At 46.6% G+C, this 121,896-nt stretch overlaps 1 long non-coding RNA gene across 1 annotated transcript; it reads right to left on the bottom strand.

The window, feature by feature from the left end:
• Positions 1 to 378: 378 nt before the first annotated feature.
• On the bottom strand, positions 379 to 78,172 carry LOC138580174 (uncharacterized). Its single transcript, XR_011304196.1, has 3 exons — positions 77,593 to 78,172; positions 947 to 1,095; positions 379 to 575 (listed from the first exon to the last, which is right to left on the bottom strand). It is a non-coding gene; the product is annotated as an uncharacterized lncRNA (long non-coding RNA).
• Between the last annotated feature and the right edge of the window lie 43,724 nt (positions 78,173 to 121,896).

Raw genomic sequence — 121,896 nt, 5'->3', positions numbered from 1 at the left:
AGCATTACCTACATTAGCTGAAATGTGGACCATCATGGCATAACTACTGGGTAAACTTGCTGCTTGTTCTGCAAGCAATACCTACCTACGTAACCTTTGTAGGTGACTTCGGATATCCCCAGCTCCCGTAGCTGAGATCCCCTACCCAGAACCCACAAATGGCACAGGAAGTGGCATATGATGAGGCACACATTAGGATCTAGATAGGCGTACCTTAGGCCATCTGAAGGGACAGAACAAAAGAAGGAGAAGGCTCAAACTTTGAACCCTCACGTCCCCTGCACACTGTGATGTGTTGGAAAAACCAACTACTGAGAACTCAAGGCAGTTAATTCAGTTTGTAGATAACAATAATGATAAACCAAAAGCAAATTTTGTAGAACACAATAATGTGTATATTTTGTATGAGTTTACCAAACAACAAACGTTTCTTTTCAAAGGAAACACAACAAGTGAAAACAATCACAATCTTCTTGCAAAGAAACAGCAATATGAAGAAATGTTGTTAGTGGTCTGTTTTTCAGTTGGCGACGCGTTTCGAGGATTAGACCCTCTTCTTCTCAGGCCTAAACAGACTATAAAAAAGGTGTGCATAAATAAGTATACAAATGATATATGAACACATTATATTTGCACATGTCTGCTAAAGGATTAACGATTTACAAGTTATGAGAAACAATCATTCAGATCTGACACTATTTCCAGGCCATAGATACTTAATCATGAAGTGGTATTGACATTCACTATGACTGGTATTGCATAGATTCCCAATGACTACGGTACAGCTAGAAGTGGTAGATATCCTAGATATCTTAGGTGGCCAGTGATGGTTCCCAAGACGGGCTCAAGTACTGTGTGGGTGGAGGTCCCAAACCCATCTCCAACCGCAAAATCCCAATGGTAGCATTTAGATGAGGAAAGAAGTAAAGATGAGAGTCTGATTTACCTGATAATCAAAGGGGAGTGCTGAGGAAACTACAATGTCAAACACTCCAAAAACGAAGGTTCTGCGGATGCGTAAGTCGAGATGCGGGAGACTGCTACTCATCAGTCGTGGTGTCCATTGACCAAGTCGCAAGTTCCTAATAGCTCAATCTGAAACAGTAGCAAAATGTAGTATAAACCGGCTGAGAGGCCATAGTTGCGTATACCCTCTTAGTAGCATATCAATAGATATGTTCTAGTTTACATAACTAGATTTAGTTCCTCCCCCGCACCTAAAATTGAATTGACATTTGTCCTTGATTTATTTTCGTAAACAATTAATCAGATTAGGAGTGCACTCATTTTTGTATCTTTCTTTTTCATCTGAAGGGACAGTTCAGATGTCTCCATCAGACAGGAGGCACACTAATGTACAGGCCAGTCAAGATGGGGAAAATATCTGTGTTGTGTGCCAATGCTGTACTACATGTGTGCCAATAGACCTGTCCCCAGGCCCACAGATTAACATGGCACCCCTAGAGGAGGATAACGACATGTATGCCTAGGGTCACTTGGTGCTGGGTGGAATGTAATGCTATGATGATATGATAAGTAATTTATAACGCGCCTGTACACACGTTTTTTTAGGTGCGACAAGACAACGGAGGGAAGACAGAGGGAGGACAGGACAAACGATCTTACTAAGCCTTGTGTCATTCAGATCATGCAAGTGCGACAATGCAAAGTGAAGGAGGGAAGGGAGAAGTAGGAGTGTCTGGGAGAGGGAAGGGGGAAGTGCAATCCGGTCAGCATTGCTCTGAGTATTGAAGCCAGGGCAGCTCGGCTCTGGGTAAGTGCAGGAGGCAGGGGACAGTAGAGGTTACAGTTACAGCCCGTAAGTGCACCGTAGGCCCGGAGGCAGTGCAGGGGAGACTGACCATGGGGGAGCCTGGTACCCAGTGCAGGGTTCACTTACCGGTAATCTTCATTACTCCCAGTCCTACTCTTCCTCGTCCCCGTACTTACAAGAGAGGAAACATTACCTCACAAGTGAGTACTGGGACATGGAAGATGGATTTGAAGGTAATGCTGGGATTACTTACCGATAATCTTCATTACCCATAGTCATACGTGTACTCATCCCAGTACTTATTTGTGAGGTAAGGTTATCTCACAAGTAAGTACTGGGAAGAGGATGAGGGATGTGGTAGTAACATGAGAGAGAATGACAAATGAATGATGCTGTATGAATGCTGATGCATGTGTGAATGTGAGATTGACTAAAAAATGAATGCTGTGTGAATGCTTTCATGTGAATGGAGAGTGAATGAAGAATGAATGATGCTGTCTGAATCCTGATGCATGTGTGAATTTGAGAATGAATGAAGAATAAATGTTGCCATATGAATGTTGATGTGTGTGAATGAAGAATAAATGATGCTATATGAATACTAATGTTTGTTTGTTTGTTTCTTTCTTTATTTGTAGCGTGCGCCAGACCCGGAGGTATCAGGGCACAGGGACAAGGATATTCTAGGCTTGCAAGGTTACATAATGAGGCACACAGAATGTACCTAATTACATATTACATGTTACATACTGAGATATAGAATATACAGGTTATAGTACATAGCATGGCATGGATGGCAGGCATAGCTAATAAGGATGGCAATGTAGTCAATTTTCACGTGAAGAAAGGTAATATACAGTTATATCTGCAGAAGGAAATCATGAGGGTCTATAAGAGTAAGGGAGAGGTCAGGAGGGGGCAGAAAAGGCCAGGGAGGTTAGAAAACCTTCACTCTCTGGTCTAGATTTAGATATCATTCGATTTAAACCAGTTGATAATGTTGCACCTGAAGTGTCGGTATGTTTGGTTTTCCCTCAGGCACGGAGGCAGGGAGTTCCATAGTTGGGCAGCTTTGACAGGGAAACTGTTTCCGCCAATGGTAGCTCGTTTGAATGGAGGAACTGTCAAGCAATTAGTATAAATCTAGTAGTTCTAGTAGGTCGGATTGTCGGTCTTTTGTTGAACCTCTCAGTGAGGTAAAGAGGTGCTGCATTATTGAGAGATTTGAAAGTTAGGGAGGCAGTTTTGAGCTTGGTTTTTATCAAGGTTAGATAACCAATTATTATTACTCCTCACTGAGGAAATGTGATCTTTTTTGGTCATTCCGAGTGCCGTTCTCACGGCATTATTTTGGAGTATTTGCATTTTCTTAGTGATATATTTATTAGCTCCAATATAGGGAGCGTTACAGTAGTCCAACTTAGATAGCACAAGTGCTCTTGCCAGTGTGGTACAACTGCTTGTTGAGAGGAAGGGTTTGGCTGATCTAATCAGTTTACACGTGTATGCCGTGGCGGATGCCATGGCATTGACTTTTTTTGTCGGGGTGAGACCAGAGTCTAGGTAAAAACCTAGTGTTTTTACCTCCTTCATTACCTTAATCGTGTTGCCATCTATGTTGAAGAAAGTGTATTTCTGGCCAAGTTTGTTGATGTTAGGTGTGGTCCCCAAGATGATGAGCTCTGTTTTATCATCATTCAGGCATAGGCCATGGAGTGCCATCCATGCCTGGATGATGAGGTAAATCTTATTCACCAAGGCCAAATCCTGGTTGTAATCATCTGAAAGTGGGAAGAGAATCTGAGTGTCATCTGCATAGTTCGTGTAGGTGACACCAAGACAATCCAGATCATCAAAGAGGGACTTGGTGAATATATTATACAGGGTAGGGGAGACGCAGCAACCCTGGGGAACACCACATGAGATAGGGATAGGATCAGCTGCTTCTGAGGTGGAGAAGACTCTCATTGTTTTTTCACTCAGGAAAGATTGAATCCACGCTATGGTGTGTTGTGAGAAGTGTGCAGCTCATTCTAAGTGGTTGCAAAGGACAGTATGGTCCACCAGGTCGAACGCTGCTGAGAGATCTAGGAGGATTAGTAGGGCATATTTGCCCTGATCTCTCAACTCGTCGACCTGGGCCTTGAGTTCGATAAGTGCTGTCTCAGTTCCATGCTGAGGTCTGAAGCCTGATTGCCGGGTACCCACGAGTTTGTTCTGTTCCAAGAAGCTCTGAATCTGTAAGTACACCACCCTGTCTAATATCTTAAGGAGGAATGGCACCGTTGTAATAGGTCTATAGTTTGTGGGAATAGCAGGGTCAAGTGTTTGCTTTTTCAGGAGAGGGAGGACCCATGATTCCTTAAGATTGCTTGGGATAGTGCCTGATGTAAATGACGCGTTAATAAGCTTGGAGATAAATGGAGAGAGATCTCTTGCGGCGTCTTTTATAATTTGGCCAGGACATTGGTCTCCTCAGCAGTTAGAAGGCTTGAGACAGAGTATTATTTTTTCAACTTCTATTATTGTAGTTTTAGTGAAGTTGAAGCAGAGTTCTGGTTTAGGTGGGATCAATACATTTCTGGATTGGGTAGTGGAGGTTGGTACATTTAGTTTTTTTTGGCCATTTTTTCTTGAAGAGTGACAATTTTGTCAGTAAGTGCTTTTTGTATGAGAGCGCACCATGAATTGTCTTTGACACAGTTATCAGGTGCAGAAATGGGGTTTTCTAATTCCTTTAGTATAATGAAAAGTTCCTTAGTACCTGATTTAGCCTGTAGCATCCTGTTGTCAAAACGTTCTTTTTTAGCTCCTCGTATTTCATTTTTGTATTTTTTAGAGCTTTTAATGAGGTTCACTTTATTCACCTCAGATGGTGTTAACCTCCAGATGGATTCACTTTTTCGTTTTTCTTTTCTCAGTGACTTAAGATAAGGTGTGAACCAGGCATTTAAATGTGCTCTTGGCTTACTGCTCCTCATTTTTAACGGGGTAATAGTATCGAGGGCTTCTGATACAACTTTATTAAAGTGAATGCTGGGATTACTTACCGGTAATTTTCATTACTCCTAGTCATAGTCTTCCTTGTCCCATTTTTTACCTGTGAGTCAAGGTTATCTCACAAGTTAGTACTGGAACGAGGATGTGGGATGTGGTGGTAATATGAGAGAGGATGACAAATAAATGATGCTGTATGAATGCTGATGCATGTGTGAATGTGAGAGTGACAAAAAATGAATGCTGTATGAATACTTCCATGTGAATGGAGAGTGAATGAAGAATGAATGATGCTGTATGAATCCTGATGCATGCGTGAATTTGAGAATGAATGAAGAATAAATAATGCCATATGAATGTTGATGTGTGTGTATGTGTGAATGAAGAATGAATGATGCTATATGAATACTAATGTGTTTGTGTGAATGTGGGGATTACTTACCGGTAATTTTCATTACTCGTAGTCATAGTCTTCCTTGTACCATTTTTTACCTGTGAGACAAGGTTATCTCACAAGTTAGTACTGGGACGAGGATGTGGGATGTGGTGGTAATATGAGAGAGAATGACAAATAAATGATGCTGTATGAATGCTGATGCATGTGTGAATGTGAGAGTGACTAAAAAATGAATGCTGTATGAATACTTCCATGTGAATGGAGAGTGAATGAAGAATGAATGATGCCGTATGAATCCTGATGCATGTGTGAATGAGAACGAATGAATGAAGAATAATGCCATATGAATATTGATGTGTGTGTGTGTGTGTGTGTGTGTGTGAATGAAGAATTAATAATGCCATATGAATACTAATGCGGTGTGTGAATGTGTCAAAACTGTTGCAATATGTATCGGAGCCGTCCGTCCCACTTCCCTCCTCCGACTCCTTACCTGACGTACTGGAATCCGTGGTGTATTTGGGGGCTTCTCGGTATTGGTAGAGGCTCGATGTAGAATCCCTTCCGCGGTGTGAAGCCACAGCGGGCACCGGTGAACTGTGGCCACTGCAGCCCCGTCACCGAAGACGGGTGAAGAGGGGAAAAAGCCAATGGCAAAAAGCCCCTTTGCTGAGGTTGACGTGCTGGTTGTCGGCTCGGTGAAGTCCGGAAGCCTGGAGCAGTCTGGACCAGTCAGACATAGAGTACCCCGAAGGGTTAGGGTGCTGGAAAAATCGGTTCAAAGAGCAGGAAGAATGAAAGGGAACAATGGTTTGCAAGAGGGAGCCTGGACTGAATGCGGGCGTAAAAGAAAGAGAGAGAGCAGCGTGGAGCCACGTTACTAGACAGGAACAAAATTAGACCTGGAAGGAAAGGGAACCCAGAGGGGGAGAGAGAGAGCAGAAACTAAAGAAGAATCACTAGCGTATAGCAACAAGGTAAGCAAAGCGATAGCTCAGACGTTGCAACGCGCCGGCAGCCGGGGAAAAGCGGAAGTAATACTCCCCGCTACGAGCGACGTCACCACGTGGAAAAACATGGGAAAGGCTAGACCGCCACCTATGCAAGGGCAAGAAAACGTGTGGCAATCTAATGGCCACTCCAACGGAACCGCCGCCACAGCCTCCATGCGGTCGGGCGTATGACAGAATGCTGGGATTTTCATTACTCCTAGTCATAGTCTTCCTTGTCCCCGTTTTTACCTATGAGATAAGGTTATCTCACAAGTAAGTACTGGCGTGAGGAAGAGGGACGTGGAGATAATGTGAGAGTGACTGTAGAATCAATGATGCTGCATGAATGTTGATGTGTGTGTGAATGGAGAGTGAATGAAGAATGAATGATGCTTGCTTAGGAGGTTCGACAGCATAAACCCAGGGGTCTGGGAGCTTTGTAAGGCAACAATTGGCCATCGGTTTGATGAGGGGATGGGCTGAGTCCAACATGTGGTGCGGTACAAGAAGTGTCAACATCTCTTGTCATGAAGAAGCTTGGGGCCGGCAGGTGATATACGGATCAGCGTAGCTCACAAGCAGTTCAAGGTGGGAACCAGAGTCCAGAGCTGTTCCTTTTACCCTGGACTGCCGTGTGAGCCATTTCAGAGCCACAGAGGATAAGGTGAGTCCTTGTTCTAGCAAGGGTCCTAGAGAGCACTTGCAGGGGCAGCCACTCTAATGAGGCACAATACTGGGTACAAGTGTTCTATTTGAAAGCAAGCCTTGTCTAACAGCAGCGCACCCCAAATGGTCTTCTGGGATAGGTGAGGGAAGGGTATTTCTTCCTTCTTGAAGACCTCTATCTTCACCTCTATGGCAGAGGACTTTATCACACCAAAACCATACCTATATTTTTCTCATGTTTTTGAAACAAGCGTATAGTTTACAAAAATCTAATAACTGCATCAACCCTGCATATAATTTATACAAGGTGGTTGCGTATTTAGTGTACTGTTGCCACACCAAGGGACACAAATAATGCCAAATCATATGATTTCCCTTAATATGACTGTTTGAGCTTGTGTGTACTCTCTGCTGCATGAGATTTCTTTAGGAGCCGCCGGTGTTGTATTTTCTAGTGCTGCCTGTCCTTAAAAAAAAGGTATTCAGCATCGTAAGCATTCAGGCACAGTTGACAATATTCAGTGTGTGCACTGCACCCCTTTTACTGGTCTGATACTTTAGTGCAAGGGACTGCAACCTTAGGCTCTCCAGATGTGTTGGACTATTAATTCCATCCGCTCCATCCAACATCAGTAATGGTGAGGGATCATGGGAACGGTAGTCAAAAACATGTGCAAAGCAGGTTGCAGACCCATACTATCTATAAGAACCTACAAATGTTTCCAATGTAGGAAGAAGGGAAATACCATTTCTTGGCATTATACATGGGTGTTTGAGCTCAGGCACGATTCTGTAAATGTATGTTAATAGAAATGAACCTGCATGCAGGGGACTAGCTCTTCACTGCTGAAAGAGACACAAGAAGTGTGTTTTGGGTAAAACTGAAGACCAGGTAAGGTCTGGAATCAAATAGTGAGCGTGATGCCTGTCGTGCACTGACAAAATGTTTGTATGTGTTCGCCAGTGCACTATCCCATATTACTGTTATACGTCACTTGTAACGCATTTCTTCTTGTAAAAGCAATGTTTATACACAGGAATGACTAAGTCTTGAGGTGTGGCAAGCCACTGAACAAGAAGAACATGTTTTTGAGGAGATCCATTTATACCTCCTGCCTTGGGGGAAGGATGCAAGCTGCCAGCATGTAAAGTGACAAGTGCAGCTTATATTTATTTACATGACGAATAGTGAGATTTCATAACTGTTCTCATATGTTTTTCCATACAGAAGAGCTCTACGTTTATTGCAATAGAAACATTTGCTGCTGGAGTCTTTACCAATGATAATGGACCTTATTACGAGTTTGGTTGCAAGTGCAAAAAGGCGGCAGTAATTGAAATACTGCCACTTTTACCACTAGTCATTAGCAGTAGCAAACCTCGAGACATGAAATGAAATGAAAAGATACTTTATTTATATCGCGCTCATACACAAGTGTTTCAGAGCGCGACCAGGCAAAGGGAGGGGAAACAGGGGAGAACAAAAAACAATGATCTTACCAGGCCCAGTGACATTGAGAACGCTGCAAGTGCATGGAAAAGGGAAACGGGGGAAAGGGGGAAAGTGCATGGAAGGGGGGAGAAGTGGAAAGTGCGGAACAGTAGAGAGAGCAGAATAAATAATAAGTAAAAATAAATAATTAAATAAAGGCGATAAACAGTGTTTAGTGTAGTAAGTGGCAAGTGCTAGGTTAGTCAGATAGGGTGTATCTGATAAGTGCAGAAGAAAAGTGGGTGGGGGACTGTATGGGTACAGATACAGACCCCAGTGCAAGGGGTGGCCCGGAGGCAGTGCAGGAGGGCGGCAGGGTGAGCAGGTACCTGGCCCCAAAGGAGGGTGGACAGGTGCACGGTGCTGAGAGAGAAAAACAGATCAGCAGGGGAGAAGAGGGGCGAATGCAGAAGGGAAGAGGATGGTCTTGAGGTGCTTCTGGAACCGCAGATGGTTCTCCTCAAGTTTCAAGGTGGCAGGGAGGCTGTTCCAAAGGGAGGTCCTAGCCGAAGACAGAGATCTACCCTCAGCTCATTTCTTTGAAAAACAACTGACCCCGAGGGAGTTAGAAGTAGAGGAGTGAAGGGCTCGAGAGGGGAGGTATTTACGGAGGCATAGTTGAAGGTATTTTGGACCCAGGCCCCAGAAAGCCTTGTGGACAATGCAGAGGGTTTTAAATGTAATCCTTGCATTCACTGGGAGCCAATGAAGGGATTTCAGAGCTGGAGAGATATGATCCCAGGGCTTGAGGCCAAGGACAAGTCTCGCAGTCCTGTTCTGGATTAGTTGTAAAGGGATGAGAGTGGAGGCAGGTAGATTTAGGAAGAGGCTGTTACAGTAGTCCAGCCTAGAGAGAACCAGAGCTTGGGAGACAGTGAGCTTCTGAGAGAAGGAGAGGAAAGGCAGAGTACCTCTAAGGAGGTGCAGTAAGAAGTTTACAACATGCACAAAGTGGAGGAGATGCCGTGTAAACAGAGTGCCCATTCCCTGGGTCAGGCCCTCACCCTGGTCACTAACTGATGGGCTACTAATAAGCCTTAAAAGGGAGACCATAGCTGGGCTACCCACCCTGATGCAGGCAGATCCCGAAAGCAGACTCAACATAAGAACAGCCAACCCACCACTGCTCAAGCTTGTGTCGGTGCTTCACCACTGGCACTTTCCAGCACACTGTAGGCATGCTGCGTTGCATGTCACAGCCCATGTTTTCAATAGTGCTTTATCAGGTGCTGGACCTTCCCATAAAGCATGCACCCTAGTACATCTCCCTACCCACCACCACTGTAAAAGTTTGTGTAACAAAGGGACGATTCTACACAGCTGTCCACTTCCCTAATGTCATTGCAGCTTTAAACTTTACACATGTCACATTTGTGGTCCCCAGACATTGGAAAAGGTGCACCAGAACAGGAAAATACAGCATTCCCGAAACATACAGGTTGCATGTGATGTAGAACTGATTGTGACTCGCTGTGTGCCCTTTTCCCAGGTTCAACCTAAGAGGCCATGGTCCTGTGTAACAATACACTGCCGACATGCATGGTGTCCCGAAGTAGGCAATAGCCCTGCAGACTCAGTAAGTAGAAACACCATCAAGCAACTCATACATGATTCACAAGTGAGAAGGGTAGCAATTACTGGGAGAGTGTCTCACCTATGTCATGCTTGCCCTGCGACAGCCCTGTGCATGAAGAACCTGCCCCCAGACAAACCACCTGACAAGAGCCTGCCTGTATGGCAACATCAGGGCATGACAGAAATGCATAATCGCACATGTACAAAAACGGAATTCCAGCTACCACAATGCGTAGTGGAACCATACCTAGACAGTACAAGGTACAGTTCTCTTGTGTAAAATGACAATGCAACACAGACAGGCAGCTATGTCATGAATGCTGCACCCAAGGAATGCTATTTCTGAAGTGCATGATCACTATCGCAAAGTGCACATGATTATCAAAAAGCATATCAGTGCAATGAGTGCCCAGTACCGAAGATCCGCAGATTACATGTCCATGAGCAATACACTTACAGAATATGTTTGTTACTTCTGGTGGAACAGTGATATTGGAAATGGGGGATTCTCCTAGTGACATTAGGCATTTTGCCCCTCACTCATTGAAGCATGACATCATTTAGGGACACAAAGACCAATGGTGGAAAAACCAATTTTGCCGTACTGTAAGGCAAGACATCCAGACAACCAGACAACAAAAAGTACTCCTCTAAGGAAAAAGGCTTGATGCGCCTCTTTGCAAGGAAAACAAGATTTATTTTGTATTCAAAAAGGAAAAAGGTGACAGAAGGTCCCGTAGAACCAAACTGACAAAGAGCTCTCTGTTACATGCATTACATACTATTCCCATTGTCCCACGTATATATGGGGTGTAAAGCGTGTCAAAGTAAAAAAATAAGTAAACATTTTCAGGGGCCGCAGTAATTGTATAATCCCCTATAGTCCCTCGACCGATTGGCCACATTCTAATCTACCCCGGCCCTCTAACACATAGTCCCCCTATTCCATCACCTTGGCTCCCAGCTACTGGATTGGCGAGTTACCTGGAATGTTACCCTTCCCATTGGCGTAGTCAAGTGGTGTGCACCTGGTTGTTAACATGTGCTCAGTGGATAACTCTGAGGTCAAATTCGCTCTTTGAAATAATGTTATGCTTCTCTTGATACCAGACATGCGGGCGCCGTCACAAATTCTCCCCATCACTGGACTATATTTGTTGGCATCAACTTTTGCTCTTCATATCACAAATCAGAGGCTGTTTCCTGCCTCACTCACCCCTTATCAGATGCCCCTCCCTGGAGCTTCTTCTGGGTCTCTCGAGGGCCACACCAATCAACTGAATACTGATGGATGTAGGTACTTGTTTTACAGCTGTCTGGCCATGCAAATGAAATGGCCATTACTCTGGGGGGTGCTAGCGCCCCAAATCTAGAATGAACAATTTGGGAGCTCAAGACCTCTACCCCGGCTCCCATGGGTTTGTCCTTCAAGGGGGCGCAGCCCTACCCTTGCTTGGCCATTCACATTCCATTCTGGTTTTGCAGACCTACAGCTCGATACAATTAAACTTTTATCTGTTCAGCCTGAATGCCTCTATTCTCGGTTCCACTGCTGGGGATTAGGAGGGTGAGATGATTCAAACTCTTCATCGTACTGTGCTGCTACACTTCCAACAGGGAATACAAAATTCCGGGCCTCATTTCCATGATGGCGGTGCTTCGGTATCTCTCGCATTCGGGCCTAGAACCCACATCATCATTAGTATATACTATATTTTCGCTGCTATATCGCAATATTGTTTGTGCCCTATACCTGGGCCTATCTACACTTCCATAATTGCTACACAACAACTACATTTATCATTCCCACTTTGCAAGTTCTACCCCCCTGCAGCCGTACACATTCACTTTCTTGAGCGCTAGTAGATTTTCCTCAGCCTGAAGCATTTGGGCAGGCATGGGATCTGTACGTGCATCCCAGCATTACCTACATTAGCTGAAATGTGGACCATCATGGCTTAACTACTGGGTACACTTGCTGCTTGTTCTGCAAGCAATGTCAACCTTTGTTGCCTTTGCAGGTGACTTTGGATATCCCCAGCTCCCGTAGCAGATAACACCTACCCAGAACCCCCAAATGGCACAGGAAGTGGAATATGATGAGGCACACATTAGGATCAGGATATGCATACCTTAGGCCATCTGAAGGGACAGTTCAGATGTCTCCATCAGACAGAAGGCACACTAATGTATAAGCAAGACAAGGTGGGGAACATATCTGTATTGTGTGCCATGCTGCACTACATGTGTGCCAATAGACCTGTCCCCAGGCCCACAGATTAACATGGCACCCCCAGAGGAGGATAACAACACGTATGCCGGGGGCCACTTGCTGCTGTGTGGAATGATATGATATGATGATATGATATAAGATAAGTAATTTATAACGCGCCTGTACACAAGTGTTTCTCGGCGCGACAAGGAAGGGAAGACTGAAGGAGGACAGGACAAACATTCTTACTAGGCCTTTTGTCATTCAGATCGTGCAAGTGTGACAATGCAAAGTGCAGGGGGGTAACGGAGGGGGGGGAGTGCCAGGGTGAGGGAAGGGAGGTGCAATCAGGTCAGCATTGCTCTGAGTAGTGCAGCCAGGGCAGTGCGGCTCTGGGTAAGTGCAGGAGTCAGGGGACTGTAGAGCTTACAGTTACAGCCCCTAAGTGCGCCTTATGCCCGGAGACAGTGCAGGGGACACTGACCATGGGGGAGCCTGGTACCCAGTGAGACTCTGAGGCTAGAGAAGCAACCAGTCGGCGCAGCAGACAGGTAGGTCAGCAGGGGAGGGAGAGAGAGAAAGCAGAGGCGAAAAGGTAAGGTCTTGAGCTGCTTCTGCAACTTCAGGTGGTCTGGCTCAGGTTTGAGAGGGCTAGAGAGGCCATTCCACAAGGAGGCACCTGCAGAGGAGAGAGGTCTACCCCCCACTCTCTGCCCAGAGAAGCGTCTGACCCTCAGGGAGTTGGAGGTAGCTGAGTGAAGGGCTCAATTAGGATGGTATTTTAGAAGGGAGAGTTGGATGTAGTGCAGACCTGGGTCCCGGCCCCAGAAAGCCTTGTGGATGATGCAGAGGGTCTTGAATTTGACCCTTGCCACAGTGCCAGACATCCTAAGCAACACAAACTGATTTATTTTAAGGACTCTATAGAGTCACCTAGTAAATCTTACACACACACTCAAAGATGACATAGCTCTCCTAATTTCATGTTAATATGTGACTTTATTTTATGACCATACTCTACCTTTTCCCTCACCTCTCCCTCATTCCCAATACCCTTGCCCTCCCTTAACCCCAATGTGCATGGGTGTACTGGGGAACACTGTCAGGGGTGTGAACAAGGCAGGAGTCTTGTACAAGTAACTGTCCCCCTATGCAGTGGCATCCAGATGTCCAATGTCAGCATCATCAGTTCCTGTACCAGTGTGCTGATGCTGCTGTCACTGAATCTGTGAAGCAGGAGGGGAGGGGGCACGAGGGACCTGCAGACTGGTTGGCAATGTAACCCTATGGGTGGCTGCTGGCATGTCAAACAGGTCACCTGTCTCTACAGGGACCATCAGGCTGGTGGTACTGGTGGCAGGTGGCACTGCTGCATCCGGAGCAGTGTGGGTAGTGGTGGTGTTGATTGAGATAACTGCTGAGGAGGAGGAAGTCTGGCTGGCGGGTGGGTACAGCTGCCGTGCAGGTACTACTGACAGCAGATGTGTCATTGGCCGGGTTCTTCTAGTGGGTGCCATGACTGAAGGCTGCAGAGGTGATTACCAAGGTACTGGTGGTTTATGTCAGCACCTCACTGTTTTCAGTTGCAGGCTTTCCTGACCCTGATGTACTGGGCCGAGCTTCCTCTCCCTGGGTGGCCTATGGACCTGTTGGGGAATGAATATAATGTGGGCAATCATCATGGTGAATGGCATATAGCAGAGCAGGACACTCTTGCATTTTGGAAGATGCTGACCAAAGGCCAATGGGAGGGTGGTGGGTTCATGTGCAAGGGGATGTCTATTCAACTATTGGTACATGTACCCTCTGATGTGCACACTCCATGCTGGATGGAACTTTCCCTCTCATGGTTTTTGCTGTCAGATGCACGTGTGGTTTGCTGAAAGGAGTCAGCATGGTACTGTATGTTAGGGAGAATTCTCATTCTATGGCTAATTTCCCTTACCTATAGAGTCCCCAGCAGCTTTGCTGGATTTGAAGGGTTTGTTTTTTTTCTCCTGCTGAGAGTGAGACCCTATTCCCCACTCTGAGGCATTTTTGCTATGTGTGTTCTAGGCTATTTTTTTGTGTTTAATGTCTGTGGGGTTTATCTCACCCTCATAGGAACCATCTTTATACACATGTGTTACACAGCACCCTCTGTGCAGTAACACAGGGGTGTCGTAGCGACCACCAAACATAGACTCCATACCCTGGGGCTGACTACTGTCTCTCAGGGCATGTAAAGTCCCCATTGACTTTACTAGTCAATCTTTATGAACAAAACCAGTACAACCCATCTTACTATGGAGGTACTGGCAAGGGTTAATAGTTTTTCCCTTATGTTCATTTTCGAGAGGGTACCGTACAGTCCCTCTCTCAAAAGTTTCTGGCTGGTGGCAGTGGTTACTACCAAAAATATTCAACCGCAACTATTTTCCTATGGGATTTTCCCATTGTTCGAGGCTACCACTTTTGCTGACAGCCTCTAACATACCGCCGGTTTATTTTATTACTAACTTTACTCCGGTAGGTTTTATTTGCCAGAACTTTTATATCAATTCTTTCTCGTGTCTTGCTCTAAGATCCTAACCCAGGTCGGGGATCCTTTGTTCGTCCTTTTGGCGGGCTTCTGCCAAGAAGCCCTCCTTTTGGCGCCACTGAGTTTGGGGTGGGACCACTGTGTGGGAGGGGGAGTAGGACCCCTGGACAGGGTTGCCACAGCAACCCATGTCGCACTCTGCCCTAATAGGCTGGAGGGTCTCCCGCCAGGATGACCACTCCACTGTGTGAGTGACAGCTAGGCTGTATGAATGGGGATCTTTTTGCATAAAAGCAGGGTCCTGAGGACTGGAAGAGCAATACGTTGCCACAGGAACTAAGTAGCCGAAGAGGAGAAAAGCCAAATACATCTGCACCAACTGAACCACCGGTGAAGCCCTGCTGCAGCATCTCACCACTTTTCTCCACACAACGAGAGAAGATATTCATCTGCAAGAGCCTTCTTCCCTTGAGCTGGTGGGGCCAACCAGTTTGCCAATCGCCTTCCAGGACCTGCCTTGGCCGAATCGCCAGTGCCCTGCACTCGGAGACCGGATAGCCAAGCACCCGTCCACCCGGACCGCGATTTAAAGGAGCGTACCTTTTATTCGTTTGGCAGCACCGCGGCTGGTTTCATCCCTGGGCATGACGAGAGTCTCTCTTCCTCTGCTGGATCTCCCGAACTGCAGGAGCTGCCAGGAACAACTGCCACCGCAGGAGCCTCTTCTACATTTTAAGGTACTTTGTTCCGCCAGGCATCCCTTTTCGTTTGATAGCGCTAAAGGTGTTTTAAATCCTTTACCTACCTGTTGGGTTGGCCGCCCCTATCATCTAACATTGTCTTTCACCTTCTGCATCCACCTTTTCGATTCGTTTAACAAAGACTTGACTGCAGCTACAAGAACATTTTGCTCCTGGGCTCTTTGCCCTGTACCACTGACTCTGGCACAGGCCTATTGACTCTGGCTGAATCTGTTATAACTGCCTTCTCTAGATTGCTTCTCAACTAGAACTGTGTTGGTGCACCTAATTCTTATAACCACCTTTTCCTTCCCACTTTTAAAACTTGTGAAGTGCCATTTTGCTTGGTTTTCATTTAAGTATTTTACCTGCTAAAGTACTGCCTTGCCTAAACTTGTTCACAAACAGTGTTGCTAGGAGGTCTAAGAGTATATTCCTGTATAACTTGTGCTTTCCCTCCCTTGTGAGAAATTGCTAGAGTGCCCTTTGTGTTTGGTTTTCACTGTGCCGTTTTGCTCAGTTTCACTCTTGCTCAAACTTGTCCACAATTTAACCAGGGAGTTGTGTATACTTTTCGTGACTAAATTTAACTTGCTTTAGTAACTGTGATGTATGTGTTGAACTAGAACTGTGTAAAATAAATATATATATTCTTTTTAATACAAGCTTTGGTCAGTGTTTCTTTGTACCATAGTGCTGTAGCCCTATTGTGTAAACCCTGAATACTGCTCATCTCCCTCTTGAGATAAGTCTGACTGCTTAGCCACAGCTACCAACTAAATCTTTGTGGTACAGACTGATACCAAAGGGGATTTATTGCTCATTCCTGTAGTCTTAATCTTCTGTAGTGCTCCCTAAGGGAACTGCACAGGATTCTGCCTAACACTGTACTATCAGGAATAGCATATTTTTACGTGGCCCCACAGAGAACGTGTAAGTTTGGACCTGGCCAAGTAGAGATGTTGATTTGGCCTGCCATTTATGCTGATGCTCATTGGCAGATACATTGCTAACGTGACATTTCCGTGGATCATGGGAGTTCTTGGCACAGGTATTTGATGTGGGCTCAATGGTATTTGGGGTCTTATGGGATGCATGTGGGCTGAGGGGTTTTCAGTTGAGTGTATGGTCATAGCCTGCACTGACTGCTTCATCTCAAAGTTCAATGAGGTCACATTTCCATAGATACAATGGTACATTTGTAGCTTCACAGTCATGTAGATGTGCTGTCTCTCCATGGGTTTCACATGCATCTTGTTGCCCCAGCATTAGTCCCAAGGCCTTTGGAGCATGCCCTTGGCCGCACCATCATAGCCCTTTGATTCTGCAGCATGGCACATGACTAGGCGAGGGAGTCTTGTAATGCAGTCACCTCACATAGGACATTCCTATGCACCAGATACAGATTGACTGCCTGCTCCAACCTCTGCTCCTCCAATTCTCTCAATGCCAGCCTCCTAGGGAATGCGGGTGAGTGGCTTGACTGTGCCATTTCCTGGGGCAGCTGTCTCCCAGCGCTGGGTGGAGATTAGACACAGTATCCCGGCCTTTAGGTCATTCCACTTCTTGCAGCTGTCATTGTCATCCTGGGGTACAGTACCAACAGTTACCACCTTGTCACGCATGTATGCCTAGGTGGCATTTTTCCCCTGGACAGTTGTTTTCTGCTGCTGCACCCCAAACAGCACATCAGCATCGCTGATTACCTCTTCAGCATGGACATGGAGCTTGAAATGTGTTTTTCTGACTCGCATTTGAAGCACCTTCCCTTTGCCTGGTATTCTTGGCACTACTTGTAGGGTCGTACGGCACCAGAAAATTGATGATTTTAAATGGATTGAGTTACCAAAGAGGGCAGCCGCTGAGCTTCCTGTTTGCCGGATGATGCTATTTCTGTTTGGTGCTAGTTTTTGCTGGCGCAATTGCCAATCAGTAATTCCTTTAATTGTTCTGCTTTATTTTGGGTGTACACCCATAAAAGCACAAAAACGAACACATTTAAAACAATTAGAAATATATTATAATCTTCGTTATAACAGTTCCTTTCCAGAATGTGGCGACACTGGAGTTATTGCCCCTCGTGATGGGATCATTACATCACACATCATTTACATTTGCCAACATAATCGATTCAAATACTCAATTCGAATCAAATGCGCAATGATCATAAAATACAATACAAAAAACAAATATTCCTAATAATAAATACATTTGGTCTGAAAGCAATCAGAAGTCTTTTGGATATCCTCTATATATTAAAATGATCAAACACATGTATAGATAAAGCTGCAAAATTCCTGGGGCCATGTTCATGACGGATGCTCTCATGTTCCAGGCTCTGAACACATAGGTTGCCACTGCAAATAATACAGAGTCCATCCTCGTGCCTTTGCAGAATTGTATAGCCTCCTGGATTGATGTAATACTGCGGGTGCGAAAACAATGTCTTAAGTATACTCTTCTGAACTTCTCTTATAACGGGCATGCTAATATAAAATGTGCTTCTGATTTCACCCTAGCTGTACAATGTGGACACTTTTCAGACTTAGAACTGCGCCAGTGTTGCAGTCTGTGCTAGTGGGAGGATCCCAAATCTCAGTTTTTTTATATAAGAGGTGCTTTGCTTTGGGTCTCATATCACCTAGGTATATTTCATATCCTGGGGATGCTTTAACTTGCCAATATGCAAATAACAACCGAGATGAAGGAATCTTCATATGCATCACCATATTGCACAGATTCTGGTATTTGTTCTCGAGATCACACTTTGTCGGATCTTTCATACAAGTTGGATTTAGTCAAACCTGACCGGATCAGGCTGTGAGCTGATGAGCTAAACCAACCCAAAGGGGGAAACCTGGCTGAGAATGTTGATAGCACTAAATCTAAACGAGAAGAGGCTCAGCTAGAGATCCAGGCTGAGATTCATAACAAACCTGTAACTGAACAAGCCTTGCTGACCACCAAGCAATCAGACTATGAGACCCAAAACTACAACTTTTCAGCACAGTTGCAAGCTGGTAATACTTCATTATCTTTAACACATGTTGACCCTGAGGATCTATGAAACTGTGGGGACAACAATTTTGTAGCTGATGTTTCAATACTTGCACCTGTTCTGCTGGCAGAGTTGGGCAAACGTGTGAGGCTATCTTTGGGACCACCAACACCTCGTGCAATGCTGCCGTACGCTATAGATGAAGTGTATCTATATAGCAAAGCTACTGTTTCTTTGATTAATCCGGAGAAGAAAACCTCACATAAATTACCAAATAATTGTACTCATTCAATTTCTAAAGTAGTACACTCAAGCAAACGAACTAAATGATCACAAAATGAGAGACCTATCTTCCATCATGACTTGAATGAAGACCCTAGATCTCCACAATCATGTCGCTCTAATTCTGGTTCCATTCGGAGAGTCCTTTTATCTACACCCCTGGCTAATAACAGCACCCCTCAAGATTCCACTCTTGCTGACATCTGCTCATTTCCATTGGTCACTAGAATTTTGAACTTACTGGATAAGTGTCATGATGTTACGCAATATGAAATACCTGAGGTCAAATCCTCTCTATCGGAGATTCTGGCAAAAATGAATACACTAGAGGGCATCATATAGGCTTGTGGGAACCAAATCAACAATTCCCAACAGACTGCTAAAAAGGAGGTGTCCTGCACTTGTAAGGCAAGTCAAACAGGGGTATGGGAACTTAAAAAACTTCAGTCACCGGTGCTTTTATCACAGGCTTCACAGACCTCCCCACCACATGCAGCCAAAAGCACGAAACAACCTGAAATCGATCGGATAGAGGGGGCAAGAATTCAACAAACATCTACACGTGTGCAAGTCTCAGATGAAACCATACAAGAAATTGGTGAAGATGTATGGGACACAGTGTGCCTCATTACAAGTTAGCCGGTCCGGATTTAATGGGGCGGTAAAAACGGACCGGCAACGTTTTCCAGACCGGTTAACTACGACTTCTGTGGCCGTGTGGTGTTACACCCGCCAGGTCTGACCTGGCAGGCGTAACGCCACCGGCCGCAGACAGACGTGGAAACACCGGCACCATTACCGCATGGTGCCTGTGTTTCCACGGCCCCCATTCCCCGGCTCTGGAATTACCGCACCACCGGGGCTGTAATGCCCCAGTAAGTCCGGCAAGTCCGGAGATGGTAAACCCCTACGGGTCTGGCGGCAGCCTGCCGGTTTTACCGGCACAGCTACCGCCGGACTCGTATTTGAAGCCCAGTGAATACTAATGTGGCAGTCTCTCCTCTATTGCAGTTCCAGTAGGCGAACCTACTAAAAGCTACGACTTGCCGCGAATCGGAACGCAGAGTAGACGCAGAGTAAAGCAGTCTGCAGTCTCTACGTTCCTTGCAGTCTCTCCTCCATTGCAGTTCCAGTAGGCGGACCTACTAAAAGCTACGACTTTCCGCAGAGCGGAACGCAGAGTAGACGCAGAGTAAAGCAGTCTGCAGTCTCTACGTTCCTTGCAGTCTCTCCTCTATTGCAGTTCCAGTAGGCGGACCTACTAAAAGCTACGACTTTCAGCGGAGCGGAACGCGGAGTAGACGCAGAGTAAAGCAGTCTGCAGTCTCTACGTTCCTTGCAGTCTCTCCTCTATTGCAGTTCCAGTAGGCGGACCTACTAAAAGCTACGACTTTCAGCGGAGCGGAACGCGGAGTAGACGCAGAGTAAAGCAGTCTGCAGTCTCTACGTTCCTTGCAGTCTCTCCTCTATTGCAGTTCCAGTAGGCGGACCTACTAAAAGCTACGACTTTCAGCGGAGCGGAACGCGGAGTAGACGCAGAGTAAAGCAGTCTGCAGTCCGCGTTCCACGAGGCCGCGGGGGCTGTGGGGGTTTTGGGCACCATGGACCCAGATGTCTCCCCCCCCGCCTTCGCCCTTCCCCTCTCCATTGGACATTGATATTGAATCGAAGAGAATTCTTTGCAGCAGCGTCACACAAGCTTCGCAACCAGAAAAAGCAACTTTTACCTTCATTTCACCGACAAAGGAGTCTAAAGGCAGAATCATGAAAAACACTCAATTTCCATTCACAAGGGAACAAAGGCAGTGCACCACCTTCGGCCAAGTCAAGCGGTCTGTCAGGTTAGTCCGGTCTACCGGCTGCGAGTGCGCCGCTCTCCTCGCTCTCCTCACCCCAGTTGCCGTCGCTGGTGCTGGGCTGGCCTGCGGCTGTCAGCGGCTTGGGAGGGCGGGCTGACGCGGATTATGGCGGAAGGCCGTGGTCAGATGAGCACGCAGGGGCAGCAGGCGGAAACTGCATCACCTTCGAGTCAAGAGGCCTTTCATCTGCCGGCGATGCCGCCCCTGGCCGGGGTCTCTTCATGCCAGCTTCCGGATTCCTTACACTCGGCGCCAGGAGTCCCACTATGGCGAGAGGGATTACCTCTGAGGCCATCGGAGGACGGCCCGAGAGGGCCCTTTCTCCGGCCCTGCTTCCGGTCCCTAACGGGCACACTGGCGCTGAGAATAAAGTCAAGACAAAAGCCTCCATTGTGATTGAAGGCAACAACGCTGGCCGCAATCTACATGACCAACTGATGCAGGACTGCGGTACCTCCTACGAGGGTCAAGCCCTGGGTGAACAACATCAAACCCAAATTAAGGCCAGGGCAATGGTATACGCTGAACTTACTGGAGAAGATGTCCTATCCCTCAGAGGCAAAAATGACACGAGAAAAGCAGACCTTCCTTCAAAGAGCTCAGATCAACCACAAGATGATACCAGCCATTCTAAGGCTACTCCAGGTACCAGGGCGCGCCACCAGCCTCAGCAAGTTTAGGCTTGGGCTCTAGCCCAAGCAGAGGAACAGAGGATCTTGACCAAATAATCCATCTTTCACCTACCATACCCTTAAGGAAAATCTCCTATAATAAAAATCAAACTGGAAAAAAAAGGGGCCAAGCCAAATGAAAATGTACAACTGAGAGCTGACCCTGAAATGAAGGCAAAAATAAACATAAAATCTACATCACCAGACTTCAGAAATTCAAATCAAAACTCAGCCAAAAAGAAAAGCGAAACAGCGAATAAAAACCTTGCTAAGCAATCCATCCCAAATGCACTTTTCAACCTTTTCAAAAAACAACAATTTAAACGCAAACTCAATACGGAAATGGAACTCTCAGATGCGGAAATCTTAGAGGTCCGGGAAAAATCGTTTCCGGCACCAAAGCCGAAAAAATCAATCTATCTCGACTCTGAAACAACATCGAAATCCCCGATCAAACCATCTGCAATTTCCATCAAGAGTCCACAAGTAAGCAACGCACCCTGCCTCCCTCAGCTCCCAACACCATGCAAGCTAGATTCGGGGAGCCAGCTGCAAGAAGTGCATCATCCAACATCAAGCTCAGAGGCAGTGAAAGAACCAACCTCTTTGGAACAGGTCAAGATTCTTGAGCAACCCAAAGAGTCACAGCATCCAGTCCAACAGGAATCAATAATAAAGGATCAAACACTGATACCATGTCCAGTCTCTGCCACAGAGCTAATTAACATCATTAGCACAGGCAGGGCCATCTTAAGCACTTTTGGGGCCCGGGGCATGGACACCTTTGGGGGCCCCCTGCCACCAGACCAAAGCTATGAAGGGATATAGAATATCTAGTGCACCCACCCCCACATCACGATCACAACGCAGAGCTTGATATGCTGCCTTGCAGCGATCAAAATAAGCATGGATACTCCTTTTCAGTCTCCTTATTATAATCAAAATAATAAACAAGTAACATTTAAAGGGCAACATTATCAGCCTAAAACGAGGGTACTTGTGCACTAGCATAGAAAGGACACTTTTCATCAATAGCCACATGGAAGGTACACGGCCATAGTATATATGCAGGATACAGATCGTAGGAAAAAAAGTGCACTCAGATTAGCTGCCTCGCAGAATGCAAAAAGTGCTCAAGCGTGGATACCGAAAACCTTTCGGAAGCAAGGAGAAAGCTACACATAGCATACATAGGGACAGGGTTTTCAGGCAGTATTGCCATTGGAGAGCAAATAAAGAAGTGGTTGTGGTGTGCAATATATCAATGCTCACTATTATAGAGGAAGCAACACTATATATAGCAAGTGAAACTATGAGCAAGTCTTTTTTAAAGATCATACCGTGAGAACGAAATCACTTTGAAGGGCTGACAATTTTGAAAGTGTTAGGGACTTGCAATTTTGACAGGTGGGGAAATAGAAGATTAAATTAAAGACCCAGAATCACACATTGGTTAGGAGGTGAAGCTGGGATTCGCACCCACTCTGCAATTTCTGCACTTTATGACTTTCTTTTCTAGTTCTTAGCGCAAACTAAAATAATCCCATTTTACAGAACTGATTTGGCAAATATACAAATCACATAACCCAAAATAAACATTTTAAAAAGCAAAACGTTATAGATGCATATTATACAAAATGGGAATGATTCTAGCTTCATTGTCTTCATCATCAAGGGAAGTACCAGCATACTAACTGATGCACTGTTAAAAGTTTTCATATAGGTTCTCTTTTGTATTTTAAAGGTTTAAATACACATCAAACACAGGATTGTGCAATGGTATTTAAAAACTTGCAGAAAAACCTTGTGCAATGGTATTTAAAAACATGCAGAACAACCTTGGAATTGTACAAAAAAGTAAACTGTTTTGTTGTCACATAAGCGGACCTTAAAATATGCCTGCAATAGAACTCCTTTCACTCTAATGGCCTACATAATAGGAAAGATCAGGTATTTGGTAAACAATGCCACCAGTATTTGAGAAGGAAAACCTTTCCATAGAAGGCAGCACAGTAATGTCAGTGATATAAGATTTGTTTAGGATCACTGTATCGTCTGCTGGCAAAGCCAGGATCCAAGCATGAACGCTTTGGTTCCACAGTCTGGAATTTAGATACATAAACACCTCTCTGGAATAACACTTTATTGTCATCATTGGAGTTGCCTGCGTAGGTTTTACAACTCCCCATCTGAACAAACCAATTTCTAGACTTTCACTATACTGACGCTATGTTAGTTTGTATAGCAACCGCTATCTGCTGCAGGTACTTTGGTGATGAGAAAACCTGGAGTGCTAAAAAACAAAGTACATATACATGCAGGAATAACAACTTCATACATTGGAAATGCTGAGTCGGCCTTGTTGGAATTTGATATTGTAATCTTGCATATGAACGCAGATCTCTGCAGTGAGTGCTTAACACACTGACCTATCCTCTGAACCATGGGGGCACTCGTATTTACCAATATCGATTTCAAATATGGCTATTGCACATGATCAATATAATCCCCACAGAAAAGTGAGAATGCTACCGGTGTTGTACCACACAAACTTTGCATATAACACAGTGAACATAGCATTAGAGGGTGAAAAGATCAGAGCAGAATGTACTTGTCAACAGCAGATTGACAATAGGTTTATAGCCTCTTAGCAGCACACCATAAAAATCCTGAGGTGTGATATTTAAATGTGGTGACTAATGGGAACCAACTTTTATTTAATAAGCCTGCCTTCTGGGAGCCCCCTCCAAGGTGGGGGCCCGGGGCAAGTGCCCCTCTTGCCCTCCCATAAAGACGTCTCTGAGCACAGGACCTATTGGGGGATTGGATGCCGACACATGATCAGACTTCAATTAGCACCAAGATGAGAGATCAGTTCCTCAAATGAGCTCACAATCATGGGCTAATATTCACCTGGACAACCATCGTCTAGGTAGGCAATCTCTACCAGCGCGGCCTTACACTGGTTCTCTCAATCTAAGCAACGATGACCTGCTAATATCATCGAGAGTCCGCAAATCACCCCATCGCCATTTTTTCCCATCAGAAAATAGACCTGATTTCCAATTTCAATTAAGGGACCGAAGAGACGCAGCATAAAAAAAAAGACTCCCTTCTGAGCCATCGGGCGATATAGGCAAAGGGTCGCCCAAAAAGGGGCCTGACATGACCACACTAATGTCAGTAGTTTCCATCGCCCTACTGCCCTTCTGTAAACTTTATGAAGCCTTAAATGACACTGCTAAAGACAATACCTCAATTCTAGCAACTATTCAATCAAAATCGAATTTTTTGGAAGGTTACATAACCACAGCAGAAGCCAAAGATACGGCAAGACAAGCAATTCTGGAAGAAAAGCTGTCCTGGCTAGAGAAACAGCAGACTGCAGCTATTCCAGCCAGTCAAACCAAATCTATGACCACTGAAATGGCTTCCCAGACCAGAGAAACAAGCAACTATGGAAAAGTGGCCTCACTCTTCATTAAATCTACCGGTAAAGATTCGAGTGATACCACAAAAGCAAAGGAACGGAAAACAGGAACAGGCCCTACAAGTAAATTAAATCCGGTATTTCAACTAGCAAGTACGAAGGCAATACCTTTAACGAAACCGAAATCGATGAGGCTCAACAAACAGGCCGGCAATGAGAACTTAACAGTGAACACTAATCTTCAAACAAAACCCCTACAATCAGGGGTTTGCATCGAAACTCAAGTACTCATTGATCTAAGTAACTCACCACAGTCGCCGGCTGAATTCCAGGCCTCAAGCAGCCTTATGGATCTAACTCAACATCTAGATGCAGAAGATTCCCCCATGATTAACACAATACAGAGCAGCCCAAATACACCCGTTGGTGTCGACAGGGCAAACCACCAAGAAATGAAGTCCGCTCCCAGCAGGAAAAAAAAAAGAAGTCCCAGACGATTGGTCAACGAAGGCCACCCAAACATTGAGTTAGACAAAGCACAAGATCAACAGCGCCAAACACCCGAAACTCAACAAACTTACCTGCCCAATGGAACAGCGGAGGAAAAGCAGAGGAAATTTCACGCAGAGGCAAACTCACCTAAAGTACAAGGCATCCCTCGCCGAAGCAACTCAGAGAAAACTCCAAAAGGTACAAGAATCTTCAAACTGGAACAAGTCTCAAACAAATCTGGATATATGATTCTGAATAGAAAAACGGTGCTAAAAATCTTGAGCAAAACAAAACCACTAAGATCATTAACTACGGGAGACTTCCGTTTGATCGAACCATATCATAGAGAACAAAGGGCAAAAGCATTTTTACATATAAAAGCGCGGGCTCTGCTATCAGGCATGGAAGAAGCATACAACGAACTCAGCAAACTTGGCCTCCGGCTAACAGAACTGGAAAGCCCCAAATCCGAACCTGAGAAAAGAATTAAGGAGGACATCAGGCCCTACAAACCACTTTATCTCTTGAAAACTCAAGAATCGCATAACAAGAACAACTACAGAAAGAACTCAGCCAGCGGAAGTAATCATCATAGATCCCACCAAGATTACTCAGAGAGGCATATATCATCAGCCAATGCAAATTCTACTAGGAAAGTCGCTCCAGGATCTACTTCACACAGATCAGGCAATACAGAATATAATCAACGTAAGCGATCTAACATTTCGCCGCCAAGAAAAACTGATGTTAATACTATCTACCATAAAGATATGTCGCCGGAACGTGATGAAACCAGATACACAATGGGTCCATGGCAATGGCTAAAAACTGCAGTCAAAGGAAAGTCCAGCAGATAGCAACCAGATTGGGCTAACACCACACCTTGATCCATCGGAGACCCCTAAGTTATCAATGGCCTCATGGAACACCCGGGGCCATTCTCATCTAACGAACAGAAACAACCAGATCCTGGTGGGTTTTGACATCATATGCCTCCAGGAAACCTGGTTGACCGAGAAGCCCTCACTAGATGGGCATGAGATTGAACATTCAGCGGCAAAAAGAGGCCTATTTGGGCGTCCATCATCCGGCCTTCTGCTCGCAGTAAGAATCGGGTCAGGCATCAAGATCTTGAAAAAACTGATAGAGACTTACAGAATGCTGGCAGTTCTTACATCATGGTTGTTTAAGGACCCCAGTTAAAAAAAAACCATTACAGTTCAACTGGCGATAGTAAACCTGTACTGGAATCCTCAAGAAACATCAATTGCAACCTTTTGCAATCAAGTGACAGATGCGATTGACAACATCAGAATTGACTCAGATACAAACCACATAATCATTTGTGGAGACTTAAATGCAAAATGTGAACAGGAAAAGGTCATTCAGTCAAAAAACAGAACCAACCCGTCCTCAGAAGACAGAGGCATAGCTTGGATGACCGCCATGAACTCAAGAAACCTCCATAACTTGGCATGGTTAAAACCTTGGGAAAACATCATACCAACGTGGGAACGTGAAAATTCTCGGGCAATACTTGACTACATCTTTGCCTCCAAAAACCTACTACCTCTGATTAAATCCTTTGAAATCACGCGGACAAAAGAAAGTGACCATAATCTACTTGCAATAACTTGGTCATCATTACACCAGGACATCAAGCTCTTTCTTCCACCGTTAGAAGTCAATACCCAACAAACTAGACTTCGCTTAACTGCCATGAACATCGAGTCAATTGCTGACAAATATGGAAAAACTATAGCAAACAACTCAAAGTATCAAAATCGACCTGATTACCTTCCTTTCCTATTACAGTTCAGGACGGACCGTAAGAATAACAAGGGCCCAAGCAGAAAGCATACACATGAATTCGATCGAGAACTAGTGGAAAGAAGAAAAATCCTAAGGAAAGCCAAAAGAAGAGCAATAACCGAGCAATCCGATCTGGCCAAAGCGGACTGTATAGCAGAAGTGACCAGCTACAAATCATGGCTACGCAGCCGCAAGAGGGCAATGTTCCAAAATGACGCAGAGAAGATGCTAAAGACATTAAGCACCAAGAAATCCAGTGACTTTTGGGCACTTATCAAGACTGTAACTAACAAACAGGAAACAGAAATTGCAAATTCTGTCACAGAGGAAAATTGGTCCAGCTACTTCAAAGCCATGTTTGCTCCAATTCCTGGCCAACCAGAAACGCGGCTACAAGCGACCAGTGGCCCATGGGTTAATTTATCAGACGAAGAAAACATTATCAACGTCATTAAACACCTAAAATCTTCGAGAGCTCCCGGCCCTGACGGTCTTAGCAATTTTGACCTCAAGCAACACCCGGAAGCCTGGGCCAGATTTATAAGCACCTTATTCCAACACTGCAAATCACTTAGAGCCTTACCAACCTCATGGACACATTCAATAATCGTCCCGCTATTTAAAGGCGGTAACAGGGAAGAACCGCAGAATTACAGGCCAATAGCCCTGTTAGACATTATTCGAAAAATACTTGCAACGTTATTGCTCAAACACTTTCAAGCCGGGGCAAAGATTTCACCGGCAAACGACCCATTTCAGATGGGCTTCCTAAAAAATGGCGGCACATCGGTAAACATCCTGTTGCTAAACTTAATCAAGGCAAAAGTCAAGCAAGGTTCTCCACCGGTGTTCTTGGCCTTCATAGATCTCTCGCAGGCCTTTGATAGAGTGGACAGGGGCCTGCTTTGGTCTAAACTACACAAATGGAAGTGCCCAAATGAAATACTGAATCCAATCATAGCACTCCACACAGCTACCAAACTGCGAGTCAGACTCAATAATCAAGGAGCATTGTCTGAAGAGATTCCAGCAGAGCGTGGGGTGAAACAGGGCTGTCCTTTAGCCCCGGCCCTCTTTATCAGCTTTCTCAGTGATTTCAAGGACACAGAAGCCTCAGTCCGAGCATTTCCACCCAAAATAGGAAACTTAAACGTGTCTCGCCTATTGTACGCAGACGATCTAATATTATTAGATCAGACTGAAATTGGATTACAGCGGCAACTATCTAATTTGGCACAATACATAAGTTCGAACAATCTGGAAATAAACAAAGCCAAAACGAAAGTCATGATTTTATCAAAAAACCGCTCCTACAACAGACGTAACAAAGGTTGGTTTCTGGAAAATACCAAGATTGAAGTAGTTGAGCAGTACAAATACCTGGGTATAACGATAGACAACTCAGCACAGGAAAAATCTATGCAAACTATCCTATGGGGCAAAGCCAGGAACCTAGCTGCCCAGATGAGAGCCATCGATAAACAGTACAGTACATTTTCCCTGGTTCCCACTATTCAATTCTATAAAGGCAAAGTAGTCCCGGCCTTAACTTATGGAATGGGCGCGACCATGTCCATGCCGTCTTCAATCTGGGCCAAAATAGAAGGTCTACTATGGCGTTCAGTCCTGGGCCTACCCAATTCAGCCGCAATCGCAAATATTAGACGTGACCTAGGGCTACCATCCCTACTTTCATCAGTGGAACAGAATTCCATGCAAATTTACAGAAAAACCCTTCTTCAAGACACTCTGCCGATATATAAATTGATTGCTGCAGAACTTTCAACTGGCCAAATCAACATTTTGAAAAAATGGGCTGCAAAGCAAAAAACAAAACTTGATGAAATAGCTTGCACTGAAGAAGAACTGGTTCCCTGAGAGAATAAATCGTAAAATGGAACTCATGGACTGGATCAGTACGATCGATAAAGCCCAAGCTAACAAACTAACTACACATTTGCCACCAACTGTAAACAAACTAAAAGCCCCTCTGCTATACTGTTCAAAATTTCCTGACAAAAACCTAATGAAGACCTTCCTGAGAGCACGTTTGAATCTAATGCCTACACGTGAAATCCTTTGTATCAGGCTTCAGTCGGCGTCCAAAGAATGCAGACTTTGTAAGTCATCTGAGGAACCGGAAAGTCTGAAGCATCTACTACTTCACTGCAAAATGTTAGATCAAGAAAGAAGGGCCTATCTTTCGCCTCTTGGGATGCTTTCTTCAGTTCTAGAAGAAGACGTGTGGTGGAATAGATTACTTTCGGGGCAAAACACCAAATGGACCAGCACAACAGCAAAACTTCTGAACATTGCCTTGGTCAAAATGAAAAAAAACGAAAGTATAGGGATTACAGAAACAGACAGAGTGTAGAACACTGAACTTGGATTTTTTTTTCTATGAAGAAACTCTTAATGTTACTCGTCCTTTTAAAAATCACAAGTTGATAACATACAAGTAATAAAAAAATAAAAATAAAAAAGAATGTGGCTAAGCTTGCTCTACTGGAGGAAAATATCAAGATTCTTCTTAGTGCCATGGATGGTGGTATAGAGTCAGTGTCATTGAAGCCTGTGATCGAACAAAGAACGGTGCTTCAGGAAGATCTCTCACCAAACTGCCCAACACCATTAAAAGATATTATTGAACAGTCATATAGTACCAATGAACTTTACATACTATCCGTTTTAGACTAACACCAGCTTGTATTTACCCTCCTACCTTCACAAACCATTAATGAAGAAACTGCAGAAAAATCGTTTGCAAATACAAGTAAGATTTACCTGAAATCTGTCAACTCCAATCAAACACCCAATTGGTTCAGGCATGTATCATGCTATCTGCCTTTGAACATTCATTGGGAGCTAAATGCAAATGTAAGCAGAGTCTGCCACTGCTTCACCTTCTCTGCAGCAGTAGCCATTTCATTTCATAGATACTTGGTAGGGACACTGTATTGATACCCTGATTAAGAACATATCATTATTTGCGGCGTTGCATACGATTATTGAAATGTCCATAGGAACAAGCACTAGCAAAGTTAACAGATTGGGCTTTTCTGTGTGCATCTGATGGGCAATTGCCAGGTAGTGCCTTAATAACGCTATATGGCCATAAAATGGCAACAGCCAGTGTGAGTATCTGGGGGGATATGATAACAGTGCCTGGCATATATCTATTAGATAACTATACACAAGCCAAAAGTGTAGTCTTTGCCAGTGCTTGATTTTAATGGGGTTTCGGGATTTCCATGCAGGTAACAGATGAGAGGGCACACATGCTGCTTGTAAATCAAGTGGCTCAAGGCACACTTGGTTAAGACATTTTTTTTTTTTTACATTAGTAGTACATTTACAGCTGTAGTAAAAGCCATTAACACAGGGGGTATCTTAGAAATAACACTTGCAGGCCAAAATTCGAAGTTACTGCTTAACAGAGCTATCTCAAAGAGATCCCAGAGGCTGTGTTTTGGGCAGGGAGGGGCTGGCAGTGGGTGGGATTGTCCTTACGGTTAGCATGAACATGTACAGTGTAGGATGGATAAATAACCAAACAACTACAAGTGTAGGGTCTCTCCTCGCATCACATCTCATGTACTCGATTGCAAAAGCGGAAAACTAAATATGGAGCAGCTGAAAAAGGATACAACACATAAATACACCCGCTGCTGTGCTCAAAGGAAAAACACAATGCCTACCTTAACAAAACATGTCAGCACTGCCACTCAGAACATGCTCTCTGCTGAAAGTAGCCAGCAACCTATATAGGTCACCCTTCCCTCATGCACACGATGCCAAGCACACTTTATTCGCTAAGTGATTCTGAGCATGACCATAATGCAGGGTCAGAACCACAAAGGATTCCTGCACCCAGAAGCCTTAGCATCCCAGCTCCTCCACCAATCAGCCACCCAGCCCCTGCTGCTCTAAACTGCAATGCACCAAACATTACCTTTGGGCCAAATAGACAATAGGGGCACAAAATTGCAGAGAACACCTCTGAAAAACATGTTCTATGCTCAGTCCCACGCCATCTATGCAGTAGTAAATATCAGGTTCCCCCCTTTTACGGAGGAACAGGACACTATGTAAGACGTAAACAGTGGGGCAATTAAATACCAGTGGATACACAGAGGTCCAGGCCAGATGATGCACTAAGATAAGGAGCCTGCAGGAACGAGAGGGCGTGGGAGAGAAATGGTGTGTGTTATGTGGGAGAGAGAGAGGGGGAGAGAGAAAGACAAAGAGAAAGCTGAAAGGTGCAGATGCCCCCACACAGCCCATTATCCTATCTATCTTACAGGTGTTCACACCTCTAACGTCTTAAGTGCTGAATTTCTATTTCCAAACATGTGACAATGTGAAGTTTTAGAAAGTACATTAAAAACCACCGGCAGAGAAAGAGTCTATAGTGAGTGCCGGTAAAACACACAAGTAAACAGTTGGCATTTGGGCTTGGGCTCCTGTCAAAAAATGGCATCACTGTAGAGAGAGAGAGGGGGATTCCAAAGATGGAATGGGAAGGAGCAACTGTTCAGACTTGTGGCTTTAAAACACACATTTCTGTTCACATTTTATTTCCGATTCACATTAGCTGTTTGTTTGGAACTGATAATTATCAGTGACACGCAAGCTAAGAAAATGCCACAGATGACCGAGGGAGGTGGTTTAATGCGCACTCATTCAATTAGTGGAATAAGCAGTGGACCAACAGAGGCAGTATGGGTATCTGTAATCATTGTTTAAGTGCGGAGGATTTACTAGAGCCATGGATTTCTGAAGCTCTGTAAATAATAAAAGCTTCCAGTTCTCGCACTTTCATCACACCAATTTTCACTTCTGGTGTCAGCATGTCAAGACAACCCCAGGTCTGTCTTTTCATGCCACAAAATAGTAATAAATGAGAGATAGTTTAGTGGATCAATTACGTGAACAATTTGAAAATGAATGGTTTTTCGTTCAGTAAAGACATATGCTTGATTTAGGGACTACCATGACTTTATCGTGTCATCTATGATGCAAAGAACATGGATGGCGATTAGCTGAGAATCTGTCCACACCAGTCTCTACATCCATACTGCTGAAGATGCTCTTGGTGACCTCAGGAGCTAATGGCAAATCCGCGCAGGAAGTGGCATACTTACAGTCAACTTCAGGAGCTATAGGCTAATCGGCACAGGAAGTGACATCCTTACAGTAAACCTCAGGAGCTAATGGCTAATCCGCGCAGGAAGTGACATCCATACAGTGAACCTCAGGAGCTAATCATTAGCCATTAGTAATGGCTAATCCGTGCAGGAAGTGACATCCTTACAGTAAACCTCAGAAGCTAATGGCTAATCCGCGCAGGAAGTGACATCCTTACAGTAGACTTCAGGAGCTAATGGCTAAACCGTGCAGGAAGTGACATACTTACAGTCAACTTCAGGAGCTATAGGCTAATCGGCACAGGAAGTGACATCCTTACAGTAAACCTCAGGAGCTAATGGCTAATCCGCGCAGGAAGTGACATCCATACAGTGAACCTCAGGAGCTAATCATTAGCCATTAGTAATGGCTAATCCATGCAGGAAGTGACATCCTTACAGTAAACCTCAGAAGCTAATGGCTAATCCGCGCAGGAAGTGACATCCTTACAGTAGACTTCAGGAGCTAATGGCTAAACCGTGCAGGAAGGGACATACTTACAGTCAACTTCAGGAGCTATAGGCTAATCGGCACAGGAAGTGACATCCTTACAGTAAACCTCAGGAGCTAATGGCTAATCCGCGCAGGAAGTGACATCCATACAGTGAACCTCAGGAGCTAATCATTAGCCATTAGTAATGGCTAATCCGTGCAGGAAGTGACATCCTTACAGTAAACCTCAGAAGCTAATGGCTAATCTGCGCAGGAAGTGACATCCTTACAGTAGACTTCAGGAGCTAATGGCTAAACCGTGCAGGAAGTGACATACTTACCGTAAACCTCATGGGCTAATGGCTAATCTGCGCAGGAAGTGACATCCTTACAGTACACGTCAGGAGCTAATGGCTAATCCATGCAGGAAGTGACATCCTTACGGTAAACCTAAGGAGCTAATGGCTAGGGGAAGAGGTTGCTCCTGCAGTGTACTGCCTGCGGACACATGTACTCCGTGCATTTCATCCTCGTGGCTGCACTTGCCTGAAAACTGATTTGTTCAGCGCTGCTATAATTTAATTCAAAGTTGATAGTAGTCCCAATGTCTATCAAGGGCTTAACAAAAATAGACAATAGCATGTCCTCCTTTTAACTTGTATTCATTGGCCTGTATGATATGAAATTATATGATATGGCATTTGTAACACGCCTATACACAAGTGTTTCAAGGCGCAATGAGGCAAGGAAGGGGGAACACAGGGAAGACAGAGACAACGATCTTACTAGGCCAAGTGATTTTGAGATCGCGCAAGTGCAGGGTGTGGGGGAGGGGAAAAGTGCCAGGGGAACGGGAAAGGGGCAATGCTGTACATGGGATCAAAAAAATAACAAGAGGTTCGGCCAGCAGGTGGCAGGTGCAAGGGTAAGTGCAGACAGCAGGTGTCCAAAAGTGCAGGTAGGGGGACTGTAGGGTTAAAGATACAGACTCAAGTGCAAGGGTTGCCGGGAGGCAGTGCGGGTGTGCAACTGGGCGGGCAGGGACCTGGGCTCGAATCAGAGGATAGCTAGGTGACCAGTGCAGTATCAGACAGGGAATCAGCAGGGGAGAGGAAGAGAGAAGCCAAAAGCAAAGAGGAAGGTCTTGAGGTGCTTCCGGAACCGGAAATGGAAAGAACACATGTCCTATTTTTATATGCTTAGCCTGTCTCGAAAGAACTTGGTTCAGAAAGCATAATACAAATAGAGTAACTGTGTGGAGTGAGTGGCCCTCTCAGTCCTCTTGTTAAATGCTGGAGAACCTTGGCTCCATCTCGGGCATGATCTTGCTGTCCCTTGCCTAGAGAAATACCGTTTTTTCAATGAAAGGCCTAGAAATGCTGCCAAGCGTATCTTTTAATCGTTGCTTACCTTAGTTTTCAAAGTTCCGTCTTTCTGATCTCCGAGGCTCCCTTGCCAGGTCTGTCTGTAGCAGGGTTCGGGGAGTGGCAAGCCGCGCCTGCGGCAGGAACACATGGGAGGCACCAGGGATTTCATGGAAGGTTCGTTGCCAGGGAACCATGGCTGGATCAGAACGATAGCATGGCCCCTAACCTCTAATCGACCTCATTATAGAATTGTGTTTCTTATAGAGCTGACACACTAAAGTGCAGGTTCAGATTAGCAAGAAAAGCTGTGTGCGCTCACTGCGCTGGAGAAAAAGACTCATGATAAAATCGGCCCACACATTAGGCTGTAAAAATCTGCCCATAGAAGTACAACTTGATTTGGGAAATAGCAGATTTCCCGAATGGCCTATCCGACCCGGCTCACGGATAATAACTATAAAGTTAACTGCATTTCAGCGGGGAGAGCCTTTTGTTGTAGCCCTTGAGCTTTTATCTGGGGCTACAACCAAAGACCAGGGGCTATAGCCCCCCCCAGCTCCCCACTAGCGAAGCCCCTGTGTGTAACAGTGGAATGTTATGGGTGATTTGAATGAATGTTCCAGTGGGAGGCAGTTACATCTGGGGCTGGATAGGGTGTGGGTGGCCAGTCGTCTGTCTATCAATGTTATCCTGTAATCTACTTGGAAGGGTGTTCTTACCTCTGTGTGAACGCATTAAAGCTCCGTACCTGAAAGCACAGGTTTACCATCCTCTGTGATACGAGTAACCCAATTTACAACATCGGCAACGAGTTTGGTCTTCATTGAAGAAGTGCTGTGGTGGTGGGAACAGACACAAAGGACATCCATTGCCCCCAAGGCACATCCGCATCCATGGGACACCACGCGACGGAGCCAGCACTGAAGGAACCAGTTCGGGGGGTGGCTACACCACAGCTGTCAATAGTGAAAATGTCCTTGAAGGTGTCGGCTCTCAAGACGGTACCAGGAGCCCCAGGCAGAGTACAGAAGCTGCGACACACCGGAGTAAGAGGGCCTCTATCTTGGAAAAGGGGTGCCATCTGAAGGTCCAAACCGGCAAGCGTGGGATCCCTGTAGGGCTTGGGAGAAGGTTTGGAAGGTGCTGAGGAGAGAGTTGTGTAGGGCAAACAGCAATTGTAAGGAGGTGAGCGAGCTGATTGGGCATGGTGCCTGCAGGAAACAATGGGCGGGGAGCTCCATTACTCTTGGCAGCCCTGTTTAAATGATAACGTGGCGGGTTTGCGGTGCATGAGCAACATTGAGGTTGACGCACACATTGAGCAGTGTTGACTGTTACCATGGGGATGTAGTTGACCGGAACAACCCCTGGAGGTTACAGTCCTTGGTTGCAGCAGCCAGACAGGATGAAGAGAAGAACAGTGACGAAATATGCCGATATTTTGAGGACAAGTAAAATGCAAAAGTAACAGGATCTGCGAATGGGTGGAGATATTTAACGGAACATATGTCCAATGGAAAAATGTGTAACGGTCAAGAGAGAGGTGCCTAGAAAAAAGGGCATAGGTTTGGAATACGTTTCGGTGTGTGGTGTGCAGTGCCAGCCAAATAGCAACATGGTCAGGTGGTGGTGGGGGCATCGCTAAAGGATCTACTAATGGCAGAGAGACTGTATGTTCAGCGTGTGATCAGTACTTGTATGTTTCAGGAGTCAGAACCTGATTTATGGGAACTATTTCAAGTTTTTGGACATCCAGGAACTGTAGTTTGTGGGGCCAGTGTCTTAGAATGTGAGGTATCTGTTATGAATGTGTGATCCAGGTTTGTTGTCTAGGTTTTAAAGGAATTGTGAGTTATGTTGAAGTTCTAGCCTCATGTTTGTTGGGGAATAAGTATTGGGCATGAGGGTTCGGGGCGGGTCCGAACTGAGAGGAATTTTGGAAATGTGGGTGCAGGGTGTTTGCATTTCACTGGAATAGGAATTGCACACTAGGCTACAGGGATATGCACATGGGGAATATTTATGTATGGATTTTAAGTTATTGGTCAATTCTCAAATGTTAAATTTGTTGTTGGTTAGTCTGAAATTGATGTTGGTGGGGTGTCTTAGAAGAATGCAGATCTGTTTTTTTTTGGGGGGAGGGTGTTGGAGATTTGTTGGAGAAATGCATGTTTCATTATGAAGGTAATTGCAAGGTTTCCAGGTTCACAAATTGCAGTATGGCCAGTTGGGTTCTGCAGGTAATTGTAAGGTTTCCTGGTTCGCAAATCTGAGAATGGGTGGTTGGGGTCTGAAGTTAATTGTAAGGTTTCCAGGTTCATGGATGCAGTGGGGTGCTGCAGGAGGTTTGTGGCCAAGGCTCATCCGTTGAGGTCGACATGGCCTGTTAGAGTGTTGAGGTACACAGTGTACGGAGTGCAAAGTTGCAGCTAGGTGCTGCAAGGAGGAGGTTAGCGGAAGTATGGTATGATTTCCATTGAGGTTTCAGGCTGCAGTGAGCTGCTGCGAGGAGGCATGCATCATGATTAGTGGTTCATCTTGCAGTGGGGTACTGCAGGAGGATTTTGGCAAATGTTTACTGACAAGGTCTGCATTGGTTTGTCAGTGTTGATGTTCAGAGTGCAGAGTTTCTGCCAAGAGGCGTGTTGGCATGAGTTTGTGGTAAGTATGGGTGTTAAGGTGCACAGTGAGATGCTGAAAGGAGGTGGATAGACAAGTGTTATATGTCTGTTCACCACACTGTTCTCATTGGATAGTTGTCCACATTTTGAATGAGGGTTTTAGTTTGTTTTAAAAATCATGTGTGCTTTCTTTGTGCGGTAGTTGGTTTGTATTCATTTCCCCTACAGTGCACCATTGTTAGGGTTCCGGCTGCGTGCAGAGTTGGGGTTCCTTGTGTTATTTTCTAGTGTTTCCGGGTACTCTGGCATTGATTCATATGGTAGCCAAAGGTGAGCCATGGGGAAGGCTTAGTATTGGGCTTAGGTGTTCACACCAGTCGTGTTTCCGCATTAGTGTGGGGTGAGTGTGTTGTGGAAACTGTCTTGTTTGTTGTCCTCCCTTGGCATGCAGCGGTTGCACTGCATTTGTTAGTGCTGTAGGTTAGTGTCTATGGTTATGGAGGGGTAAGAGTTGTAGATTGCTGGTGTCGTAGTAGGTTTTCTTTTTTTTAGTGGTTCCAGTTTCCTGATGTTTGTAATATTGTAGGTTAATGTGTCATGATTAAAAGAGGGAGAAGTAATTTAGTTGAATGCAACAGCTGGGCTGACATGTTGGTGATGTCCGACTAGCTCGGGAATGGTATGTGTGTCACAGTGGAATGTTATTGATGATCTGAATGCATTTTCCAGTGGTAGACAGTAAAATCTTAGGCTGGCTAGGGTGTGGATGGTGTGGCGAACCAGAAGTAGGACTTGGACTCTGGGACATCATACAAAAGGATTTGTATTATCTTCACTTACAATTAGTCTGACCTCTTGGCCAGCTTCAAAGAAAATAACAAACGAAAATAATGAAAATTAACTCGAAATGCTAACTACCCTATTCTAAATCTCAAATGTTCAAGGAGAGGGTAATCTTGTCAGGATGAATCAAAACATAACGACCCTAGCCTAAATGCTAAACTAGCCTTCCACATTACAGGAAAACTAACACATACATCTAAAAGGTTTAATAACAAAAAATATGCTTGACTGCTCCTTCTGTTTCAGGTTTTCTCACCTGGATATAAAGTTCTTCAGATGCCACTGTAATGGCTAAATGTTCCAAATAAAATCTTACTTGAGGTATTTCAGTCTATCTTTCTCCTGACACCTTGGTGTGCCATTTTCACTTGTTTCACTTATTAACCCCACTCTGGAGTGTTTCTGTTCCCCTCCAGGGCCTCAAACACTCTTTCATTCCACTCAGGCATTTCTCTCTTGTTTATCTCTTCCAGGGTGACTTTAATCTTTCCCCCTCTTCTGGGATCTGTTGAATCTTGTTCCCCTCTCTTGCGGTATCTTCACACTCTCTCCTTTACTTGACTCTCGTCCCCTTCTCTTCGGGTATCTCACTCTTTCTCTTGAGATATCTTGTCTCTTGTATCGTCACTCTCATGTCCTCTCTTGGAGTATTTTCATTTGCGCCCCCTCTCTTTGGGGTATCTTCACTCTCTTAGATTATTTCAAAAAAGGTAGCAGGCGCTCCTCTCCAGAATGAACATGGCATGATGACCTGTTCTGAGATCAGAGTTTGCAGCACACGCTTTTTGCTCAATGTACCTTTCACAGATGGGAAATATCCATTTGCATATCAGTCTTTGTCCCGCCCACATGGGCAGTCCAGCACCGAAATGCTATGGCAATTCCTCTCTGAACAAGAGTACCAAAAGCAACCCCATACACGTGTTTCAGCCTTGTTGGGCCTCATCAGTGAGGTGAAGCTTTGTCTCTCTGAGCACAGTGAGCAGGGAGTCCACGTCTGGTTGCCCCCAGGTAACTCAGGGTGCCCAACCCCAAGTTCCTTGCAAATATTTCAATTAGATTATATATATATATATATTAGATTAGCCTCACTCAGACAGAACAAAGGGGATACGTCTCTTATGTGACACCTTTGCACCGGGCTCACCCATACTCGCTCCAGGAGTAGCCAGGCTGCCCAGTTCCTTCTTCACTGGGGAACATTACATTGCCTAGCCCCTTCCACAGGCGAACATAGGTTGCCTTTCTTCCAGCTTCTCTGGGCTCCTGGATCAGAGGGGTGCAGGCCGTTTCTCCTCCTTTGGGTTTAGCAGGGCTATTTCAGGTTTCCCTCTTCAGCATAGCAGGGTAGCTACCAGGCACAAGGCAGCCTTCCTTCCTTCCCCTGCGTCAGACTCCTTCTGTACTGCTTTCCCTTAACCAGCAAGCGAGGAACCAGTCTCCAGCTGAGACAACACTGAGCTGGCTCTCCTTTTATTCAATCTTTTCCCTAGCTGACTACTTATTGGCTGAACCTTAGGGCTTCACCATTGGTGGAAGTAGTGCTCACATCATATCCTCAAAGGTAGGTCATCCCTTATTGGTCAGTTCTTCGGTGTCCCAATTAACTCTCCTATATAAGAGCTCTGCTCCAGTTTATCTGGTTTGCTCATCCTGGGTAGATGGCTCTCTGTGTTATTCTTGCCTTATGGAAGAAGATTTAATTGTATTTCCCCATGCTTTTGTGGTGTTGTTTTAGATGTTATTTCATACATTTAGATTACATTTACACACCGTCCATAATGGGGAATGGAACCTGGGTATTTTACATGGGAAGTATCAGTTCTACCACTGCTATTTCAGCAGTGTGGGAGGTTGAAGTCTTTTTCTTGCAGCTGAGAAGAGTTTTTCCTCTCTCCATGCTAGCAGCGCATCTCACTGCATGTTGCCAGTTTGATCAGCCGCTCCTCTACCTTTTCCGCCACAGGGTTTCAGAGGTAAAACCTTGACTCACCACTATGGCCAGTGGTCTGTCTATCATTGTTAACCTGTAATTTACTTGGAATGGTGTTCTTACCTCAATGTGTATACCTTGTGTGGGACGTGCCAAGGACATTAAACTTCCATACCTGAAAGCACAGGTCTAGCATACTCTGTGATACGAGTAACCCACTTTACAACACATAGACATGATACTCATCAAGACATTGTAGGCCATCTGCGGTAGCCCCTGCCCAAGACCGTGACTGCCCAGCCCCACAGCTTTCAAGGCAGGAGAGACACCCCTGCACAGAAGCAGCTATAACGCCCGGGATTGCCTATAGTCTTACAACTGCAAGAGGCTTTAACAATCCAACTTCAGTAGGCTAGTAGTGGACAACTGCATGTAGGGGCCATGCAAGATTGTCCCGTCCAACATGACCTGGTGTAGTACAGCCTCTTTCATTTGAAACAAAGAACATTTGAAAAAAGTATTTGTGTGTGTGTATGCATGTTTTTGTGTTTGTTAGAGGATACGTGAATAAGCAAGTGTATGTTGATTGGGGGCGCGTGTTTATGGGAGAGTGTATAAATGCTGTATGAGTGCAAGGGTGAATGAAGAATGAATACTGTATGATTTCTGTGTGTAAATGGAGAGTGAGTGAAGAATGAATGATGGAATATGAATTGTAGTGCTGCCGCTTTAAGGGCACATGCACGCAGCGGAGTGACGTTGCACTCTGCCGCGTGCCGTATAAATAAAGTGGGCGTTTCCGGCTGCCGCAGAGCGAATTGAGGGCCCAAACTGCATACAAGTGTGCGTGTGGCCTTTGAAGGCGGGAGGGGGCTCACGGACACTCTGGATGCAACCAGAGAACTATCACAGTGGCGACGAGGCGGGACATCAATAACCCGGGCACGGCGGTGAAAGGCAGTGAATCTTTTAAATGATTTCTCTGTTCCTGGATTCCGCAGAGAGGGTGATGTCCACGCGGTTTGGCTGCCATTTTGCCCATATGCCCATCTATTCTAGAGTGCCTGTGCGCCATCCGAGCAACATTTTTGGATTCCCTAGCAGGGGAAGAGCTGATGCTGTGTATTCTGTGCATTTTGAAATGTTTTCAACACTTTTTACGTCAAGTGTGTGGTCAGGAGCTGGGGGAGGCCTACAATTCCTTTGTCTGATCCCCTGGTCCCGCCCTGCTCAATTTCTGGAGCCACTGGAGTGGCAAGGAAGTCCCTTATCTGCAATCTCTACTTGATCTGAACACTGTTGGACTGGGGTGTCCTGGGTGCATGCCTGCTGCCCTATTTTTCACGTTTTGGACATTTCCAAGAGGTGCCTGGGAGGGCATTTTGGGCTGTTTTCATGGTGGTGGAGGAGTCATCAGAAGATTTCAAGGAGCAGTGCCTGACCAACATCATCACACTCATCCTCTGAGTGCAGCTTCAACAGTGCCTGACCAAAGTCGTCACACTCATCATCTGAGTGCAGGTCAGTGAGTCTAGGCCCCATTTAGTTTGGGTGGGGTGCCTGTGCGCTCACTGCAATGCAGGACGACGGCCAGGGTGTGAGAGCACTCCTGTTCCCTAAGCACCACTCGTGAGGAGACAGCAAGGGGCACTTACGCCAATCCCCGAATTTGATATCTCGGGTGCCCCATCCAGTCTGGGGCCGAGATGGAGGATGTGGATCGACAGGCTGGACATGTACTTCAAAGCCACAGGTGAAGCCAACAACGACAGCAAGGTGAGAATGCTTTTGTATTCCACAGGGCCTGCAGTCCATGAGGTATTTCAGTCTCTGAAGCCTGCCAATGACACCTATGATGCAGCCAAGACCGCACAAATGGAGTACTTCATGCCACTTGCGAATGCTGACTATTAACGTTGCATGATGTGCTCTGCCTGCCAGAAGGATGACAAATTATTGGACAACATTTACGACAGGTTGCGCCGATTGTCTCTGCCATGTGCTTGGGACAATGTGGGCACAATGATTCGCAACCAGTTGATTCAAGGGTGTCGTCAGGCAAGCTGCACAGACAGGTGCTGCGTGAACCGGGGACCACACTGCCTCACATCTTGGAGCTTGGGCGCTGCATGGAGGTGTCCAATGTGAGAGCATTCAGAATGGAGACGGTGGTGTGCCCAGGGGATGACAGAAGAGGTGTGCGCAGTGGGCTGTGGCCAAGGGGCACGAGAGACATCCAAGTGGCAACCAACATGATTGCGGCACAAGAGCAACAGACTCCTGCATGAAGTGTGGGCATGATCTCCCTCACCCTGCAGAATGCCCAGCACAAGGGAAATCATGTGGCCGGTGCGGGGCGTCAGATCACTATACCCGGATGTACAGAGCTCCAATGCCGGTGGTAGTCCCGAGGGGACCAGTTAGAGCGGGGTTCTTCAAACAACAAGCGCCCACCTAACGTCGCCCAGGTCAATCGAGGGGATGAGGGTGCCCCTCAGGAGGACGATGATGAGGAAGAGGAGGAGAACGTCTTATTTATTTTAAGTGTTGGCGCTCTGCGGCCCAAGAACAGGAGACAGCCACAGTCTCTGGTACAGGTGAATGAGCCACGGTCCCGGTGCTGGTCGACACAGGGGCATCTGTGAATGTCAAGGTGCAGGGACACTATGATACCATGGAACATCCGCCACAACTCCTAAAGCACATATCTTTACGTTTGGAGGTGAACAACCTATCCCGCTGGATGGGGTGTTTGTGGCCAACGTAGGACACAAAGGGTTGTCCATCAGGGCCCGCTCCTATGTCACGACGGTCAGCAGCAACACCTTGCTAAGCTGTGTGGCCGCAGAGGCACACGGCATAGTGAGTTTTGCCTACTCCATCTACGTGGAGGATGTGCAGGAGCTCCTTGTGAAGTACAGTCGGCTGTTTGAGGGCATCGGCAGCATGGCAGGTGATCCGGTGAGGCTACACATTGATGAGTCCATCCAACCAATTGCTTTGAAGCATTGCCGGGTCCCGTTCCATCTGCTGGACTTAGTTGATAAAGAACTGGACAGCTTAGTCGAGTTGGACATCATTGAAAAGGTGGAGAGCCCAAAGCCCTGGGTGTCTCCTATCTTCATCGCCAGGAAACCCAAGCAGCCGGACTCGGTGCGCATATGTGTGGACATCTGGCTCCCAAACAAAGCCATCAAAAGAGAGTGCCATATTACCCCAACATAGACAACATCATTGCTGAGCTACAAGGAGCCTGGCTCTTCTCCGTATATCATCAGGTGGTGCTGCACCCCGAGTCGCAGTACATAACAACATTTACCACTCACCGCGGCCTCTACCGCTACAAATACCTGAGCTTTGGGGTGTCGTTTATGGCTGAGGTTTTCCAGAACATTATCCGCGGGGCCCTTGCTGAATTGGAGGGAGTGTTAAACATAAGCAATGACATCTTGGTCTTTGCGCGGTCAGATGCGTGCTGGCTAGGACACTCAAGCAACTTCAATCCCAGGGACTGACACTGCGCAGGGCTAAGTGTGAATTCCTGAAGACTAAGATCAAGTTCTTTGGCTTTGTGTTCAAGGAAGGAGGTGTGTCACCGGATCTTCGGAAAGTAAAGGACATTGTGGAGGCACGACCCCCTGAGAACGTGTCAGAAGTCAGGAGCTTTTTGGGAATGGTCACATATTGTGGCCGGTTCATCAAGAACCTTGTGTACCGGTCGGGGCCGCTGCGGGCTCTGACTAAAAAAGATGTTGCCTGGCAGTGGGGCCCATTGGACCAAGCTACTTTTGAAGATGTCAAGGGGGCTTTATCAGCGGAGGACACCATGGCCTTTTTTGACCCGTCCCTTCAATCGGAAATCTTGGTCGATGCCAGCCCGTTTGGCCTTGGTGCAGTGCTCACGCATAACGATGTCAACTCGGAGGCCTGGCCAGTCGCTTATGCCAGCAAGGCGTTGTCTGAGACGGAGCAAAGGTACTCTCAAATTGAGAGGGAGGCCTTGGCGGTCCTGTGGGGATGTCGTCGCTTCCGTCTTTATGTCCTGGGAAGATCGGTGATGGTGGTCATGGATCACAAGCCACTCCTGCCCATACTGGGGGGTCGTCCTCTAAGCCACCGGCGAGGATTGAGAGATGGATGCTGGCTCTGCTGGAGTATGGTGTATCCCTGGTATATCAGCCGGGCAACAACAATGCAGCCGATTATCTGTCCAGACACCCGCGAGGGGAGCCGGAGCGGCCGAAGAACATCAGTGCTGAGGAGGCCGACGAGCATGTCAGGCTGGTGGTGATGGCGGCAACTCCTAACTCTGTGCTGATCCATGAGCTGGACAGGCATCAGCAGAGGAGGAGTGTTTTATCATCCCAAAGGCGGCTCTCCAACAGGGCTTGTGGAAAGCTGTAGTGGAGACATTGGCTCTGAGGACCCAGGAAGCGAAGTCGGCGCTTGAACAGCTGTGGAGGGTTAAGGATGAGGTGGCGTTCTGCGAGTCAGGACTGCTGCTCAGAGGTGACCGAATTGTGATCCCGCAGGTCAAGGTCACGCAGGTGATTGAACTGGCACACCAAGGGCATCAAGCTACCGCCAAAACCAAGGCCCGCCTGCGACAGAAGGTGTGGTATCCGGATCTGGAAAGGTGGGTCTAGGAGTTTGTGGCACCTGTGTGTGGTGCCAGGTGGCGTCCCCGGCTCAGAGGGAACCCATCATCGAGATCATGCAGAGAGGTACCAAGCCCTGGAAGATCATCCACGCTGACTTTGCGTCCACAGGCCTGGACACCCACTTGCTCGTGGTCGTGGATGAGTGGCCCAGGTATCCGAGGTGGAGTTCGTTGAGTTGGTGTCCTTCAAGAATGTTGCTGTCGCGATTGAGAAAATCTATGCCACTCACGGCCTGCTCCAGGTGCTGTGCTCAGACAATAGTCCACCTTTCGAAGGCGATAGCTTCACCAAGTTGATGGAGGAATATGCGGTCCATCATCGCAAGATTACACCTCTGTGGCCTCAGGCGAACAGGGAGGCGGAGCGTTTCATGAGAACACTAAACAAGGTTTTCTGCATCGCACATGGCCAGGGGCACAGTCTGCAGAGGGCCCGCTACCAGTTCTTACGGGAGTACCGGGCCACTCCACGCACATCCACAGGTGTGCCGCCGCCTGAGGCAATGTTCAAGTGGTGTCCGAGGGGCCTCATCCCGTAAGTAGGAGAAAGAGATATAACGATCATCAACAACGAGCAGGTGGAAAGGAAGAGGAGAATCAGGACTGAGCAGGAGAATATCAGACTAGGACTCCGCCCCCAGCAGTTCATCCTCAGTGAGGAAGTACTAGTCAACAATCGACATCCTCAGGAAAAGCTATCTTTGATATACGAGCCTGGTCCGCTGGACGTGATGGCGGTGAACGGTAACAGCATCAGATGGGACTGCCTCACCCGCAACGCCAGTTTCTTCACGAAACTTGAAGAAGCCAGGTCGGAGGCGTTGCAGAGAAGGGATGTGAATGATGTACTGGATGACGGCGGTGGCCTGGCCCATCGGTCAGGCTCCCCGGCTCGGGGGGGCTCAGGTGAGGAGGGCCTAATCCAGGAGACAGGAAGGACATACCCCCAGAGGGTTGGGGGGGGGAGGACTGCCCACCTGAGTGACTATGTTCTGGACACCTGAACTGGTGGGATCACCCCATGGACTGGAATTGACTCATGGGACTGGGGTGGCTGCGATTAAAGGGGTCTGTTTCGTTGTGTGCAGTGTGTTCTTATATTGTGTGTGTATTTAACCTCTGTTCTTCGTTTGTTATGGAAAAGGAGAAGTGTGGTGCTGCCCCTTTTAAGAGCACATGCATGCAGCGGAGTGACGTTGAACTCCGCAGTGTGCCATATAAATAAAGTGGGCGTTCCCGGCTGCCACAGTGCGTCCGGGGAGCCTGAACCGAGTACAAGTGTGCACGTGGCCTTTGTAGGCGGGAGGGGGCTCATGGACACTCCGGATGCAACCGGAGGACCACCACATGAATGCTGATGTGCTTGTGTGTGTGAATATGAGAACGAATGAAAAATGGATAGTGCCGTATGAATGCTGATGCGTGTGTTTGAATGTGAGAATGAATGAAGAATGAATGATGTATGAATGCTGATGCATGTGTGTGTGAATGTGAGAGTGCATGAAGAATGAATGATGATGTCGTATGAATGCTGTTGTGTATGTGTGAATGCAGGGATCACTTACTGGTAATCTACATTACACCCAGTTCTACTCTTCCTCGTCCCCGTACTTACAAGTGGGGTAACATTACCTCACAAGTGAGAACTGGGACATGGAAGATGGACGTGAAGGTAATGCTGGGATTACTTACCAATAATCTTCATTACCCTGAGTCATACACGTACCCTTCCCAGTACTTACTTGTGAGGTAAGGTTATCTCACAAGTAAGTACTGGGACGATGATGAGGGATCTGGTGGTAATATGAGAGAGAATGACAAATGAATGATGCTGTGTGAATGCTGATGCATGTGTGAATGTGAGAGGGAATGTGAGAGTGACTGAAAAATTAATGCAGTATGAATACTTCGATGTGAATGGAGAGTGAATGAAGAATGAATGATGCCGTATGAATCCTGATGCATGTGTGAATTTGAGAATGAATGAATGAAGAATAAATAATGCCATATGAATGTTGATGTGTCAGAATGAAGAATGCGTTGTGTGAATGCTGGGATGTTCATTACTCCTAGCCATAGTCTTCCTTATCCCAGTTTTTACCTGTGAGTAAGTACTGGGATGAGGAAGAGGGACGTGGAGATAATGTGAGAGTGACTGAGGAATCAATGATGCTGCATAAATGTTGATGTGTGTTTAAATGGAGAGTGAATGAAGAATGAATTATGCTTGTTTAGGTGGCTCAACAGCATAAATCCAGGGGTCTGAGAGCTTTCCGATGCATGAATTGGCCATCAGTTTGGTGAGGGGATGGGCTGGGTCCAACATGCGGTGTGGATCAAGAAACGTCAACATCATTTGTCATGAAGAAGCTTGGGGCCGGCAGCTGATGTACGGATCAGCGTAGCACACAAGCAGTTCAAGGTAGGAACCCAAGTCCAGAGCTGGTCCTTTGCCCCTGGACTGCTGTGTGAGCCATTCCAGAGCCAAAGAGGATAAGGTGAGTCCTTGTTCTAGCAAGGTTTCTAGAGAGCACTTGCAGGGGCAGCCACTCTAATGAGGCACAATACTGGGTACAAGTGTTCTATTTGAAAGCAAGCCTTGTCTAACCGCAGCGCACCCCAAATGGTATTCTCGGATAGGCGAGGGAAGGGTTTTTCTTCCTTCTTGAAGACCCCTATCTTCACCTCTATGGCAGAGGACTTTGGCTAGACTGTATCCCACCAATGCCATACCTATGTTTTCCTCATGTTTTTGAAAAAAATGTATAGTTTACCAAAATCTAATAACTGCATCAACCCTGCATATAATTTATACAAGGTGGTTGCGTATTTAGTGTACTGTTGCCACACCAAGGGACACAAATAATGCCAAATCATATGATTTCCCTTAATATGACTGTTTGAGCTTGTGTGTACTCTCGCTGGATGAGATTTCTTTAGGAGCAGCCGTTGTTGTATTTTCTAGTGCTGCCTGTCCTTAAAGAAAAGGTATTCAGCATCATAAGCATTCAAGCACAGTTGACAATATTCAGTGTGTGCACTGCACCCCTTTTACTGGTCTGTTATTTTAGTGCAAGGGACTGCAACCTTAGGCTCTCCAGATGTGTTGGACTACAAATTCCATCCGCTCCATCCAACATCAGTAATGGTGAGGGATCATGGGAACGGTAGTCAAAAATATGTGCAAAGCAGGTTGCAGACCCATACTATCTATAAGAACCTACAAATGTTTCCAATGTAGGAAGAAGGGAAATACCATTTCTTGGCATTATACATGGGTGTTTGAGCTCAGGCACGATTCTGTAAATGTATGTTAATAGAAATGAACCTGCATGCAGGGGACTAGCTCTTCACTGCTGAAAGAGACACAAGAAGTGTGTTTTGGGTAAAACTGAAGACCAGGTAAGGTCCGGAATCAAATAGTGAGCGTGATGCCTGTCGTGCACTGACAAAATGTTTGTATGTGTTCGCCAGTGCACTATCCCATATTACTGTTATACGTCACTTGTAACGCATTTCTTCTTGTAAAAGCAATGTTTATACACAGGAATGACTAAGTCTTGAGGTGTGGCAAGCCACTGAACAAGAAGAACATGTTTTTGAGGAGATCCATTTATACCTCCTGCCTTGGGGGAAGGATGCAAGCTGCCAGCATGTAAAGTGACATGTGCAGCTTATATTTATTTACATGACGAATAGTGAGATTTCATAACTGTTCTCATATGTTTTTCCATACAGAAGAGCTCTACGTTTATTGCAATAGAAACATTTGCTGCTGGTGTCTTTACCAATGATAATGGACCTTATTACGAGTTTGGCTGCAAGGGCAAAAAGGCGGCAGTAATTGAAATACTGCCACTTTTACCACTAGTCATTAGCAGTAGCAAACCTCGAGACATGAAATGAAATGAAAAGATACTTTATTTATATCGCGCTCATACACAAGTGTTTCAGAGCGCGACCAGGCAAAGGGAGGGGAAACAGGGGAGAACAAAAAACAATGATCTTACCAGGCCCAGTGACATTGAGAACGCTGCAAGTGCATGGGAAAGGGAAACGGGGGAAAGTGCATGGAAGGGGGGAGAAGTGGAAAGTGCGGAACAGTAGAGAGAGCAGAATAAATAATAAGTAAAAATAAATAATTAAATAAAGGCGATAAACAGTGTTTAGTGTAGTAAGTGGCAAGTCCTAAGTTAGTCAGATAGGGTGTATCTTATAAGTGCAGAAGAAAAGTGGGTGGGGGACTGTATGGGTACAGATACAGACCCCAGTGCAAGGGGTGGCCCGGAGGCAGTGCAGGAGGGCGGCAGGGTGAGCAGGTACCTGGCCCCAAAGGAGGGTGGACAGGTGCACGGTGATGAGAGAGAAAAACAGATCAGCAGGGGAGAAGAGGGGCAAATGCAGAAGGGAAGAGGATGGTCTTAAGGTGCTTCTGGAACCGCAGATGGTTCTCCTCAAGTTTCAAGGTGGCAGGGAGGCTGTTCCAAAGGGAGGTCCCAGCCAAAGGACCCTGATCTACCCTCAGCTCATTTCTTTGAAAAACAACTGACCCCGAGGGAGTTAGAAGTAGAGGAGTGAAGGGCTCGAGAGGGGAGGTATTTACGGAGGCATAGTTGAAGGTATTTTGGACCCAGGCCCCAGAAAGCCTTGTGGACAATGCAGAGGGTTTTAAATGTAATCCTTGCATTCACTGGGAGCCAATGAAGGGATTTCAGAGCTGGAGAGATATGATCCCAGGGCTTGAGGCCAAGGACAAGTCTCGCAGTCCTGTTCTGGATTAGTTGTAAAGGGATGAGAGTGGAGGCAGGTAGATTCAGAAAGAGGCTGTTACAGTAGTCCAGCCTAGAGAGAACCAGAGCTTGGGAGACAGTGAGCTTCTGAGAGAAGGAGAGGAAAGGCAGAGTACCTCTAAGGAGGTGCAGTAAGAAGTTTACAACCTGCACAAAGTGGAGGAGATGCCGTGTAAACAGAGTGCCCATTCCCTGGGTCAGGCCCTCACCCTGGTCACTAACTGATGGGCTACTAATAAGCCTTAAAAGGGAGACCATAGCTGGGCTACCCACCCTGATGCAGGCAGATCCCGAAAGCAGACTCAACATAAGAACAGCCAACCCACCACTGCTCAAGCTTGTGTCGGTGCTTCACCACTGGCACTTTCCAGCACACTGTAGGCATGCTGCGTTGCATGTCACAGCCCATGTTTTCAATAGTGCTTTATCAGGTGCTGGACCTGCCCATAAAGCATGCACCCTAGTACATCTCCCTACCCACCACCACTGTAAAAGTTTGTGTAACAAAGGGATGATTCTACACAGCTGTCCACTTCCCTAATGTCATTGCAGCTTTAAACTTTACACATGTCACATATGTGGTCCCCAGACATTGGAAAAGGTGCACCAGAACAGGAAAATACAGCATTCCCGAAACATACAGGTTGCATGTGATGTAGAACTGATTGTGACCCGCTGTGTGTGCATTTCTCAGGTTCAACCTAAGAGGCCATGGTCCTGTGTAACAATCCACTGCCGACATGCATGGCGTCCCAAAGTAGGCAAAAGCCCTGGAGACTCAGTAAGTAGAAACACCATCAAGCAACTCATGCAGGGTTCACAAGTGAGAAGGGTAGCAATTACTGGGAGAGTGTTTCACCTATGTCATGCTTGCCCTGTGACAGCCCTGTGCATGAAGAACCTGCCCCCAGACACACCACCTGACAAGGGCCTGCCTGTATGGCAACATCAGGGCATGAAAGAAATGCATACTCGCACATGTACAAAAATTGAACTCCAGCTACCACAATGCGTAGTGTAACCATACCTAGACAGTACAAGGCACATTTCTCTTGTGTAAAATGACAATGCAAAACAGACAGGCAGCTATGTCATGAAGGCTGCACCCAAGGAATGCTATTTCTGAAGTGCATGATCACTATCGTAAAGTGCACATGATTATCAGAAAGCATATCAGTGCAATGAGTGCCCAGTACCGAAGATCCGCAGATTACATGTCCATGAGCAATACACTTACAGAATATGTTTGTTACTTCTGGTGGATCAGTGATATTGGAAATGGGGGATTCTCCTAGTGACATTAGGCATTTTGCCCCTCACTCCTTGAAGCATGACATGATTTAGGGACACAAAGACCAATGGTTGAAAAACCAATTTTGCTGTACTGTAAGGCAAGACCTCCAGACAACAAAAAATACTCCTCTACGGAAAGAGGCTTGATGCGCCTCGTTGCAAGGAAAACAAGATTTATTTTGTATTCAAAAAGGAACAAGGTGACAGAAGGTCCCATAGAACCAAACTGACACAGAGCTCGCTGTTAGTTCAAAGCAGTCACAACATTTTAATGGAAGAAAGTGTCACTCGTGACGTGAACAATATACAGTGTTAACCCCCCCACCCTCATTGGCTACCACCCATATACATACTACCAGTACCCTATAGTTGGATCTATGTGATTGGGGTGCTGTGTTTACTGCACCCCTCAAAAATGTCACCAAATATTTACCCCATTTGCACCCCATATATATGCGGGGGAGACCCCCAGCATCCCCTACATGCATTACATACTATTCCCATTGCCCCACGTATATAAAGGGTGTAAAGGGGGTTGAAGTAAAAAAATAAGTAAACATTTTCAGGGGCCGCAGTAATTGTATAATCCCCTATAGTCCCTCGACCGATTGGCCACATTCTAATCTACCCCGGCCCTCTAACACATGGTCCCCCTATTCCATCACCTTGGTTACCAGCTATTGGATTGGGGAGTTACCTGGAATGTTACCCTCCCCATTGGCGTAGTCAAGTGGTGTGCACCTGGTTGTTAACATGTGCTCAGTGGATAACTATGAGGTCAAATTTGCTCTTTGAAATAATGTTATGCTTCTCTTGATACCGGACATGCGGGCGCCGTCACAAATTCTCCCCGTCACTGGACTACATTTGTTGGCATCAACTTTTGCTCTTCATATCACAGATCACAGGCTGTTTCCTGCCTCACTCACCCCTTATCAGCTGCCCCTCCCTGGAGCTTCTTCTGGGTCTCTCGAGGGCCACACTTATCAACTGAATACTGATGGATGTAGGTACTTTGGTTTACAGCTGTCTGGCCGTTCAAATGAAATGGCCATTACTCTGGGGGGTGCTAGTGCCCCAAATCTAGAATGAACAATTTGGGAGCTCAAGACCTCTACCCCGGATCCCATGGGTTTGTCCTTCAGGAGGGGCACATCCCTACCCTTGCTTGGCCATTCACATTCCATTCTGGTTTTGCAAACCTACAGCTCGATACAATTAAACTTTTATCTGTTCAGCCTGAATGCCTCTATTCAAGGTTCCACTGTTGGGGATTAGGAGGGGGAGATTATTGAACTCTTCATCGTACAGTGCTGCTACACTTCCAACAGGGAATACAAAATTCCGGGCCTCCTTTCCATGATGGCAGTGCTTCGGTATCTCTCGCATTCGGGCCTAGAACCCACATCATCATTGGTATATACTATATTTTCGCTGCTATATCACAATATTGTTTGTGCCCTATACCTGTGCCTATCTACACTTCCATAATTGCTACAGAACAACTACCTTTATCATTCCCACTTTGCAAGTTCTACCCCCCTGCAGCCGTACACATTCACTTTCTTGAGTGCTAATAGATTTTCCTCAGCCTGAAGCATTTAGGCAGGCATGGGATATGTACGTGCATCCCAGCATTACCTACATTAGCTGAAATGTGGACCATCATGGCATAACTACTGGGTACACTTACTGCTTGTTCTGCAAGCAATACATACCCGTGTTGCCTTTGCAGGTGACTTCGGATATCCCCAGCTCCCGTAGCAGATAACACCTACTCGGAACCCCCAAATGGCACAGGAAGTGGCATATGATGAGGCGCACATTAGGATCAGAATATGCGCACCTTAGGCCATCTGAAGGGACAGTTCAAATTTCGCCATCAGACAGGAGGCACACTAATATACAAGCAAGACAAGGAGGGAAAAATATCTGTATTGTGTGCCCTGCTGCACTACAGTTGTGCCAATAGACCTGTCCCCAGGCCCACAGATAAACATGGCACCCTCAGAGGAGGATAACGACACGTATGCCGAGGGCCACTTGCTGCTGTGTGGAATGAAATGATATGATGATATGATATAAGATAAGTAATTTATAACGTGCCTGTACACAAGTGTTTCTCGGTGCGACAAGACAAGGAAGGGAAGACAGAGGGAGGACAGGACAAACATTCTCACTAGGCCTTTTGTCATTCAGATCGTGGAAGTGCGACAATGCAAAGTGCAGGGGGGTAACGGAGGGGGGGGGTTGCCAAGGAGAGGGAAGGGAGGTGCAATCAGGTCAGCATTGCCCTGAGTAGTGCAGCCAGGGCAGCGTGGCTCTGGGTAAGGGCAGGAGTCAGGGGACTGTAGAGGTTACAGTTACAGCCCCTAAGTGCGCCTTATGCCCGGAGACAGAGCAGGGGAGTCTGACCATGGGGGAGCCTGGTACCCAGTGAGACTCTGAGGCTAGACAAGCAACCAGTCGGTGCAGCAGACAGGTAGGTCAGCAGGGGAGGGAGAGAGAGAAAGCAGAGGCGAAAAAGTAAGGTCTTGAGCTGCTTCTGCAACTTCAGGTGGTCTGGCTCAGGTTTGAGAGGGGTAGAGAGGCCATTCCAGAAGGAGGCACCTGCAGAGGAGAGAGGTCTACCCCCCACTCTCTGCCCAGAGAAGCCTATGACCCTCAGGGAGTTGGCGGTAGCTGAGTGAAGGGCTTGATTAGGAAGGTATTTTAGAAGAGAGAGTTGGATGTAGTGCAGACCTGGGTCCCGGCCACAGAAAGCCTTGTGGATGTTGCAGAGGGTCTTGAACTTGATCCTTGCCACAGTGTCAGACATCTTGAGCAACACAAACTGATTTATTTTAAGGACTCTATAGAGTCACCTAGTAAATCGTACACATACACTCAAAGATGACATAGCTCTCCTAATTTCATGTTAATATGTGACTTTATTTTATGACAATACTCTCCCTTTTCCCTCACTACTCCCTCATTCCCAACACCCTTGCCCTCCCTTATCCCCAATGTACATGGGTGTACTGGGGAACACTGTCAGGGGTGTGAGCAAGGTAGGAGTGTTGTACAAGTACCTGTCCCCCTATGCAGTGGCATCCAGATGTCCAATGTCAGCATCATCAGTTCCTGTACTGGTGTGCTGATGCTGCTGTTACTGAATCTGTGAAGCAGGAGGGGAGGGGGCACGAGGGACCTGCAGACTGGTTGGCAGTGCTACCCTATGGGTGGCTGCGTGCATGTCAAACAGGTCACCTGTCTCTACAGGGACCATCAGGCTGGTGGTACTGGTGGCAGGTGGCACTGCTGCATCCGGAGCAGTGTGGGTAGTGGTGGTGTTGATTGAGATAACTGCTGAGGAGGAGGCAGTCTGGCTGGCGGGTGGGTACAGCTGCCGTGCAGGTACTACTGGCAGCAGATGTGTCATTGGCAGGGTTCTTCTAGTGGGTGCCATGACTGAAGGCTGCAGGTGTGGTTACCAAGGTACTGGTGGTTTATGTGAGCACCTCACTGTTTTCAGTGGCCGGCTTTGCTGACCCTGATGTACTGGGCCCAGCTTCCTCTCCCTGGGTGGCCTATGGACCTGTTGGGGGATGAATATAATGTGGGCAATCATCATGGTGAATGGCATATAGCAGAGCAGGACACTCTTGCATTTTGGAAGATGCTGATCAAAGGCCAATGGGAGAGGGGTGGGTTCACGTGCAAGGGGATGTCTATTCGAACATTGGTACGTGTACCCTCTGATGTGCGCACTGCCTGCTGGTTGGAGTTTTCCGTCTCATGGTTTTTGCTGTCAGGTGCACAGTGTGGTTTGCTGAAAGGAGTCAGCATGGTAGTGTACTATCAGGAATAGCATATTTTTACGTGGCCCCACAGAGCACTTGTAAGTTTGGACCTGGCCAAGTAGAGATGTTGATTTGGCCTGCCATTTATGCTGATGCTCATTGGCAGATGTATTTCTAAAGTGACATTTCCGTGGATCATAGGAGTTCTTGGCACTGGTATTTGATGTGGGCTCAATGGTATTTGGGGTCTTATGGGATGCATGTGGGCTGAGGGGTTTTCAGTTGAGTGTATGGTCATAGCCTGCACTGACTGCTTCATCTCAAAGTTCAATGAGGTCACATTTCCATAGATGCAATGGTACATTTGTAGCTTCACAGTCATGTAGATGTGCTGTCTCTCCATGGGTTTCACATGCATCTTGTTGCCCCTGCATTAGTCCCGAGGCCTTTTGAGCATGCCCTTGGCCGCACCATCATAGCCCTTTGATTCTGCAGCATGGCACATGACTAGGCGAGGGAGTCTTGTAATGCAGTCACCTCACATAGGACATTCCTATGCACCAGATACAGATTGACTGCCTGCTCCAACCTCTGCTCCTCAAATTCCCTCAATGCCAGCCTCCTAGGGAATGCAGGTGAGTGGCTTGACTGTGCCACTTCCTGGGGCAGCTGTCTCCCACCGCTGGATGGAGATTAGACACAGTATCCCGGCCTTTAGGTCATTCCACTTCTTGCAGCTGTCACTGTTATCCCGGGATACAGTGCCAACAGTTACCACCTAGTCACGCATGTATGCCCAGATGCCATTTTTCCCCTGGACAGTTGTTTTCTGCTGCTGCACCCCAAACAGCACATCAGCATCGCTGATTACCTCTTCAGCATGGACATGGAGCTTGAAATGTGTTTTTCTGACTCGCATTTTGGGCACCTTCCCTTTGCCTGGTATGCTTGGCACCACTTGTAGGGTTGTGATTTTAAATGGATTGAGTTACCAAATAGGGCAGCCGATGAGCTTCCTGTTTGCCGGATGATGCTATTTCTGTTTGGTGCTAGTTTTTGATGGCGTAATTGCCAATCAGTAATTCCTTTAATTGTTCTGCTTTATTTTGGGTGTACACACATAAAAGCACAACAACAAACACATTTAAAACAATTACAAATATATGATAATCTTCGTTATAACTTTCCAGAATGTGGCGACACTGGTGTTATTGCCCCTCGTGATTGGACCATGACATCACACATATCATTTACAATTGCGTCTTTGTAGACATTTGCCAACATAATCGATTCAAATACTCAATTCAAATCAAATACGCAATAATTGTAAAATACAAAACAAAAAACAAATATTCCTAATAATAAATACATTTGGTCTAAAAGCAATAAGAAGTGTTTTGGATATCCTGTATTTATTTATTTTTTTATTTAAAATGTCATTGGTTTATATAATTAAACCTTACATTTATATTTCACCTGAAAAGTACAAATAGAAACAGAGAAAGAAGACAAGAAGGTCAATCACATTTAGCACCGTCAAACGAAAATGAATAAATCAGGTTAAATTATGGATACTATGTCGAGCCAAAAACGAATCACAGCAGTAATCATTCTTCTGTTATTTCCAGCTAATATTAGCGACCAACGCTCTTCCGGGTCCAGCATTCTTGTGGACTTTAAATAGAGTTGCGCAATTACGGTCCGATTCGTTGTAAGAGCAGAACATTCCATAAGCAGATGGTATATTGTTTCAATGGTGTCCTTTTCCATACAAAATCGACACAACTGGTTGCGAGAAAAGGATCAATTTCGAAGCCCATTGATTTCCTGTGTGGGTAAAATGTTCAGTCTTAACCGGAGAAATAAATCCCTGATCAGGCGATCTGGAAATAAGTTGAGGTATGGTGGAAGCTCATTGATAGTTCTGATATCATTGGTGCAGTTCAACGTAAGTTTGTACTGGTTTTTGATGGCTCGAGTCCTAATCCAATAAGTCTTGCTACTTGCAATCAATTTCGCTTTTTTCGGCCGATAAAGCAGGGTGTCCATTGAAATGTCATTGTCGATCCTTAGGGTTTGGACAAAGACTTTCCATTTATTCAGAGCTGCAGCATTAATGTTCGTTGAATTCGAGCGGACTATGTCCCACGCAGGGATGCAGTCAGTATTCAAGAGTTTTCTGAGCAGGTCGAGTTGCTTCCATTTTATTATTGAGCTCAAAGACTGCAGACCTAATTCAAATCTAATGCGTGCAGCTGGAACAGCATTAGGTAAAGAGAGTACTTTTGCCCAAAAAATGCTTTCGAGTTTGTTCCATATGTTGTCGTGTAGGTTGATCATGGTCTCTCCACCATATGTAAGGATGGGAGCAGCTTTCTGCTTATAGAAAAGGAGAGTGGGTTTTATTGAGTACTTTCCGAATTTTTTATGGATAATTAATCCTTGGTGTGCCAATGTTCTTGCTTTAGTGATTAGGTGAGTTGCCCATGGTTCTTCAGTTTTAGATTGGTTGATCCACATCCCTAAATACTTGAAGGATTTAACTTGGATGATTTTTTCCCTGTTAAAATGGAAGGTGGGTCGGATCGCTGAGGAACTTAATTCGGTAATAAGGGCCATCACTTTAGTTGTTTTGGTGTTGATTTCTAATTCATTGGTAATCATGTAGCTATCAATGTTATTCAGCGCAAGTTGTAATCCTCTAGGAGTCTTTGAGAACAACACAATGTCGTCTGCATATAACATTGTTGAAATCACTGTCAAATTACATTTTTGAGGATTTGTTAAGAGAGAGGCTACTGAGTCTTCAAGGTCTGAAGTAAAAAGATTATAAAGTGCGGCTGCTAAAGGACAGCCTTGTTTTAGCCCATGCCATATTTTTTAATGGGCTGAGATACAAGGCCAGCATTTGATAATCTGATCTGAATTTCTGTGTTTGAATACAAAAGTTTTATTGGTTCTATAATGTTTTGTGGACATCCCCATTTCGTTAGTTTGGTCCATAGCAAGTTTCTGTTCATTTTATCAAAAGCTAAATAAAGATCAATGAATGCAGTGTACATCTGGGTTTTAGCTCTATATGATTCATGTTTTATCAAGTTCAGGATAAACAAGTTGGTTGTCGTACAAAGGTACTTAGTGAAGCCTGTCTGTCTTGTTGCATGTCTTTGTGCTCCAGCTGCCCATTTATTGAGTAGTAATTAATTTGCAAAGAGTTTGCCCAGAGGGTCCAGAAGGGCAATGGGTCTATAATTTGTGGGATCGTCAGATGGGCCTTGTTTGTAGATTGGTATTAGGACAGCTCTTTGCCAGGATCGAGGTATGCTTTTTGTTTTATTTATTAGGGCCAGGATTTGTAAAAATAGTGTGGGCCATATCTCCGGATCTTTTTTGATGGTACAATTTGTCAGGCCGTCTGGCCCTGGAGCTCTTGATACATTTAGCTTATTGATAACTTCGGTGATGCCAACAAAAGACCAGTCGAGTGACCATTTTGAATCACAGGAAACTAGGTCTTGTCCGTTTCCATTAGGGCTTTGTTGGTATAGATATTCAAAGTGTAATTTCCAATTCTCTTCAGAGACTTCAGAAATCAAATTACCTTCTTGTTGTTTCGGATAGTTTAAAAGTTTCCATAAGTCCTGCGTATTTCCCGGTCCTAGTGCCCAAAGCATGGTCTCTGCATCGTGTTGTTCTAGAATCAGCTTGGTATTTTTAGTCCAGTTTTTAAATTTTTGTTTGGCTTTTTTGATTTGAAACTTCTGATTTATATAAAGACCTTTTTTGATTTGTTTTATCAGTTGCTTAAGTTCTTTCTTTCTTTTTTGCGGCTATTATAGGGTAGTAAGCATGCTTGTGGTCGGTTGTCGGCATCAATTTCCTGTTATTAGTGTTCTGTTGTAGATTGTGCAATATCCATTCGTAATTCAGTTTCTTCATATCTTCCATTTTAGTTGAGCGGAAGATATCCGGTAGTTGTTTAGTTTGCATTTTCTTTAGCTCCAGACGAGTATTGGTATTATTTGTTTCCAACTCTGGCAGGTCTAGGTAGGTCGCAGTGTGTTTTGTTGTCAGCCATGCTCTTACTAGGATGTAATGATCACTGTCTTCGACAAAGATGTTTTCAGCGCATTGTATGGGTGACTGCATCAAGCCAGATCGATATATATAGTCGATAATCCCCCGGCCCTGGTCACGTGACCATGTGATGATTGGAAGATTAGTTTGTTGGTCAGTCGCATCGAGACGCGTCATGTTTCTATGGAGCATCTCTTTAGCCCATCTTCGTGCACGATATTCAAGGTTTGTGTTCATCAAGCTCCAGGCCTGTTTTAGAGAAGAGATGTATGTTCAAGTCCCCGCAAATTATGAATTCAATGCCAGGATAGTTAAGCGATGCATCGTCCATTGCACTAAAAAAGATATCTATAAATATTTATGCAATTGTTTGAGGATTTCAATTTGCATTGAGCACGCCTAAATATTGGTTGGGGTTGGTTAGGCGATCAGGAGCATTAGTAGTTTTCGAATCCGGTTCAGACAGTAGGATTATTATCTGAATCCAAGGGTTGATGATTTCGTGATTAACTTCTTTTAACTGTGAATCCATCCTAATTAAGATCAATAGACCTGATGAGTTTTGTCCTTTTTGATTAAGAATTGCTGGGTTCATGGATATATTGAATCCGTCGCATGCCGGTTTTTGGAGAAGCCATGTGTCTTAGAGAAATATCACATCTGCTGTTGTAAATTCCGGCCTATTTTGTCCAAAAAGGTGACGATGTCCTCTCGTGTTCCATGAACAAACGGTTAGCAGGGTGGGTAGGACGCCACTTGGTTGCTAATGCTGGTGGTAATAGGTTGGCTCTGAGTGTCTAAAGGAGTCATTCATTATTCTCCTAATCGGATGACGGTCTGCTGGATGATCTAGAGGATCTTGCCTCTGCTCCCCAGTAGCAGGAGAGAAGGTATAAGTGCTCTGTGTGAATGTAATATTCAGGGAAAGGGGAGTATTTGATATTGCGATTTGAGAATACATGGATAAGTCACTAATAGTGTAATGAAGGTCATGTTGCGCAACTTGGTTGGATTCAATTGTGCTTAGATAAAATCCCAGAGCTTGAAAAGCATCCATTTGGGTTGTGATCATTAGTAAATTCTTGTTGCTGCAGCAGGGTATCCATATTAAGTCTAATTTATCTGGGTTGATAAATCCAACCAAATCAATATCTTTTATTGTTATTGCCGTTAGATCGGGGATGGCATGTAAAAGCCGGAGCACGTTTGTTCGATTAAGGATCAGCGTTTTGTCATCTCCGTTAACTCTTTCCAGCATTAGTATGTTACGAATAGAGGACATTCTTGGGTCTATAAATCCAGGTAATTTCAGAGAGGCCAGTTCTCATTGCGGTAGCATCATGTCATTTAGAGAAGTATCCGATATTACTGAACCATCTAGATTTATTCTGGCATTTGAATATTCGGGGGGCCCTGCATCTTCAATGGATGTCTTCTTAGAGGAAGTTGACAAATACATTTCAGGACATGTTTCTTCATAACAGTCTATAGTTATTTGTGAAGATTCATTCAATTGACTTTCCTCATGGGTACTTATATTATGTTCTTGATTTGAATATGTCGAAAGATTTATCAAAAGGTCCACAGTTGCTGCATCTGTGTCTTGTTCCTGGATATTCAAGTTGCTGCTTGGGCTAACTTTGGGTAATTCCTTCTTGGTGGCCAGTTTAGTGAGTGATATAGACTGAATGGCCAAGGGGAGAGTTAGATTTCTGAGGAAAGCTCTCAAACCCTTTTGTTGTTTTTTCCTTTGTTGTCTTTGATTGGGTAATTTAGATGGAAGTCGATTAGGGTCAAATATACTCAACATATCTTTTTTCGTTAGAGGATGTTGTTTGTTGTCTATCGGTTTCAAAGAGTCCATAGTTGTTAGCACCTTGTCATTCAAAGGTAGATTTGAGGTAGCAAATTCTCCCTGAAGCACGGTAGGTTCCGTAGTAAGATCAATAAGAAGCACTTTGTCATCACCAGATTTGATTGCTGCTGGAGGATTCGGGTTGTCATGCTTACTTACAGTCAATGATGTAGGTATTGTAGGAGGCGGGTGTCCAGGATTCTGGACATCCGGATTTAGCTAAAGTTTGTGATGACACTGGGGTCCCATAGATTTAGACATATTTACATGCATAAGGCCAATCAGAGCATCTGTAAGATGTGTTTTTTCCGCCCTGTCCTTGCGAGCTATATCTGCTAGACATTGTTGCCAGATTAGACTTGCTTCGGCTTCTGCATGAAGTCTAGTTTCGAGATTGAGCATCAATGCTTCATTGATTTTTTGTTTCGAAAAATAGAAGTAAGGATTGTGACTTAGTCTTCGGCTACTTCTGCTTGGAATTCTTGAAGCTTCATATAAGGAATTAATGCTTGTGTGCATACTGCGATAAGCATATTCTGTAGATCCACCATTGTCGTGGCAACCTGTGAATTGGTTCGCACTAAATTAACCGGATGATTCCCATTTTGTGTAATAAGTTGGTTAGATGTAGGTGCTGGACCAGTATCAGAACCATGAGAAAGCTGTGTACTTGTTGAGGGGTAACCTTGATGTTTAGTTAAATTGCGGGGCAGCGAGTCATGAAGCTTTGATCTATGTTCTGTCTGAGTTCTTAATGCTTTCTTTTTCGACACTTCCATTAGAGCTTCGATTTCTGTCAGATCCAACGAGAGTCTCTGCAGACGTTGATTTGAGACCAATTGTGAGAGTTCCTGCTGGACTTCCGAATTGGAACATTGTTCGTGAAGAGATTTCCATTTTAATTTTTCAGCCTTCGCTCGCTCTTTCTGTGCTGCTCCTTGTTCTACCCCATCTGCTGCTAGATGAACTGATGGGGTATGGATTGCCATGTTCGGGGAAGCACAATCGGGACTTACCTGATGGGTCTCATCTAAGAGAGGGATAGGGGTCGTCGGTGGAGTGGACTTTGTTGAGAGATTAGTTTTCTTATCTTGGAAGTTAGTTGTGTTCACTAAATTCTGTATTTGCGTCCGATGCCTAGTTTGTGGACCCGCAGATGGAATGTGTTGCATCATTTTGGTGTTAAGTTACACTGTTAAATATGGGTGCCACGCTCTAGACACTACTGTTAGAGAATGAGGTATCGCACTTGGATTGTTGCAAGAATTGTACAGAGCCGAGTGGGTCAAAGGACTGCCCGCAGGCCCCACTCTGTTAAATTACTGGGTTTCAAAGGAGTGCTTGATGGACACTTTCTTTATGTAGGCTTCGTCGTTCAACAGAGACTGGATAAGTGCATAGGTCAAAGGCCTGGCCCGCAGTCCCCATGCAATTGTATGTTGTTATGCTTGTGCAAAAGGATGCACAAAATCAAAAGGGTTGAACAGCAGGAGAAAAATGTTCCAAATATTCACTATGTTTTAAGGACTGCTTTCTTATGATGAAAGGTAAAGCGGAGTGCTGTTTCAATCCAAGTAAAATGTACTACAGCAATAGAGCAGTCAAAGTGTGCCCCCCAGACAGGGTCGTTAATACCGCTTTCATGCAAAGGTGATCGAATCGAAGGGCTAACTGAGACCGGGAAAAAGCACTGCGGGGGACAAGTAATCTGATTATGTGCTCTGCACAGTGTTGCCTGTACCGTTGCATGCAATAAAGAAAGAACAAAATATTGAATGGGGGCAGCCTATGCCGCTCGCATGAGTTGAAGGACAAGGAGAGGGGGGAGGGTCTGGGCGGCATTTAGATGCAGCAGAGTTATTGTAGTGGGCAATCAGCGTTTCAAAGGCAATGGCTTACCTCGGAATTCCGCCGTCAGGCTCTCTCAATCGGAGCTTGTGTGTGAAAAGGATGTCGAGTGGCTCAGGGCTGGGAGACAACGCCACTGGGACACCTACAAACACCACTTGCCCTCCGCTTTCGCTACAGGAAGCGTAGATAACAGTTCCTCCTGGTGATGTAGACCCGCCTCTAGGCAGTTAAAGGTACAGTATCCGGATTCAGGTAAAGGGGGATTCCAGCACCGGCAAACACCACTTGCCCTCAACTTTCGCTTCGCTTTCGCTACAGAAAGCGTAGATAACAGTTCCTCCTGGTGATGCAGACCCGCCTGCAGGCAGTTAAAGGTACAGTATCCAGATTCAGGTAAAGGGGGATTCCAGCACCGGCAAACACCACTTGCCATCCACTTTCGCTTCGCTTTTGCTACAGGAAGCGTAGATAACAGTTCCTCCTGGTGATGTAGACCTGCCTCCAGGTAGTTAAAGGTACAGTATCCGGATTCAGGTAAAGGGGGATTCCAGCACCGGCAAACACCACTTGCCCTCCACTTTCGCTTTGCTTTCGCTAGATGAAGGGTAGATAACAGTTCCTCCTGGTGATGTAGACCCGCCTCCAGGCAGTTAAATGTACAGTATCTGGATTCAGGTAAAGGGGGATTCCAGCACCGGCAAACACCACTTGCCCTCCACTTTTGCTTCGCTTTCGCTACAGGAAGCATAGATAACGGTTCCTCCTGGTGATGTAGACCCGCGTACAGGCAGTTAAAAGTACAGTATCCGGATTCAGGTAAAGGGGGATTCCAGCACTGGAAAACACCACTTCCCCTCCACTTTCACTTCGCTCTTGCTACAGGAAGCGTAGATAACAGTTCCTCCTGGTGATGTAGACCCGCCTCCAGGCAGTTAAAGGTACAGTATCCGGATTCAGGTAAAGGGGGATTCCAGCACCAGCAAACACCACTTGCCCTCCACTTTCGCTTCGCTTTCGCTACAGGAAGCGTAGATAACAGTTCCTCCTGGTGATGTAGACCCGCCTCCAGGCAGTTAAAGGTACAGTATCCGGATTCAGGTAAAGGGGGATTCCAGCACCGGCAAACACCACTTGCCCTCCACTTTCGCTTTGCTTTCGCTACAGGAAGCGTAGATAACAGTTCCTCCTGGTGATGTAGACCTGCCTCCAGGCAGTTAAAGGTACAGTATCCGGAATCAGGTAAAGGGGAATTCCAACACCGGCAAACACCACTTGCCCTCCAATTTTAATTCGCTTTCGCGACAGGAAGCGTAGATAACAGTTCCTCCTGGTGATGTAGACCCGCCTCCAGGCAGTTAAAGGTACAGTATCCGGATACAGGTAAAGGGGGATTCCAGCACCGGCAAACACCACTTGCCCTAAACTTTCGCTTCGCTTTCGCTACAGGAAGCATAGATAACAGTTTCTCCTGGTGATGTAGACCCGCCTCCAGGCAGTTAAAGGTACAGTATCCGAAATCAGGTAAAGGGGGATTCCAGCACCGGCAAACACCACTTGCCCTCCACTTTCGCTTCGCTTTCGCTACATGAAGGGTAGATAACAGTTCCTCCTGGTGATGTAGACCCACCTCCAGGCAGTTAAAGGTACAGTATCTGGATTCAGGTAAAGGGGGATTCCAGCACCGGCAAACACCACTTGCCCTCCACTTTTGCTTCGCTTTCGCTACAGGAAGCATAGATAACGGTTCCTCCTGGTGATGTAGACCCGCCTACAGGCAGTTAAAAGTACAGTATCCGGATACAGGTAAAGGGGGATTCCAGCACCGGCAAACACCACTTGCCCTCCACTTTCGCTTCGCTTTCGCTACAGGAAGGGTAGCTAACAGTTCCTCCTGGTGATGTAGACCTGCCTCCAGGTAGTTAAAGGTACAGTATCCGGATTCAGGTAAAGGGGGATTCCAGCACCGGCAAACACCACTTGCCCTAAACGTTCACTTCGCTTTCGCTACAGGAAGCATAGATAATAGTTCCTCCTGGTGATGTAGACCCACCTCCAGGCAGTTAAAGGTACAGTATCTGGATTCAGGTAAAGCGGAATTCCAGCACCGGCAAACACCACTTGCCCTCCACTTTTGCTTCGCTTTCGCTACAGGAAGCATAGATAACGGTTCCTCCTGGTGATGTAGACCCGCCTACAGGCAGTTAAAAGTACAGTATCCGGATACAGGTAAAGGGGGATTCCAGCACCGGCAAACACCACTTGCCCTCCACTTTTGCTTCGCTTTCGCTACAGGAAGAGTAGCTAACAGTTCCTCCTGGTGATGTAGACCTGCCTCCAGGTAGTTAAAGGTACAGTATCCGGATTCAGGTAAAGGGGGATTCCAGCACCGACAAACACCACTTGCCCTAAACTTTCGCTTCGCTTTCGCTACAGGAAGCGTAGATAACAGTTCCTCCTGGTGATGTAGACCCGCCTCCAGGCAGTTAAAGGTACAGTATCCGAAATCAGGTAAAGTGGGATTCCAGCACCGGCTAACACCACTTGCCCTCCACTTTCGCTTCGCTTTCGCTACAGGAAGCGTAGATAACAGTTCCTCCTGGTGATGTAGACCCGCCTACAGGCAGTTAAAAATACAGTATCCGGATTCAGGTAAAAGGGGATTCCAGAACTGGAAAACACCACTTGCCCTCCACTTTCACTTCGCACTTGCTACAGGAAGCGTAGATAACAGTTCCTCCTGGTGATGTAGACCCACCTCCAGGCAGTTAAAGGTACAGTATCCGGATTCAGGTAAAGGGGGATTCCAGCACCGGCAAACACCACTTGCCCTCCACTTTCGCTTCGCTTTTGCTACAGGAAGCGTAGATAACAGTTCCTCCTGGTGATGTAGACCTGCCTCCAGGTAGTTAAAGGTACAGTATCCGGATTCAGGTAAAGGGGGATTCCAGCACCGGGAAACACCACTTGCCCTAAACTTTCGCTTCGCTTTCGCTACAGGAAGCGTAGATAACAGTTCCTCCTGGTGATGTAGACCTGCCTCCAGGCAGTTAAAGGTACAGTATCCGAAATCAGGTAAAGGGCGATTCCAGCACCGGCAAACACCACTTGCCCTCCACTTTCGCTTCGCTTTCGCTACATGAAGGGTAGATAACAGTTCCTCCTGGTGATGTAGACCCGCCTCCAGGCAGTTAAAGGTACAGTATCTGGATTCAGGTAAAGGGGGATTCCAGCACCGGCAAACACCACTTGCCCTCCACTTTTGCTTCGCTTTCGCTACAGGAAGCATAGATAACGGTTCCTCCTGGTGATGTAGACCCGCCTACAGGCAGTTAAAAGTACAGTATCCGGATTCAGGTAAAGGGGGATTCCAGCACTGGAAAACACCACTTGCCCTCCACTTTCACTTCACTCTTGCTACAGGAAGCGTAGATAACAGTTCCTCCTGGTGATGTAGACCCGCCTCCAGGCAGTTAAAGGTACAGTATCCGGATTCAGGTAAAGGGGGATTCCAGCACCGGCAAACACAACTTGCCCTCCACTTTCGCTTCGCTTTCGCTACAGGAAGCGTAGATAACAGTTCCTCCTGGTGATGTAGACCCGCCTCCAGGCAGTTAAAGGTACAGTATCCGGATTCAGGTAAAGGGGGATTCCAGCACCGGCAAACACCACTTGCCCTCCACTTTCGCTTTGCTTTCGCTACAGGAAGCGTAGATAACAGTTCCTCCTGGTGATGTAGACCTGCCTCCAGGCAGTTAAAGGTACAGTATCCGGAATCAGGTAAAGGGGGATTCCAACACCGGCAAACACCACTTGCCCTCCAATTTTGCTTCGCTTTCGCGACAGGAAGCGTAGATAACAGTTCCTCCTGGTGATGTAGACCCGCCTCCAGGCAGTTAAAGGTACAGTATCCGGATACAGGTAAAGGGGGATTCCAGCACCGGCAAACACCACTTGCCCTAAACTTTCGCTTCGCTTTCGCTACAGGAAGCATAGATAACAGTTTCTCCTGGTGATGTAGACCCGCCTCCAGGCAGTTAAAGGTACAGTATCCGAAATCAGGTAAAGGGGGATTCCAGCACCGGCAAACACCACTTGCCCTCCACTTTCGCTTCGCTTTCGCTACATGAAGGGTAGATAACAGTTCCTCCTGGTGATGTAGACCCACCTCCAGGCAGTTAAAGGTACAGTATCTGGATTCAGGTAAAGGGGGATTCCAGCACCGGCAAACACCACTTGCCCTCCACTTTTGCTTTGCTTTCGCTACAGGAAGCATAGATAACGGTTCCTCCTGGTGATATAGACCCGCCTACAGGCAGTTAAAAGTACAGTATCCGGATACAGGTAAAGGGGGATTCCAGCACCGGCAAACACCACTTGCCCTAAACTTTCGCTTCGCTTTCGCTACAGGAAGCATAGATAACAGTTCCTCCTGGTGATGTAGACCCACCTCCAGGCAGTTAAAGGTACAGTATCTGGATTCAGGTAAAGGGGGATTCCAGCACCGGCAAACACCACTTGCCCTCCACTTTTGCTTCGCTTTCGCTACAGGAAGCATAGATAACGGTTCCTCCTGGTGATGTAGACCCGCCTACAGGCAGTTAAAAGTACAGTATCCGGATACAGGTAAAGGGGGATTCCAGCACCGGCAAACACCACTTGCCCTCCACTTTCGCTTCGCTTTCGCTACAGGAAGGGTAGCTAACAGTTCCTCCTGGTGATGTAGACCTGCCTCCAGGTAGTTAAAGGTACAGTATCCGGATTCAGGTAAAGGGGGATTCCAGCACCGGCAAACACCACTTGCCCTAAACTTTCGCTTCGCTTTCGCTACAGGAAGCGTAGATAACAGTTCCTCCTGGTGATGTAGACCCGCCTCCAGGCAGTTAAAGGTACAGTATCCGAAATCAGGTAAAGGGGGAATCCAGCACCGGCAAACACCACTTGCCCTCCACTTTCGCTTCGCTTTCGCTACATGAAGGGTAGATAACAGTTCCTCCTGGTGATGTAGACCCACCTCCAGGCAGTTAAAGGTACAGTATCTGGATTCAGGTAAAGGGGGATTCCAGCACCGGCAAACACCACTTGCCCTCCACTTTTGCTTCGCTTTCGCTACAGGAAGCATAGATAACGGTTCCTCCTGGTGATGTAGACCCGCCTACAGGCAGTTAAAAATACAGTATCCGGATTCAGGTAAAAGGGGATTCCAGCACTGGAAAACACCACTTGCCCTCCACTTTCACTTCGCACTTGCTACAGGAAGCGTAGATAACAGTTCCTCCTGGTGATGTAGACCCACCTCCAGGCAGTTAAAGGTACAGTATCCGGATTCAGGTAAAGGGGGATTCCAGCACCGGCAAACACCACTTGCCCTCCACTTTCGCTTCGCTTTCGCTACAGGAAGCGTAGATAACAGTTCCTACTGGTGATGTAGACCTGCCTCCAGGCAGTTAAAGGTACAGTATCCGGATTCAGGTAAAGGGGGATTCCAGCACCGGCAAACACCACTTGCCCTCCACTTTCGCTTTGCTTTCGCTACAGGAAGCGTAGATAACAGTTCCTCCTGGTGATGTAGACCCGCCTCCAGGCAGTTAAAGGTACAGTATCCAGATTCAGGTAAAGAGGGATTCCAGCACCGGCAAACACCACTTGCCTCCACTTTCGCTTCGCTTTCGCGACAGGAAGCGTAGATAACAGTTCCTCCTGGCGACGTAGACCCGCCTCCAGGCAGTTAAAGGTACAGTATCCGGATACAGGTAAAGGGGGATTCCAGCACCGGCAAACACCACTTGCCCTCCACTTTCGTTTCGCTTTCGCTACAGGAAGGGTAGCTAACAGTTCCTCCTGGTGATGTAGACCCGCCTCCAGGCAGTTAAAAGTACAGTATACGGATTCAGGTAAAGGGGGATTCCAGCACCGGCAAACACCACTTGCCCTCCAATTTCGCTTCGCTTTCGCTATAGGAAGGGTAGCTAACAGTTCCTCCTGGTGATGTAGACCCACCTCCAGGCAGTTAAAGGTACAGTATCCGGATTCAGGGAAAGGGGGATTGCAGCACTGGAAAACACCACTTGCCCTCCACTTTCGCTTCGCTTTCGCTACAGGAAGCATAGATAACAGTTCCTCCTGGTGATGTAGACCCGCCACCAGGCAGTTAAAGGTACAGTATCCCGATTCAGGTAAAGGGGGATTCCAGCACCGGCAAACACCACTTTCCCTCCACTTTCGCTTCGCTTTTGCTACAGGAAGCGTAGATAACAGTTCCTTCTGGTGATGTAGACCCGCCCCCAGGCAGTTAAAAGTACAGTATCCGGATTCAGGTAAAGGGGGATTCCAGCACCGGCAAACACCACTTGCCCTCCACTTTCACTTCGCTTTCGCTACAGGAAGTGTAGATAACAGTTCCTCCTGGTGATGTAGTCCCGCCTTCAGGCAGTTAAAGGTACAGTATCCAGATTCAGGTAAAGGGGGATTCCAGCACCGGCAAACACCAATTGCCCTCCACTTTCGCTTCGCTTTCGGTACAGGAAGCGTAGATAACAGTTCCTCCTGGTGATGTAGACCTGCCTCCAGGCAGTTAAAGGTACAGTATCTGCATTCAGGTAAAGGGGGATTCCAGCACCGGCAAACACCACTTGCCCTCCACTTTCACTTCGCTTTTGCCACAGGAAGCTTAGATAACAGTTCCTCCTGGTGATGTAGACCCGCCTCCAGGCAGTTAAAGGTACAGTATCCGGATTCAGGTAAAGGGGGATTCCAGCACCGGCAAACACCACTTGCCCTCCACTTTCGCTTCGCTTTCGCTACAGGAAGCGTAGAAAACAGTTCCTCCTGGTGATGTAGACCCGCCTCCAGGCAGTTAAAGGTACAGTATCCAGATTCAGGTAAAGGGGGATTCTAGCACTGGCAAACACCACTTGCCCTCCACTTTCGCTTCGCTCTCGCTACAGGAAGCGTAGATAACAGTTCCTCCTGGTGATGTAGACCCGCCTCCAGGCAGTTAAAGGTACAGTATCCGAATTCAGGTAACGGGGGATTGCAGCACCGGCAAACACCACTTGCCCTCCACTTTCGCTTTGCTTTCGCTACAGGAAGTGTAGATAACAGTTCCTCCTGGTGATGTAGACCCACCTCTAGGCAGTTAAAGGTACAGTATCCGGATTCAGGTAAAGGGGGATTCCAGCACCGGCAAACACCACTTGCCCTCCACTTTCGCTTCGCGTTCGCTACAGGAAGTGTAGATAACTGTTCCTCCTGGTGATGTAGACCCACCTCTAGGCAGTTAAAGGTACAGTATCCGGATTCAGGTAAAGGGGGATTCCAGCACCGGCAAACACCACTTGCCCTCCACTTTCACTTCGCTTTCGCTACAGGAAGTGTAGATAACAGTTCCTCCTGGTGATGTAGTCCCGCCTTCAGGCAGTTAAAGGTACAGTATCCGGATTCAGGTAAAGGGGGATTCCAGCACCGGCAAACACCAATTGCCCTCCACTTTCGCTTCGCTTTCGGTACAGGAAGCGTAGATAACAGTTTCTCCTGGTGATGTAGACCTGCCTCCAGGCAGTTAAAGGTACAGTATCTGGATTCAGGTAAAGGGGGATTCCAGCACCGGCAAACACCACTTGCCCTCCACTTTCACTTCGCTTTTGCCACAGGAAGCTTAGATAACAGTTCCTCCAGGTGATGTAGACCCGCCTCCAGGCAGTTAAAGGTACAGCATCCGAATTCAGGTAACGGGGGATTGCAGCACCGGCAAACACCACTTGCCCTCCACTTTCGCTTCGCTTTCGCTACAGGAAGCGTAGATAACAGTTCCTCCTGGTGATGTAGACCCGCCTCCAGGCAGTTAAAGGTACAGTATCCAGATTCAGGTAAAGGGGGATTCTAGCACTGGCAAACACCACTTGCCCTCCACTTTCGCTTCGCTTTCGCTACAGGAAGCGTAGATAACAGTTCCTCCTGGTGATGTAGACCCGCCTCCAGGCAGTTAAAGGTACAGTATCCGAATTCAGGTAACGGGGGATTGCAGCACCGGCAAACACCACTTGCCCTCCACTTTCGCTTTGCTTTTGCTACAGGAAGCGTAGATAACAGTTCCTCCTGGTGATGTAGACCCACCTCTAGGCAGTTAAAGGTACAGTATCTGGATTCAGGTAAAGGGGGATTCCAGCACCGGCAAACACCACTTGCCCTCCACTTTCTATTTAAATTAAAATGATCAAACACATGTATAGATAAACCTGCAAAATTCCTGGGGCCATGTTCATGACGGATGCTCTCATGTTCCAGGCCCTGAACACATAGGTTGCCACTGCAAATAATACAGAGTCCATCCTCGTGCCTTTGCAGAATTTCATAGCATCATGGATTGATGTAATACTGCGGGTGCGAAAACAATGTCTTAAGTATACTCTTCTTTACTTCTTGTATAACGGGCATGCTAATATAAAATGTGCTTCTGATTTCACCCTATCTTTACAATGTGGACACTTTTCAGACTTAGAACTGCCCCAGTGTTGCAGTCTGTGCTAGTGGGAGGATCCCAAATCTCAGTTTTGTATATAAGAGGTGCTTTGCTCTGGGTCTCGTATAATCTAGGTATATTTTATATCCTGGGGATGCTTTAACTTGCCAATATGCAAATAACAACCTAGATGAAGGAATCTTCATTTGCATCACCATATTGCACAGATTCTGGTATTTGTTCTTGAGATCCCACTTTGTCGGATCATTAATACAAGTTGGATTTAGTCAAACCTGACCAGATCAGGCTGATCTTAATTAACAGTTTCTCAATCCTTTTAACTTTGCAAGCTTCATGGTTGTTGGGTTGAGAAGTGGTATGTGTATCAGGGCAGTCGCCGTCTCTTTTAAGAATGACGGATCACTCGCATGGCATGCTCAGCTCACCATCTGAATCTGTAACAACTGTTACCAAACCTGACCGGATCAGGCTGTGAGCTGATGAGCTAAACCAACCCAAAGGGGGAAACCTGGCTGAGAATGTTGATAGCACTAAATCTAAACGAGAAGAGGCTCAGCTAGAGATCCAGGCTGAGATTCATAACAAACCTGTAACTGAACAAGCCTTGCTGACCACCAAGCAATCAGACTATGAGACCAAAAACTACAACTTTCTAGCAAAGTTGCAAGCTGGTAATACTTCATGTTCTTTAACACATGTTGACCCTGAGGATCTATTAAACCGTGGGGACAAATATTTTGTAGCTGATGTTTCAATACTTGCACCTGTCGTGCTGGCAGAGTTGGGCAAACGTGTGAGGCTATCTTTGGGACCACCAACACTTCGCGCAAGGCTGTTGCACGGAATAGATGAAGTGTATCTATATAACAAGGCTAATGTTTCTTTGACTGATCCAGAGACGACAACCTCACATAAATTACCAAATAATTGCTCTCATTCAATGTCTAAAGTAGTACACTCAAGCAAACGAACTAAATTATCACAAAATGAGAGCCCTATCTTCCATGCTGACTTGAATGAAGACCCTAGATCTCCACGATCATATCACTCTAATTCTGGTTCGATTCGGAGAGCCCTTTTATCTACACCCCTGGGTAATAACAGCACCCCTCAAGATTCCACTCTTGCTGACATCTGCTCATTTCCAGTGGTTATTCGAAATGTATACTTACTGGATAAGGGTCATGATGTTACGCAATATGAAATACCTGAGGTCAAATCCTCTCTAACGGAGATTCTGGCCAAAATGAATACACTAGAGGGCTTCATATAGGCTTGTGGGAACCAAATTAACAATTCCCAATTGACTGCTAAAAAGGAGGTACTAGACGGCGTCATGTAGGCTTGTGGTAACGAAAAAAGCAATTCCCAATTGACTGATAAAAAGTAGGTACTAGAGGGCGTCATATAGGGGTGTGGGAACGAAAACAGCAATTCCCAATTGACTGCTAAAAAGGAGGTACTAGAGGGCGTCATATAGGGGTGTGGGAACGAAAACAGCAATTCCCAATTGACTGCTAAAAAGGAGGTACCAGAGGGCGTCATATAGGCTTGTGGGAACGAAAACAGCAATTCCCAATTGACTGCTAATACAGAGGCACTAGAGGGATTCATATAGGCTTGTGGGACCCAAATCAGCAGTTCCCAATTGACTGCTAAAAAGGAGGTACTAGAGGGCTTTGTATAGGCTTGTGGGAACCAAATCAGCAATTCCCAATTGACTGCTAGAAAGGAGGCACTAGAGGGATTCATATAGGCTTGTGGGAACCAAATCAGCAATTCCCAATTGACTGCTAGAAAGGAGGTACTAGAGGGCTTCATATAGGCTTGTGGGAACCAAATCAGTAATTCCCAATTGACTGCTAGAAAGGAGGTACTAGAGGGCTTCATATAGGCCTGTGGGAACCAAATCCAGAATTCCTAATTGACTGCTAAAAGGAGGTGTCCTGCACTTCTAAGGCAACTCAAACAGAGGAATGGGAACTTAAAAAACTTCAATCACTGGTGCTTTTATCACAGGCTTCACAGACCTCCCCATCACATGTAGCCAAAACCACGATACAACAGGAACTCGATCGGATAGAGGGGGCAAGAATTCAACAAACATCTACACATGGGCAAGTCTCAGATGAAACCATACAAGAAATTGGTGAAGATATATGGGACACAGTGAATACTAATGTGGCTAAGCTTGCTATACTGCAGGAAATATCAAGATTCTTCTTAGTGCCATGGATGGTGGTATAGAGTCAGTGTCATTGAAGCCTATGGTCGAACAAAGGACGGTGCTTCACGAAGATCTCTCACCAAACAGCCCGACACCATTAAAAGATATTATTGAACAGTCATATAGTATCAATGAACTGTACCTATCATACTTTTTAGGCTAACACCAGCTTGTATTAACCCTCCTACCGTCACAAACCATTAATGAAGAAACTGTAGAAAAATATTTTGCAAATACGAGTAAGATTTACCTGAAATCTGTCAACTCCAATCAAACACCCAATTGGTTCAGGCATGTATCATGCTATCTGCCTTTGAACATTCATTGGGAGCTAAATGCAAATGTAAGCAGAGTCTGCCACTGCTTCACCTTCTCTGCAGCAGTAGCCATTTCATTTCATAGATACTTGGTAGGGACACTGCATTGATTCTCTGATTAAGAACATATCATTATTTGCCACGTTGCATACGATTATTGAAATGTCCAAAGGAACAAGCACTAGCAAAGTTAACAGATTGGGCTTTTCTGTGTGCATCTGATGGGCAATTGCCAGGTAGTGCCTTAATAACGCTATATGGCCATAAGATGGCAACAGCCAGTGTGAGTACCTGGGGGGATATGATAACAGTGCCTGGCATATATCTATTAGATAACTATACACAAGCCAAAAGTGTAGGTTTTGCCAGTGCTTGATTTTAATGGTGTTTCGGGATTTCCATGCAAGGAACAAATGTGAGGGCACACATGCTGCTTGTAAATCAAGTGGCTCAAGGCACACTTGGTTAAGACATTTTGTTTACATTAGTAGTACATTTACAGCTGAAGTAAAAGCCATTAACACAGGGGGTATCTTAGAAATAACACTTGCAGGCCAAAATTCGAAGTTACTGCTTAACAGAGCTATCTCAAAGAGATCCCAGAGGCTGTGTTTTGGGCAGGGAGGGGCTGGCAGTGGGTGGGAATGCCCTTACGGTTAGCATGAACATGTGCAGTGTATGGATGGATAAATAACCAAACAACTACAAGTGTAGCGTCTCTCCTCGCATCCCGTCTCATGTACTCGATTGCAAAAGCCGAAAACTAAATATGGAGCAGCTGAAAAAGGATACAACACATAAATACACCCGCTGCTGTGCTCAAAGGAAAAACACAATGCCTACCTTAACAAAACATGTCAGCACTGCCACTCAGAACATGCTCTCTGCTGAAAGTAGCCAGCAACCTATATAGGTCACCCTTCCCTCATGCACACGATGCCAAGCACACTTTATTCGCTAAGTGATTCTGAGCATGACCATAATGCAGGGTCAGAACCACAAAGGATTCCTGCACCCAGAAGCCTTAGCATCCCAGCTCCTCCACCAATCAGCCACCCAGCCCCTGCTGCTCTAAACTGCAATGCACCAAACATTACCTTTGGGCCAAATAGACAATAGGGGCACAAAATTGCAGAGAACACCTCTGAAAAACATGTTCTATGCTCAGTCCCACGCCATCTATGCAGTAGTAAATATCAGGTTCCCCCCTTTTACGGAGGAACAGGACACTATGTAAGACGTAAACAGTGGGGCAATTAAATACCAGTGGATACACAGAGGTCCAGGCCAGATGATGCACTAAGATAAGGAGCCTGCAGGAACGAGAGGGCGTGGGAGAGAAATGGTGTGTGTTATGTGGGAGAGAGAGAGGGGGAGAGAGAAAGACAAAGAGAAAGCTGAAAGGTGCAGATGCCCCCACACAGCCCATTATCCTATCTATCTTACAGGTGTTCACACCTCTAACGTCTTGAGTGCTGAATTTCTATTTCCAAACATGTGACAATGTGAAGTTTTAGAAAGTACATTAAAAACCACCGGCAGAGAAAGAGTCTATAGTGAGTGCCGGTAAAACACACAAGTAAACAGTTGGCATTTGGGCTTGGACTCCTGTCAAAAAATGGCATCACTTTAGAGAGAGAGAGGGGGATTCCAAAGATGGAATGGGAAGGAGCAACTGTTCAGACTTGTGGCTTTAAAACACACATTTCTGTTCACATTTTATTTCCGATTCACATTAGCTGTTTGTTTGGAACTGATAATTATCAGTGACACGCAAGCTAAGAAAATGCCACAGATGACCGAGGGAGGTGGTTTAATGCGCACTCATTCAATTAGTGGAATAAGCAGTGGACCAACAGAGGCAGTATGGGTATCTGTAATCATTGTTTAAGTGCGGAGGATTTACTAGAGCCATGGATTTCTGAAGCTCTGTAAATAATAAAAGCTTCCAGTTCTCGCACTTTCATCACACCAATTTTCACTTCTGGTGTCAGCATGTCAAGACAACCCCAGGTCTGTCTTTTCATGCCACAAAATAGTAATAAATGAGAGATAGTTTAGTGGATCAATTACGTGAACAATTTGAAAATGAATGGTTTTTCGTTCAGTAAAGACATATGCTTGATTTAGGGACTACCATGACTTTATCGTGTCATCTATGATGCAAAGAGCATGGATGGCGATTAGCTGAGAATCTGTCCACACCAGTCTCTACATCCATACTGCTGAAGATGCTCTTGGTGACCTCAGGAGCTAATGGCAAATCCGCGCAGGAAGTGGCATACTTACAGTCAACTTCAGGAGCTATAGGCTAATCGGCACAGGAAGTGACATCCTTACAGTAAACCTCAGGAGCTAATGGCTAATCCGCGCAGGAAGTGACATCCATACAGTGAACCTCAGGAGCTAATGGCTAATCCGTGCAGGAAGTGACATCCTTACAGTAAACCTCAGAAGCTAATGGCTAATCCGCGCAGGAAGTGACATCCTTACAGTAGACTTCAGGAGCTAATGGCTAAACCGTGCAGGAAGGGACATACTTACAGTCAACTTCAGGAGCTATAGGCTAATCGGCACAGGAAGTGACATCCTTACAGTAAACCTCAGGAGCTAATGGCTAATCCGCGCAGGAAGTGACATCCATACAGTGAACCTCAGGAGCTAATCATTAGCCATTAGTAATGGCTAATCCGTGCAGGAAGTGACATCCTTACAGTAAACCTCAGGAGCTAATGGCTAATCCGCGCAGGAAGTGACATCCATACAGTGAACCTCAGGAGCTAATGGCTAATCTGTGCAGGAAGTGACATCCTTACAGTAGACTTCAGGAGCTAATGGCTAAACCGTGCAGGAAGTGACATCCTTACAGTAAACCTCAGGAGCTAATGGCGTGCAGGAAGTGACATCCTTACAGTAAACCTCAGGAGCTAATTGCTAATCGGCACAGGAAGTGGCATCCTTACAGTAAACTTCAGGAGCTAATGGCTGATCCGTGCAGGAAGTGACATCCTTGCAGTAAACTTCAGGATCTAATGGCTAATCTGCACAGGATGGGACATCCTTATGGTAAACTTGAGGAGCTAATGGCTAATCTGCGCAGGATGGGACATCCTTACGGTAAACCTAAGGAGCTAATAGCTAGGAGAAGAGGTTGCTCATGCAGTGAGCTGCCTGCGGACACATGTACTCTGTGCATTTCATCCTTGTGGCTGCACTTCCCTGAAAACTGATTTGTTCAGCGCTGCTATAATTTAATTCAAAGTTGATAGTAGTCCCAATGTCTATCAAGGGTTTAACAAAAATAGACAATAGCATGTCCTCCTTTTAACTTGTATTCATTGGCCTGTATGATATGAAATTATATGATATGGCATTTGTAACACGCCTATACACAAGTGTTTCAAGGCGCGATGAGGCAAGGAAGGGGGAACACAGGGAAGACAGGGACAACGATCTTACTAGGCCAAGTGATTTTGAATTTGCGCAAGTGCAGGGTGTGGGGGAGGGGAAAGTGCCAGGGGAAAGGGAACGCGGCAATGCTGTACATGGGATCAAAAAAATAACAAGAGGTTCGGCCAGCAGGTGGCAGGTGCAAGGGTAAGTGCAGACAGTAGGTGTCCAAAAGTGCAGGTAGGGGGACTGTAGGGTTAAAGATACAGACTCAAGTGCAAGGGTTGCCGGGAGGCAGTGCGGGTGTGCAACTGGGCGGGCAGGGACCTGGGCTCGAATTAGAGGGTAGCCAGGTGACCAGTGCAGTATCAGACAGGGAATCACATAGTTGCCAACCCTACCGATTTAGGCGGTAGGATACCGCTTTTTAAGCATTCCTACAGCCTACCGATATTTTTACACCAAATACTGATTTTTTTTGTAAAAAAACAAAAAAAAAAAAAAATTTCAAGGGCTCCCCCGAGCTGGCATACCGGGAGAATGCACGGCATGCCGGCTTTTAATGTCAAAGGCACCCGCGGCGGTGGGCTAAAGCGCTCCTCCGCCATGGGTGCCTTTGGCAAAAGGCGCCATTAGCCCCCCACCACGCCATCTCGGGTGGAGTCTTTCAAGGACTTCCCCGAGCTGGCGTAGCGGGAGAAGGCGGGGCATGCAGGCTGTTACTGTCAAAGGCACCCACGGCGGTGGGCTAAAAGCGCCAGGCTTTTAATGTCAAAGGCACCCACGGCGGTAGGCTAAAAGCGCCCCTCCACCGCGGGTGCCTTTGGCCAAAGGCGCCATTAGCCCCCCACCACGCAAGCTCGGGGGGAGTCTTTCAAGGACTTCCCCGAGCTGGCGTAGCGGGAGAAGGCGGGGCATGCAGGCCTTTGATGTAAAAGGCGCCCACGGCGGTGGGCTAAGGGCGCCCCTCCGCCGCGAGTGCCTTTCACAAAAGGCGACATTAGCCCCCCATCACGTCAACTCCGGCGAGTCTTTCAAGGGCTCCCCCGAGCTGGCGTGATGGCAGAAGGCGTGGCAGGCGCCTCATTGTCATTGAATGCACCCGCGGCGGCGGGCTCATTCAATGACAATGGGCTGCTGACGCATCCTATTCCTATCATTACCTCCTCGCCTGACTATTTTTGAAACTTTAAGATTCCTACAGATTTTTGGTCACAGAATGTTGGCATGTATGGAATCAGCAGGGGAGAGGAAGAGAGAAGCCAGAAGTAAAGAGGAAGGTCTTGAGGTGCTTCCGGAACCGGAAATGGAAAGAATACATGTCCTATTTTTATATGCTTAGCCTGTCTCGAAAGAACTTGGTTCAGAAAGCATAATACAAATAGAGTAACTGTGTGGAGTGAGTGGCCCTCTCAGTCCTCTTGTTAAATGCTGGAGAGCCTTGGCTTCCACTTCATGTTGAAGCAAACTTTGTGCGCCATCTCGGGCATGATCTTGCTGTCCCTTGCATAGAGAAATACATGTTTTCAATGAAAGGCCTAGAAATGCTGCCAAGCGTATCTTTTAATCGTTGCTTACCTTAGTTTGGCAAAGTTCCGTCTTTCTGATCTCCGAGGCTCCCTTGCCAGGTCTGTCTGTAGCAGGATTGGGGAGTGGCAAATCGCGCCTGCGGCAGGAACACTTGGGAGGCACCAGGGATTTCATGGAAGGTTCGTTGCCAGGGAACCATGGCTGGATCAGAACGATAGCATGGCCCCTAACCTCTAATCGACCTCATTATAGAATTGTGTTTCTTATAGAGCTGACACACTCAAGTGCAGGTTCAGCTTAGCAAGAAAAGCTGTGTGCGCTCACTGCGTTGTTGAAAAAGATTGATTATTAAATCGGCCGACACACTAGGCTGTAAAAACCTGCACATAAAAGTACAACTTGATTTGGGAAATAGCAGATTTCCCGAATGGCCTATCCGACCCGGTGTTGTATGCTATCCTGCCTCCCATGGTAGCTTGTGGGAGGCAGTGTTCGGCAATCTTCGGAGTCACGCCCACTTGATGGCTACAGCCATACATGCAGCCCGAAATGAAAAGCTAATGTCATAGCCCACCCTCCTACATTTCTGTTCCTGGGATTGGCCAGTGATCTGCGTAGCTCCACCCCTGTCCTTGAGTGCCCGTGTCCATCATTTAAGCAGTTCTCATATTTTCTTCTTTTGTAGCGGCAACAGTGTTTCCATGTCCGCTTATTATATTATAAGTGACTTTGGGCTTGTTTTTGCCCAAAGTCGCTTATAATATTAGCAGGTTGCTTGTCGCTTTTTGTCCGCGTTTTTCCTTAATTGTGTGCTTATTGTTCCGCTTGTTTGCCAGTCTGTCTGTCTTGGCCCCATTTACAAAAAAGAAAAATGAATATGAAAGGCGAACATGCCGTCCTGCTGTAAGCAGTTATGCACACGTTGTGAGGCTCGGGCTGATTGCCTTCCTGATGTGAAGCCCCATGCAGCGTCCTGGACGGGGCTGTCTGCAGCCCCTTAACGACCTGCAAGTACTCCTTTCTTTTGCATTGATGGGCTCTTTCAATATGAGAGACCCTTTGAAGATGCATTACCTAGCCAAGAGGTAAACACGGGGTATTTACAGCAACATGTAGTTTAGTCATGATGGAAACAAGCATAGACAATGACAATAGTTTAGGGTTTTGTGTAGGCATTGGAAAGGCCCTTGGTAGGCACTGCTGTCTTTAGTTGTATGAACGGCACCATGTGCAAAATGGTGCAAGTACCAGGGCATCTAATGGCAGTGCCTGGCAAATGCCTGATAAGTTTGCAAAAGCCAAAAACTGTTAACATGACTTCACTGAAGGACACACACAGTGCTTTTAACTTGATTGGCTGAACGCAGACCAGGTTAAGACATTTCTATTACACCAGTAGCATTTACAGCTAAAATTAATTCAGCATTGAGTGCAAAGTTTAATGTTAAGGCTTGATTAAAGAGAGCTCAAAGAGTTCCCATGAGAAGGTGTTTTGGTCGGGGAGGGGCAAGAACAGGGTTGGGGATTAGCATGGCAATGAACAGTCAATGGGTGGGCTAGTGATTTACTAGAGGAGTAAGTCATGAGGGAGCCAATGACCAGAGGGGTGATGGACTATATGAACCAAGGACCAGATGACAGCAATCAACCAGGTTTCCCAATACCAGAAGGACGACAGTGGGGGTGGCCATGTCACGCTTGTCGCCATGAGCTAGTCCTGGATTTTCCCTTTGCATACTGGTCCTTGTAGGCCCATACTTATAATGGGAAGAAATAAAATACCAGTCCTAGCATTTAATAGGAAATGCCTGGACTGGCTCAGTTTCATGAAGTACATGGGGCTACTTGGCAGGTACCTGCAATGGAGCCAAGGACCAGAGGGGAGCGACGAATCAAGGACCAGAGCAGTGTCATGATCTCTGCTTTCAAAAGGTCAGGGTTTTCCCAACTCCCTTGGAAGCAGATCCATAACCCAGGTTCCGAGTGCCAACCAGTCCCAATTGGGACCTTTTGGACCCAGTCCTGGCGCCAGTGGCACCAGGCTCATAAATATGCCCAGTCCCAGCGCTGGAAGCGCCGGGCTCATGATGCTTGGGTGGACTTACCTGCAGCAGACCATGCTGCTTACTTGCCTGCCAGTTGAGCCTCTGATCCTCTTCTGTTTGGAACTACTTTTCCTGTTGGGTGGGGCAGGAGCCACTCCCTAGATTCAGAACACTGGAACTCTTCTGGAAAGCAGGAACTCTTTTCTTACCCAGGCGTGGCTGTGGAAGGAGACATCTAAGCACTGCAGGAGGCTATTTAAACCACACCCGATGGATGAATCTTGCTTTGCGTTATTCTGCATCCTCTGCAGCAGAACGTTCATCGTGTCTTCTGCATCTGATCCTGGGCCTAAGGAAAAAGGCTTACCATCCTGAATCCAGTCTTCAGCAACACCTATAAAGACAAGAAAGAACAGGTTAGCATTACGGTCTTCAGTGACAGCTCTTCCCTTACCTGGTCCATCGGCTGTCACCAACGCGTCGCGCTGCATTCCGGCATCTGAAAGACAAAGGCTTACCTACTCTTCGTGCGCTCCGGAGGTCTTCACACTGCATTCCGGCATCTGAAAGACAAAAGCTTACCAACTCTTCGCACGCTCCGGAGGCCTTCGGCGCTGCATCCCGCATCTGAAAGACAAAACAAGGTGCGTTTAAAGACATTGGGGAACTTTAATACTCACGTGCCATTACGCCTTTCCACATCTAACCCAGTGGGTATTCCGGCACCCTGCAGCCGCTCCGAACTTGTACCTGCAAAATAAAAAGACAGTTAGAGCGCATCGTGAAGCAGGCAACATGTGCTTACTTACGTGCTTCCAGGCGCTTCTATTCATCACACGGGCTCCATCTTCAACTCACTTCAGCCCGTCATCCGCCATCGCCGGAACCCTGCAAAACAAGAAACATCATTACTAAAGACTTTAAAGACATTAGAATTACTCGAAACTTACCGTTCGTGCAGTAAACAACGGACAGCAGTCCTCTGAAGTCAAGAGGCCTGCTCCCCTTATCCAGTGAAGAAACTGGTTACAGCACCCTGCCCTGAGGCAGATGGAGAGCACGGCGTTCACTTACCTAAGACATCTTACCCTTCAAGTCAGACATACAGTGCACAGAGGTCCAGCCCAAAGAGCCAGCCGTGTGTTACACATCACCTTTGCAGATACGGTATACGCCCAGTCAAGACCGGCGCCTCTACGGGAATCAGGTGAGCGTTACAGAACGCAAAGCCTACCACAAAACTCCCGTCCAGGCGCTATGGAAACCTCGGATACCGACCAGCTAGCCCAGTTACTTGGGGAACTAAGGGCAGAAGTGCATGCAGCCCGTCAGGAAACGAATGCTCTAAGAAGGGAACTGATTATTTCCAAGGAGCGAACAGATGATCTCGCTAGACAATTGCTACAGTCACAAGCCGGACAGACCCCGTTACCCGCATCTGGGGGAAATCTTCCTTCTACATCCTCTATGAATCCAGTGCAGATCAACCTACCTGGGAATGTACCTCTGGCTCCGCCCGAACGATTTTCTGGTGACCCAAAGAGGTTTGCAGTATTTATCAATCAGTGCCGGTTGCATTTCTTATGCCGGCCAGCAGCCTTTCCAACTGATCAAGCTAAAGTAGCTTTCGTGCTTTCGTACCTTAGTGGCAATGCGGCAGACTGGTCGATCCCTCTAGTAAATCAAGATGATCCGGTCCTCCATGATTTTCAAGCTTTTCAGCTCAGTATGGAAAAACTGTTCGCAAGACATTCACAGGGGCAGGCCTTGGACAATGAGCTTCTTTCGTTGCGACAAGGTAATCAAGACCTTTTGGCTTATATTGCGTCTTTCAACAGACTGATAGTGGAAACTCAATGGCCTGAGGACAAAAGGATTACGCTGTTTTATAAAGGTCTACGTGGAGAGCTCAAAGATGTGTTAGCCCAAGTAGTGAATCCCCCACAAGATTGTTCGGACTATATAGACTTAGTCGTTCAAATAGATCACAGACTGCAGAACAGGAAGGCCGATCGTTCCAAGTTTGATGCTCGAGTATTTTCCAAACCGCCAACTCCTTCCAAAGGAGTAGACCCCGGGGAACCCATGCAAATAGGGGGTCTGAAAGGTCCTCTAACACAAAAGGAGCGGGAAAGGAGAAAACAGTTGCAATTATGCCTCTATTGCGGAAACTCAGGGCACTTTCTTCGAGACTGTCCGGTGAAACCTGCCAAGAAGGCAGTAGGAGCTGCAGTTACCAAAGTTACAAACTCTGAGCAGGGAAACGACCTCGCCCGACAAGAATAGAGGTCCTCTTGCCGAGCGTGAAAACCAGTTCCGTGACCTCGCATTTCGTGATACCTATGGTCCTCATTAGCCCTGATAATCCGGATCGATTACATGCAATTGAAGCTTACGTCGACAGCGGTGCCATCGGCAATTATGTGGATCATGAAATGGTTTTGAGGATGAATCTAACTCTTTGTCCCAAGGCTGTAAAGGACGTCATTACTACGGTGGATGGTACGGAGATAGCCTCCGGGCCAGTAACGCATACCACTCAAGAGGTGACGCTAGTAAGTCAAGATGGACACCATGAGAAGATTGTGTTCGATGTAATCAAGGCCCCTCAGTTTCAGATTATTCTAGGAATACCTTGGTTAGAGAAACACAATCCTCTGATCGATTGGCGAGCAAGAACGGTCCAGTTTCCAGAATGTGTCTCTACTTGTCACCCTCCACCTGGTGTGGCACTGGCAGCAATTTCTTCAGAGACTCCCCAGTTACCTCCCGAATACCTAGAATACCAAGATGTTTTCCGGAAGGATCAGGCTAACTCTCTACCTCCTCATAGGTCTTATGACTGCCAGATAGACCTGATACCTGGATCTACTCCTCCTTGTAGTAGAATTTATGCCCTCACCGAGCCTGAGAACCTTCACCTTCGACAATACCTGGATCAATACCTGGCAAATGTGTTTATTCGTCCTTCCAAGTCCCCTGCTTCTTCAGCTTTGTTCTTCGTTCCAAAAAAGGAAGGAGACCTTAGAACTTGTATAGATTATCGCTCCCTGAACCAGATCACTGTTAAGAATAGATATCCGTTACCTTTGATCCCTGAACTCCTGGACCAAGTCAGAAAAGCATGCATATATACAAAGCTGGATCTTAGAGGAGCTTACCACTTGGTACGAGTAAAAGAGGGCGATGAATGGAAGACGGCCTTCCGCACCAAGTATGGACTATTTGAATATCAGGTCATGCCCTTCGGACTTTGCAATGCCCCGGCCGCCTTTCAATATTTTATGAACGATGTCCTCAGAGAGCTCATAGATGTGTGTGTTGTTGTTTACATTGACGACATCCTCGTTTATTCTTCATCGGAATCTGAACATCGGAAACACGTGAAAATGGTCCTCGAAAGATTGCGTCAACACAAACTTTTCGCTAAGTTGGAAAAATGTGTTTTCAACGTGACTGAAGTTGAATTCTTGGGATTCATATTATCACCTGGCGGAGTGCGTAAGGATTCAAAGAAGGTCGATGCAGTTCTCAAATGGCCATCACCATCCTCCGTAAAAGGTGTGCAAAGCATGTTAGGCTTCGCTAACTTTTACCGCAGGTTTATCCCCGAATTCTCTCAAATAGTCCAGCCCATCACTGCCTTGTTAAAGAAAAACAAACGTTTTGAATGGTCTGCCGAGGCGGAACAAGCTTTCCAGGATTTGAAGACTAAATTTATCTCTGCACCAATCTTAAAACACCCTCGCCCCGAACTCCCCTACATCGTGGAAACTGATGCTTCAAGCCTTGCCATGGGGGCAGTTCTATCACAAAAGGACCCGGTAACCAATCAGTTGCATCCCGTGGCATTTTGGTCCCGCAAATTCTCGCCTCCTGAAATCAATTACACGATTACTGACAAGGAACTTCTGGCTATCAAGTCTGCCTTTAAGGCTTGGCGGCATTATCTGCTGGGGGCCCGACACACCGTTACTGTGATTACGGATCACCGAAACCTGCAATATTTGAAAACCGCAAAAGCCCAATCCTCTAGACAACTCCGTTGGGCATTATTCTTTGCCGAGTTTGACTTCATAATTACCTATCGACCTGGTACAAAGAACGGTAAAGCTGATGCCCTTTCTCGGTTGGGAGTGGAAGAACACTTGATCAACCCTAAACCTGTACCAATCATTCCCGAACAAAGAATTCTGGGTGTAATCGCCACAGAATCCATAGAGGAAGTTAAGGATAAGGCCAGGCAACTTGTAACTCAAGCAGACATACAGAATTGGCATCTGCAGGGAAAGGACTTTGCAGTAAAGGACAACTTATTGTATTTCCAAGAACGATTATACCTACCCAGCACAGATTTACAGAAAAAAGTAATCTCTTGTTATCACGATTCTTTAATGGAAGGACATCCCGGTATGGCCAAGACCTCAGAAAAGATCAAGCGCTACTTCTGGTGGCCGTCTTGGAAAAAAGATATCAGAGACTTTATAATGTCCTGTGGAGTATGCGCCCAAAACAAGAGTCAAAAGGAAAGACCAGCAGGCCTCTTACGCCCTATTGACATCCCACCTCGCCCTTGGCATACGCTTTCTATGGACTTCATCACCGATCTACCTCCATGCTCCGGATACAATACGATTCTAGTAATCGTGGACTTATTCTCCAAGATGGCGCATTTCATTCCGCTCAAAGGCTTGCCAACAGCAGCAACTCTGGCCCGAGAATTTCTCGAAAACATCGTCCGACTGCACGGTTTTCCTTCGGTTCTAATTTCGGATCGAGGTAGTCAATTTATTTCTCATTTTTGGCGAAGTTGCTGTCGGTCGGCTCAAATTGATGTGAGACTATCGACCAGTCACCACCCTCAGACCGACGGACAAACCGAGAGGACCAATCAAACTCTGGAACAGTATTTACGCTGCATGCTGCAACAAACTGAAAAAACTTGGAAAGACATCCTTTGAATAGCCGAATATGCCTACAATAACTCTGTCCATTCGGGAACTGGGAAAACCCTGTTTTTTCTTTTGTACGGCAGTCACCCTCGAACCTCGGAGTTGGATCCCCTCCAAGATCTTGAAACACCAGCAGTAGACTACCTGCATTCTACAATCAACCAAGCCTTTAAGGAAGCTGTTTCTCACCTTCAAAGGGCTAAAGAACAATACAAGAAAGGAGCAGATCAACATCGGAAGGAAGCCCCTCAATATCAAGTAGGGGATCAAGTCTGGTTATCCACCAAATATCTACCTCTAAAAGGGCCACGCACATTCAACCCAAGATACCTTGGTCCCTATTCCATCACTTCCATAGTAAACCCAGTAGCGGTCAAGTTGGACTTGCCCCCGCACATGAAGATACATCCGGTCTTCCACGTCTCTCTATTAAAACCTGTGCAACCTCAAACCCGACTAACTAAATCTCCAAAACCTATCCTAGTTGATGGAGAACTCGAGTTTGAAGTCAAAAGCATTCTGGACTCCAAGATCTCCAAATCTAAACTATTTTACCTAATTGACTGGAAAGGCTACGGCACCCAAGAGAGATCCTGGGAACCTGCTGAATATGTCCACGCTCCTCGCCTAATCAAAAGATTTCACCGAACATTTCCTGACAAGCCAAAACCCCCGGAGAAGCCCGGTTTGGGAGGGGCCTTGAGGGGGGGTACTGTCATGATCTCTGCTTTCAAAAGGTCAGGGTTTTCCCAACTCCCTTGGAAGCAGATCCATAACCCAGGTTCCGAGTGCCAACCAGTCCCAATTGGGACCTTTTGGACCCAGTCCTGGCGCCAGTGGCACCAGGCTCATAAATATGCCCAGTCCCAGCGCTGGAAGTGCCGGGCTCATAATGCTTGGGTGGACTTACCTGCAGCAGACCATGCTGCTTACTTGCCTGCCAGTTGAGCCGCTGATCCTCTTCTGTTTGGAACTACTTTTCCTGTTGGGTGGGGCAGGAGCCACTCCCTAGATTCAGAACACTGGAACTCTTCTGGAAAGCAGGAACTCTTTTCTTACCTAGGCGTGGCTGTGGAAGGAGACACCTAAGCACTACAGGAGGCTATTTAAACCACACCCGATGGATGAATCTTGCTTTGCGTTATTCGGCATCCTCTGCAGCAGAACGTTCATCGTGTCTTCTGCATCTGATCCTGGGCCTAAGGAAAAAGGCTTACCATCCTGAATCCAGTCTTCAGCAACACCTATAAAGACAAGAAAGAACAGGTTAGCATTACGGTCTTCAGTGACAGCTCTTCCCTTACCTGGTCCATCGGCTGTCACCAACGCGTCACGCTGCATTCCGGCATCTGAAAGGCAAAGGCTTACCTACTCTTCGTGCGCTCCGGAGGTCTTCATACTGCATTCCGGCATCTGAAAGACAAAAGCTTACCAACTCTTCGCACGCTCCGGAGGCCTTCGGCGCTGCATCCCGCATCTGAAAGACAAAACAAGGTGCGTTTAAAGACATTGGGGAACTTTAATACTCACGTGCCATTACGCCTTTCCACATCTAACCCAGTGGGTATTCCGGCACCCTGCAGCCGCTCCGAACTTGTACCTGCAAAATAAAAAGACAGTTAGAGCGCATCGTGAAGCAGGCAACAAGTGCTTACTTACGTGCTTCCAGGCGCTTCTATTCATCACACGGGCTCCATCTTCAACTCACTTCAGCCCTTCATCCGGCATCGCCGGAACCCTGCAAAACAAGAAACATTATTACTAAAGACTTTAAAGACATTAGAATTACTCGAAACTTACCGTTCGTGCAGTAAACAACGGACAGCAGTCCTCTGAAGTCAAGAGGCCTGCTCCCCTTATCCAGTGAAGAAACTGGTTACAGCACCCTGCCCTGAGGCAGATGGAGAGCACGGCGTTCACTTACCTAAGACATCTTACCCTTCAAGTCAGACATACAGTGCACAGAGGTCCAGCCCAAAGAGCCAGCCGTGTGTTACACATCACCTTTGCAGATACGGTATACGCCCAGTCAAGACCGGCGCCTCTACGGGAATCAGGTGAGCGTTACAAGCAGCCAAGGATCCAAAAAGCCAATAATGTTGCTTTTATAAGTCGCACACATACAAAAAATTAAAATAGACACCAATTGTTAGAAAATAACAATTTTAATAAATGCTTTTTGTTAACATATGTTTGGGCTCTCTCTATGTGACCTTTCCACCTTATTTTAGAGGTGCGCTTGTTTTTGCAGCTTATTTGGTTGGGAAGTCAGCTTGTTTTGGGCTTGTTTTAAAGGAACATTCAGCTTATTTTTTCCTTCTGACCTGGCAACACTGAGCGGCCGTGGAGAGAGGAAGGGGAGACTGGGAAAGAGGGGGTTTGAAGAAATTAAGTCGCATGGAGTAGAACCGAGCTCTACACTGCGGGGCTGTGGTGGGAATACAGGAGCTCGAGGCACACACGGGACTGAGCAGGAACAAAGGAGGGACCCTTCTGCACCGACACAACGAAAGCACAGTATTTGAAAGGCTACCGAGGATTACAAAAGCCCTGTACAGTGGTTTAATTGCTGGGATCAAAAAATAATAAAAATCACATAAATGAAAAACATTTTGACTTTTCTGTTTCATGACACCAACGTAACATTGTTTACTCCCCCATGTACGTAGACACATTAACACGGAAGAATGCCATATTAAGAGAGGGCTAATCACCATATTGCTGAAACGAAGCACCTGAAAGTTTTATGGAAATGCTTAACTCAAGGTGGTCTGTTTTGGGGGCTTCGTGCATGGACAACATTGTGTGATGAATGTCAACTTAACTATTTCATAACTTGTGTGTTTTATCACTGTTCTATAGCCAAAACATTAATGTAAAGAAATATTATACCAAGCAAAAGGAGTGTTTAGCGAACAATGGTTTCACACCTGTCTGCATCAGGCGTGCCTGTAAATAAGTGAACACAAGGTAGGCTGCAGTCTTGTGGCAGGATGGATGCCATACTCCCACTTGTCATGAATCCTCCTTGCATGTTAATTCCACTCTCTTTATCATGGAGAATGGTCATCATGGTTTCCACAGTTATGTTGCCTGTTTGAAAACCATTATAACGCAGGGCAGTTTCTAATCCATTTGGTGCCCAGAGCGAAACACTAGGAATACACCCCCCCACATCCCATCCTGCACCCCAGCCCCACCGCACCCGAGGCCCCAGCCCCACCGCACCCCGCGTCCCAGCCCCACTGCACCCCGCGCCCCTGCCCCACCGCACCCCACCCCACTCCCAAATTACACCATTAAGGGACTCCTACCCAAAGTCAAACAGTCCGTTACACAAGGAATGAATTGCCATTTGAAACAGTGGGCCACTTTTTCATTGGTGCCCAAGACAATTGTATGCTCTAGTCCCACTTAGGCTGCAGATAATGAGGACTGGGCACAATAAAGAGAACATGAATATGGCACAGGATGCAGTATATGCAACCATTAAAGAACACAAGATGCTGAAGGGGGTTTGGAGGCAACCTAAGCCAAAAGGGCAATGACAAGGAGACACCCGAACACAATAAACAATCACTTTAAAATTCTTTCAATGGGAATCAAGTGTATGCTTTGATACAGTAAAGTCTGACTGTTGACTTGTTATAAGGAGACATGGAACCGGATTATTTATTTATTCATGCAATGTTTGTCGGGTACCTATTTATTTATGCAATGTTTGTCGGATACAGGTATCCGACAAACATTGCATAAATAAATAATCTGTGTCCATGTACCCGACAAACATTGCATAAATAAATAAATGAACCGGGTCGTGGCTTAAAGAATATTTACTCAGCAACACTGATCAAAACTATTATCAGCATAATGAAGTAACTCATCACCAGTGCCATGGAAGTGGTTTAAAGTGGAATTGATATCAAGTTTGGAAAAGAAGCAGCATGAAACAAATAGCGCCGCTTTAAACTATTATTTTGGGAGAGGCAAAGCTGCCTACAGTGCACGCCCACGCCCCACACTACCTCCCCTCCCAACACAATGTCAGCACGAAACCATTCAGTGACTAATGGCCCACCATTAGCAGTTTCCTGCCTGCATTGTGATGGGAGGAGCTGGTTTTAGCTGCAGGGGGACCTGAAGTGTTTTAATTGTTGTGCTTATGCCCCCACCCCAAGTGGCGCAAAAGTGGTCAGAGGAAGCCTCTGACTTCTGTAATGTTACGTAGTACTTGTGACATTACAGTCGGAAGGGGCAGCGCCAGTACCTGACCCACAGAACTTTCCCCACGGCAATGCGCCGCCCCACAAACTGGGGAATTTTATCCCCTCCAGAGGCTCCAGTGTAGCGGGGTAATTGCGAACCCCCCTGGCGGTTGCGCCCCGGGCAGCTGCCCGCCTCACCCGTGCCAAGAAACGGGCCTGCACCTCAGGGTAAGAATTCCTCCCAGTGCATGGATTAGCATTCTTTTTTATTTATTTTTCCATTTGTGCTTTGGTTTCCAACAAACCTTTCACACGAACATGAATATTTAAAAGTCTCCTATGCACAATTAGACAAACAATACAGGCCATAAATATAAACCATCTCCCCAGATAATACAAAATCATACACAAATATAAACTAGTCAAGTCACACAGCATTCTTGTTGCAGCTCAATTAAGCCTACACATTTCACAATATCAGAACAATGAAGTATCGGTTAAGTATAAAAGCAAAATTCTATAACTTTTTTCCCAAACCTTTTATTCAAACAAGGATGCGAGACATACATAGACAGAAAAATATGGCTGAATGCATAATGCACAACATTCCCGGGTCCAATAAGCCATCCCACCACCGAGGCGCTAATGCGAAAATGCATAACCCTGTTAAAATAAAAAAAGTACCACACCAAGGACATCACATCAGGGAATAGTTTGAAAGTAGAGACGATTTAAAAGTTAGGGAGGGAAAATTCTGGTAATAGTCAACAAATGGGAGCCAGAAATCTAGATACCAAGGCAGCGCATTGTTTTACACATGCTGTAACTTTTTCGTCAACCAAGATGTCCCATACCTCCATCCACCATTGTGCCAATACTGGCCCCATAGGAGCCTTCCACGATCGTGCTATTTATATTTTAGTTGCTAAAAATTGGTGTGTCGCCGATTGTGCTCTGCAACCCGATTTAGGGTACACATCATCCACTGAGCGACGCGATAGGCCAACTAGTGGAGCCAGGGGTAAGTCCACTGCAGTTCTCTCCTTAATGTGAGACAGTACAGCAACCCAAAAAGTGTGGATACATGACAGGACCACCACATATGAAAGTAGCTTCCTGAGGCCGCACCCCCTCCAGCAAGCCGAATTCAAAGCAGCATTCATTTTATGTAAAGTTAGCAGAGGCCGGTACCATCTGTAGCAAAGTTTAGCATACATTCTCTATTGGTAACACATCTAGAGGAGGCGTGGTTTTGAAGGCAAGCGTCCCCAACCAGCACGATCCTCCCCGCAATGAGAGACAGTAATAGAGTCTCCCAGAGTGGGAATAAGGCCAAGACAAAGTGCGGGTGAGCGTAAATGGGAGTTTATCAATCAGAATAGGGCATGCAAAGAACTCTGCAAACTCTGAGAGCGTTCTGCCTGACAATAGCAAAGACAGGCGTATATATTCACAAAAAACGTCATCAAAACCTACACACTATAGGGGGCACAAGTTCAATGGGATTGGGTGGTGACGACTAGCTATAGGTGATGCTGTGATGTGGTTGGTCTTGGCTGGAGGACGTCACTGGTCAACCTCGTGGGTTGGGCTGGGCCTGGCGGGTCAGCTGGGTCCATCCAGGCGGTGTTGTTGTGCCACTGTGGCCAGTGTCAGAGATGAATGTCTTTTCCTGACTTCTTTGCCCTAGGCCATGCACACCACAGTCATTCAGTCATTTGCAATATTATTCTTTTTAGTAAATCTCCCAATAGGTTATACTACAGGTTAATGCAACACAGGAGGAATGCACCTTGAGAGGGGTTTGATGGCGATTCATCAGTACATGGTTACCAGTGTCCTGTTGACCGAGTACCATAGGTCGTGGGGCTGGGTCTCAGGGCATGGGACAGGCGGTACATGTCCTCCTGTCTTGTTAGAAGTCATTATGAATGTGTTGCTGTAAGGTTGCCATAATATTGGGTGACCTAATTTTACAGGGGCCATTAACCTAAGGTGATCCGGTGGGTTGTGGGGTGTAGGGGAGGGCGCCTCTGGAGTTGTGTATTCAGGCGGAGGTTTACTGCTGGGCTGTGAATAATGCAGGTGGCGGGTCGTGGCCTTGGGTGCTGCAGAGGGAGCTACAAATCTTTGAAGCGGCTCCAGCCTAGTTGGGGGAGGTGGAGATGTGCGGCGCGGGCCTCTGCTCTCTCGTCTGGCAGGCTTCTCAGGGAGGGAGGGGGAATGGCTTTGCACATATTCACAAAGGTATCTTCCTCGTGTGTTGCCGATTTTAGGTGAAAGCATCATAAACATTTGAATACTATACAATACTCATTGAATCATTCCAAAGCTTACATTTTAACTTTGCTAAATGCCTCTCAAATATAGCCAGTCTGAGCACATTATTTGTACACTATGTTTTAACAACTACAACATTTTAGTATATGCATATACATTTACAGTACGTGAGGTAGTAGTGAGGTTGGTGGAGTACATAGAAAACGACTCGCCACCGTACGAGACGGTAGGGGCACATAAGGGGCTTGGACATACACACATGAAGGGCCCATTCTCGCACGTCCTTCACACGAGCCCTCAGTATGGTTGCATTTGCCTTTCTTTGTACTCTAGCAGCATTAGTTCGGTTATGGTGCGGGACCGTGGGGTGTAAACCTTTCAATGACACGCATAGCAAATAACCCCCCGGGACGCTTCCATTATTTGTACATAACTGCAGTGGTGTGGGTGCTTCATTGCTAATGCCATGTGAACATGCATTCTGTCACATCTATATGTTTTGCAGGTTTTCTAATCAAAGAGGTTTGTGGAGAAAATGCACCCATCGCAGGTAGTTTTGGCATTAGTATTTGGGAACTTTTGCTTTTATCCAAGGGCCATTTTACAGTTCTTTTTTCCACCCAGGCTCTGCTGGCCGGGTCATGTTGGGAGCAGTGATACACTGCGGAAGGTGAAATGTTACAGTGTTGGTATCTTACACTAGCTCATGTCCGTCTTGTCCATGGGAACGGGCTCACAGCGGATCTGCCAGGGAGCTGTGGCCACAGAGATAATTGAAACTCTCTAAAAGGTGGGGGCCGCGCTGCAGTGCGCCGAGCTCACACCATCTTTATTAGACAAAATGGTTCCTGAGGCCTGGCTAAATTCAATATGTTTGGGCAATGCCTTCAGCAGGTGAGCCATCCACCACCTGGGCCCTGGTGGTAAAGAGGGGACGCCTGATGAGCCATGGCCCTCACCTGGGGAGGGGATGTAGGCAAGGGGGGTCTTTTGGACCAATCCTCCCCTACAGTTTCTAGCCCAGATCTCTTCCCATAAATCCTCGACAGGAGGTCCCACATCCGCTTTACAAATGGCAATGTAGGAGGATCTGACGGTTAGTAAATTGCCTCCCAAAAGTTTATAAAAGCATGAGATTCTACCCCCATCTATGCCATACTGTTGGGTACATTCCAATACTCTCACCTTCGCGGGTCACCTGGCTCCTCACAGTTGTGAAATCCAGTGCCGAATATGACCATATCTAAATCATTCGCCTTCGGTTAGTGAGAATTGAGCCTTACATTCGGACACGAGAGAGGAGAGCCCTCCTGGTACAGCTGATGCAAGCTATGAGGACCCCCATTATGCCAATTTGAAAAACTATTCCCTAAGAATCCTGGGGAGAATTCTGCATTACCAAAGACTGGAGAGCACGGTCTGAAACCCGATTCACCCACTTCTTCATAAAAGCCACGTGCCAGTAATACAGCAAGATTTTAGTCGAGCTCAAGTGTGTGTCAGATCTGGGAGTTTAGTATTGTCGATAAAGGGTAAGAAAGATAACCAGCAGGAGGAGTTGGTTTTCTCAAGAGCTACCCATCTGGGAGGGGACCTCCAAGCCAAAATGTGCGTAACCCGAGCAGCCACATAATACCTGAGGAGGTACAGAGCCGCCATTGCTCCCCTCCGGGCATCGCTTAAAACCTCAGCTTTTGGAACTCTAGGCTTTTTGCCCACCCAGATAAATTGTAGGACGCTACGCTGCAGCATACGTACTTCAAGGTTGGGTATCTTAACTAGCAAGGCTTGACAAAGATACAAGAATCTGGGTAAAAGATTAATTTTTACTGCAGAGATTCCTCCCATCAGTGATATTTCCTGCTTACTCCAACATTTAAGATCTTCGGCAAGATCCTTAAGCATCCCTGGGAAGTTGACCCAATATACATCCTGCGGGGAAATAGGAATCCTCACCCCCAGGTACTCAATAGTGTCAGATGCCCACGGAATTCGACAGGTGGATCTCGCAGCGGCAATTACTTGCTTGGGCAATTGCACTCTTATGGCAAGGATTTCTAGTAATTGACAGAGAAGCCAGTTAAAATCATCTTAATTCAGACATGACAGCCTCAAGGGAGGTTGGTATATTAGTTAACATGAGCAGGACATCATCGGCATAAAGAGGCATTTTGTGTTGCACCCAAGCTACCTCAGTCCCTGTGATCTCCGAGTTGTCTCTGATCCTTTGCGCAAATGGCTCCATTACAACATCTCACCCTGTGTGGCTGACCCCTTCCCCCGATCGCCATCCTGCTTCCCCTGCCTTTTTCCCGCGTCCCTTCTCCCTCCTCCCGCCCCACCCCCTCCCGTGTTTGGTGGAGCCTGACTCCTCGTTGGGCCTAGCGGCCGCAGTGCCCCCTGCCTGCCTCCTTCACACCCAGAGGCAGCAGGCTTTTGTGGCTGACCCCATATCCAGAGGCCTTTCTGATCCCCCAGCAGCCCGCTCCCACTCCGCACCCTCTTCCTTCTCTCCCTTCCCTCCCACCTCCCAACCTGCTCAGGCCCGTTCTCATTGGTCCTCTCACCCTTCATCACTGGTCCTCCCAGGGCAGCCCCCGGCTAAGGGCCCCAAGGCCAAGGGCGGCTCCAACAGAGGCGGCTCCAGGAATTGTCAGCAGGTGTCCGCAAGGGGACGCCAAGGAAGCCAGCAGCCAACAGACACCAACAAAAACCGTGAGTGTGGCATGGGTGGGGAGTAGAGCAATCACTCTACTCCAGAGAACCCCTGCCACTCTATCTTACCTACCAATAACATAGAGTGCCATAATACTTCCATGCCCACTCTTAGATAGAATTGTGAACATTGGCCTGCGTCGCATCTAGATTGAATTGCGATTCTTAGCATGTCCACTCTTAGATAGAATTGTGAATGTTAGCATGTCCACTCTTAGATAGAATTGTGAATGTTTGCATGCCCACTCTTAGATAGATTTGTGAACATTGGCCTGCGTCGCATCTAGATGGAATTGTGAATGTTAACATGTCCACACTTAGACAGAATTGTGAATATTAGCATGTCCACACCTAGACAGAGTTGTGAATATTAGCATATCCACACTTGGACAGAATTGTGAGTATTAGCATGGCCACAGTTGGACAGAATTGTGAATATTGGCCTGCGTTGCATCTAGATAGGACTTTGAATATTAGCATGTCCACTCCTAGACAGAATTGTGAATATTAGCATGTCCACAACCAGACAGAATTGTGAATATTAGCATGTCCACACCCAGACAGAATTGTGAATACTAGCATGTCCACTCTTAGACAGAATTGTGAATATTGGTCTGCGTTGCATCTAGATAGGACCTTGAATGTTAGCATGTCCACACTTAGACAGAATTGTGAATGTTGGGGCAGACTAGAGTACGCAGGGCGGACCTGAGCGCGCAGGGCGGGCCGGAATGCATGAGTGTATGGAGCGGACCGGAATGTATAGAGCAAACTGGGGTGCACGGAGTAGATAGGAGTGCATGGAACGGACAGGAGCGCATAGAATTGCGTGACGTGTATACTATGGTCTGAAATGCAGATAACGTTTGAAAGAGCATATAATCCATCATATCACACCATCATGCTTACTCTCTCCTTTACATCACCACTCAACTAGAACACAGGGATACTATGACACCATTCGGTATAACTGTTCTCATATCAACATCCGCTGCTCACTCCACATCATTCTAAGTAAACACTGCTGGTTGCACACCCCCTAGCCAGGCGTTCTCCTCAGTCCTAACGCAGCCACATCCGATTTGGATAAATCCTGCCAGAACGAACACAGACTCCTGACCTCTCAGCCATCACACCTACTGTCATGATGCCTACCTCCAAGGAGCCAGGTCCGACCCAGCAACCCCAGAGGCAGGCATCATTTCCCCCAGGGGAGTGCCAGCGGGCCCAAGCTGGGGCCCTTTGGACACAGTCCTGGCGCCTTAGGCGCCAGGCTCATGTTGGACCTCTGTCCTGGCGCCTTAGGCGCCAGACTCATAAAGCTAGACATGTGTTCAAGTGTTTTAATGTGCACTTACCTGATGCAGACCATGCTGCCACATCCAGGCCCTCTTGAGGCCTGAATGGAACTACTTTACCTGTGGGACTACTTTCCACCCGGGTATGGTCGGGGAAGGATACATACCTGATCGGAGGAAGGATACACACTTGGGACTTCTTCCAAAGCTATTTAAACCACACCCGATCAGCAACTCACGCTTCGCGTTGTTCTGCTCCTCGCAGCTGGACGCTCACCGTGTCAGCTCCTGCATCTGGACTTCAGCCACGCCTGTCAGCATCCTGGGTCACCTACAAAGGGAGACAAGAGACCTTACCAGCTAAATCTGCACCACGGAGTCATCACCGACGATCCTGAAAGGGAAGACATTATTTTTAAAAGCATTTCGTTACGATCGCTGCAGCGCTGCATTTCACTCACCTTTCCTGGGTTCCTCCATCTTCAGCAGCGATCATCCGGATACACAGCCACTTCCCAGAGCCTAGAGAAAAAGACAAGAATAAGAGGTGAGAGAAGGAAGGGAATAAGACTTACCTGTTGGGTCATTCCCATTTCATTTCGGGTCTTGCCGCTTCCAGGCATTTTTCCGGACCCCGGCCCCTATGGGGAAAAAAGACAAAGACATTGAATGAGCGTATGCAAAGACAGTTCCCGAGCGCTCATCCAGAACTAACATGCCATTTACTGGAACTGCACGTTTCACTTCGGGTCGGCGCCATATCTCCGGCATTCCGAACCCCGGACCCTAAGGGGAAAAAAGACATAAGCATTAGCGCTTGCTGCCAAAAGACAATGAACATTATTATTAAGGTTGGACTTTTGAACTTGCAACAGAACTTTTACAGAGCCTTACCTGAATAGTCAAGCTTACCTGAACTCCCATCAATCCTCAATCCAGTGAAGTAACTGAGTTTCAACGCGCCCCTGCATCGGAAGCAGGATGGAGAGCTCATCCTTCCTGACCCTAAGGTGAGACTTCACGGGGTATCGTGGAGGGTTGGAAGAGAGTGGGAGGCTTGAGCATAACTCAGTCAGTAGGTAATACTCCCTTTTCACGCACAGGGGAATATTCCTGCGAGCCGGAGAAGCCAGAGTAGAGGGCCCTTCCTGTCCATCTTCAGAGTCCTGCGCTTCACCATTAAAGAAGCATCAGCACTCGAAGCCAGACCTGCGCCTCCGTGGGAATCAGGTGAGCGTTACACCTACCGCTAGAAAGCAGCTATTACACAGATACCGCACGAGCTGCACACATACCCGGTGCTCACACGCACCTTTTGACCCTCTCTATTCCCTCTACTAATATGAACTTCGGTTCCCAAGGGCATTCAACCTACCAGCGCCTTCAGACCATACCAATGGTATATAAGGCGCTATATAAATGCAAAATAACATAACATAACATAACATGAGCAAAAATCAAAGGAGACAGTGGACAACCCTGCTTAGTTCCATGAGCGATAGGGACAGGGGCAATTAACCCTTATTCCAGTAAAAGGTCAATGGTAGTTAGCCAACGGGACAAATCCAAAAGCAAGCAGAACGTCACAAAGGTAGGGCCAGTGCACTCTGTCGAATGCTTTAATAGCATCCAGTGTGAGTACTCCCAGGGCAAGACTATCCCCTCCTGGCTAGGTCAAGGATATCCAAGACTCATCTGATGTTGTCTTGTGTGCTTCGCTTTGGAATAAACCCAGCCTGATCCGGATTTATCAGTTGAGGTAGAACCGTCCCCAACCTCGAGGCCAACATCTTAGAGTACAACTTGGCATCCAGGTTCAAAGAAATTGGCCTGTACGGGTGACAATCCTGTGTGGGATTCCCCAGCTTAAGTATTAAAATTGTAGTTGACTCCATCGAAGGAGTAACCCTCCCTAAATTCCGGTAACAAGTTGAATAAGTTAGTCAAAGGTTTGAGTAGTTGTGGTTGAAAAATCGTATAAACGATGCTGAGAAACCATCTGGACTAGGGGTCCTGTGTTTAAGAGAAACTATTGCTATTGCCACCTCTTCCGTGGTTACAGGAGTGTCTAAGGTCTCCTGCCCAGTAGACGAGAGCCTGATTTGGTAGTCTGGCATAAGTTGCAGAGATGGGGGGGGGGGGCGGGCCTGCTGCAGATTCTGTGGGTAAATATTCAGAAACCTTCCTTTTCGCCGATTCCATGTACTGAATATTTATGTCTGAGTCTACCAGCACTGCTGTAGTATTTGTTGTATGTATGGCCTTCAATTTATGAACCAGAAATGTATTCACCATATTACCCATGGCATAATAAGATTGCTTAGCACGAATAATCGATTTGGCCGTATGTCCTGCTAAGAGTGCTTCTAGTTTATTTCGCGCTACCCGTAGGCCCTTCCTGGCCATGACAGAATTGAAATGCTTATGAAGCATTTCTGAAGCGCGCATCTCCCCCTAAAATGCCTACCTTAGGGTTCTATTCCTATAAGTGCAAGCAGTCGTGTGAGCAATCAGTTCCCATCTAATCACTGCCTTCATAGTGTTATGAAACTGTTATGAATTACTGCAAACAGTTTAAAGCGGTAATATACCTCAACAAAACCGCTCACCTTGACAATGCGGAAATCCAATGTGGAAGAGTCAAATGCAGCAGTGAAAGCTCCCCTGAAACAATCCTGGCCCCTCCGACCCGGAAAGAAGTGCAAACCGGGGGAGAGGATAGGATCGCCAGGGAAACCCTCTAATGGGAAGAAAACCCTGGTCGAGTCTGGAAGCTCGTCGATCGGGAAGTAGTAGTAGCAGGAGAATCCTTGGGAGGTGGTTTCAAACGGGAGTTGCACAGGATATCCTTTGAGTAAACGAGAGGAATAGATAGTATAAGTGAAAGGTAAAAAGGGAAGACAGCCAAAAGAGAAGGTGGAAGGGAAAAGTTCTCACCCTTGGAGGGAAGGATTGGGACTGAAACTTCGGAGCTGGACTTCGGAAGAACAACGGAAGAGAGACACAAGGTCTGCAAGAACAGACAGGTAAGTGATTCTAATCGGGGCTAGAAGAGAAGACTCAGGGAATAAGAAGCTTACCCAAATGGGGTTCAAAGCAGAAGATAATGCCGTGGAGGAGGTGTTATAGACGGCTAAGTTGAGCAGGGTTCGCCGGGTTGGACTGGAGACGAAGGTAGCAGAGATTGGAAAGGTTGAATGGAGATAATCTCTGAGAGATAGATAAAGACAAGATTTGGACAGTTTAAAGAGTAATCAAGGACTAATAGACACGTACATACAGGATTCAAATAACGAACTCACGGAGCGTCTGTAACAGAAGCGACGCGATGAAACCTTGGCTTGGAGTCTGGATATAGTATCACGTGAGCGGTCCGTAGTCTCTCTGAGGGACGTGAAGAGACTAGACCGTAGCTGTCGGCTGGAGAAATCCGACAGGCATCCATCTTGGAACTGCACTTCCGCACGAGACCGCACAAGCGGGCACGGGACCACAGAGTCCATCTACCGCAATGTGTAACACATAGGGTCGCATACCGTGGCAGTCGGAACGGTATCAGTGCTATTTTCCCTAAAGAAATCAGTTATTGCCTTAGTTATGGAGTCCTTTGAACACCAAATCTGAGAGGGCCGGGTCGTGCAGCTTCCATGGGGGCCTGCTAACAGGGGACAACCTATCAACTGAAAGTGTACACTCAACTGCTGCATGATCTGAGAGTACATGGGTAGCAATGAGTACCTCTGATACAAACGGAATCAGAAGGAACAAGTTACATACATGCCAACATTCTGTGACCAAAAATCTGTAGGAATCTTAAAGGTTCAAAAATAGTAATTAGCATAATGATGACATCACAGGAAATGATGTGACATCAATTTGACCCAATGAAATGATAGAACATGACATCACAGGAAATGTGATGTGAACTTTGACCTTGTGACCACACAGAAAATGACCTCAAGTGACATGGCTTTGAAGAGCTCACAGGAAACGACTGCCTGGTGTGGCCTATCCAGATCCTCTGACCCATCATTAGAAAATAATGTACCAAATAAGTGAGCTGTGCACACTCTGACCAGCTTCTTCCTCATTAACACAGGTTTTCCCCTTCAAACACACCCATAACAATGATGTATACATTCTCCATTAATTTGGGATTTTTAGAAGTTAATGAAACCTTGTCAACACTTTATTAGATTAGGACTTGTACTACTTCTTTAGGAATAAAACATTTTAATAGTTTTTCTTAAAACGAACAACAGCTCTGTTAAGTAAAATAAATAAAGTGATAATATTCTCACTCAGTAGCTAAATTCAATAACTTTATAAACAACAAACTGTACCATGGGTTCAATGAGATTATCTTTAGCAGAGGCCTAACAAAGCCGACATTTTTAACAAAAGATGAGTAGAAGTGGTGTTAGAAAACCTAACTTTATAGTTAAATAAATAAGCATCAGAGAATTAGGCCCGAAATAAGATAAAACAACATATAATACACAATAAGTATTAGAGCAGAGCACATACTGACTGTACAAAGTGGGAATTGTAAACATGTTGAAACCTGTTTGTTCTAGCATATTTAGTACACTATTTACTTTCTTATAATGTGTGACATATTGCTTCTCCTTTTGGGACTCTTTTCTTGAATGTCTCTCTAACAATTAGACGGATGGTCCTGAACTTGTGCTTGCTGTAGGGCCACTGCTCTCCCTCCTAGCCAATAATGTTTGGTATGCAGACGATTTTGCTTTCTTGATTAACTTGTCAGATGGTTTCCATTTGTGAGGGTCAGTATTGCTGAACACATTGACCTTTGCTGATAAAATGCCACCGAGTGTATGCCTAATACATGTATGGGCTGCATACACACTGTCAGAAGCATGGCCTTCTTGACTCCGTCCCAGCTGACTCCTCATATCAGTTGTCACTTTCCGTACCATATTGAACAGAGTTTCACAGAATGCATTGCTGTGAGGTATTAACAGAATGTACTTTGACAGAACACACAGCACCTTGAAGCGAAGAGAGTTATCTGCAGGATCCCTCAATTTGGAAAGATCTTCCCAGAACTGATCAATTCTTGTAATTCCATCTTGCCAGTTTGGCAGAAGTGTAGTAGACTGATAGTCTAAGAATTCTCGAGAAAGTTGCTGCATATGTTCTTCAGGAACAACATCAGGGAAAACATTACACAACTCCTCAATACTTGTAAATGACGAGGTCATCCGCATGTTTGGAGACAAAAATGTGGCACTCCTTACCACTGGATCATAGAGGGGAAACTTAGTTTTGATGTATGTTAGCACCTTAATATAAAATTCTCTCACTTGTTTCCTTAATGCTCCAACTCTAGGTGTCCCCTCGATATCAGAATGTCTTATCGCCTGTCGTGCCCCATAGCCAATGAACAAATCAAAATCACTTTGATGATTGCGCGGGTCATTAAAAGCAACTTCTAAAATGTCATCCTTTTCTGCTCAATGATCTCTGGCTTTACCAAGCATGACAGAATTGACTCATATAGTTTGATCTGTGACTGGTTGTATCATAGGAGCCTCTGTCTGGAGTAGAACATTAAACTTATCAAAATTGGGCATGATAGTATGGAGAAATAGAACATAGCACTTCAGTATAGGGTCATTGAAAACTTTCACTAGTCGTTGTTCTCTGTCTCCACCTTTTAGATTTTTTTGCTGTTTTCTTGTTGGCTCCTCACTTGGCTCATCATCCTCGTAGTTTGTAAGAAAGTAAGATTTCAAACCATCCCACAATTTTAGAGCTATTTCAAAACATTTACTGAGGCTCAGCCATCTTGTACTTACATGTTTGAGCACCTTACGAATTTCCTGATCACAAAAAAGTAGGGATTCCCTCAATTTAGATTTTCTTTTTGCGCTTTTTTCAAAGTGGTAAAATAAGTCAATAGCACATTCTTCTGGATTGAAGCGAATGAGAGCCTTTGCTCCATTTTTTGCAGATAGATGAGAAAGGTGGCATGGGCACCCCATCATATACATAGCTCCCCTATCTTTTTTCAGATGCCCAAGAACTCCCTTGCCTTTCCAGTCATAACAGAAGCATTGTCACAAGACAATGAGGCACACTGTGCAAGACTAAGATTTTTCTCTTCCAATTATCTTTTTACAGCAATGTAAATATTTTCACCTGTCACTTCATTAACTGTTGGCATGTCCAGAAAAGAATGTACAACTAGCCCAGATGTTTGGTCTTCATGACTTATAACCACTGGAAAAAATGTATCCTCCTCATCTGAACTTCCATCGGTTGCAAGAGAATACCACTTTTTATTGACAGCAAGGAACCCCTTTAAATCCTGCACGGCATCAGCAGCAATTGCATTGTTGATATGGCTTCCTTTGGTTCGGCCACATGAGTATGACTGAGCAATTTTGCTATCTGGAAACATGACAGCAGCCATCTTGGAAAATTCATCATTTACACTAATTGGCAAATTACGCTTGACAATTAGCCCTTGAAAAAAAAACTTCTGCTTTTATGACTTTGGAGAGAGTTGTGATGATGTTTGCATAGAAGCTATTATACTACTTGTTCCACTAACTGCAGAGGCACGTGACTTGTGTTTTGAAGTGGCAATATGTTTCTTCAAATCTGCCATGCCACCGTGTCTTATGGAGAAATCACACCTACATATTGTGCAGAGGGCCTCCTTTGTGCCCAGCCTTGAAGGCTTTAGAAATGGATATGTCTCTTCCCACGATGTCTTGTATACATTGTCCCACCGAGCTGGCTTTGACATGGTCAATAATAATTTCTGAACTATCTTGCCTGGTTTCTCCCTCTGTCACAATCTGCTTGCATGCAGGGCTCCTGAGTCCAGTTCTAAGGGATATAAAAGCTACAATAATACTTTATAATAATGGGTACGAAGACAAAGGATCTTAAGAGGTGCAACATCAGGAAAGCTTCTATTGGGGTGCAAAATAAAGTGCAAGACAGAAGATTTTACATTTACTTCTCACAAGTTAGCGAGACAGCGAAACCATGAAAGAACCTACTGTGCCTTAAACTGGAAAAAAAACACCGGCTAAGGAGATGTGGTGAGCTTACGCAGCAACAACAGCGGGAAAGTAGAGACATCACACACTGACAATTTAGCACTGGGACCGCCCTGTGAAAGTTCCATTAGAGTCTAACGTAACATATAACTCAGTTTCTTAGACAGTCAGTCAGATATCACACGCTACAGATACACTACCGGGGGCCTGTGAAAGGTCTTGACTGTTGTCGCACAAAGGCCTTTGACAGGCCTGGGTAAGCTGGGTTAAAAGTATATATCTTGAAACCATTTAGCAAAGTACAAATGCCAAGATATGCAAGAGTTTGCCCAGAATTCCTTTGTAATGTCTAGCACTCCAGTCTTTTATTGCAAATCCTGCTCTAATGCTCTGATTATGAATGGTTAATCTTCTACTCATAGCCCAACTCTTCCTTGTCAGAGTACTTATTGAAAGTGATCTGCCTTTCAATAGGACCCTTACCCACGTTTTCATAGTTATAGCCCCTCACAGCGCAGGAGGTAGGGGGAGAGGGAATTGTGAAAATAAATTGTGACAGGGTTCTGTTAAAGGTCAGGCAGACCACCTTCAAGTAGTACTGTGATGAGGAAGGACACAGACGTAATTATATTTTTACATTATATATACTGAGTACTCTCACAAGAGCAGACATGAATTGAGTGCAGGCCTTTGTAGGGACACAGTTCTCTGTGTGCCCCTTGAAGGCCGTTCAAGGCTTATTCAGATTTCTCTGGTTTCATGGTCTAAAATATGTTGACTTTATCCCTCAACCTTAGGTATTCTAACAAACTCTGTATCACTTTTCACTCAGGTTAACTAAGTGCTGCTGAAGCATTCAAATGCAACCAATGGCACGTGTGATGTCCAGATATTAACTATTTAAATTATATTCTTGTATGGAGTTAACACCAGTCTATTAACTGGCCAGAATTTTTATTTCTCACAAAAAATAAACACAAACGGCGACCATATGTACGGCTATATTTTTGGTGGCGAAAATATTACCTGATACCCAATGAGGTTAGTACATAGCACTGACCAAGCCCTTGCTGACTGAACCACGAGCAATGAGATGTGTGAGTCCCATGCCCCATGCTTTGCAAACATTTTACTGTCATGGTGACTGTTCTGACATGAAATGAGCAGGCTCAGAAGGAATGCACAATTTGATGTATTGGTCATGTTTTAGTTGTCAAAATATGCTGTTTTTAAGCAAAGCAGCCAGCATCCTATATTCAGGCTATGAACATTATGTGACACCTAGTTCAGCCCCCTCAATCACACCCACACCACTGACAATTCACCTTCCCCCACCCGGGAAGGGAGGGTGGTGTTGTCCCCCAGTACAATTTGTCAATTTCCAGAAAGATGCAATATTAGCCTTTCTCGAGAGGCAAGCAAGGTTTAGAGTAATGATAATGATAATGGTGTGTTATTTATTTAGCACCTTAATCCAAAGCACTTTACAGAGCACATATTTACATACAATATCACCCAACCGAAATTGGTACTCATTTATCGACCTCGGAAGGATGAAAGGCTGAGTTGGCCTTGAAAGGGATTCGAACCTGCGACCTGCAGATCACGCTCAGATTGCATCAGCGAGCGCTCAACCCGCTGAGCTATCTTACCAAAAAGGATCGAAAGGGGTGAGGTTGGGGGCGAGGGTGTCGTTTTGCTCAGACCCAATCAAAGATTTATTCAGCTCAGAGCGCAACATTCTTCCATAATGGGCACATGTTTACTCACGCCTGATTAAAGATGTGTCCAGATTTGAATTTGTCATATCTCTCGGCTCAAATATGTATTCGGAGAAGAACACAGGATAGGTCTACATAGGCAGGTGTTCACTGTTCATCCATGCCCAAAAATGCTATGCTATTGCCTGAAATCGGGCAGGTTTCCTCTCGGACCAGTGCAAAACTGAACAGATGACTGAATGGTTTTCAATGAGGCATAATCTCTGGTGTTGCTTTGGGCAACCCTCCAGACCATCCTTTTTCAGGCTGCCATGCCATTACAGAAAGTGAAGGGTCATGTTCAAATAAGGCGTGGACCCTCCTCAAAAGGGGCAGTACAGCCCTAATTGCACGGTCACACACATTGAATAGATTGGGCCAAAGCAGAACTGTTTGACACAATCCCTAGTAGGGCCGCTGCCTTTAGAGGTGTAGTTTGCCTTGCTCCCTTAAAAGAAATAGGGACACAAGCTGAGCCTTTTATATTTAAAGATCTGAAATACAAGGTGTGAGCAGCTTTTTATGCAATCAGTTTTTTTGTACTTTTGAGAATGTTGCTTTGCCGTACTTTTGAGAATGTTGCTTTGTCGGACTGGCACAAAGATGTATGCTGCCCCAAGAAAATTGCCATTTTGCTACCCACCTTACTTTAAGGCCAGAAGTCAAGTTTTTAAGGCCAACTTGGTGCCTTCCGCTGCTTGCAATTGCCTGAGTGTAATATTGGGCCTGTTGCTTTGCTCAAACATCATAAAACTCCGACAGACCTCTACACACTTACAATTAATTTATATCATTTTGGGTCTGGCGGGTGCCAGGGTGAAGACCGATGCACAAGAGCGTCATGCCTGCGCCGACCCTGGGGGGACCAGGGGGGAACAGGGAAAAACCCTAACATATCACTGGCTCAGCAACCAACCCCACAGTACGAGCTCAGCTCTTTCAGTGCTGGGATGATGCGTTGTTTGGGTGAGCGTGTATGTACGCCTGTCAGCCTGTCTCTTCTACGCCGCTATTTTCCAGACTCCCTTACCACGACCACACTGATTGTGTCTGCAAGGCTCCTTTGGCATTTGTTGCCACCCGTTCTGGCCACTTAATGTAGATTATTTATTGAAAAACGATTTACATCCCCTGTTTGCATTTGGTTTCTGAAGCTGAAAGCTGCATACTTGGCAGAAAACGTAGGTAAATGAAACACAACACATGATTAAACCAGCTCAAACATTCTGCTTATCAAGTGCCATTTACTCGTATTTTGTTGTTTCCCTCAATTTTGTTCTTAGTTAATCTCCAAGCTGGTTTAAGACTTAGAGCACATCAACAATCATGCGTGAATCATTTCAAAGGCCGGGACATTCATGTTGCCTTCCGATGCTGCACTCTAAACCTTTTCGCATTCTTCTTGAACCTCCTCCTCCCACTTACGGCTCTGTTAAAAAAAATGGCCAGCAACCGTGTGGAGGATTCTTCCCAGATGTATTAAGACAGTGGTGTCTTAATATATTCCATGCAGAATCCTCCACACGGCCACGGTTGCTGGCCATTTTTACACTGACATTTGGGGCACTGAGGCAAACCCACCAAGCCCGGGGAAGTGTGGAAACAAAAAAGAAACCTCTAGAAGCTCATCTCAGGCAACACAAACACGTGGGCTTGCAGTATGAACCATGTAGTAATTTCCTTGGGACCCGCGGCCTACCCCCTCCTCCCACTGCCCTGCCTTAAACTCCTCGCAGCCCCGCTCCCTCCCCCATCCCACCATGCCTGGCGTGCCCCTGCTAATGAGCGCAGGCCCATTAAAAACACATTCCAGTTTGGACGCCCCCCTTTCTTTTGTGTAGTGCTTTGCCAGCGCAGCCAGGCAAATCCCTTCATTGCCGGCTCCGAGAGACAAATGCTTTCACAATGAATCTGGGCGGTTTTCTATTTGCATAACTAAACTAGGCAAGCTGGGAAGTAAACAAGGCGTCTGCAGAAAGGCCTCGACTTCGAATGTATTTATTGAACAGGAGGAGGAGTGCTTGGGTCAGAAAGAGTGTGCAGGCAAGTGGGGCACCCTATTAAGGGTTCTTCGCAACGGGCACTAGTACTAAGTAGCGGTGAACAGATGATGGCGAAAGAGTGGCAGTGTGCTGGGTTCGAGCAGGGCCCCTTTCCAGGGATACGATGGAGTTTAAGGTAGACATGAAAGCAGGGGAAGTGGTTATGATACTGGGGAGAGGAGGAGGACAACACTTCACAGGGGATCGGGGACACGATTTCTGCAGCACAGAGGACGTGTGACAAGAACTTACCCGTGAAAGACAAGTTAGGCACCGTGACCAGCACTGCAGTGCCCGAAGGATGGCACTGACCCTGCAGGCTCTGCCACTGCAGACACAGCCTTGCTTGGTGCGCAGCAGGAGCCAGAGTCACGTGACGGCCCATCTCAGATTTTGATTGATGACAGAGGCGTTGGCGCACGCCAGCGCCTCTGTCATCAATCAAAATCTGAAATGGGCCGTCACGCCCCCAGTGCTCTGGGGCCTCAGGCAGAGGCTGAAAAAGCCGTCTTTCAGCCACGAAAGTCGGTAGGCGGTAGGACTGCTTAAAAAGCTGTATCCTACCGCCTAAATCGGTAGGGTTGGCAAGTATGAAGTTACTTACCTGTAACTATTGTTCTCCAGAATGGGTCTGGCATGGATTCATCTGGCATGGATTCACATGCTCATGAATATTCCCTGTCGTCAGGCCGGGAATCAAAAAGAAAAAACAGTTTCACTTTCACTTACACACTGTCTTTCTCCGATAAACCAATCACTGAGCTCTGGGTCATACTGCCCCCAGCCAATGACTGCCCTTCTCCCTAAGCCCCTCCTCTGGCAGCCATCTCCAGATTTAACAGCCCATAAAGTGGCAGTATGACCAAGAAGAGCCACAGAGGGGCAGGAGGGAGGGTTTGCATGTGAATCCATGCCAGACCCATGCTGGAGAACAATAGTTTCAGGTAAGCAACTTGTTCCTTCTCCAGCATGGGGTCTGGCATGGATTCACATGCTCATGAATAAAGAATACATAGCAGTACAACATTACACAACCACAGGAGGTGGCAAGGCTCAACAGAAGCAAATAATCTTCCCTCCGGAACAGGCTCACCTTCAAGCGAACAGGTTGCGTAGCACTGCTTGGCCAACCCTGGACTCCTCTCTGGAATCCCTGTGGACGCAGTAGAATCTTGTAAAGGTGTGCGCGGACCTCCACGTAGCAGCCCTGCAGATGTCCAGCAGGGGCACACCAGACAGGAACACCGTCGTCGCAGCGATCGCTCTGGTAGAATGGGCTCTCGGACGGCCGGGCAGCGTTGGTTTGACAACCAGTGACAGTGTGTGATGCAGCCGGAGAGACACCTGGAGATGGAAGCCTTGGACAAGGCCTTCCCATGGTTCACAAGACCAAAGTTCATGAATGGTTGAGATGTCTTCCGGAAACACTTTGTGCGTGCCACATAGAACTTCAGCGCACAAGCCACATCCAGCCAGTGCAAAGTCCTTTTAGCCGGCGACAAAGGTTTTGGAAAAAACACAGGCACCACGAAAGGCTTGTTGAGGTGGAATTCCGACAGAACCTTTGGCATGAAGGAGGGGTGCATCCGCAGCACCACCGTTGTGTTGTGAAAAGTCAGCTAAGGCTGTTCGCAGGAAACGACCTGGATCTCACCTACCCTCCTGGCAGAGGTGATGGCCACGAGAAAAGCTGTCTTCCACGAAAGGAACTTGAGAGGGGCCTGATGCATATGCTTGAAGGGAGCCCCCATGATCCTCGTCAGCACCACGTTGAGTTCACACGCCGGGGTAAGGGCCTTCTCCGGCGGTAATGATCAAAACAGTCATTTGAGAAACTCCTTGACTAGACGGTGGGACCAAAGAGAAGACCGTCCTGGAAACCTGGTGTAGCGGGAGATAGCCGCCAGAAGCACCTTGATAGAGGCGTGCGTCTGCCCTGCCTTGACCAAGTACAAGTACGGAAGAATCTGCGGAGCTGAGATATTCAGAGGGTTGGTCTTCTGCATCCGGCACCACGTTGCAAAATGTTTGCACTTGTGCCCTTAGCAATGAAGAGTCGACGATGCTCTGGCTCTGGTAAGGACCTCCCTGCAGTCCGCCGGCAGCTCATACACTCCAAACCCTAAGGCTGCAGGAGCCAAGCCTTCAGGTTCAGCGATCCTGTGTCGTGATGTAGGATTGCGCTTCCTTCTCTGGCGAGCAGATCCAAACCATCAGCAGCTTGACCGGGGGTAACACTGACAGGCTGAGAAGATCCGGGTACCAAATCTGACTCGGCCACGCCGGGGTGATGAGGATCATCTTGCATCGCCACCGTTTGAGTTGATTGATGACTCGCAGCAGGAGAGGCAACGGGGAAGGGGAATTCCGGCAGAACAGGCCTTCCCACAGAAAGGAAAACGCGTCCCCCATGCTCCTCGGCTGGTGGAACCTTCTGGCGAATCTCTGGCATTTGGAATTCATCGCTGTCGCAAACAGATTGATCTGGGGTCTGCCTCATTTGAGGAAGAGGTTGTTCACTTGATCATGTCGAAGTTCCCACTTGTGGCAAGAGCGCAGCTCCCTGCTGAGGGAGTCGGTGATGGTGTTCTTGACTCCAGCCAGGTGAAAAGGAATGAGGAACATCTCTTGGCTGACGGCCCAGTGCCACAAGTCCTGCGCCTCTCTGGAGTGTGCCGGGTATCTGGTACCTCTTTGCTTCCTGATGTAGAACATCGTGGTGGTATTGTGCGTGAAGACCCTCACCACCTTGCCCTTGAGTGACAGAAGGAATGACTAGAGGACCCAGAACACTGCCCACAGCTCCAGGACATTGATGTGGAGAGCCCTCTCCTATGGTAGCCACAGGCCTCTGGCGTGGAGACGTCCGGTGTGGGCTCCCCAGCCCTCCAGGGACGCGTCTGTGGTGACTGTCTCTTGGTATGGGGGGCTCTGGAAATCCATGCCCCCGGCAATGCTGGAGCGCACGCCCCACCACCTTATCGCTCGACGGAACTCCTCATCGAGAACAATCTTGTCTGCAAAGCTTCCAGACACCTGGATCCACCAAGCACCAGGAATTCCTGAAGGGGTCCTATCCGCAACCTGCAGAGCCGGATCAGGTTAACGGCGCTGGTAGAGCTGCCAGCGCCGTTAACCCTCTACCGCCTCATTACGAGGTCTGCTCGTGAGTCCCTCTAAGGACGTCTGGTAAAACCAGGCGTCCTTAGTGGGACCCGCTAGCAGACCAGGATGCTTACAACAGGCCCGTCATTAGCGGACCTGTGGTTAGCATACTCCCTATTCCCATTGAGCCCTATGGGGGCTCAAATGGGAATGGGGATGTACCGGGTCCGGGTTCCTGGAATGGGGGAATACCAGGCCCTCCAAGATCAGAATGGCCCGGTATTTCCCCATTCCAGGAACCCGGATCCGGTACCCGGTATGGCGGTAGCCATGCCGCTAAAAGCGGCATGGCTACCTCCATACTCGTAATGAGGCCCATGTCTAAATCCACTTAATCATATGAGATTGAAATACACCAGTTAAGGTCTAGGAGAGTTCTAACAAAACAGGCCTTCTGGAATGCCGGAAAGGTTTTAATCTCACATATTTCTCTGGGTAGTTTATTCCATGCTCTTGGACCGTAGACGCCGAATCTGCGGTCCCCTTTGCACATATACCTGATGTGGTGTATATGAAGCAGATTTTGATCTGCTGAGCGCAGTTGTCGGGTAGGAACATGATTTTACCTGATTTTATCTGATAGAGATCTTGTTCTTGTCTTGTTAACACACCTATAAACCAAGCAGAGTACCTTAAACTCAATTATCTCCTTTACTGCCAGCCAATGTAGGGCTCTTCTTAAGTTAGAGGTTGGAGCTGATTTTTTACCTATACGCCAGCCTAACCGCTGCATTTTGGGCCACCTGCAGACTTCGCAACTGATAGGCTGGTATACCCGACAGCAATACATTTCCATAGTCTAACCTCGAGTTGACCAGAGTGCCAATGACTACCGCTCTGTCCTCATTCGCAATGAATGGTAGGATATGTTTCAATAGGCGTAGTGAGTGAAAAGCTGCTTGTACCTTCGCACTAACTTGAGCTCCACTTCCCATGTTATCCTCCCAGACACAGCCTACATTTTTTATTTTCTTGGAGGAATTCAGCTGTGTCCCCAGGAAACACAGGGAGTGTAAATGCTCCCTCTGCAGATTGTGCTTTGAAGCGAATAGAGTCACTTCTGTTTTGCTGACATTCAGCAGTAGCTGGATCGCACACATCCAAGCCTGTATTTCTCGTAGGCACCGGTCAACTATTTCGTACGTCTCCTCTAGATTCTGTATCCTCAAGAACACCTGCGTATGAGTGAAACTGTATGCCGTGCTTCCTCAGAATGTCCATGAGTAGTTTAACATATAAATTAAAAAGCAGTGGGGAGAGGGATGTCATGAACCATCAGACATGCCCCTTCTGGACCTCCTGGTCCTTGACGCGTCGGGGCTTACACTCTGTACTACTTCCAACATGGCCGTACACACAGAACGCTGCCTACCAGTCTTCACGTCCGAGGCAGCATGTTCTATAAAATGGCCATGCCCCCGCGGCCCGCGCGTCTCAACGCTACTGTTGCTGTGGCTAGACGTGTGCTCTGAAGTTCGCCTTGCGGAATTCTGTAGTTTCCTGATTCCTAGACCCTCCGCTTTCCCTTCTATCCTCCCTCCTCCTATTTAGCCTTCTTCCCGGATTCCGTGCACCCGCCTCCGAGTGCACTTCTCCTTTCCTGGTCTTCCTGGAGTTTCCTCATTTTTTCCCGGACGTTAAAGCTGAACGAACACTGGAAGCCGAAGACGGCAGAGCAGGCTTGTACAAGACCCGATCCGTACGGAAGAAAACTCCTCTGGATTCCATCAAGCAGCGAAAGCAGGTGAGAAAGGGGGAAACCTGTGACAAGGGACGATCCCTGCAGGACTCCACAGCTTTGTAATCCTGAATCTAACAAGAAATCTCCAAATCCTACTCTTTGTTCTCTTCTAGAGAGAAAAGATTCAAACCATTGAAGAGCTTGTTTCCCTACTCCACCCACTTCTCTCAGACGTTTCAGCAGGGTCCCATGGACAACCGTATCAAAGACGGCGGACAGGTCCAACATGACCAACAGGGACACGCCCCCCTGATCCGCCGTCTCCAATAGATAGTCCCAGACCGTCAGCAACGCCATCTCCATCCCAAAACCTGGTCGGAAGCCGGATTTCAGTGGATTGCAGATTCTCCTGATCCAGATGTTCCTGCAGCTGAGCTGTTACAATGTTTTCCAGAATTTTCGATGGCCATGACAATCCTGCCATTGGCCTGTAATTCTGGAAATTCTTAGGGTCTAAATTTGTTTTTTTTTTAGCAGTGGCGTGACCACAGATTTCTTCAGAATCATCGGTACTACCCCTGATGTAAGAGATTTGTTAACAAATTTTGTGATAAATGGGGTAATATCTGGAGCTATTAGTTTAGCTACTGAAGATAGAATAACGAAGAGTACATCATTAGTAGCCTTCAACGCGGAGAGCAAGGTGCAGACCCTTTCCTCAGATACTTTCGTAAACATAAATAGCTTCTGATCCGCCCCAGTGTCTTCATCATGAGATATGCATTCTGGGCTAATCTCCTGTTACTTCCAGATCCTCTTGGGGATGTAATGGTTTAATTTCCATAATCTTTCCTTGTATTAGCTCTATTTTATTTATAAAGTAATTATTAAAAGCATCCGCCTGTGCTTGTGATGATTCAGGTGCTGCTGACGCACACCCAGGATTTGCTAACTGGGAAATAGCAGCGTACAATTCCTGTGGCCTGTTCATGACTTTGTCAATTTTCCCTGTTATAAATTTAGCTTTGGCATCAAAAATGGCTTTTCCATATTCTCTTCAGGCGCTCTTGACCTGTTCTAAAATGCTCTCTGTACGATGTCTTCTCCATTTTTTTCTCGAAAGATCTCACCTGTACCCTTTTCTTGGCCAAATCTGGCGAAAACCAGGGGTTACATGGCTTTGTTTTGTTGGAGAGGGGCCTGTACATTAAATAGCATAGCCATGATTTACATGCCTTTATTGAAGAACTCCTCACATGGAAGAGCCTCTTCAATCTGTGCCAAAGCATGTTTCAGAGTTTCCCCTGAGATTTTCAATAAATCTTTCAGCTTGTGGATCTCCCCCATCCAATTTTCCGTGTGCACTTCCAGAGTTTTCTTATGCATTCTCTGTTCAAATACTATGGCATAGTGGTCTGTCCATGATATTGCGATTGTCTCAACATAACAAATTATCTTCCCTCGATATAGCAGGACATCAAGACAATGGTCCTGGCAATGTGAGGGGGATGATGCTAAAAGTTCCAAAGCATGGGCTTCCAGGGTCTCCTTTAATTCTCTCCCATCCCCAGGTGTCACCTCCTCAGCCCATATATTGAAGTCCCCCAAACATAACAGCTTGTCATGCTTATTCCCCGTGTCTGCCAGAAAGAATTCTAATTTCTCCAGGAAAGCCTGTGCTGGGCCAGGAGGTCGATAACCAAAGAGAATTTTTATAGTTTTATTTGGAGAACACTGAATAGAAGCATGCCCCATCTGACTTGATGGTCTGCACCGTGGCAGTCTTCAGTGTCAACAGCCATTGTACCTTGCCCAGCATGGCCACTATCCTCTCTTCCAAGGGGGCGGTCAGGCAGGAGACCAAGTTGAGCCTGGCCCCCAGAAATAGCACGTTCTGCGATAGTATCAAGCAGGAATTTGGATAGTTGACGGAGAACCCCAGATCTGTCAGCAGCTGGACGGTCCTCTCCGTGTGTTGAACTGCTACTTCCCTGGACTTGGTGCGGATGAGTCAGTCATCAAGGTACGTGTACACATGTATCCCTTGTAGGCGCAGATGGGCCGCCACTGGTGCCATGCACTTTTGTGAACACCCTGGGTGCCGAATTCAGTCTGAAGGGAAGGGCCTTGAACTGGTAGTCCCTTCCCTGTACTACGAAGCACAGGACCTTCCGATGCTTCTCGTGAATGGGGATGTGGAAGTATGCATCCTCCAGATCCAGCGACGACAAGAAGTCCTCTTCCTCCAGTTGGCGAAGCACGTGCTGCAACATGACCATCATGAACTTTTGGGACTTGAGGTATTTGTTAAGGCGCCGCAAGTCTAAAATGGGCCTCCAGCCCCCAGTCTTCTTCAACAAGAAGTATCTGCAGTAGACTGCGGAGCCCGCAGTCACATCGGAACCAGCTCTATAGCCCCCTTTTTTAATATGGCCCGTACTTCCCGCAGGAGCGGAGGGATGTGCTGCTCCTGCCGGGCCACCAGTGGTATCCGCGGACACTTCTGCTGGAACTCTAGAGAGTGTCCGTGGGTGGGAGCGTCCAGCAACCATCGGTCGGTGGAGATCTTTTCCCACTCGCTGGACCAGGTCAGCCCCTTTTGCCTTCGAAAGGGCGGTCGCCACCAGCTCGATCCTCAAGGATGACTTAGTCTGGACCACCTGGGCCTTCAGGGGCAGGTTGGACACCTTTCCATGCGCCTTGGTCTTCTCCGGCTTTTCCCACAGCTTCCCTGGGTTAACCGATTTCCTCTTTGAGGAGGAGCTGGAGCTATGACTAGCGATGGAGGCAGATGGCGAAGATGAACGTGCGCTGCGTATCGTGGTACCCACTTGTGCGGAAACCCAGACGGAAACAAACTTGCGGTACTTGGCCTTGTCTTGGGCCCCCGCGGATCGAGCACCCTCAAAGAACTTGGAAGCCAGCTCTTTGGACCGGCCGGTCCTCGGTAAGGCATGCCCCTGCTTGCCGCACAGGGTAGAGGCCTTGGCGTTAAGCCATGCCACCAACCTACTGTGACTGTCCTTGATGGTTCGCTTGGAGAACCCAAGGCAGATTTCACAATATGCTTCGCTGTGGTCCGGATGGAGACAGTAGAGGCACTGAGAGTGTTTGTCCTCCACAAACAAGTTCCTCAATCCGCAGCTGGAGCAGAGCTTGAAGAGGGAGCCTCCCTCATTCTTCTCCTCCGACATGGTTCGGAGTGCGATGTAGGCCCAATGGCGTTCTGGAATCTTCCATGAAACTCTTTCATGAAATTCTTGCCCTTAAGGGGCGTTGAAAGACGCCGACAAACAGATCCCTGCTTGCCGGTCAAAGGAACGAAAGAACACCCAGGCTCTATTTGACAACGATAGAAACTTTTTATCGAAAAAGCGCAAAAACGTAGAAAAGCTCTCTGAGCACAACACGAGGACTCCCAACACTTGAACGTGCGGTAAAAATGTGAAGATGGCTGCCAGTGGAGGGGCTTAGGGAGAGGGCAGTCATTGGCTGGGGACAGTATGACCCAGAGCTCAGTGTTTGGTGTATAGAAGAAAGGCAGTTTGTAAGTGCAAGTCAAACAGTTTATTCTTTTACCGAGGATTCCCAGACTGACAACGGGGAATATTCACGAGCATGTGAATCCATGCCAGACCCCATGCTGGAGAAAGGGAGATATGAGCCAGAGATTGATCCTTGAGAAAGTCCTATATGCGTGTAAAATGTGTGTTGTCAAGTGTTGTTGTAGCCTCCACAAGTAAACCAGATTCATTTCCCTCAGAACTTTAATTAAAGACTGGGCCAGTTTAAAGTCTGTAGCAGAGGGTGGGTGTGATTAATCATGGGGTCAGGTACTACATTATAATCCCCCTACCCCCACCACCAAGATCACTTGTCCATCTGCAAAAGCAGTCCTTTCCGACAGAAAGTCCACCAGGAATCCACCCTGCTTCTCACTGGCGGAATAAAGAGATATGACAGTAAACAGATGACCGCCTAACAAGCACTTGACCCCCTATAAAATGACCCCCCCCCCCGGGTCATTCTTCTCTCCCAACTCAACAAAGATCCCTGTTCCACCTTTATTAGTACTGAAATAGGCAAGATATTGTTTAGCAAAGTGTCTATTGCGCAGTCTACGAAAATCAGTGTGACACAGGTGCGTCTCCTGTAACAAGGCTATGGAACATTCCTGGTCCCTCAATCTCTGCAACACAGATTTAAGGGGGAGTTCAATCCGTGCACATTAAGAGCAAGTTCTTTAACTCTGGCCCAACGGGGAGTCCGCTAACACGACCTCAGTGATAAGTGGAAATAAGAGATAAGCTTAAACTAAGCAGGTGTCACACTCTACAAGTAGCGAACTGATCATGACTCTTACCATCCCGCATCCAATTTTACCTCAACATTTACGAGAACCCTTCCAAAAAAGCCCATCCCACACCCACCAACAAGAAAGACTCGTATAAAAATAAAAACGGTTCAGAAAAGGAGCTATTATCACAGACCGGGGCTATTGCCTGCTGTCGCCAGACCAAAACACAGTTACAAATCAATAGAGAGAATATTCATGCCATCGCCAAGTCCATCCGCTCACAGAGTCTAGATCGTCCAAACAGTTAAAGTGAGGAGAACCATCTTGAGGAAACCTGTGGAGAACCATCTCCGGTTCCGGAAGCACCTCAAGACCTTCCTCTTTGCTTCTGCCTTTGCCCCCCATGTTCCCTGCTGATTCTACATTCCCTCGGCACCATGCACCTGGCCACCCTCTTTCCTCCGGGCCCAGGTACCTGCTCCTCTTGCCACCCGCATGCACTGCCTCCGAGCCACCCCTTGCACTGGGGTCTGTATCTGTACCCATACAGCCCCTACCCCTTTGTTTTGTTCTTCCTGCACTTATCAGACCTACCCAGCCTGCTGCCTTAAACCCAGCACTGCCACTTGCTGGCTGCACTCCCTCTGTTTGTTTCCTTTTTATTTATTAATTTATTTATTATTATTTGTTTTTTTTCCTCCTTGCTCCGCACTCTCCTTTTGATCCCCCTTCTATGCACTTTTCCCGTTGTTTTTGTTTCTCCTCTGTTCCCCTTCCCTTGCCTTGTCACGCTCTGAAACACTTGTGTATGAGCGCGATAGAAATAAAATATCAATTTCAATTTCAACCAGAACCTATAGAGATAAGTAAAAAAAAAGCATCCAGAACTACTTCACCTGCGTGGGGCCAATCACCTTCATTTTACTCCCGAGTGGCCCCCAGGGTTTCGTGCCTTAGCAGCTCTTGACCACAATCCCCTCTGTGGCTTAGGGACCCAACCTCATGAGGGCCAGATGGCCATGATGACAGTAAATCCTAAGCATCCTGATGTGATGTTATTGACCAATGTTTCCCCTCCATAGTGAAGAACAGAGCAGTGGAGAAGCCCCATCTGAAATGAATACCATTCTCCCTGAGCCACACAGTAAGTGGACAAAGCATCCTGCGCCTCTGGATTGTGAAAGTCGCCAGATCCTGGGATATCTGAAGGTCGGCACCCCGAAAAGTGAAGGCTGGTCTGCACGTGCTGCTTCCATGATGCGCTGCTTAAACGTGAGGAAATTGACACTACTGAGAACATCAGGTGGCTGGCTTGATCCATCCGAGAGAGACCCTCAAAGACTATGGGTATGGTTCAGTTCCACCTTGGCATCCTCAGACAGTCAGAGAGGAGACCGGAAGAAGGTGCAGACCTAATTCAGCAAATCTGAGTCACTTACAGATCTAGGTATGCTGCGTAGCCTGACATTGTTACGTCGTGAATGATTGTCGATGTCCTCCTGCTTGTGTTCCAGGGCCTCACACCTCGGAAGGCATTGGTAAGCATCGCAAGACTCCAAGGTTTGCTCAGAAAGAGTCCTCAATGTCCCTAATACACTGTTCTGCCTCCGTCACGCGTTTGTCAATTGTCACAACTTTAGAGGAGAGCTCGGCAACACTGTTTTGGAGTGCCCGCTTCAGTTCCCTCAGCAGGTTAGCCAGATCCGGTTTGGTAGCTGGTAGAGCCATGTCCTCTCCCCTCTCCTGGGGACACTGCACCAGCAGGACAGCGTTGTCAATCTTCTTAGGTCCTTCACAGGCATGTACCAAGCATGCAATATCACCATCTGTAGGGATATTTCCCCTCTTTGCCATCACAGCCTCCAGGTAACAAATCCAGGGACCGCAGGTAGCCCAAGCACCAATAAAGAAAGATCAGGCAGTATGTGATCTGTGCACAGGGACTGAGGGGTCTTAACTACAATGCTCATGAAGAGAGATAAGGCAGCATGTAATCCATGCACAGGGACTCCAACAGATATCACTATCACCCATGTAGTAAGAGTCACCGCACACCCAGGCACAACACACCTAGGACCAACCAAAGCCCTCAAGGAGATGCTCCGTATGCATCAAGCAATGAGTCAGGCATCTGGCAAGTCCTCACGGGAAGCCTCCAACTGCCAGAGCACTCACCAGCTGGGCAGAAAGCATGTAATTCAAGGCAGCTCCCAAAGGAAGAGAGGAGAAAGATGCAGAGAAAAAACAACAGGTACCCCAAAGGAAAAACTTGGGTCAGACAGCTTAGTGCAAGTTGCAGTCCCAGACCCACGCATCTCTACCCTGGAGAAGAGGGTCAGCTGCTCAGTTTATGGCGAGCAAGGGTTGCAGGCGCCATGTTGGAGTTGGTGTGGTCCCCGCTCCGCTGATTCCAGGATTCCCAACCCTGTCCAGCGAGGGCTGCGGGTGCCGAAACTCGGTCCCTGCATGCCTCGAGGCTTCACCTAGCCAGAGTGAGGATTTCTAGGCTCTGGCGACACTTATGACGGCGCCATTAACACTGAAGGCCCGGCGATGTCCGGAGACTGTTAAGGAGGCATCCGTGTGTGGGCCTCCTAAGCCACACCCCCCTCAATAACTTTTAAACATGTTTCACAATGGATATTTAAGAAGCAAATGGTTGTAAATGTGTACCAATACGCATCTTTTTTTTATTTTGGATAAAATCTTATTATTGGTTCACGGTCTGCTACAGAAATAGAGAATTTCACCTTTGGCTCTTACCCACCTTTAAAGACAGCAAAGATCAAAAGAAAAAAACCTCTCCAAACATCAACCATGCTACCCAACGTTGCTAATCCATACAGTGACTAAACCAGTTTCACATTTTAGAAAGAAATCAACACAGAAATTTTCACCACATTAAACAACTATTCCAAGGTCAAAAATGAGGTAGAAGGGATTAAGGAAAAAGAGTTATGAAGGAAAAAAAGGCAAGGCACTTAAACCTTTCCTGGAAGAAGAGGAACAACAAAAAGAACAGGAACATAAACATACCCGTACAGCCATACCCCCGACTTGCTGAAGTTAGTGTCTGTGCTACACTTCATAGCCACGGGCACATACCAACACACTGTGGGTGAACTGCATGGGATATTGCAACCCTGTTTTTCGCGTGTCCTGTTTCAGGTTGGAGACCACATCATCCTACTCAGGACTGCTGACCAGGTCAATGCCACTAAAATTGCCTTCCATGCCCTTGCAGGCATGACTGGATCTCTCTTCTGCCTTTGACATGGTCAACCATGCCATCCTGCTCAGCTGTCTCCGTGATCACTGATCAGGCCCTGGCTTGGCTGACCTCTCTCCTCTCCGATCGACACTCCCAGGTCTAACTAGGATCCTTGCTCTCCTCTATCTCTACCTGTGGTGTTCCCCAGGGGTCTAACCTGTCTCCCTGGCTGTTCAATTAATACCTGGCACTTCTTGCCCACCGCATTGCTGCTCTCTGCCCGAACTTTCAGTGCTATGTGGATGACACTCATTTCAGGCTCCCTTCTGCCACCTCTTCTCCCTTTCTCATCTCTGACTGTCTGTCCGCTATCCAGGTGTGGTGCGTCGCCAACGACATCTGCCTTAATGCCAGTAAGACGGAGATTCTCCTCATCGGCACACCTGCTTCCTCCTTTACTGTCGCTCTCTGGCCAGCCTCTCTTGGACCTCTTTCTGCTCCCACCTGTGAGGCTAAAAACCTCGGGGTCATCTTCGACTCCCCACTCTCCTCCTCTCCTGACATCTCTGACATCTCTAAGAAGTCCCACTACCAGCTGCACCTCCTCAGAGGTATTCTTCCTTTCCTCTCCTTCTTCCAGAAGTTCACTGTCTCTAGAGCTCTGGTTCTTTCTAGGCTGCACTACTGCCTCTTTCTTAATCTGCTGCTTCTACTCTGCGCCCTCTGCAACTCATCCAGAACAGGACTGCAAGGCTTGTCTTTGGCCTCAAGCCCAGGGATCGTATCTCTCCAGGACTGAAATCTCTGCAATGGCTCCCAGTGGCTGCGAGGATTAAGTTGAAAACCCTCTGCATTGTCCACAAGGCATTCTGAGGCTTGGGGCCTCAATACCTTCAACTCTCTCTTACTCACCCACCTCAAACTCCCTCAGGGTCAGTCGCTTCTCCAAGCAACGAGTTTGTGGTAAATCTCTTTCTTCAGCTGGGGCCTCCCTCGGGAAAAGCCTCCCTGAAACTTGAGGAGAACGAGCTCCAGTTCCGGAAGGACCTCAAGACCTTCCTCTTTGATTCTTTTCTCCCCCTTTCCCCTGCTGAACTCCTGACTGAAACTGCATTGGTCACCTGGCTACCCTCTGATCTCGGGCCCAGGTACCCTCCCCCACCAGTTGCACACCTGCACTGCCTCCCAGGCAACAGCTGCACTTGGGTGGCTGTTTCTGTATCCCTACAGTCCCCTACAAGCTCTTGACACTTGATGTCCGCACTTACCCCTGCACTTGCCACAAGCTGGCTGCACTTTTACCTTTTTTTTAAATTTAATTTATTTTTTACTGTGGATCCTATGTATTGCACAGCCACCTCCTCCCCCGCACTTTTCCCTTTCCCCCCTCCCCTGCACATGCGCGATCTCAATGTCACCTGGCCTAGTAAGACCATTGTCTTTGTTTTCCCTTTGTTTCCCCTCCCTTGCCTAATCGCGCCTTGAAACACTTGTGTATAGGCGCGTTATAAATCCCATATTATATCATAGGTGTATTGGACGGAATACATGTGGAGCTGGTGGCCAGGCATGCTGTGGAGGCAGTCTACTGGAACAGAAAACTATCACTCACTGAACATGCAGATGGTGTGTGATGCCCGCCACCTTATCACCCACTGCTGTGCCAGATGTCCTGGTTCAACCCATGACTCCACGGTGCTGCGCAACTCCACGCTGCCTGGGTACATGGCACGTCACAGTGGAGTGTGTAACTGGATGCTGGGTGAATGTAACTACAAGGGCATGTGCACTGTTGAATTATGGGCAGGTATAACACCGATCAGCAGTGGCTGTGCACAGTGTATGCATTCCTTTATTTGTTGTTCAAATATTCTGCGCTCATGCAATTAGCGAAACACCCTGAAAGCGCACATAGGGCAGACAGGGTGGGTAAAGGGGAAGGTAGACCATGAATTAGAGCAAGGATCAATAATTGCTACAATAGTGCAACAAGTAATGATAAAAAAAAGTAAGGGTAGACAAACCTACTATTGCTAGTGAGTGCATTGAACGTGCAAGTGTAGAGGGGGAAATCAAGGTGCAACACAGTAATAGCATGCGTGAGTGCAAGGGCTTGACATGTGTGTCTCAATTGAAGAAAATGATCCAGTGCATGCGTAACAACATCCATTCCGTACACCAATACGAAAATCACTACATGTACCAGAACGCACCCAACCAAAGTGACAAAAAAGAAGCACAAACACAGTCAAGAAAACCCACACCACCTGATGCAAAGACAGAGAATAGATATGCTCCCACCCACATACCACCATTGGCCTGCATGCCAATTACCCAGGTCCCCTGCCTGTTAGAAGTGCACAATCACATATGGTTTGGATTGGAATTTTAAATGATTCACAGTACATATCTATGATTTAGTGCCACGGACATAATAGTATTATTGCATTGTAACACAATTATAACACATACATCAGTTCCCTTTGTGTGAGTTGTACTGAAAGGGTCAGAGGTCATGTTAGCTGCTGCAAAATGGGCCAATTCATGGTCTCCTGTCATGTGAGCCTAGGATGGAAATAGAGTTCAGCTTGGAGTCTTAGAACAGCGATAGTGAGAGCCTGCACTCCCATATATTCCCACAGACAAGGATACTTTGCAAGGCCAATTTCTAAAACAATCTTCATGGCAGAAGCCATGGTTGATGATGCTGGGCTAATTGGGTGGGGAGGTAATGTCCAGTCCACCTCCTGGCACCTGGGTTTGAGTTTACGTGCTGATAAGTGAATCGAATGTTACAGACATGGCACGAGCGTGCCAACCAATTGTAGAGGGCCTTATAGTTTGAAGACCAATGATAAACTGTGTACTTTACAAGTTTTAAGAGGTAGGCATAAGTTTTCCACCTGACAGTGGGCAGCAAATCCCAATCCTAGTCCCTATGCAATGTATACTTACTTGTTCCCCTTAAGCCTATCACAGCCTTTGATAGGTTTCATATTATTTCCCATGCAGTATGACATCATGTCTGACGTATTCTTTGCATATAAGGATGTTTTTTTGAGAAAATCGCCAAGAGCCTGAGCGAACGTCCGTTGATGTCCGTTGTAACCGCCCTGTTTTGGATAATTGTTAATAAAACAGTACCTTTGCCATCTTCCCGAGTTGGTTCCATTATTTGGACTCAGAATTATTCTGCAACCCCATCCATTGAATGCACGTTACTAAAGAGCCATATGCTCATGTGGTAGCGGTGCGGATGGTTGAAAAAGATCCAAACTAGTTTGTCTCCAGTATTTCGGACGATCCGGCATCATCCACCATTAGCAAGGAAGATCACAGGGTTTCCTGTGGGGAGCGGCGGATAGAATTAAATTTGCAATAGGTGTGTTTGGGCCATGATATCTTGCACCCCCACTATCAAAAGGTATCCGGGCGTCCAGGGAGGGGTTAGATTGTGCATCTACATTGATTGGGAACAGATTAAACATAAAACAGGATGACCACTTGTGTCAGTGTGAGTTTACCCCAGGGAGGTAGGGGATGCGAATTACCATAGGTGTGTTCAGGCCATGATATATTGCACCCCCCACAATCAAAAGGTATGGGGGTGTCCCAGGAGGGGGTAGATGGTGCCTCTACATTGGTTGGGACCAGATTAAAC

Source organism: Ambystoma mexicanum, chromosome 3p (genome assembly GCF_040938575.1).
Source record: "Ambystoma mexicanum isolate Mex_15411 chromosome 3p, UKY_AmexF1_1, whole genome shotgun sequence".
Lineage (NCBI taxonomy): Eukaryota > Metazoa > Chordata > Amphibia > Caudata > Ambystomatidae > Ambystoma > Ambystoma mexicanum.
This window is presented reverse-complemented; position numbering and strand designations above follow the sequence as displayed.